Source organism: Lagenorhynchus albirostris, chromosome 20, assembly GCF_949774975.1.
Source record: "Lagenorhynchus albirostris chromosome 20, mLagAlb1.1, whole genome shotgun sequence".
NCBI classification, from domain to species: domain Eukaryota; kingdom Metazoa; phylum Chordata; class Mammalia; order Artiodactyla; family Delphinidae; genus Lagenorhynchus; species Lagenorhynchus albirostris.
The window spans coordinates 42908085-43048765 of record NC_083114.1 but is presented as its reverse complement, the minus strand read 5'-3'; the positions used below and the strand labels follow the sequence as shown (position 1 = coordinate 43048765).

The 140681-nt window shown below is 51.8% G+C and overlaps 4 protein-coding genes and 1 non-coding gene across 10 annotated transcripts; 3 read left to right on the top strand and 2 right to left on the bottom strand.

Annotated features, from left to right (window-relative positions):
* Nucleotides 1-31974: 31974 nt before the first annotated feature.
* On the top strand, nucleotides 31975-75004 carry MAP3K14 (mitogen-activated protein kinase kinase kinase 14). Of its 4 annotated transcripts, XM_060135558.1 has the most exons (17): nucleotides 31979-32076; nucleotides 52611-52743; nucleotides 55230-55505; nucleotides 56718-56787; nucleotides 57912-58122; nucleotides 58244-58864; nucleotides 59437-59574; nucleotides 65341-65470; nucleotides 65923-66054; nucleotides 66500-66604; nucleotides 67912-68075; nucleotides 68557-68707; nucleotides 70490-70879; nucleotides 71044-71150; nucleotides 71585-71729; nucleotides 72904-73004; nucleotides 73367-75004. In XM_060135558.1, the coding sequence occupies exons 3-17, from the start codon at nucleotides 55250-55252 to the stop codon at nucleotides 73529-73531; spliced, it is 2886 nt and encodes a 961-aa protein (XP_059991541.1). In that variant the 5' UTR covers nucleotides 31979-32076; nucleotides 52611-52743; nucleotides 55230-55249; the 3' UTR covers nucleotides 73532-75004. The 4 variants fall into 4 exon arrangements, with proteins under 4 accessions (XP_059991542.1, XP_059991541.1, XP_059991544.1 ...); XM_060135559.1 differs by lacking the exon at nucleotides 52611-52743 and having other exon boundaries at nucleotides 31975-32076; XM_060135561.1 differs by having other exon boundaries at nucleotides 52611-55505; nucleotides 58244-58447.
* A 10848-nt stretch (nucleotides 75005-85852) lies between these two features.
* Nucleotides 85853-87289, top strand: SPATA32 (spermatogenesis associated 32). The gene is made up of 2 exons (XM_060135562.1): nucleotides 85853-85890; nucleotides 86207-87289. The coding sequence occupies exons 1-2, from the start codon at nucleotides 85885-85887 to the stop codon at nucleotides 87281-87283; spliced, it is 1083 nt and encodes a 360-aa protein (XP_059991545.1). The 5' UTR covers nucleotides 85853-85884; the 3' UTR covers nucleotides 87284-87289.
* A 1695-nt stretch (nucleotides 87290-88984) lies between these two features.
* Nucleotides 88985-93573, top strand: LOC132511927 (EF-hand calcium-binding domain-containing protein 3-like). Its single transcript, XM_060135741.1, is given in 8 exon segments — nucleotides 88985-89000; nucleotides 89975-90058; nucleotides 92045-92104; nucleotides 92107-92187; nucleotides 92545-92616; nucleotides 92701-92821; nucleotides 93063-93241; nucleotides 93347-93573. Coding segments are annotated over 8 exon segments (840 nt in total).
* Nucleotides 91569-91675, bottom strand: LOC132512399 (U6 spliceosomal RNA). The gene has a single exon (XR_009538128.1). It is a non-coding gene; the product is annotated as a U6 spliceosomal RNA (small nuclear RNA).
* Nucleotides 93574-94096: 523 nt separating the features above from the next.
* On the bottom strand, nucleotides 94097-120028 carry FMNL1 (formin like 1). 3 transcript variants are annotated; one of them, XM_060132876.1, is made up of 27 exons: nucleotides 119864-120028; nucleotides 110175-110258; nucleotides 108507-108620; nucleotides 107672-107745; nucleotides 107235-107318; nucleotides 106761-106898; nucleotides 104833-104941; nucleotides 103790-103866; nucleotides 103486-103579; nucleotides 102536-102610; nucleotides 102113-102223; nucleotides 100872-101021; nucleotides 100280-100381; nucleotides 99849-100101; nucleotides 99296-99595; nucleotides 98970-99094; nucleotides 98101-98303; nucleotides 97409-97643; nucleotides 97180-97248; nucleotides 96548-96628; nucleotides 96330-96459; nucleotides 96032-96195; nucleotides 95675-95776; nucleotides 95431-95526; nucleotides 95040-95160; nucleotides 94786-94884; nucleotides 94097-94531 (listed from the first exon to the last, which is right to left on the bottom strand). In XM_060132876.1, the coding sequence occupies exons 1-26, from the start codon at nucleotides 119990-119992 to the stop codon at nucleotides 94793-94795; spliced, it is 3312 nt and encodes a 1103-aa protein (XP_059988859.1). In that variant the 5' UTR covers nucleotides 119993-120028; the 3' UTR covers nucleotides 94097-94531; nucleotides 94786-94792. The 3 variants fall into 3 exon arrangements, with proteins under 3 accessions (XP_059988859.1, XP_059988858.1, XP_059988860.1); XM_060132875.1 differs by lacking the exon at nucleotides 94786-94884 and having other exon boundaries at nucleotides 119864-120027; XM_060132877.1 differs by lacking the exon at nucleotides 94786-94884 and having other exon boundaries at nucleotides 108537-108620; nucleotides 119864-120027.
* Between the last annotated feature and the right edge of the window lie 20653 nt (nucleotides 120029-140681).

The following is a 140681-nucleotide window of genomic DNA, read 5'->3' as shown; positions in this document are numbered from 1 at the left end:
TAGAGCCCGTGCTCCACAGCAAGAGAAGCTACCACAATGAGAAGCCCATGCACCGCAACGAAGAGTAGCCCCAGCTTGCCGCAACTAGAGAAAGCCTGTGCGCAGCAACAAAGACCCAACACAGCCAAAAATAAATAAATTAATTAAAATATATATATATATATCTGACAAAGGACTTGTATGCAGAATATATAAAGAATCCCTACAACTCAATAATAATAAATAAGAAGAACCCAATGTTTTAAATAGACAAAAGATTTAAATAAAAACTTCACAAAGGAAAATATACAGATGGCCAAGAAGCACATGAAAAACTGCTTTACATCATTAATCATCAGGAAAATACAAAATAAAACCCACAACAAGACGCCAATATACACCTACCAGAACAACTAAAATTAAAGAATGACAACATCAAATGTTGGCAAAGATGTGGAGCAATCAGAACTCTCATACATTGTTGGTAAGAATGTAAAATGGTACAACCACTTTGGATAAAGATCTGGTAGTTTCTTAAAACAAAAGCTACCTATGATCCAGCAATTCCACTTCTAGCTATTTACCTAAGAGAAAGGACAGTATATGTCCTCAAAAAGACTCATACAAGAATGTTCATAGCCACTTTATTCATAATCTCTAAAAACTAGAAACAGCTCCAGTGACTATCAACAGAAGAATAAATAATTCTTCTGGTATAATCATACAATGGGACATTCCTTAGCAATAAAAAGGAATTAACTACCAATACATGCAACATCATGAACGAATCACCCATTATGCCAAGAGAAAAAGATTAGACACAGAAGAGTACATGTAGTATGATTTGATTTCTATGAAGTCCTAGAACAGGCAAAACTAATCTATGGTGAAAATATCGGAATAGTGGCTGCCTGGGTCGGGGGAGGAAGGGACTGACTAGGAAGGAGCATGGGGGGCTTCCTGAGGTGATGGTAATGTACTATATCTTGATGGAGGTTTGAATTATATAAGTACAGGCACCTGTCAAAATTCACCTAATGTATAATTAAGATCCGTGCCTTTCTTGTATGTAAATTGTACCTGAACAAGATGAACAAATGTTGAACTTTAGTTAATTATGTACCTCCTGAAGTGTTTAGGGGTAAAATATGTTAATGTCTGCAATTTTCTTTGAAATGGTTCAAAAATTCTTTTTGTTTTTTGTTTTTTTAGTTTTTAGTTTTTGTTTTTGTTTTGCCACACTGTGTGGCTTACAGGATCTTAGTTCCCTGACCAGGGATTGAACCCAGGCCTTTGGCAGTGAAAGCACTAACCACTGGACCTCCAGGGAATTCCCTCAAAGATTTTTTTAAATGGAGGTATAGGTGAATGGATGGGTGGGTAGGTGGATGGATGGATAGATGGGGAAAGAAAGAGAGATGCATAGACATGTGATTAAGCAGAACAAAATCTTAATTGTAGAACCTCAGTGGTAGGTATGTGAGTGCTCAAATGCAATTCTTTTTTAAATTTTCTGTATGTTTGAAATTTTTCATAATAAAACATTTTGGAAAAAAGGGCAAAACAAACAAATCTTCATCAACACAGTCTGGACTAATTTCTCTCCTATGAGACCACTGAGACTATCCTATCAGGCCCCACACCCTTGTTCACATCACTCGCTGCAAGTCATTGTTGATCCATCATCACTCAGACGCTCATTCCAAGCTACCCGATCCCTCTCCTCCCCTTTCCAAAACCTCCCCCTGGGCTCTCTGGAACTCCCACTCTACCTCTTCTGGAAATTTCCCCTACCTCCTGGCCCTAATGGAAACCAAGCTCTCCCCTGAGACACTGCCTCCTGCTCAAGAGGAAGCTATTTTTTCTCTCATATTCCAAGTACCTTAGAGCCGGGGGTGGGGCAGATGTTTGCCTTACTCCCCACAGCTCCTTCAAAGTCATTTCTCTTCCTTCCTCCCTTAAAAACTCTAGTTCTGGGCTTCCCTGGTGGCGCAGTGGTTGAGAGTCCGCCTGCCGATGCAGGGGACACGGGTTCGTGCCCCAGTCCGGGAAGATCCCACATGCCGCGGAGCGGCTGGGCCCATGAGCCATGGCCGCTGAGCCTGCGCGTCCGGAGCCTGTGCTCAGCAACGGGAGGGGCCACAACAGTGAGAGGCCCGTGTACCACAAAAAAAAAAAAAAAAAAAAAAAAAACCCTCTAGTTCCTTCGAAGTCTGCACCAACTGGCTAAACCTCTGTGCCTCTCCCCAGTGCGTCCACCTGCCTCCTGACCAACCTCCTAATTCACTGGGAACTTTCACTCCAGGCACGGTCCACGCGTCACTCCCACACCCCGTCGATATTCTTGTGACCTCGCCGTCCACGGGAATGACTTTTCAAGACGCTGGCCTCTCAGTTACTTGACCTCCGCACCTCCAAAGCTATTTGCCCTCACACCATCTCAGCCACCCATTGCCCTAGAACATGCTAGACTTTGTCCCACCCTCAGATAACATCCCCCTTCCCTCCAGCTCTCTCTCTCACTGCACCAGTGCTCCAACATCTCCGATCCAATCACCCCAACATTTTTCCCCACAGCCTCCTTTCTTATTTCCTTCCTTTCTTCCCACCAAAATATCCTGTCTCCTTTTCCTGCTTTAGTTTTCCCTGTAGCATTTACTACCTTCTAACATCAATAAAACCTACTTATTCATTTTATTAGTTGACTCCACCCGGGAGAATGTATGCTCCATGAGGTGGTGTTGTCTGTTTAATCACTGCTGTAACCTAGAACAGTGCCACGGCATGCAGTAGGAGCTCAATAAATGCTTGTAAAAAGAAAGGAAAAAATAAAGAAATAAAGAGGGCCAAGGGGGAGACAGCTTCAATTAGAAAATAGAAGCGATCCCTCAGGAGCACCCTCACCTTCCCATGTCCCCATCCGTACCATGTTCTCCTACTCCTCGTGACAAGTGGAAGAGGGTCCCTGCTCCTCTCCAAGACCATTCGCTCCACATGGGCTCTAGATGCCGTCTCTTCTCACCTTCTCAAGAACCGGACTCCTGAGCTATTCTACCCCCTCTGCCACCTGTAAATTCTCCTTCTGAATGACATTATTTCACTTGCCTCTACTGTCTCCTATCTTTTCAAATTCATCTCTTGACCTCATATGCGCATCCAACTACTGTGCCATTCATCTCTTTGCTCCTTCTGCCTCAGTCCCCATTCATTCTCAAGCTGCTTCAGCAGCCGTCTCAGCCCAGGAAGTGAAGCTTGGGGTGGGAAGTCATGTGCCAGGACAAAACGGAAAAACATAAAAGAGCCTGGGTTCCCAGTGACGCTGAGGAAAGACGGTACCAACCCTGGACTACCCACCTCCAGGCTTCTTTTTTTTTTTGGCTGTGTTGGGTCTTCATTGCTGCCCATGCGCTTTCTCTAGTAGCGGCGAGCGGGGGCTACTCTTCATTGCAGTGCGCGGGCTTCTCATTGCGGTGGCTTTTCTTGTTGCAGAGCACGGGCTCTAGGCACGCGGGCTTCAGTAGTTGCAGCACGCAACCTCAGTAGCTGTGGCTCACGGGCTTAGTTTCTCTGCAGCATGTGGGATCTTCCCGGACCAGGGCTCGAACCCATGTCCCCTGCATTGGCAGGTGGATTCTTAACCACTGCGCCACCAGGGAAGTCCCTCCAGGCTTCTATTTAGTGTGAGTGAAATAAATTCTGTCTTGTTTAAGCCATTGGTATTTTGGGTTTTTATCTTGTATCAACAAAGTGAATCCTAAATGATAGGTCTTATCTCTCCTATGATTCTGCGAAAAATGGAAGGCAATGGCTATATTTCTTTTCTTCAAAGTGCTTTGCAGAACATAGATTCTAAATAAATGCTTCCTGGAGTAAATGAGATCTGGAAAATTAGGCAGAGGCATCAAAACAGAGGACCACGTGGAGCACCAGCCTAAGGTTTGCAACCAGGTTTCCTCTGCTAGGTCCACAAGTTTGTGGTCAAGGAGGGGTTGAGCGAGGCAAGGGAAAACATACTGAGGAAGTGAGAGAGGCTGAAGGTAATGAATGATTCATACTTGGTTTCGTTCTGTTTGTGTCTAAGCTGATGAACTTTATCAGTCAGAGGGTGCGATGAAGTTCCACTTCTAGGTTTCTTTTCTTTCTGTAACAGCTTTATTGAGAAATAATTCGCATACTGTACTCTTCACGCATTTAGAGTGTACAACTCAGTGGATTTCAGTATATTCACAGACTTGTGCAACCATCACCACAGTCAATTTTAGAACATCTTCATCACCTCAAAAAGAAACCCCATACCCTTTAGCAGTTGTTCCCCATTCCTCCACCCCACCCCAACCCTAAGCAACAACGAATCTATTTTCTGTCTCTATAGATGTGTTTATTCTGGAAATTTCATGTAAATGGGATCATACAACATGTGACACTTTGTGTCTGGTCCCTTCCCTTAGCATAATGTTTTCAAGGTTCATCCATCTTGTAGCATCAATCCGGACTTCATTCCTTTTTATTGCTGAATAATATTCCATTGTAAAGTCCATTGCATGGATATGCCACATTTTATTTATTCATTCATTAGTTGACGGACATTGGGTTGTTTCCACTTTGGGGTTATTATGAATAATACTTCTATGAACATTCATTCGAGTTTTTGTGTGAATGTATATTTTTAATTCTCTCGGGTACATACCTAGAAGTGGAATTGCTGGATCGTATGGTAACCCTGTGTTTAACCTTTTGAGGAACTCACCCCTCTGGCCTACAGCTGCGTGTGCTTGTACTGCCCCCAGTCAGAGGTCTGTCGGGGCCTCCATTAGGGTTAGATGAGTTTTCAGTTGTTTTCCAAAGTGTCTGCGCCACCTATGTTCCCACCAGAAGTGTATTTCTCCACACCCTCACCAATAGTTGTTATTATCTATTGTTGTTGTTGTTAGTATCCTAATGGGTGAGAAGTAGCATCTCATTATGGCTTTGATTTGCATTTATTTCCCTTAAGACTATGATGTGAGCAGATTTTCATGTGTTTACTGACCATCTGTATATCTTTTGGGGGGAAATGTCTATTCAGATCCTTTGCCTATTTTTTTCCTCCCATTCTATGGGTTGTCTTTCACTTTCTTGATGGTATTTTTTAAAGCACAAAAGTTTTTAATTTTGATGAAGTCCAATTTATCTATTTTTTTCTTTTGTTGCTCGTGCTTTTGTGCCATATTTAAGAAACCAGTGCCTAAGCTGGGGTCACGAAGATCTATCCCTGTACTATGTTCTAAGAGTTTTACAGTGTTAGCTCTTACATTTAGGCCTTTGATCCATTTTTAATTCATTCTTATATATTGTGTGAGGTAGGGATCCAACTTCATTCTTTTATACGTGGATATCCATTTGTTCCAGCACCACTTATTGAAATTCTTTCCCCATTGAATTGTTTTATCCATGCCAAAAATCAATTGACCATAAATGAGAGGGTTTATTTCTGGACTCTCGATTCTATTCCATTGATCTCTATATCTATCTTTATGCCAGTACCACACTGTCTTTATTATGTAGCTTTGTAGTAAGTTTTGAAATTCGGAGGGGCAAGTTCTTCAACGTTGTTCTTTTTCTAAATAGTTTTGACTTCAGAATCCCTTGAATGTTCATATGAATTTTAGACTCAATTTCTGGAACTAAGACAGCTGAGACTTCAATAAGAACTGCATTGAATCTAAAAAGTCAATTTATCATCTCAACAGTATTAAGTCTTCTAATCCACAAATGTGGGATATCTTTTCATTTATTAAAGAAGCTAGATCTTCTTTAACATCTTTCAGCAATGTTTTGTAGTTTTCAGAAGTATAAAATTTCACTTCTTTTGTTAAATTTATTCCTAAGTATTTTATTCTTTTTTATGCTATTGTAAATGGAATTATTTTCTTTATTTTCCCATTGTTCATTACAAGTGTATAGAAGTACAACTGATTTTTGTATTCTGAAATCTCTTTGTTCTTGCTTATTAGTTCTAATAGTTATTTAGTGGATTCCTTAGGATTTTCTATATAAAAGATCACGGTATCTGAGAATATAGATATTTTACTCCTTCTTTTCCAACATGGATGCCTTTTATTTCATTTTCTTCCCTAATTGCCCTGGCTAGAACCTCCAATTATATGGGGTGGTTTTTTTTCAAATATAGTTAATTTATCTATTTATTTTATTTATGGATTTTATTTTTGGCTGCGTTGGGTCTTTGTTGCTGCGTGAGGGCTTTCTCTAGTTGCGGCTAGCGGGGTCTACTCTTCATTGCAGTGTGCAGGCTTCTCATTGCGGTGGCTTCTCTTGTTGCAGAGCACGGGCTCTAGGCGCACGAGCTTCAGTAGTTGCAGCACGCAGCCCCAGTAGTTGTGACTCTAGGGTTTAGTTGCTTTGTGGCATGTGGGATCCTCCCAGACCAGGGCTCAAACCCCTGTCCCCTGTATTGGCAGGCTATTCTTAACCACTGCGCCACCAGGGAAGTACCTCTCTGGGGTTTTTTTTAAACAGCTTTATTGAGGTATAATTGATATACAAAAAACGGCAGATATTTAATGCATACAATTTGGACACATTTGATGAATTCCATACACCCATGAAACCATCACTACAGTCAAGGTAATAAATCTCCAAAAAGTTCCCTCTTGTCCCCTTGTTTTGTCTTGTTTTTTGTGGTAAGGACACTGAACATGAAAGAAATCTACCTTCTTAACAAAGATTTTAAGTGCACAATACAGTATTGTTAACTGTAGTCACCACGTTGTACAGCAGATCTCTAGAAATTAGTCATCTTGCATAACTGAAACTTTATGCTCATTGAACAACAGCTCCCTATTTTCCCCTCCCTCAGCCCCCTGGCAACCACCATTCTACACTTTGCTGAGTACAGTATTGAATAGAAAAGGCAAGAGTGATCATCCTTGTTTTGTTCCTAATCTTAGAGGGGAACCATTCAGTCTTTCACCGTTAAAAAACCTACTGTGGGGTTTTTGTAGGTGCCTTTTATCAAGTTGAGGAAGTTCTTTACTATTCCTAGCTTGAGTGTTTTTATCACAAAGAGGTGTTGGATTTTGTCAAATGCTTTTTCTGTATGCTCTGAGATAATCATATGGTTTAGGTCTTTAATTCTGTTGATGTGATATATTATAAATAGATTTGGGGATGTTCAACCAACCTTGCACTTCTGGGGTAAATCCCACTTGGTCATGGTGTGTAATCCTTTTGATACATTGCTGGATTTGGTTTGCTAGTACTTGGTTGAGGATTTTTTCATGTATATTCATGATATATATGGGTCTGCAGTTTTCTCTTCTTGTGGTGTCTTTGCCTGGTTTTGTTATTAGGGCAATACTAGCCTCATAGAATGAGTTGGAAGTGTCTAGGTTTCTTTTTCACTCATGTTTTGGTCAAGCTTATCTCTTGATCTTTACAACATTCTGAGAAAAAAGCCAAGGCCTGGGAAGGTTTCTCTGGGGTTCTCAAGTTGAGCGTGCATCACGATCAACTGGGAGCTCGTTCAAAGCAGGGTCCTGGCTCCATACACTCTTGACTCAGAGACTTTGCAGCGAGACTGGTGACCCTGTATTTCTAACAAGCGCTCCCCAAGAGATTCTGAGATGTCTCTCTCATTTCACTTTAAAAAACATCGGTAGACTTGCCCAAGCTGACCCAGTTAAGTAGCCTCAGAGGATGGCCTAAGAAAGTATTGTTTCTTCATATAGGAGTCTCAGAGGCTTCAGTGTGTTCATGTCCCTCATGAATATCTAAAGGGGAAGCTCAACTAAGTACTGTTTCCCAGACTTATTTGTCCACAAAATCTTTTATTTGTGGAGGACTGATGTTCCACAGAGCATACTCTGGGAAACACTGCCCCCAGAATTATTCAAACGTCCCTCTGAACTTTCACGGGGCTTTGTTCTAAGCACTCACCCCTTTGGCCTGCAGCTGCTTATATATGTGTGGCTGTGTCAGACATCTGTCCAGGCTTCAGTTAGGGTTGGATAAGTTAGGCGTTTGCCTCAAGAGCAAAATTTCAGGAAGTGCCAAGGAACTCAGTTATCAATATAAATTATTATTTGGAGGATGAGTCAACCAGATAGCCCATCAGGCAGCCAGTGGGATAAAGGAGGGTATAATAGTGTAAAGGGAGCTTAATGATTACTGTGTGGGGGACCAAGAACCACGGTCTGTCCAGGCGGGGTCAAGCCCTGGAGCAGCGGGATGGTTGAGCCGGGTCTGTTGTTTGCCTCCCCCATGGACTGGGACCCTCTCCAGAGTAGAGGCGGGTCTTTCTCACCTCTGAACCCCCAGTCTGAATCCACAGTGCCTGGAGCACAGACTGGTTCCACACCCTCACGGGAATAACGCCACATTTTCTTACCTCCCAACTCCTACCTGAGCCTCAAACCCAGTGCTGGACACAAGGAGACTCAGCCAATTCCTATTTTGAAGTGACTGAATGGATTTCCTCTAGAAAGCTTCCCCAGGGTATCTGAGCCGTCTGCATGATGGCGCCTTGCTTTGGATGTGCTCCCAAATCTGAATTGGGAAGAGGGGGGGCTGGGCGCCAGAGAATTTCTGGGAAAAGTCTGTCCTTTCCCAAATACCCTTCCTCTCTGTGTCCAACAGCGCTTGACCTCAAATGTGAAAGCTCTAACATTCATAAAAGTTGGGCTGATTGGGCTGCCGCTAGATATTTGTGATTTGTGCAGTCATCATGGCCTGATTGGGCTCTGTGACTAGGAGGCCCTCAGCCCTGACCTTGGAAAAAAATCTGAAAGCCAATAGTGGTTGCCCAGGGGTACCTTCCTGGGCCCACCCTTCAGGCTGGTTCCAGGGCATTTCCATGCCTCAACCCTACCCATTCTTTGCCTCATTAAAACTGCTTTAGGGCCTTCTCTGGTGGCGCAGCGGTTAAGAATCTGCCTGCCAATGCAGGAGACACGGGCTTGAGGCCTGGTCTGGGAAGATCCCACATGCCGCGGAGCAGCTAAGCCCGTGCGCCACAACTACTGAGCCTGCGCTCTAGAGCCCGCGAGCCACAACTACTGAAGCCCGTGTGCCACAACTACTGACGCCCGCACACCTAGAGCCCACGCAGCAGCCCCCACAATGTGAAGCCCCTACACCGCAACGAACAGCTGCCCCCGCTAGCTGCAACTAGAGAAAAGCCCACGCGCAGCAATGAAGACCCAACACAAGTAAAAATTAATTAATTAATTTTTTAGAAAACAAAAAGCTGCTTTATAGGCCTAAAATCTCATCAATTAATTGGACAACAAGGAATAAGAACAGGGTTCCCTTTAAATAACTTGTGTAAAAATTATTACAGTGGCTCCATGTTGACCTGCTCAAGAGAGGAAACATGTTCACTCTCTTAGGCAACATCTAACTGTAAATAAGCCTCCAGCTGATTCTAGAAGATTCTCCTCTATGCCATACAAAGCTGATTCCCCATGACCTCTACTTATCAACACCTCATAAGTTTACTATGGGTTGCTTCATAACCTCAAGGGTACAGTGATGTCTTCTGGGAACTAAGCTTTATAGTAACTCTATTGTGTTAAATAAGCTTCAGGGAAACTTCCCTGGTGGTGCAGTGGTTGGGAGTCCTCCTGCGAATGCAGGGAACACGGGTTCAAGCCCTGGTCCAGGAAGATCCCACATGCCGCGGAGCAACTAAGCCTGTGAGCCACAACTACTGAGCCCATGTGCCACAACTACTGAAGCCCACGTGCCTAGAGCCCGTGCTCCACAAGAAGAGAAGCCACCACAATGAGAAGCCTGTGCACTGCGATGAAGAGTAGCCCCCGCTCGACGCAACTAGAGAAAGCCCATGTGCAGCAACGAAGACCCAACGTAGGCAAAAGTAAATAAATTTTAAAAATAAAATAAAATAAGAAATAAAAATAATAAATAAATAAAAATTTCAGGAAGCAGGGCAAGCTAGAGTCCAGGGAATCTGTGTGGATGAGCAGGGTTTAGGATGGCTGGAAAGCTGGTTCTTAGGGATTGTGGAATTGGCCCTGGCTCTAGGATGATGGCTTTCAAAGGAATGTCATCTCAGAGAGGAGTTACTGAGACCCAGGTTGAGGGAAAGGGGTGACTTGTCTCTATTTACATGGTGGCAAAGCTGAGGTTAAGACGTGGGTCTCCAGACACCAGACCCTCTCTCTCCTTTCCCTGCCAACTCCCAGGGCCCAGCCGCTCTGCTCTAATCCCCTTCCTGCTAAGAAAGCAGAAAAGAATCTGACAGCTGACTGAGAGCATGTGTAGGAAAGAAATGCAGCCATTTTCTCTCCTCAATTCGTCCTCTGCATTTTAAGCCATTACTTTTTATTGTGCCATGAAAGTCTTTGCGCTGTGTCAAATACGAACTTCAGGCAGGTGGGAAGAAGGCAGTGTAGAGGTAGGAGGCCACCGAAGTCACACGTGGGGTATGGCAGCAGGTCTCACCCTTGGCTGCGTGGTAGAAGTCCCAATGTCCAGGCCACGCCCCAGATCAATTACATCAGAATCCTCTGGAGCTGAGCTCAGGCATTAGGATTTTTTTTTTAACTCCCCTTTGATTCCAGCATATAGCCAAGTTTGGGAACCACAGCAGTAACGCCATTCTAAATCAGATGAAGCCAACGTCGGAGTGGAACAGCTGTGGTGGATGTTCACCACTGATGTAGACAAAGTCTGTGTGTCCTGGGCCCTCACCCTCACCCACCCCTGTCTCCAGAGAGAATCCCCATCACAGCAGCCTGCTCCGCTTGCATTTGTTCAGTGCGTGCTCTGCCCCAACAGGCGTTCTGCTAAGTGCTTTATGGGCGTTGCCTCACTTTCCCCACAGTTGCCCGGTGATCCGGATGCAATTGTTACCCACACTTTGAAGATGACAAACCTGAGGCTGGCTGAGACGGCACATGAGCCCAAGTCTGTGTGGCTCCTAAGCTTACCTTCCCGTAAATAGTGGTTGAAGTCATTATTCTAGGGATTAATACCGTATGCTTAGACATAGTAATGGCGTCAAGAACTATGTCCCGTGTGCCTCTTGAGGGCTGGGCACTGAGCTAGCGCTGGGCGTAGAGTGGCGAGCGGCACCGAACAAGTCCTGGCCCTCGGGGAGCTTATGGGCCAGCGGGGCAGATGCCCTCAATTTAAAGACTCCACGCCAACACTCATGCCCATAAACGGGTCATTCCAGAGGCTGAAGGCTGTGAAGAAGGCCACCGGGAGGCTGGAACGGGGAGTAATGATGGGCCTGTGTCAACCGGAGGGACAGGAAGTGAGATGTGGAGAAGGGACCAGCTGGTTCCAGCAGGCAGGGGCACGGTCCTGCTGGGCTGGGGTAGGGTACAAGCCAGAGGGGCCCCTCAGGGTTTCAGGTAGAACAGTGGCAGGATCAGATCTGGGTCATTAAGAGACCACCCCCAGCAAATGGATTCCCCTTCCATTTCAAAACCGATCAGCTCGGTGACCTGTCCTCCCCACCCCTACCCTCTGCCTCCTCTGGCAAAGGAGGGGCAAGACCAGTGGTACCTCAGGCCACCAAGCCACGGAGTCCACGGGTAAAGGGCTGAGGAGCACATTTGTCATCCGGCCCCAGCTCAGATTCTTAGGAAATACCAAAATAACGAGAGACCAACGTGGCCTAATTCAGCTAGAAGAGCTGGGAGGCTTTAATTAGAAACATCACAGAAATAAAAACCTTAATCCAAACCAGCCCCACCAGATGGAAATTCAGTCTCTCTTTCAAGGTCTTTAAAAAGAGTTTGCTTTACACTACACAGTGATCAGTTTTTATACTTAAACAATATTTATGAACTGGGAATTATTCTTCATCCTGGGGCTAAGACTTCTTTACTGAAATCTAACATGAATACCAGCTTTTCAATATATTTCTATTTGTGAAATTAGGTATATTTGAAGATAAGAAATTATTGTCCAATAAAAAGTTAAAAAATTAAAGATGACTCTGGAGCTCTAACATAAAATAGTGGCCGTTTGGGCTTCCCTGGTGGCGCAGTGGTTGAGAGTCCGCCTGCCGATGCAGGCGACGCGGGTTCGTGCCCCGGTCTGGGAAGATCCCACGTGCCGCGGAGTGGCTGGGCCCGTGAACCATGGCCACTGAGCCTGCACGTCCGGAGCCCGTGCTCCGCAACGGGAGAGGCCACAACAGTGAGAGGCTCGCGTACTGAGAAAAAAAAAAAAAAAAAAAAGTGCCGTTCTCTTAAGCCACTTTCTCCCCTGGGTTCTGTATCCAGTAGGTGCCTAACCATGTTGCTACTAAGGACACAGTGCGTGAAGAGCAGCAGGAGCACAGAAAGGAGCGGGGAGGGGTGCGTCTGCAGCAGCACAGCAAGAAGCTGGTCCTGGCCCAGGCCCCAAGCAGGGCAAAGACAAAAGTCCAGATCCTCAGGGACCCCGTGGGGGACAGCAAGAGACATGTTACATCTATGAACCCCCTGTCAACACATCCCAGCAAGGTCCTGAGCCCTTCCACAGTCACTCCAATCCTTGACACCTCCTTGGTCACAAGAACCAACACACACACATACACACACTGGTTGCCGTGAACACCTTGGGGTGTCAGGTTTAACAGAGTCAACTGAGGTCAGGGTTGACAGATCTAAACTCTTGTCCCAGCTCTGTCCCTGCCAGCTGTGTGACCTTAGACAAGGTACCTAACCTCTCTGTTGGTCAGTATCATCTCTGGGGAAATGGGAGGAATAAACACATAAGACATTCTTCGTGGGGTTGTTGTGAAGACTGATGGGGTTATGGGGTGAAGTGGTGTGTGAGCTGGACCCACACGATTCATTAGATTCATGGTTACCTTGGGTCTGACTCTGAAGCAGAGGTCAAAGAGGGACAGACAGGAAAGGAGGGAGAAGTTAAAGAGGTTGGAACTCTGGGACTGTCCGCCAATCCCAAGGCCAGGCACCTTGCAGCTGCTGTGGTCTCCCCCTGGGCTCTGAAATTCACAGACACTGTGGAAACAGCAGGGGGGGCCCCTCCGAGCAGGTCCTGGGCAGACACTTTTCACAAGATCAGATGTTCTCACGGCCCCATTCTACAGAAGAGAAAACTGAGGCTCAGCGAGGTTCTATTTCTAGGCTGAGCCAGGCATTCCCCTCTAATGCCTGAGTGCTAATCCCTGTGTCATGGGGCCACGTGTGGGGAGCACAGCTTCTGCAGAACAGGAAAGCACAAGAAGCTTCCCCCAGGGAGCTGCCTTATCTTTTAGGCACAGGGCCCACAATACTTTCAGGGGCCCGTGCAAATGTTTTCATTTTAATTTATTTTAAAATCAAAAGATAAGTTGAATAAAATAATGAATATATAATCATGAATCCAGCTTGGATTCTATTCGTCTTTATACCGAGGCAGTTGTATCCTATACTGTTTAGTATTTTTAATGAAGGAAGGGGCCCACAAAGGCAAAAGTCATAAGTGGCCCTGGTGCCCCATAATTATGTCCCCACCTGGGAGAGGAAGGTCAGGAGCTCCTCCTCCTGACACCCCACCTTCCCGCATGCTCCTGGTCCCTGGGGGCTCTCAGCAAGGCCAGGCCAGAGCAAGCCCAGCCTATTAAGCCCAGCCCCTCAGCGAGGCGGCGGGGTCCAAGCCACCCTGGCTTGTGCTGCAGAGTGCCAACCCCACACGCTGTACCGCGTCCTGTCCCCAACACCATCACAGTGTCCTCCAGCCCAGGGCTGAGGAAGGGTGTGTTCCAATTCCTGGCAGAGCCCAGCTTCCTGTTTTTCTTCAAGTAGACGAGGTCAGGCTGCTGCTGGAAAGGGACACGGGGACCAGTTATGGGCCAGCAGATCCCGGCCGCGCTGATGGGCTCGGCAGCTGAGGGAGGAGGGGCCGGCAGGCAGGCACACTGGGCTCCAGGACCCAGAGGGGCCCTCTCTTCCTGACACCCCCTCGGACCCCCCACAGACCTCTGCGAGGACTCCTCGTCCTCTCTGACTTCCTGGGCTTCAATTTGTTCATCTGCGAAACAGACAGGGAGGTTCTACATTGCCTGCCCGCCTGCTAAGAGGATCCAAGTCGGGCTGAGATGGGAGCAGAAAGGGCTTTGTCAACCGTAAAGACCCCACTGGCCACCCACAGTAGGGCTAGTGACCAGGAGCTGCAGTGTAACAGCGTCTATTTATTGCCTCTCTGCCCCTTGTGGGGTCCGTCCCTGTGCAATTTCATCTCCACGAAGACCCTATGAGGACGGACCAACTATTCCTATTTTCTGATGGAGGAAAGTGAGCCTAAGTGCCTCAACTCTGGCCCCAGGGGCAGGAAATGACCGACGTCAAGCCGTGCCCACACCACAGCCTCCCCACTCCTCACACAGCCGGCGTGGGCTGTGGGAGCTGAGAACTGGTAAATCCAGGTCTCCTTCTGGCTGGTGGATTTCGGGGTCCTGATCAAGGTGGCTGAGGAGTTACGGGGTGGGGAAGCTAAGATGCTTCACTAGCCGGTGCCGACAGACACCAGGGATTCATATGGTCAGTTCAGCCCCAACACGCCTGAATCCCCATCCATTCAACACTATTCATCGAGTGCCAGCTGTATGCCAGGTGCACGCCCTCCTCCTCAGGGTGCCCTGTTGGGACTTCTGCGCCCTCCCGCCTCCAGGGGGTGGAGACAGACTCTGAGTTCAAATTCCAGCACTGCCACTTACAAGCCATAAGGCTTTGGGCAAGTTTCATAACCCACCTTTGCCTCCTCCCCTGTAAAATGGGGATGATAATCGTACTGACCTCACAGGGCTATTATGTGGATTAAGGAAGGCATCAATGTGTTAAATTCATGTCACATGTTGCATCAGCATCCTCCCTCCCTCCTTCCGTTTCAGCCTCCTTTCCTCGCTTGGCCTCACTTCTTTCTTCCACTTGCTCGGCCCACTGCTCTCTCTGGTTTACCCCTCCCTCATCTCTTCCAGGGCCTTTCCTGACATCAGGAGAGACATCCAGGAAAAGAAAACACAGGCCAAGAGTACGCAAGGCCAAGGACAAGGTAGGATGCGGTCACATGAAAGAGCAGGGCTCCATGTTGCAAAGGGCCTTCCCTCCCACTGAGCCCTCTGGGGTCCAAGAGGAAGGATCCGTGGGATCGTTCGTGATGCTCTCAGCCAGCAGCTGAAGGTCTAGAAGGAAGGACAAGAGGTAGTTGGGTCACATGGAGACTGGTTTTACATCTGGGTGACCCTGAGTGTGTACAAGAAATGGGAGTGGGGGGGACAGGGCCTCCCATCTCCAGCAAAAGCAAACCCAAGGCAGGACTTGTGGGATGCTCAAGGATTTGTGAGATGCAGAAGACTAAAACAAGAGTTTAGTGGCCAGTACCATGGGTAGGCACTCAAGAAATACTTGTTGAATGGATAAATGACTCCATGTGGGAGTGGGGTAGGGTGTGTTGGAAACAGGAGCAGAGGAAGATGGGGACCAATAAGGGTACCAACAGCCACATCTGCCATGCAGAACGTGGACCAAGATGGCAGCTCACAGGGTAATACCAGTAGCTGACCCTGGAGAAGCACTTCCTGTGTGCCCCAGGCACTGTTCTAAATGTCTTACCCATAGTTCTGTTATCATCACCTCTGTCTTACAGACAAGGTAACTGAGGCCCAGAGAAATCAAGAAGCTGGCTCGAGGTTACACGAACCCAGGCACTCTGACCTCAGTGGCCGTGTCGCTAACCACTGTGCTCTCCTGCCTCTCAATTTACTCTGGAGAGGGAATAGCCTCAAGTTTCAGGTAAGGTGCTGACTTTCCAGATCGAGCATCGTGTTCGTGGCTTTCCTAAAGTTTGTTTAGTTCATATGCTCTACTTGAGGCTCCTTCAGTTGTCTTATTTTTTTTGTTGTTCACATTGTTACCTGTCTTTTCAGCAGCTCCATACTGTTGGCCATCTTGGCTCAAAATCAGAACACTGTCAGCAGTTAGGAAAGAAGTGGAGATGGAGAGAGGGAATAGTCTGGAGCTCTGTTCTGGAGGTCACAGTCGAAGGATTTCCTGATAGTTTGGATGCGGGGGTGAGAATAAAGATGACACCTTTCTCGCTGCAAGTCAAGTGATACAATGCATGTGAAGTGAATGATATAGTGCATGCAAAAGCCACCAATGATCCCCTAAAGCAAAGGAAACAGATGAAGGAAAGGAGGAGAGCTAGCAATGAAGAGGTTGCAGACTGAACCAGCCCTGATGCTGTTCCTGTTGCCTGGAGCTTCACGCCATCCCGCACTGATACAGGGTTCCAGCTGAAACATCCAGCAGGCGCTCCTGGGTTACACCTATTGCCTGGACATGGTCGTCATCATGCCCCTGCGGCAGATGCTGTGAGGCACCATCCAAATCCCCAGCTGTTGGGCTGGCTACCCAAGCTGCCTTCAGCTGTCAGCCCTCTTTGGGCGTTGCCTCGGCTAACGAAAACAAACAGCCTCCCCCGAGGTCACACCTCCTTCCAGAGGCCACAAGTATCCAGGGACTGCTCATTGTTATACAGGATGTTATACAAGCCAGGCCCCCCGCCCCCGGTCCCAGCTGGAGATGATACTGAAGGGCCATCTTAGCTCTGGGCTCCCTGTGGGCTTAGCTGAGACCTTCACTCAGACTGTGTCACATCTCAACTTCTCCCTCTGCCCCGTCTGGCTTCTGTCCCTTCCTTTCCACATGTATTGACCCCAAAAGCACTCCTAATAATCTTTCTGCATGCAAATCCCACTCCCACGTCCCGTCGTCATCTTAAAATCTGCTTCCTGGGGAACTTAACCTGCAACAATCACTTTTACTCTCAATAGTGTCCTAGTTAGAATACTAAACGGCACGGTCACCCTAGCTCCATGAGACCTACCAGGTCACAGCACTTGGCACAGCTCATTGCAATGACTCATTTAGTGACACTAGACTGGGAGCCCCCTGAGGCAGGCAACATGGAGGTCTCATTCCCAATCATGCAGAACCCAGTGCTTGTCACAGCAGTGCTGAATAAATATTGGTTGAATGGATGGATTAAGCACCTTATCTGAGAGTTTAGAGCCCAGGTGAGCTGGAGGGCAGGGGGGGAGGAGGAGGAGGAGGCTGCTCTGAGCCCCTAAAACGCCAAGTAGCAGAAAGACACAGGCGTCTACAACCATCCTCCCCAGTCTGCCTTTGCTTGTAGCTCCTCCTGGCTTTATTGCCTCCTCCCAACAACATCCCATCCCTGACTATAGTTCTTCTTGTTTATGGCTTCATTCATTTGTTCATTCATTCATGGAGGACCTGCGGAGCCCTCCCTGTGTGCCAGGCCCAGGGCAGGACACTGGGATATAGAGGTGAATGCAACCAGCCCTCTGTCTTCCAGGAGCTCACAGGTCAGAGGAAGAGACAGATGTGGGAAGGGCTCTTGTGATATAGTATGAGAAGGCGATAGTACACCAAGGCTACCCTTGATTTTTATTTTAGCAAGATTTCACTTGCACTAATGTTGGGCGGAGGGAGGAAAAAGGATCCTTGGGTTTGTCTGCAACCCCAGGAATGGCTCTGATCCCAGTTGTACCCATATCCCTAAGAACTGCCCCCGACCCCGACACCACTGCTGCTCCACTCCCTCCCCCTCCCGCCTCCTCCTGAAATCCATCAGTCCTGCGGCCCAGGCCAGGTTAGGTGCCTTCCAAGATGACAAGTACCGAATCCTAAAAATGGCCCTGGGGTCATATCTCCCTTCCTGGGTAGAGGTCATGTTGTAAAGCTGGCCTTCTAGAGACAGTGGCCTCAGATTGGTGGCCTGCTCCAGACCAGGTGGGCAGAGAGCTGGATCCTGGGTGGGAAGAGAACCTGACTTGTAGACTTGCCCCACACCTTACACAGCAGGCAGCCACCCACCCTCATGGGTGAGGTTCTTGGGAGACCCAGGTCAGCTCCTGGAGGAAACCTGGAGCCGGTCTGCAGAGCGGGCAGTGCCCAGGAGAGCCGCCAGGCCAAGCTACCTCTCCACCCGCCCTCTCGCTTCCCATTCTCATCTCTTGTTAGTCAGAGGAGCGTTGGCAGCTGAGGGAAACACACACAAAGCAGAATTCCAGAAACTCCAGGCTGAGCAGACTCCTGGCTGTTTTCTCAGTTCCTTGTTGCTTTTCTTAAAGGTCTCTGGTGCCGGAGCTCAGCCCCATGACCTTCCAGGCAGAATCCTGGTTGATGGTCTCCGTGCCGCCTCCCTCCTTCCCCCACAATTACACTTCTCTTCAGAGGCTTCTGAGAATCCTAGAAGGTCACACTGCTGGAAAGGACCGTATATAGATAGCGAAAGAGGAAGCTGAGAGGCTCCAGCCTAAGGAGGCGGCCTCCATCTAGCTGGTTCCCACCTGCCAGGCTGCATCTCCCCAGGGTCCCCAGCCTCCAGAAATGCAGCCACTAATTAGGTACCAAGAGGTATGGAGCACTGGAACAATAACACCTTCACACTTGAATGCCTGACCCTTTCCACAGGTGATGAAATAAAAAGGTGGAACAGAAAAGGGTACGGGGGTTGCTGATAACATACAAAGCCTGCGATGTGAAAGGAAAAGGCAGAGAGCTCCCCATCCCACCAAGCAGAACAGGGGGAGATGCAGAATTTTTCCAGAAGGATGAAGACTAGCTGGAAGGACTGCTAAATGGAATGTCTGAGAGCCAAGTGATGGGAAGATTGAGTAGAGGTAACTCCAGGCAAAACAGAGGATGATCTGAATTGCTTTGGAGTTTTTAGGAAGAGACGTTTCTAGCCTGTGATTCATCCTGTGATTCTGGTGATGCAACAGTTTTGGATAAGTGTATATAAGTGCATTAGAACCCCCTTCCCCTCCCCTATCCTCACTCCTCCCTCTTTGGGGCCACAGAGGGGAATTCTGGGTAGGAGGGACTCATCCTGCCTTCACATAAAATGTCTATGCATTTATTTATTCATTTCTTTCTTCAGCAAAGATTTTCAAGCACCTGGTCCAGACCCTGATAAAACCATTGTAATCAAGGTAGATGCAGTGTCTGCCCTCATGGAGTGAACAGTCCAAAGGGACAATTAAATGATTCCACAATAGTGTGGGGTAAAGTGCTATGTGGGCAGAAAAAAGTGAGAAAGCTAAAGAAGCACAGATGAGGGACCCCTCAGTGAGACCTGTGTGTGGGAGGAAGTCGTCTCCTCCCTCATGACAACGGGTTAATCAAATGACAATGCCTCAGACTCAGACTAATTGTCTCCAAGATCACACATCTAGTGACAGTCACCAACTGAATCTCATCTCTATAAACTGACTTTGAATCCTAACTCTGCCACTTTCTAGCGAAGTGGCCTTGGGTAAGTTACTCAACTTCTCTGTGCCTCAGTTTCCCCATCTGTTAAATCGGGATAATAAGAAACCTGCCTCATTGGGCTGTTTGGAAAAAGTAAACGTATTAGTACAGCAATTCTTGTTTTTTGAGGGTTTTTTTTTGTGGTATGCGGACCCTCACTGTTGTGGCCTCTCCCACTGCGGAGCACAGGCTCTGGACACGCAGGCTCAGCGGCCATGGCTCACGGGCCCAGCCGCTCTGCGGCATGTGGGACACTACCGGACCGGGGCATGAACCCGTGTCCCCTGCATTGGCAGGCAGACTCCCAACAACTGTGCCACCAGGGAAGCCCATTTCTTGTTTTTTTTTAATTTATTTTTTATTGAAGTATAGTTGAATTACAATGTGGTGTTAATTATTGCTGTACTGCAGGTGACTCGGTTATATATATTATATATATATTATATATAATATATATATATTCTTTTTCATATTCTTTTCCATTATGCCTTATCACAGGATATTGAATATAGTTCCCTGTGCTATACAGTAGGACCTTGTTGTTGTTTTTTAATTAATTTATTTTATTTTTGGCTGCGTTGGGTCTTTGCTGCTGCACGTGGGCTTTCTCCAGTTGCAGCGAGCAGGGGCTACTCTTCATTGCAGTGCGCGGGCTTCTCATTGCGGTGGCTTCTCTTGTTGCGGAGCACGGGCTCTAGGTGCACGAGCTTCAGTAGCTGTGGCACATGGGCTTAGTTGTTCCGTGGCATGTGGGATCTTTCCGGACCGGGGCTTGAACTCGTGTCCCCTGCAATGGCAGGCAGATTCTTAACCACTGCTCCACCAGGGAAGCCTGACCTTGTTGTTTATCCATTCTACATATACCAGTTTGCATCTGCTAACCCCAAACTCCCACTCCAACACTCTCCCACCCCCCTCCCCCTTGGCAACCACCAGTTTAATCACTATGTCCCTGATTCAGTACATGCTTTTAAAGTGTGGTCCAGGGACCCTTGGATGTCCTCAGGATTTTGTCTGGGGGTCCAAAAGGTCAAAACTATTTTCATAGTAATAGTAAAATATTATTTACCTTCATTGCTCTCCAGTGTTTTCCAGAGACCATATGATGTATGACATCACAACAGATTGAATGCAGAAGATGTGTGAATCAAACTGTCTTTGATTGAACTAGACGTTACAGGGAATTGTAAAAATATTTTTTAAAAAAATGTCACTCTCTTCACTAAATATTTTTTATTTTGGAAAATAACAGTTATTTTTGCAAAAACTGTTATTTATACTGACATGCAATGGGTTTGTGATTAGTATTTCTAATGGATGCATAGTTTAACTTGTTCTCAATTTTAATTTCTAATACCTTAGATATTGATAAACATCCCAGCAGGGTGCTGGAGTCAGCTTGCCCTGGCTTGGGAGAGTTGATTGTGCACATCTCTCCCCATTTCACATTCAGTTATGTCAGGGGGAATCTTAAAATGGGTCACAGTGGAAGTATTTACACCATGGGAACTGGCAAATGTTACACATCAGAATTTTTCTCCCAGAGAACCAGTTATTAAGCATCACACCACCAGATATAATCCACAGAAATAAAAGCTCTTTGGGGGTTTTCAAGAATTTTTGAGGCAGCCAAAAAAGTTTGAGAACCACTGAGTTAAGTACTCACAAAATACTTAAATCAATGCCTAGTATGAGGTAGTTCCTCAGTAATTTTCAATAATTAATCTCCACCACATTTCAAAGTTCAAGGATTTAGTCATTAATGGAGGGCCTTATTTTTTGTTTTTCATTTTCCAAGTCCCCAGATGCTCCTTGCTCTCACCTGCAACCTCACCCCTCCCTTCGACGGCGGCCCCTCTTAGCTCCCACCAGAAAGTTTCTCTGCTCCAGGGCCTTGAGGCACCATCCACCCTCTGACCATAGCCAGCAACCTCTGCCAGAGGCTTTCTACCACCTACTGGGCATAAAGAGCCCATTTGTGAAAGGTACTCTTGTTTACATTGGCAACAACCCAGCTAATTGTGTCTTTAGCTAACAAGCTGTGGGGATTGTTCAGAAGGTTCTGGCTTTGAGATCTCCTCAAAGGCCTACTTGGGTTTGGTTGTTTCATCATCTTATATTTGAAGAGCATTATTGAGCAAGCCTCAACCAGATTAAGAAAATCTGACTAAGGGTGCTGCATGAACGCCCCTGGCAGAGGCGTTTCCAAATATCTCCAGGGGCGGCAATAGAGGCTAGGGCGTCTGGGGAACCCAAGTGGAAGAGATTTTGTGAGAGAATGCAAATTGGAACAGTTCAACCAAAAAACAAAACAAAACAAAACCAAAAAACCCTTTCATGACCAGAAGCTCAGTGCAATTTAAGCATAAGAATTACCAAGCAAATAGTAAATGATAAACAAATAAGCTGCCTATGAAGAAATACGGATGCAAGTCCATTTCAACACCAAAGATGAGTGAGGATACAAAAATAAACACCAAATACAGTAGAAAGAGCCTCACCTTTTCTCCTTGCTTCGTTTCCATCAGTGATTTCCCCACCTCAGTCATTTGAATAACACCTTCGCGGGTTTTGCGGGTTTTTTCCACCTCTGAATTCCCACCTATGTTATTATTTACTCAGCATTCTTCTCTAAATTGACTCACCTTGTTTTTTAACTTAAATTATTTTGGAAGGAACCTTCATATTTTGATTGTAGATGGAAAATCTATGTAAAGCTATATCCAATAAAAACCAAACATTGTTATGAAACTTTAGCTAGGCTCTGGCCAAAGACTCTAATCGGAGACCAACACTCTGTCTTGAAGAGATTAGCAAGTATTAGAGAAAGATAATATTAAAGACATTTTGGCACTAGTGAGACTTTCTTACCCAAGTGAGATTCTTCCTGACATCATTAGAAGGATTGAAAGAAAGTGTGACCCACTTCTAGGAATCTATCCTGTAGCTTTCTCCACTATAGATCGTCAGCTCCATGATGCAAGGACTGGGCCTGTTGTGCTCACTACTCTGCACACACACACACACACACACATACGCACACACACACACCGTGCCTAGAGCTGGCCTGGTTCATAGCAAGTGCTCAATAACATTTGTGGAATGCATGGATGAATTAATATGCAAAATGAAATAGGTACAAAGATATTTACTGCAACAATTCTTATAGTAGGAAATGGGTTGGAAACAGGTAACTCCATCAATAGGGGACCAGGTAAATTACATACCAGACATACAATGGGGTAGAATGAAGCATGTACGATGTGGAACTCACTGATATGTAAAGTGAAATACAGTACAGAGCTGTTGTGTATAGCATGCTTCCGTTACTTTTTTTTTATATATATAAATTTATTTATTTTTGGCTGTGTTGGGTCTTTGTTGATGCGCACGGGTTTTCTCTAGTTGCAGCGAGCGGGGGCCACTCTTTGTTGCGGCGGGCAGGCTTCTCATTGCGGTGGCTTCTCTTGTTGCGGAGCAGGGGCTCTAGGCACGTGGGCTTCAGTAGTTCTGGCACGCAGGCTCATTGGTTGTGGCTCGCGGGCTCTAAAGCACAGGCTCAGGAGTTGTGATGCACGGGCTTAGCTGCGTCTTAGCTGGATCTTCCCGGACAAGGGCTCAAACCCGTGTCCCCCGCATTGGCAGGCGGATTCTTAACCACTGCACCACCAGGGAAGTCCACTTGCGTTACTTTTTAAAAAAGAGGCTACCTGAATTTATGTGTTTGTAGATGCACGAAACCCGTCTGGAAAAATACGCAAGAAACTATATTTTTGAATGGTTGCTTCAAAAGAGGGAAACCTGGGGCCAGAGGTGGGAGAAGCACACTCTTTTGAAATTTGTACAAAGTGCACACATCCACTATTCAAGGAATAGACAAACCTGGAGGACTGGAGGTTTGAAAAATGAACTGGAGGACTTCCCCAGTGGCACAGTGGTTAAGAATCTGCCTGCCAATGCAGGGGACACGGGTTCAAGCCCTGGTCCAGGAAAATCCCACATGGCGAGGAGCAACTAAGCCCACGAGCCACAACTACTGAGCCTGCGCTCTAGAGCCCTCTAGCCGCAGCTACTGAGTCCACGTGCCGCAACTACTGAAGGAACCGTCAGGGACTCAAAGCCCATCTAGCTTTCTGCTCTGCCATCAGAGGATGAAGTTTCCATGCTTATGCTCAAATACTGGCTGCTATACCTCCTGGCAGTGGGTCTACATTCTAGACTAAAGAAGGATAATAAGACAAAGGACAAAAGACAAAGGGTGTGTGCCAGCTGGGTTGGTCCCCTTTAGGAAGTTTTCCCAGAAGCCCCACCCAGAGACTTGCACGTACATCTCACTGGCCAGAATTTTGTCACATGGCCATCCTAGCTTCAAGGGAGTCCAGGAAGCATTTAAAAAGGAGCAGGTCACCAATACGAACAAAATTAGAATTTCAATCTTAAAGAAGGAGAGGCAGGATAACTCAGGAGTGAAAGATATTATTTTAAACTGATAGTAGTTATTAGTAGGCATAGTTTATCCACCCTGATAGATACGGGAGGGGAAGGCAGGGAAGGTGTATTTTATTCATTTTTCTATCTTTCACACTTCTAGCATCGAGTTGAAATTGAACAAGGGACATATTTGGGGGAACCGTGGGGGAATAAGGTTAGATACCTAAGACGGAGCCTGGGAAGCCACTAGGAACAGGTTTGAAGTGGTGGACAATATGAGGAACCACAACAGGTTCTTGATCTGAGGAATGTTTTTTGAGCCAATTCAGTTCAACACACATTTAGTGAATACCAACTCCTCATACGGTGATGAAAAGCTGCCCTTAAGGTGCTGTCTGTTAAGAGAGATGAGGCAGACAATTACCTGGGAAATATGGTGTGTGGAGAGGAAGCATTTCATCGGGGCCTTGAGGGATGGGTGTGATTTGACAGGCAGAGGCAGGAGAAGACGCATTGCAGTCTGCAGGACGGCCTGTGGTCTGGACGCACAAGACGTGGCGTGGTTTGGGGCGATGGTAAGGGTGTCTGCCAGGAAGTTGTGAAAATTAAGAGCCAAAAAGGTAAGTGGGGGCTGGACTGTGAGGACCTTGAGAGCCAGAGAACAAGCATGTACTTTACCAGTAGGCAATGGGCAGGCACTGAAAATTTTGAGCAAGGGAGTGTCAGACAGACAGTAGGAAGGATCGGAATGGAAATGACAGAAGCAAGAGGAAACGGTGGGACATCACAGGGGCACTGGCAGAAAGAGGAGCCAAAGGGAGGCCACAGACTCAAAGGGCGTTATGCAGGCAGAATCCGTGTGGCTCGGGGTGAGTCGGCGAGAGAAGGCGATGACACTCCCGGGGACGGTGGTGACGTCACTAACAGAAGGAGATGGGCGAGGCACAGGTTTGGGGGACTACGTAGAGGTAGAGATGACAGGCGACTGGCTAGAAGGTGGAAATGCTCTACAGGCCCCTGGAAATTCCGGTCTGGAGCTCAGGATCGAGGTCAGAGCTGAAGGTGTTAATTTGGAAGTGAACAGTCAAGAAGGACAATTGATGGGACCAGATGTACCTCAGCTACAATATGTCCAAAGCTGATACTCCTCTTCTTCCCAGAACCTGTCTCCTCCTATGGGTCCTGACCTCAGCAGTATCAGCCCAGACTCACCGCTCCCACCCTTGGTCCACACCCTACCAGCTGACTTCTTTTCTCAATTCTGAATCTCTCCATATTCTGCTAGACTGTCCTGGCTCCCCATCCCCTTGCACTGCCCGAGTCCAGCCCCCACTGTCTCTCACCTGGTTTACTACAAAGCCCCCCGACTAGCCTCCTAGTTTGTAACGTGCTCCACCACCACCCCGACCCTTTCACACTGCAGACAGAGAAGCGTCTCTAAAAATGTGCTCTACGGACTTGAGGACACGGGGTGGGGGGGTGGGGGCGGGGGGGGGGAAGGGAAGCTAGGACGAAGTGAGAGAGTAGCAACAACACATTTACACTACCAAGTGTAAAATGGATGGCTAGTGGGAAGCTGCTGCATAGCACAGGGAGATCAGCTCGGTGCTCTGTGACCACCTAGAGGGGTGGGATAGGGAGGGTGGGAGGGAGGCTCAAGAGGAAGGGGATATGGGGATATATGTATACACATAGCTGATTCACTTTGTTGTACAGCAGAAACTAACATATCATTGTAAAGCAATTATACTCCAATAAAGATGAAAAAAGAAAAAAATTTTTTTAATGAAATTGTGTTCTAGAAATGTTGTCTTTTCCCCAGCCCAGCCTACTAAGTATATAAGGCCCTCTGCAATCCAGATCAAAGCCTGCGGGGCCAGCCTGAGGCTCTCTCTCTCCCCGCATCCCTTGCATTCCACACCCAAGTCCACAATGTGCCTTGACAGGCCCCTTGTCTGCCTGTGCACGTTATTCCTTCCACCTGAATGTTCTTCCCGCCTCATTCACCTGGCTCACTGCTAGCGTACCTGGCAGCAATCGGCTCAAGGGTCACCTCCTCCAGGAAGCCTTCTTTGATCTCTTCTATGTGTTCTTACCTCACCCAGGACTTCCTACTACCGTCCACATTGTATTGCCACATTGTCCATCTCCTCTTGGAGGGCGGGCCTCATGACTCATTCATCTCTCACTGTCACCAGGGGCCAACTCAAGTGTCTGGCACACACCAGGTGCTCAATTAATGTTTGTGGAATGATTAAGTGAAGTTAGGAGTGGATGAGAACTCCAAAGGAGAAAGTGCAGAGAAGTGGGGGGCTTGGGACTGAAACTTGGGGTGTGCCTCAGTCTTTAAGAATGGGAGAAAGAGGGAATGCCAGGGAACTAAGATCCCACAAGCCGCGCAGCACGGCCGAAAAAACAAAAAAAAAAAACTGGAGAAAGAAACAGAGACAGAAAGTACAGTATCCGTGAAGCCTCAGGAAGAGAATGGGCAAAAAAATACCACTGACCTTCTTACTGTCTCCATACTTTTGCCTTTTCCAGAATGTCATATAGTTGGAATCATACAATATGGAATCTTTTCATATTGTCCTCTTTCCCTTAGTAATACGCATAGAAGTCTTTTAAGTAATATGCATTTAAGTCATTTCATGTTGGATAGCTCATTCCGTTTTAGCGCTGAATAGTATTTCATTGGTTGGATGTATCACAATTTATTTATTTATTACTATGGAGATAGTAAAAATATCAGTGACTGCCAGGGTTTGGGGTGGTGGGGTGGGAGGAGGGAGGAATGAACATACAGAGCACAGAGGATTTTTAGGGCAGTGAAAATACTCTGTATGGTATTATAATAATGAATACATGTCATCATACACTTGTCCAAACCCATAGACTGTATTATAGACCATACAACAGCAAAAGTGAACCCTAATATAAACTGTGGACTTTGGGTGATTACAACATGTCAATGTAGGTTCATCGACAGTAACAAAGGTGCCACTCTGGTGTGTGATGCTGATAGTGGGAAGGCTGTGCGTGTGTGGGGGCAGGGGGTAGATAGCAAATCTCTGCACCTTCTGCTCAATTTTGCTGGGAACCTCATGCTCTAAAAAAATTAGTCTTTTTAAAATGTCAGTTATTGCTCGGAACGTTTTCTCCTCCAATTCCCCTTCACCTTGCAGGTCTCAGCTTAGTTCCTCAGGGAAGCCTTCTCTGAGCCCCCTCCACTAAGTCAGTCGCCCCCTCATCCTCTCCCATCCCATCCTGGTGGTGGTCCTGGGCTGTTGCCCTCCCATCTGGTCCTCACCTTCTCTGCTCTGCACTGCAGGTGACTGACCCCTGCAGGCTCCGGACCAATGAGAGGCTCTGGCAGGAGACCAGAGGGTGGAACGTGGAAGGAGAGGAGAATCTTCATCCCGCTCAGTCCTGAGTGGTATCTATGGAAGTGGATTGTATCTTCTCTGTGGTTCCAACTTCTTCCAAGTGACCCTGGCCCCCCCGCCACTGATTACACTGTTTTCCCCCCAACCCAGGACTAATAGTGGATTCCTGGTTACCTTGCCATCTCCTCCTGGGTTTCTCAGCTCTTCCAACCTCTGTGTAACCAATTCCTTGTGTGAAATTCCATGTTTAAAAACTCGGAATGAGTTCTGTTTCCCTGGTTGGGCCCTGCATGATACAGTACACTCTGTCCATCCTCTCAACATCCTCATCACCTGGAATGATTTCGGTCCTCATCTGTAGTCACCTTTCAAGGTCTGTCCACCCTTGGGAAGGGTGTTCCCTAAGGGCAGGGCAGGGACTGGTCTGGAGGTCCCGCACTCCCTCCCCAGGGTCTGACACAGTAGGTGCCCGGAGCATCACATCTGTAGCTGGCTGCATATGGGAGCTAAGACAAGGTCATCTGACTCAGAGGCGGTTAGTGGGGTATCCATGGAGAGAAGGGATAGTGGGCAAAAAACAGACCGCCGGGGTTACACACAAGTGGGAGATGAAGCAGACACCAGGAGTACCAAGAAGTTTGGGAGTTGAGAGGGGAAAGTCGAGACAGGGGAAGGGTTTTTTTTTTTCTTTACCGGTCTGTGTTTTGGCTGGGGAGACTCGATAACATTTGGAGGTTGAGAAGAAAAAGGTAAAGGTGAGGAATTGAAAGGCAAGAGATGTGGAGACACTGGGGCTAGAACACATGACCTAAGTGGTCTCTTAGGAGGATGAAATCCACCAGAAGGGTTGAGAATGACGTTGAGAGGAGACTGGAGGCAGGGAGGTGAGCTAGCAGGGGATAACCCACCAGGAAGTGAGAAGAATTTGAGTCAAGCCTTAACCCAGGGCTCCCTAAGAAGCCTAAGAGGGCTCCAAGGTCAGGAGGGGTCTCAGGTACGCCCAGGAGATGACCTCTTGGTAAGGTCAATTTTGCCCAGTGTTCCAGAGACCCCCACCCAGGCAGCTCCGTCCTTTGTGGAGATGAACACGTCTCTCCTCAGCCACGTCACCGGGGCTCCTCCTCTTGTCCCAGAGCTCTGGGGCTCGCAGCGCCCCCTTCCATCTCCCCCTGTTAAGCAGAATTAGTGAGAGTCAATCAGGATCCAGAACCTGCATGCAGTGGTGCGCTGGTAAATGCTGAACAACCAGCTGGCGGGTAGGTAGGCCTGGTTTACATTGTTTGCTAATTTCTATGGTGTAAATACTCCCAACATGTCTGATTTCAAGCAACATGAGTTCCTGGCGGCAGGATAGGAAGAGAGCCCCAGCACACCACTGCCTGAACCCATTCCCTCTCCTGCCTCCCTAGTCCCACCAATACCTCTGGACTGGGTGGCAGCAACGGGGCAGGTCCAAGCCCGAGAGGGCAGCAACAGCACTACAGCTGCAGCCTCGGCCAGGTCCCTGATGGAGAAAGCAAGCTGCTTCTCCTTCAGGAACATCCATTCCCACCCCCCAGTCCTCTCTGATCTCAGCCTCACATCCGAGTTCTTTTCAAGCATAACTTCAGGATCTCCCAGGAAAGTGGGGCCTAAGACCCACAGACACAGAGATGATTCACTAGCTACTTTCCCACTAGACATTGCTGGACACCATGAACTGCGCTGACCAAGGCAATAAAAACCAGAATATAATTGCCTTTCTTCCAAAGCAAACAGAAAAGGAGAAATGATCCAAGAATGGCATTCTCTCACTGATGCACAGAATTCACTCACTCTTCATCACTCTTCTACAGAAGTGATTGGGCAATTTGCTCCTTGAAGCCCACAGTCTCTTTGCAGAGTCCTGCATGCAGGAGAGCAGGGGCTCTGGGTCACACCTGGTTTAAATCCCAGATCTTCTATTACAGTGAAGTGACCTTGGGCAAGTCACTTTTCTCTGAGCCTCAGTTTCCTCATCTGTGAAGTGGGGATGATAATAGTAGTTATTATTCTGTGAGGTTAGACTGCAAAGGTTCTCAACTGGGGGCACTTTTGCTCCCTTTGGGACACCTGTCAATGTCTGAAGACATTTTTTTTCTTGTCACAACTGGGTGTAGGAGGGTGGTGTTACTGGCATCAAGTGGGCAGAGGGCAGGAATGCTCTTAAACATCGTATAATATATATGATAGCCTCCCCACAACAAAGAACTATCCAATCCAAAATGTCAGTGGTGCCAGGTTGGGAAACCCTAGACAGGAGTGAATATTTAGCGAGGTTATTATGCATACAAAGCACTTAGAAACATCTGGTTTATTTTTTATAAGCTCTCAAAAAACAGAAGCTACTATTCTTTGTGGAAGAGCATAGTCTTGCCCTTCCATTGCCGGACTTGAACCATGGGAGTGGGATGCGGAAATCCTTGAGTGCTGAGAACCCAGCTCACTGCTCCAGGTGTGAGTCATCCCATAAATACCAACTTATTTTATTTAAAGCAGAGCTGAGGCTGCACAACTGACTCAGGGCTAGAAGCCTTCCCAGGTTGTCGTGACTCAACTAGCTGGGCTGGAAGGAACTAATTTTACCCTGAAGCTCTCCTTCCAGAAGATGCCAGCATTTCAAGGCTCAGAAGTGCTCAGTGCTCACTTGCAGTGAGTATCATGTTGTTTCTTACCTCACCTCACACACAGTTGGGCTTGGAAAGGCCTGGGGAAAGTAGCTGAAACCAGGAGTCCCAAATCTTGTCCTCACTAGTCTGTAGAGGTTTGTTCCTCTCCTGCAACCTGATGTGAAACTCCTTCTTGGGAGTTGCAACTTTGGGTCAACAGGTTCACTCTCTCCCAGTAATACACATTAGTGTTAGTGGATAGATTTAAAGACAGATAATATTGATAGGGTGGGTGGGTCGTCTCGGGGACCGAGAGAAGTGTCGAGGGAAGCTGGGTAAAGTACATGGGCACTGGGTGTCGTAAAGAAGGAATGGTGAAAGAGGGAGAAGGCAAAGGCAGGCCAGGGAATGTCTGCAGACTCTGGCCCTGTGCCCACATCTTTCCTGAGAAGCGGTGTGCCCAGAGGCAAACAGGTGGTGGAAGAGGCAAGCCCTGCATCCAGGCTTGCTGATACTGACCTGTAACCCACCATCTGGCCAAGCTCTACCTCTCCCTGAGTCACAGAAATGAAAACCCTGTGGTTGGAAGCAGCTTTAAGGGCCCCCAGCTTCTTTCTTACCCATCATTTCCCACGTCAGTCAGTAGCAGAGCCAGTTTATGCAACAGAGACTGTCCAGCTCCAAAGTATGGGCTCTATCTGGACCATGACCGCAAACACTTCAGTGGCCAGGCAAATGACATAGGTTAAGTGGTTGGGTGTAAGACAACGGGGGCTGGGGCTGTGAGGAACTGCAGGCTCTGCTCGAAGGCATTCAAATTCAATTGAAAAAAAACATTGGGCCAGCCAAACAAAACTTATCTATAGCCTGAGTGAGTGGGTGAGGCCTCTAGATGGTTAAGTTTTCTGCCTAAATGGTTTTCCGTATCCCCTGACAACCAAGATGTCTGTTGGATGCAGATCTCCAGAAACAGACTTCAAGCTATGAACCACTGTCTGCAAAGTGGTCCTGAGCAGGTCTTTGCTCCAACACTTCCAGAGGTTGGGTGATCCTTACTTCCCCAGACAGCCTTGAATGGGGCCTGCTTACCCGTACCATTAGAGCCACTTACCACACCTGCCTGTTGTAGACCACTTATTGGGGTGGGGTGCCCAGGTAGGGGCATATCTTTTATTTTGCAAACTTTTTTAAGCGTGGAAATATTTTCTTTATTATAAATAAAATACAAGCTCACTGTGGTAACGCTGGAAAATATGGAAAAGCAAAAGTTAGAAAAGAAAAAATATCCATACCTCCCTTAAGCACCTCCCCTACCCCTTCCCCAACGCCCACCCCCACCCACCATTCAGAGAAAAGCATTGTTGACACCTTGGTGCATATCCAGACTCCAAGTCCTTTTTTTAAATAAGTAAAGCTCTAATCTTCTTTCTGGCTCCATAACCTGTAAACCCAGCGAGGAGATGCTTCACGCAGCGCTCACACCACGTTGCTTCTCTGGCTGTGGAAAGGGATTGCACCACGCCAGCCGCACGCTCTCACCAGACCTGGGTTTCAACACACAGGTCTGACCTGCGTAGGCCTTTAGCCCCCCAACCTCCTCGAGGGCAGGCACTAGAACCTATCTTATCCTCAGAGCCTCTACAGCACCAGGCTCACAGCCAGTGCTCAATATAAGTGTTTCTAAATACACACCCCTGCCCCGCCCCGCTCCCTCCACAACCAACACACCTGCCTCAGCCGCTACGGCCCGGAGCAAAGAGGAAACACAACCAAAGCCTGGAGAGAGAGCACGCCTCGCCGTCTCCTAGGTAACCAGGTCCTAGGTTGGGGAGGGGGGCCCACGCATGCGCACGCTCACCCTTCCTTCCCGTAACCTCCAGAAGAAAGCAACCCTGAAGACTGCCATAAGCCGAGCGCGCATGTGTAGTTACACCAACACCCCTACCGCCTCCGCCTTCTGTCGATCCGTCAGCCCAGCAATCTCTTCTCTATAAACACTGTCCGGAAATAGTGCCCATTCCTGGAAACGAGGCCTCGTTAACCAATCGTTGCTTGGGGCAGTAGGACAGAACTGGCTGGGACGCGCTGTCTCATTGGTTAGATTGGAGGAGTGGGCGGGGCCAAGGGTCTAGGTGAGGCCAAAGCAAGGAGGCGCGAAGCGAGGCAAATTTGCTGCCGCCGGCGGAGGCGTGGCCCCGGGGATGGCCGGGAAGGCGGTGAGGGGGCGGGGTCCGAGGCGGGGCGGGGCGGGGCGACCGTGGGCCCTGAGAGCAGCGGTCGGCGACCGGCGGCGGGAGATCGTGGACGAGCGGAGCGTGACACTCGCTGGTGGGGGAGATCGGCGCTTGGCCGGTAGGTGACCTGAGCGAGTCCCGGGGCGAGGGGCAGAGGGGATGGGTCGCTTCTCAACCCGGGGCCGGGCTGCGGCCTGGCCCGCCGCCCCGGAATGGTGGGGGTCAGCGACGCGGCCGGGGGACCCACTCGCGCGCGGGCCCTCGGCCCTGGCGGCCGGCCGCCGGCGCTCCCTCACGCACGCTGCCGGGGCCACGGTCTCACGCCGTGCTCAACCAGCACACCCGCAGGCCACACGCTCGGCCGAAGCGCGCGCAGGGACGCCTTGCTTCCCCTTCTCCAACATCCTTGTTCCTCCGCGCCAAGCTGCCCCACCGCCGGGCCTGCCCCTCCTGCTCTGTTCCCTGGATGCCCCCCAGGATGAGGGCTCACCTCGGCACCGGGCGGAAGGTGCCTAACGCCCAGGTGCGCCGGGTCCGTGAGCCCTACCACCTGTCCGGGCAGTGAAAACCTCAGGCCTTTCCTGGGAAGTTCTGGGGTCACACCCCGAGCCTGGGAGAAGAGGCAGAACCTGCCCTTGCCACCCAGCGGGGCAGTGCAGGCTACTCGCAGCATATCCTCTTTCTCTCCCTGACCCCTCTGTAGTTCTTCTGTCCACTCCACTCAGGACTTTATCTGTCGGCTCAGATAAAATATCCCATCTTGGAAGCCCATCGTGGCCCTGGCATCCTGCAGCCACCGGACACCAGGCAGAAGGAGGCCACTTGTGAGGCACAGAGAGCCCCACCTGCCCGGGAACCTCCTCGGTGCTGGGTAACTTCAGAAAAAGCCGATTTTTCCTAATTGAAGTTAAAATATTGCTCTCAGTCCTAAGGGTGGACTAGGGGATGAATGGAGAAAAGAGACAGAAATCAGTGGTGTAAATGGTAAAATTATTATTTTTTAACTGGGGGACAGTGAGTACCTGTCCCTTGATTAAGAACTTGAAAAGCAGATGAAGCTAAATGATGAGAGGTGGGGCCTAATACAAAATAGAAGTCTGAAGTTTATTCCAGGAAAAATGTTGAAAACCCCTTGACTAGAAACATGGTCTTTCTGAAAGATGAGAGGGAGATAGTATCTTAACATTAGTGATGTGTTTTTTTACTTAGTATCTTCATACCTGCAACCTCCTTTTTCCTTCAGATGTCTGTGTGATAAGATAGTGTTGTCCTGCTTTAGAGGTGAGGCACCTGAGGCAGGTGTGTGTTTGTTGGGGGCGGGGGTGTAAATAGATCTTGCCTAATGCCTCATAGCTAGGACTCAGGGTGAAGACTTGAACCTGGGCCACTGGGGTCTTTCCCAGGCTCCTTACCCTGGACCAGGACCACATTATGGGACTTAAGATGCAGGACAGAGGGAGAAGTGTTCGCTGGGGTATTTATGCTTTTAACATGAGAGAACAGGTGCTTGTCTTACAAAGTGTTTGGATTTACTCTTGCTGTTTTTTAAGTGATGTCAAAGTCAGTTCCTTTGGTGCAGCAATGCCAGACATGTGAGATTTTGAGACACCTTGAGGACATCCTCGTTTATTTTGAAGGGTGTGGTGAACTTCTCAGAAGGCCTCAAAGTAAAAGTACTAGTCTCTGACTTTAATTTTAGAAATATATACCCAGGTATATGTTCCAGCACTTTTGTGAAATCAGACAGCGGGAAGCCGCCAAGCTTTAGGTCTCCTTCTGACTGTTTTCAGAGTATAAGGAGCAGTTAGCTCTGAAGGGGGTTTTTCGCCCCTGGTATTGTCAGTTAGAGTTTGTGGGAGCGGCACCACAGAGACCCTGCCAAATGAGCCTTCATCTATTAAACAAAAATGTCTGGTTGGCCATTTTGCCTCAACAGACAGAGGTTTGGTTCCTCATTTTGGTTCTCCTGTTGAACACTGACTCCATTGTGATCTGCCTGGAGTGTTTGTATATCACTTAATGTTGAGAAGCAGGCCTGCCCTGATTGGTTGTCCAACTCCAGGCAGCTGTTGTGATTTTGTTTGGTGCGTGGTAACAGTTCACCCTGACCAGGGTCTGGTGAGAGACCTGTACATACGTGAAAGAGGTAAAGCCCGATTCAGAGCTGTTTTCCTCATTGTTGGCAACCTCTTAAGAGTGTCCTATCACTTTGGCCTGCAAAGTCACTTTTAATTTCCTATTTTTTTCCTGTCTCTATGGGCAGCACATGAGCTTTCCTAACAGGCCTGCCTGCCTTGATGAAGAGCTGAGAGATTCATGTTGGTTGACCTGACACATGTTTTTTTCTGGGAGAGTAATTAAGAAATCTTAAAACCAAATTCAGTCCTAAATCAAAAGTGTAAGTCAGCTTGATACACACATAGGCAGCATCTTTTGTACCAATGGCTTTCATCATCTCAGAGGTGTTTTTTTTTTTTTCCTGGCAAAAGGTTAAAATGCAACTAAAATTCTGCTTTCATGATTAATAAGTCACTACCGCAGTTGTGTCTGATGCTTCCTGTTTGCCCCATTTTAGTATTTCAGTTAAACTGGAAACATCTGAGCCTTATGGGCACTTTTGATGGCACCAGCGTGAAATTGGCGGGAAGGGGATTTAGGGAGCTTTAAGGATAAGCCAGCCTCTCTGGCCGCCGCATGCCTGAGATCCTTCAGCAGGGAAAGGAACGGGGGTTGAGCACCTTCAAGGACTAGGTGAGCGTTTAGAGTGATGCACGTGTGAAGGCTTTGCATTTGCTTGGTGATGCTGACTGAAATGTTGAAAGCAGTAGATTAGAAATGGAAGGCCAAGCATAGGGCAGATTGTGTGGTAGAACATTTCAGTTGAGCTGAGCGAGGCACTGAAGTATGTTGCATTTGAGGTCTTCAGTTCTGGCCTTGTCTTACTGCCTGAGTGACAATGCAGAGAAAAGTCACTTTTTCTCAGAAGCCTGTGCACCCTTCTTTGTACTCTATCAGTAGTTTAAAAGATCCGCTTCCTGTGGATGCCAAGGTGGGGGGGGCGGGATTGGATTGGGAGTTTGGGGTGAGCAGATGCAAGCTATTACATATAGAATGGATAAACAACAAGGTCCCATTGTATAGCACAGGGAACTATATTCAATATCCTGTGATAAACCATAATGGAAAAGAATATGAAAAAGAATATATATATGTATAACTGAATCGCTTTTCTATACACCAGAAATTAACACATTGTAAATCAACTATACTTGAATTAAAAAAAAAACTAAGATCCCCTTTCCCTTGCTATTTTATACCCTTTAATCTCTTATCCTCCTGACATAAATCCCTTGAAATTGTATGGCACCCAGAGTAATGGTACTTAGTGGCTATTTTCTGTATTTTCTCACAATACTCCCGTAAAGAGAGGCAGAGACAAAGATCAGGAATGTGAGGCCTAGTAAGGAAATAAAGGGGATGAGATTACTCAGGAAATCAGTGTCATGCCTAGAAGCTAAACCCACGTTTCTTGATATCTAGTTCACTGCCTCTTCTACTAACTTACTCATGAAAGGGTAAGTTGTTTTCTTTTTTTTTTCCAAAACAGGTGAGTTTTGAATATAACTAAACCAGGGTAGCTGCTTTATTTATCTATTTATGTTAACAAGTATTAATTAATAAGTGTTAATTAATAATTAATTGATATTGATTGTCCATAATAATTATTATTAACAAAAGTCTAAAAGATGAATAGAGCATCCTCTGGGTGAGTCTGCTTATCCCCATTTTACAGATGCAGAAATTAAAGCAGAGTGGTCAAGTGATTTGCCAGGAGCGGTAGAGCAAGTCCACGGCATCTTCGTATCCAACTTGGGGGTTTAGGCTGTCGGGTCAGGTCCAGGTCTGCCACTGTCTGCCTGTGGCAAATCACTTCTCTTCTCTAAGCATTGGGTGCCTTGTCTGTAAATACTTCGTGGTGTTGTTTTCAGTAGAAAAGGAGAGAATGTATGTAAAGTGCTGAGCTTGGTGCCTGGCACAGAATAAGTCATAGGACACAATGGCTATAACTGCTGATGGTGGTTGTAGTAGTAATCGCAGTACTAGTAGTTGCCGATTAACACTTTGACTAGACCTGTTTTCTGTAAGATGACGTCAGGAAGGGTCACACTGCCCGATAAGGGCAGTCATTTTCTCAGCAGGACCTCCTGGGGACCATTTCTTCTGTCTAGAGGGTTTAGCTGTCAGGTTTTCCCTGTCTTACACTAAATACTGCCCTTACCACCCTCCAAACGAGTCTAAAAAAGCTCCGGCTCCGCCTGGTCAGAGTTGGCGAACCTAACCCTTGGCCACCCTCGGCCCTCCCAGGACTCTGAGCAAGAGGCAGAGCTGAGCCTTTCTAGGGCCGTCCTGTGTCCCCCGTGCAGCGAAGTCCTAGCCTTAACTCTGGAGGGGAACAAAAGGAAAACACTGTGTAGAATATAAGTCAGCAAGGACTCATTCTTCTCTGTTTGGGAGACCAGGAGGGAAACCTGGGTTCTGTGGGGCAAGGTTCCCACCACCATGTGGCAGCCTCAGCTCACTACGCTTTGTCGACTTATTGCCAGTCTGGGGGCCCTGGATCCGCAGTCAGGGACTTGCAGATTTCCCTTTAAATCACCCAAGAAAAAAACCAGTTTCACATTATATTTTAAATTCTTTTTTTTCCCCTTCTTAATACAAAACAAAAATACAGGCTCCCACCAGGCTGACGTTGCCTTTAAATAACATTTTGTTTTCTCTTGGGGAAGCTGCCTTCGTGGCCAAAGAGTCATTTCTAAAGTGAACTTAGTTTTTAGAAAAAATAGATTACCGGATGTCAAGCCTCGTGTGGAGCTCAGTTCAGATGAAAATGAAACCAGCAGATCTGGAGTGGCAGCTCCACACTTCACTTCAGGCTGGAGGTGAGAGGCAGAGTGTGTCTGGGCCCAGCTCGGTAACTGGTCGGCCCCACAGGGTGCATTTGATAGGCGCCTTAGTCATTTTCCAGGCAGCTTTGCTTAGGTGAGCAGAGCACTTTCTCTGGAAGGTGAGTCACCCTTGCATGGGTGTAGGTGACAGGCGATTTATTCCCCAGCTCAGTCGCAGACGAAGTCTTGAACAGACCTTGTTGAGAAGCCCTCTGCCAAAGATCATGTTCATTTCGGTCCAAGGGCTTTGGAGGCAGGGGTAAGGAAGCAAACCGAAGGCTCCCGGGGCTTGTGGACTGACAGAGAGATGGATCCCCCGGCAGGGGGTTCATGTGGACCCGGCACAGAGCCCAGATCAGCAGTGTCACTGCACTCTTGAGTCCAGCCACCTTTAGGGTGGAAAATAGCCCACTTGCAGTGAGAGTCAACAAAGAAGCAGGAGGGGAGCTTTGGCTCTAGGGAGCTGGGAAACCCCTTGGCAAAAAGCAGAGAGATACATACCATACTTCGGTGTAAAAGGCCTTTTGGGGAACCCTTTTCTACCTGCTTTCCTTTTTGCCACCTGAGTTGGAGGCTCTGAAGAGTTCCAGTGATTAGGAAGGCTAGATTCAACCCTGGCTTTCAGGAGACTTTGGAATTCTGAGCCTGCCATACTTCTGGAGCCAGTGTTTGGACTCAGAAAGAAGGCGCAGGGCTTCCCTGGTGGCACAGCGGTTTAGAATCCGCCTGCCAATGCAGGGAACACGGGTTCGAGCCCTGGTCTGGGAAGATCCCACATGCCATGGAGCAACTAAGCCCGTGTGCCACAACTACTGAGCCTGTGCTCTAGAGTCTGCGAGCCACAACTACTGAGCCCACGTGCCACAACTTCTGAAGCCCACACGCCTAGAGCCCGTGCTCCGCAACAAGAGAAGCCACTGCAATGAGAAGCCCCGCGCACCACAACGAAGAGTAGCCCCCACTCACCACAACTAGAGAAAAGCCTACGCGCAGCAATGAAGACCCAACACAGCCAAAAATAAAATAAATATATTTATTTAAAAAGAAAAGAAAGAGGGCTTCCCTGGTGGCGCAGTGGTTGAGAGTCCGCCTGCCGATGCAGGGGACACGGGTTCGTGCCCCGGTCCGGGAAGATCCCACATGCCGCGGAGCGGCTGGGCCCGTGAGCCATGGCCGCTGAGCCTGCGCGTCCGGAGCCTGTGCTCCGCAATGGGAGAGGCCACAACAGTGAGAGGCCCACGTACCGCAAAAAAAAAAAAGAAAAGAAAAGAACAGAAAGAAGCGGCAGAGGGAACTCCTGAGCCATCTCTTCCACCTGGTTTTTGGGTGCTGTGCCTTCTGACCCTCTTACCACTAAAGCCGTGGCCAGGTATCCTTCAAGGCAAAGAGTTTGTTCGGACTCTGTGTTCTAGACCAGTGCAGTTGGTGTAGAACTTGACTGCTGAGGGTCAAGGACCTCTAAGCAATGTCCAGATCACCCCACCAGGTGGGCTTGACTTCACTGAAGCCACAGGGAAGAGCTAGTATTACCTTGTTTCCTTTATCTGTTGCAGGCTCCCCTCCAGGCCCCCTACCCGCACCTCATCCATCTGGACTAGCCAGCAGTCACTTTGGGTGGGCATGACTAAGTGACCTTAGGCCTGAACCACTCTGTCAAGAAAGAGCTCTTTGAGTTATAGCCTGGAAATGATCATAACCGTTTGTGTGCTCTGTTTTACAAACGAGAAAATGGTGACCCCAAGAAGCTGAGTTGCCCTAGGCCACACGGCTAGTTAATTGCAGAATCTGAACTAAAGTCCAGGCTCTTTGCACTGTGCTGTGCTGCTCCTTGAACAAAAGAACTACTCCTGGAGTAGGAATTGTATTTTTTAACTAGCTTCTCCTCTATATCCACACCCAATCCCATCACTCCCGGCCTTTCTTCAAGCTTTGCCAGACCTGGGGCGGGTGGAGCCAAAGCGGCAGCTGCTCTGAGTCTAAGAAAAACTAAACAGAAATCTATTTGACACTCTCTTGTACCATGAGGTTCGTGTAACCAAAAGGAGGTGAAGGTTGATAAGAAAATACAATTCTGGGCAGGGTTACCCGGAAGTCTCAAAGGTTGCCTACACCTGTAGGTCACTGTCCTACCTCACCAGGCAGTATCGTACCCAAAGTGGGTCTTTAGTAGCTATGAATGATTGATTGTGAGGCTACAAACCCACTGGGCACCAAGAAGTTCCTCTGCATCTTTCTCCTGTTGTGTTACCTGTGGTGTGCAGGTAGCCAGAAGACCCAGAATAGTTGGGCATCATTCCCTCGGGATCCGTCCAGCTCCTCTCAGTGAAGAGGCTCTTTCTTGTGGGCAAAGCTTGATGTCACATCTAGATGGTGGCCCCCATAAGTGCAAAGAGCTGTTGTATCTGAGATCCACCACCCACCTTCTGCTGACTGCGACATTTCCTTTTATCAGAACAGAATTAGTCCTGGTCAATACTAGGGATAGGTGGGAGGCTTGGGAGGAAGGGGGCTTTGCCAGCCTCAAATGAGGATGCTATTGCCAATTAAGATTAGAAATGGAGGTACTTCCCTGGTGGCACAGTGGTTAAGAATCCTCCTGCCAATGCAGGAGACACGGGTTCGAGCCCTAGTCCGGGAAGATCCCACATGCCGCGGAGCAACTAAGCCCATGCACCACAACTACTGAGCCTGTGCTCTAGAGCCCACGAGCCACAACTACTGAGCCCACGTGCCACAACTACTGAAGCCCGCACGCCTAGAGCCCGTGCTCCGCAACAAGAGAAGCCACTGCAATGAGAAGCCCGCCCACCGCAACGAAGAGTAGCCCCCGCTCACCACGACTAGAGAAAGCCCGCATGCAGCAATGAAGACCCAGCGCAGCCAAAAATAAAACTTTTTAAAAATAATAATAAAAATATAAATAAAGAGTCTGCCTTCCAGAGATCATCTGCGAACATTCCCTGTCATACCACAGGTCCCAAACCCTTTCCTCCCTTCCTGGGGGAGGACAAGAATGTGACCCTGTGTTGAAAGGGACATGTCCTCAAGCTGCTCACTCAGGCCAGTCTGTCAAAGGATGTGTAGGGCAGCATCTGAAACGAGGCCATGATCAGGGTGCCACTGCTAAAGGGCGGAGCTGGACTGTGTACTTCCTTCCATTTACCCCTATATGTTGGAAGCCTTCTGTGGAAAGCCAAGTTGTTTGGGTTTCTTGTTTATTCTGAAGTTCCTCAAACTAGTTCCTCAATTTCAGGACCAGTCACCAATAACTACAATGAACTTGAAGCCTCTTCCCTTCCAAAGAGGCTGAGCCCGTCTTTCTCCATCTCCGAAAACAGGTAGACCCTGCTTGAAGCCAGTCCCACCTGTGAAAAGCAGAGTTACCAACCAACAGAGGAGGGAAGTGGTTGTGTTGCAGCAGGATTGACCATAGCCCAGGGAACTGCTCCTTGCTCAGAATCCAATCCGAAAAGTTAAATAAGGAAAAGTTTTTCACAAGCAGACCTTGCTTGCAACGATGACCTCAAGGCTTGGCAAGATCCAGAAGTACATTTTGACTCATCAAAGAAAGCTGGTTGTGTTTGGCACGATTTTAGTGTTGAGGGCAGTTAACTGCACTATAATCTTCGGAAACTGATCGTTATTGAGTGGTACATGCTGCAGCCCCCACTTAATCAGAATATTCAGTTACACAAAATACCCCAACCTACAGATTTCAGTGATCCTATGAAACTTTTGTATATAACATACATTAAAAATTCCTTGCTGTGTATTGTAAAAAATGAAGTGGTTGAGGTTTTTCTCAATACTACCCCGCCCCCCATTCTCCTGCGTAACTGCCTCTGTGGATCAGTGATGCCCCAGTGGCATCTTTTCTATATACTGTTGGCTCTCCTCATGCAAAGGATTTGAAAGTTGAATTGAAAATGTCGTTGTAATACTTTACTTTTAAAGTGTATACAATACCCTATATCAGGGCCTGGAGACAAAGTAATAACCATGTTTATGAATTTAGTAACTGATGCTTGAGGCTTTGCTATTAAAAACAAAAACAAAAAACAGTAAAATAGGCTCAAGAAGCCTGGAGCCAGGCTTTATATATAAAATGAATGGTGAATTTGAACGTTTTCATACTGTCGGTCCCTGGGATGGGTCCAGCTGTGCTGGGCATGGGTGGGCTAAGGAACACAGGCCTGCCACATGCTTGGAGTCTCTGATCCCCATTGCCATTTTAAAGTTGCTTTTTCCAAAACAGAGGCTGGCTGTGTTTATGCCTCCTAACTGAGATGCTTCCTCCTGGGTCAGTCCCTGGGTTTCTCATTAACAAACCTTTGGCTTGTGGCAGCTTCTGCATTTGGGTCCCAATTTTTAAAGCTTGAATCATTTGAAAATGGATTCAGTGTCATGGTTAAGAGTATGGACTTTGACATAAAAGAGTCCCACGTGCAAATCCTGCTTCTGCCACTTCCTTGCAGTGTGACCATGGGAAAATTACTTGACCTACTGAGCCTCAATTTATTCCTCCATCTAAGGGGGATGATACTAGAGTTATTGTGAGGATTCAAGAAGTAATACACATGTAATACATAGCAAGCATTGCGTAATGTACCTAATACATAGCAACAAATAACAGCTATCATTATTATTTTTATTATTATTGACAACCAGCATGTAATTCTGTGTATACATATAGTAGCAGGTTGTTGAAAACACCCAAAGATGTCCACAGGACAACTGATTTCGGCTCTAGGTGCCGAGGAGTTCTGGGTCCTTGTTCATTGTGCACTGGTGGGTCACTCTTGAGTCCATTCAGAGCTGAGGCACTGCCAGGAGAGAGAGGCTGGATGGCGTGTGCAGAATGCTCTTCAAAGAACAACCTCCTCAGGAATTCCCTGGCAGTCCAGTGGTTAGGACTCTGCGCTTCCACTGCAGGGGACACAGGTTCAAGCCCTGGTCGGGGAACTAAGATCCCGCATGCAAGGCGAAGCCAAAAAAAACCCAAACAAACAAACAACACCCCTGTCATGGGTGGTCCTTTTCCTGCTGGCCGCTTCTGCCTCCCTGCTCTTGGGATGCTCCCCTCCTCCTTTGACTGTGCCCGTTCCAGACTTTCCTTCCAACGCTAGGGCTGCTGGCTGGTGGTTTCAGCTCTGCACAGGCGAGGACTGTCAAACAACTGGCACTTCCAGTCCCGGAAAGGACTGCTCATCTTATAACAGCTTCCCTCTCACTGGAGGTTCTGCTAATGTTTCTAGAGCATCCCCTGTGTGCCAGGCACCCTGCTGGGCATTTAAACATTGTTTCTTGTGTTTAATTGTCCTGTAAAACCCTGTTATGTACGTTTGAGGATCCTTATTTAACAGATGAGATACCTGAGTCTCAGATTAAGTTATCTGCCCATGGTTACACACCAGATTCAAACTCAGATCTTTTTTTTTCTTTTTTTTCTGTACACGGGCCTCTCACTGTTGTGGCCTCTCCCGTTGCGGAGCACAGGCTCCGGACGCGCAGGCTCAGCGGCCATGGCTCACGGGCCTAGCCGCTCCGCGGCATGTGGGATCCTCCCGGACCGGGGCACGAACCCGCGTCCCCTGCATCGGCAGGCAGACTCTCAACCACTGCGCCACCAGGGAAGCCCCCAAACTCAGATCTTTTGATGGCAAGACCAGCCTGTTAAGTAGCTGGATGGTCATCCCTCAGGATCATTGAGTGCTATGTTGGAATAAATGACGTCCAGGGCCCTTCTGATCTCAAGGTCATTTTGAGATTCCTTGATCATCTATTTATCCATCCACCCATTTGCACCGACTAGATAAGCACCTTGAGGGCAAGGATAGTCTTTCTAGCAAATAACTAGTGTAGTGTTTGGTAACCACCTGTGCTTAACTGATGGATGCTGCCTACTTCCCTGACACATAGAAACAGGAGAGAAGAAAGGGCCACTAACCCACTAAGAAAAGGGTTACCCAGGAATTCTGATCCCAGCAATTTACCACCTAGAGTTACTTGTAAGAGTGCACAAAGAGGGAATTCCCTGGTGGTCCAGTGGTTAGGACTCTGCATTTTCACTGCCGAGGGCATGGGTTCAGTCCCTGGTCAGGGAACTAAGATCCCACAAGCCGCAAGCCGTGCGGCACGGCTGAAAAAAAAAAGAAAGAAAAGTGCACAAAGAAGTAAATAAAGGTGTTGTTTTGCAATATTACTTACAAGAATAAAAAATGGAAACAATTTGAAAATCCACCCATAGAAGAAAAAGTGGGAAAATGATAGTACATCTGTACCATAAAATCTTATGGAACCATTAAAAAGAATGAGATAGATCTACATACACTGAAATGGAACAGTATTCATAATTCATTGTTAAGTGAAAGAAGCAACATATAGAATATTATGTATGTATAATCCTATGTTTATTTTAAAAATGGTCCCAGGGCTTCCCTGGTGGCGCAGTGGTTGAGAGTCCGCCTGCCGATGCAGGGGACGCGGGTTCGTGCCCCGGTCCGGGAAGATCCCACATGCCGCAGAGCGGCTGGGCCCGTGAGCCATGGCCACTGAGCCTGCGCATCCAGAGCCTGTGTTCCGCAACGGGAGAGGCCACAACAGTGAGAGGCCCGCGCATACCAAAAAAAAAAAAAAAATGTCCCAAACTCTATGTTCGTATATGTACAGTAATGGAACTAGAGGGTTTACACCAAACCTGTTTCTAACATTGCAGAGAGAAGGGAATGGTGCAGGGATTTTTTTTTAATATATACACTTTTTGTATTGTTTAATTTTTTTATAATGAACAAGTATTATATTTGTACTTGAAAACAAAATAATTTTTTTTCTTTTTTTTTAAAAGAAAGAGCAGTGTCAGATATACAAGGAAGCAGTGTCAGATATACTAGCCTGAAACCCTTGCCTCTTTCAGGTTCCCCGGGTTGGGACCAGCCCTCAGATCCTACCCCTTGACATCAGCAGCCACCGAGGGGCCAGTGGTTTTCTCTCAGGTCCAGTTCTGCTGTTTCCCACTCTTTATGGGGCCACTTGTGCCCACGAGCATGTCTTACCCAGCATCTTCACCGCTGCATACACTTGTCATTGGATGGTTATAAAGTAAAAGCAGGGAAGCACTGGCCATCAGAGCTGAGGACGGCTGGCACAGCGATCGCTGAGCACCTTCCTGCTTCTTGAGTCCCAACGGATGAAACTCACAGTCCCCCAGGGAAAACTAGAAAGCGAGTGAAATGAAAACCAAAACCAGGAGGGACAAGCTTACCCATCTCCAGCTTCTGTTTTAGCGGCCCTGCTGCCAGAACTCACTGAACAGCCCCCAAGTTTCTGGCAAGGTTTCCTGTGTGTGTGGTGTGTGTGTGCGGGGTGAGGAAGCAGCCGTCACGTATTTATGAAGCCCCAGTCACAGATGTGGACCAGACGCCTCCTAAGTTCTCATCCCATACCAAGAGACCTTATTTTAGTTATAGCTTGTTTTCACTGTAAAAGTAATACCTCGCAGAGAACATCTCTGGAGGGATATGTAAGAAACTGGTAATGGGGATCCCCTCAGAAGAATGGGGGAGTGGTGGGAGGGACTTATATTTCTCATTGTTTATCCTTTCTGTATTTTATTTTTACCATTTGGAAACATCTGTTGAAAAATGAAGACTGGGAAAAGTAGTATTTCCTCACTGCAAAAAATGTGGAAAAATTAGAAAAGTATAAAGAATATTACCACCACCAAGGGAGAACCATTGCTGCATGTCTGTGCTAGGTGTCTGCATTTTTATAAATGTTGATAAAATATACAGACACATGCTAGGTGGGATCATACCTTAGATATAATTCTGTATCCTTTTTCTGTTAACGTTGTATCCCATAAGCATTTTTCCATATAGTTAAATATTATTTGTAAGCATTTTTAATGGATGTACTATGACTTATTTAATAATTATCCTCCCCGTGTAATTAGACATTTTTGTTTCAGTGTTTTACTATTATAAAAATACACTGAACGTCTTTGTACATCTTTTCCCATATTTCTATCTGCTCCATACCTCCTAGATTGCAATTATGGAGTTGTGCGCACAAGAAATGGCTACCTTCCCTTGGTGTATGATGATTTATCACATTTAGAGTTCTTTCACCTACATTATTTTATTTAACGAGTAAAGGGAGTGAGGGTGAGGAGAGTAAGGAGACCAGGTGCTATCAGCGGGGACTTCCTGGAGGTGGAAGGCCTGAGCTTCGCCTGGGAAGGACAAGCAGGAGGTGCAGCATGGCCCACACAAGGACGAAGCACACACGGAGACCTGTAGATCTGAGTAGCCAGCGGGGTGTTGAGAGATCAGACTGGCCAGAGCCAAACCCTGTGTTTAGGGAAACAGTGGTAAGACAGATTATGGACCACAGAGTTGGGACCAGACCCATAAGCAGTGCACAGCCAACAGATGTCTTTGAGCTTGAGGTTATCTTAAGGACATCATGATTTAAGATTAGCGTGGCCTCATTGTGAGATGGAAGGGGTCAGGGAGAAGCTGGAAGTGGGTAAGGCCTGTGCTAATAGAATAGTGAGGTGACTTCGTGTCTTAAACATTTGAAAGGGCCTGTAGACAGCGGTGTTCCTGCACATGTGGGGCTGGTTAACCTTTTTTTTTTAATGTCTTTATTGGAGTATAATTGCTTTACAATGTTGTGTTAGTTTCTGCTGTATAACACAGTGAATCAGCTATACATATACATATATCCCCATATCTCCTCCCTCTTGTGTCTCCCTCCCACCCCCCTATCCCACCCCTCTAGATGGTCACAGAGCATCGAGCTGATCTCCCTGTGCTGTGCGGCTGCTTCTCACTAGCTATCTGTTTTACATTTGGTAGTGTATATATATCCATGCCACTCTCTCACTTCGTCCCAGCTTACCCTTCCCCCTCCCCGTGTCCTCAAGTCCATTCTCTACATCTGCGTCTTTATCCCTGTCCTGCCCCTAAGTTCATCAGAACCATTTTTTTTTTTTTTTTTTTTTTGTGGTACGCGGGCCTCTCACTGTTGTGGTCTCTCCCGTTGCGGAGCACAGGCTCCAGACGCGCAGGCTCAGCGGCCATGGCTCACGGGCCCGGCCGCTCCGCGGCATGTGGGATCTTCCGGGACCGGGACACGAACCCGTGTCCCCTGCATCGGCAGGCGGACTCTCAACCACTGCGCCACCAGGGAAGCCCCATTTTTTTTTTTAGATTCCATATATATGTGTTAGCATATGATATTTGTTTTTCTCTTTCTGACTTACTTCACTCTGTATGACAGACAGAGCTGGTTACCCTTGATGTGTGGTGGGAATTAGGGATGGTCATAAATTTTATTCCATACATTTCATCTACCTGGCAGTTTGACCTATGGAACTGGCAGTGAGATTGAGTTTTGTGGGTGTGACAGGTTTCTTTTTTATAACTGACCTGTAAGATTTTAATGATTAATGTATTACATTCACATTTCATATCCTCTTTAATGGGAAATGCTTATGCAGAACTTGCTCTCCTGGACAGCAGGCCTCAAGCTGGCAAGGAGGCAGGTGTTGAGATTCCTCCAGCTGCGTTTCACTCAGGGTGCTCCTTCCGATGTCTGTTTCTAGGTCCCAGTGCCCACTCCCTTTCTCTGCCGAAGGGGAAATTAGCAAGCCTTCCAGAGGCCTGTAACTTGTGATTTTATCAGCCCAGGCTGGGCAGGTGGTGGAGAGTTCTGTCCCAATGGCAGGATTTTCATTTAATGCCCAGCATCCACCATCTGCCCTTACGCTGTAGGTTCCTCCATCTGGAACTCTGCCCCTGAATTAGACGCCTCTCGCTCTTCTAAGAATTTCACCCCTGGGGGTGTATCAGGACCAAGCACAATTCCATGATCTGGTACCTGAACTCCACAGGCAACCTCATCTCCTGCAGCTCTCGACAAGCTTTGCTCACCAACAACTTCAAGCTGTTTGTGATTCCTACATAGATTCACCCCTGTTCCTTAACTTTTGCCATCCCCTCTACTTGGAATACCCTCTCCTTTTTTCTTGGGAACTTCTCACTCACCCCTTGAGACTCAGCCCAGGTGTCACCTGCTTTAAGAAGCCTTTCCTGATCCCCACCAGGCTGGGCTAGCTGTCCCTCCATGTGTTCCCACTGCATCTGCTATGTGTCTGTGCTGTCATTGCATCTCTGTGTGGTAAGAGACTACTTATCTCTTTCCCCAGTAGACTGTAAGCCCCTCAATGGGCTGCTGCATCTTCTCCCTCAGCGTACACCCAGTGCTCAGCAAAGCCCCTATACCCAGCAGACCAATACATGTTCAAAGAATTCTGTGTTATAAGATCCTGCAGTTCTCTGCAGTGTGACAGGACACTCCGAAGGCAAGACCTTACTCATCCAGAAAGCCTCAACCTGCCACAAGTCTCTGGATTTAGAGGCTCCTTGTTGCATGCATATAAGTGATTGTTATATCTTTTTGTCTTAAGTATTTGGTCTGATATTAACATTAAATGTTTTTGGTTAGTATTGGCCTGGCATATCTCTTTGCATCCTTTGTTCTCAATCTTTCTGTATAATTTTGTTTCGTCTCTTTTAGTTAGCATCTAGAGGGAACTTTAAAATCCTGATTGTCTGACTTGAAAACTTAATGTTTTAAAGTGCTTTAAACTAATTTTTTTTTTTTTTTTTTTTTTTTTTTTGCGGTACGCGGGCCTCTCACTGTTATGGCCTCTCCCATTGCGGAGCACAGGCTCCGGACGCACAGGCTCAGCGGCCATGGCTCACGGGCCCAGCCGCTCCGCGGCATGTGGGATCTTCCCGGACCGGGGCACGAACCCGCGTCCCCTGCATTGGCAGGCGGACTCTCAACCACTGCGCCACCAGGGAAGCCCTAAACTAATTTTTTTTTGAGATTTTAAAATTTCTTTATTTTTGCTATTTTCCCAAAGGCTTGTATAATGTAGAAACCATCCTATATATTTGATAGAAAAATATAAAACTACTGGATTGTTTACTATTTTTGACTTATAAAAATGATGACTTCATATTGTTCAATCTAAAAGTTTCCTCATTTAATCACATATAATTTTAGTCTGTTTGAGAAATACTTTCCATTGATTTGTTTGTTTCATCTATCTGTTCTCGGACATTTTCTATTTGGCGAAATGTTCATGGCTATCAAATGTAGTTTTTGTTTTTAGTGGTAAAATGAGCAAGTTATTTCTGTTTCTCTTTTACATTATAAAATAATTTTTTTAATGTAGACCATATGTGCTTATGTAGATTAAATTCTTTTTTTTAATAGATCTTTATTGGAGTATAATTGCTTCACAATACTGTGTTAGTTTCTGTTTTACACCAAAGTGGATCAGCCATATGCATACATATGTCCCCATATCCCCTCCCTCGTGAGCCTCCCTCCCATCCTCCCTATCCCACCCCTCTAGGTCATTGCAAAGCACCAAACTTATCTCCCTGTGCTGTGCTGCTGCTTCCCACTAGCTAACTATTTTACATTCGGCCGTGTATATATGTTGATGCTATTCTCACTTCGCTCCAGCTTCCCCCTTCCACGCCCTGTCCTCAGGTCCATTCTCTATGTCTACATCTTTATTCCTGCCCTGCAACTAGGTTCATCAGTACCATTTTCCTTTTTTTTTTAGACTCCACATATATGCGTTAGCATATGGTATTTGTTTTTCTCTTTCTGACTAACTTCACTCTGTGTGACAGACTCTAGATCCATCCACCTCACTACAAATAACTCAATTTCGTTCCTTTTTATGGCTGAGTAATATTCCATTGTATATATGTGTCACATCTTCTTTATGCATTCATCTGTCGATGGACATTTAGGTTGGTTCCATGTCTAGGCTATTGTAAATAGTGCTGCAGTGAACATTGTTGTACATGTCTCTTTTTGAATTATGGTTTTCTCAGGGTGAAACTAATTTTTTTTACATTCAATTGTTAATTAAATTGACCAACATATCGTATCGATTCCTATGCCTACCATTGTTTCTTGCATCCCATTTCTTCTCTGGTTTACTTTTCTGCTTGCCAAAGCACAGCCTTCAGTGCTTCTTTCCCTGAAGATAGTACCATCTTTCCTGGAACTCTTGTTGCTGTGTTTGTGTATTGTGTGGATTTTTTTTTTAATTGTATTAAGAAAATGAAATGACCTGTTAAAACTAATCAAATGAAAACTGGTAACATCCCAGGAACACGTACTGGAGTAACTCCACTAGAAGTCTGACCAATTTATTGGTGATCCAGCCCTTACTGATGAGACCCCTCATTTTTAGTTCTTGTCCTTCCTGCCTACATAGGCTAGGAAATTATTATCAACAGTGGGCAGATCCTGCGAGTAAAATAGGGGTAGTAATATGCACATGGGTAGTAATATTGCTCAGTTCCCGAAGTTCCAGGTACCCTTGCCAACAACTTTTATCCTAGAAAGGAACTAAGGATCCTTGGGTCCCAGGGGAAAGGGCCAGGAGTGTCCTGCCTTTAGCCCTAACCCCATGTTAGATGCTCTAGTTGTATAAATTGGGCCTTATTAGTTTCTGCAGGCAGTTTACCTCTCAGAGCCTTAGTTTCTTCATCTGTAAAAATATTACCAACCTTGCAGTGTTGCTGTGAGGTTCATCAATAACATGGATAAAGCCCCTAGCACATGCCCAACACACAGAAGATGTTTAATGAATGGTAGTGACTGTGACAGTCCCTGGCACTTAGGAGACTGTCATTTAATACCTGTTGGGTGAATGCGGGAGCCTACCGGAAACGGTTTCATTGAGGAGATAGGTTATAAAGGATAGGTGAGATCTGGACAGATAGTAATAAAGGAAGAAGACACTCTTCACAGGGAACGGGATGAGCAGAGGAAAAGAATCAGGCTCACCCGTTGCTGCCCTGCTCAGGGAAGTGAAAGGAGCAGTGTGGCTGGAACAGAGGCTGAGGGTAGGGGCTTGGGGAGGATAGGCAGGGCAGAAAAGGGAGCTGGGATTGAGAACACATGGGGATCTCTGGGTCTGCCTGGCCAGATAGCCGTTTTGCCTGGCCAGGTCACTCTGCCCGGCGCTTGCCCTTGGTTCCCCTTCCTGCACACCCCTTGTTCTTGATAGGCAGAGGCTGGCCCAATGTGGCCTAGTAGCCGGGCAAGCTGAAGGCTTAAAAGAGGAAGCGTCAGAATGAGATTGGTTTTCAACTAGTATCTTATTAAGGAAGTTGAGTTCCTCTACTTCTGTTATTTGTCCCCTCTGGGCATTCAGAGAAGGACAAGTTTTTATTTCCAGATGAAATATCATGAGAGGGATTTGCCCTGGTCTGCCCTGGCCCCTCAGTGGACATTTTCAAGATGGCCCTATATTTCTCTTTGATATACAGAGAATCAGGGCTGAAGGTGTTGAGTGCCTTAGGTAAGGCTTGACACCTTGGCTGTATGATGCTGAAACAAAGAAGTCCCATTGTCTCAGTGAGGGCGTTTATGAGCTTCTATTGGCCAGGCAAGGTGATTGGCATTTCATGTACTCTACCTCCTTCAGCCCTCAATGCAGCTCTGAAGAAGCTATGAGAAGAAACTCAGTGGCCTGCTCAAGGTTTAGCATGAAGGCTGGGGAGGCAGCAGTGCACGTTCAGCCCCACTTCTGCAACTTGTCCCTGTGTGACTGTTCTGACAGGCTACTGAACTTCTCTAAAGCCTCCGTTTTCACATCTGAAATTGACATTAATAATGGCCGTGCTTAGTAGATATTGACAATTATCATTCTGAATTGGAGTCATCCAGCCCTCAAATAATCCTGACAAATCAGTGGCATTTGGGAAACTAGAAGGAACCTCAAAAGGTTTCCTAGGCCACTAGTTTTCAGACTCTTTTTCTTGGAGACCTAGGATTCTGGGGAGGTCTGTGGTGGATGAAGGGAAGCTGAGTATGTGTGGCCCTTGCCCACCTTCTTCAGCAGAGCAGCTGTTTCTAATGTGAATTACGTAGCAGTTGCACGTTTCTTGCTCTTTTATATTGTGGGGGTTGAGGTGGATTTCATTTAATAAAAATGGTCCTGCTGCTTTTTAAAAAAAGCTTCCAAGGCTTGACCTCATATCTCGTGGTTCCTAATCTAGTGTTTTTACTGACCTTACTAAAACAGGGAACTGAAATATGATACATTTTAGAAAGGTTGTCATCAAAATTTTAAACATTATTCTCGTACCTTCCAGTTAATCAAGCACTCATTTAGTCTAAACCCCATTCCTGTCCCAGAATCCTAGGAACAGAAATTTTGCTGTCAGAGAAAGCATTGCTATCATAGCCTCAGACGAGAACTGTCTAATAGAACCTTCTGCAGTGATGGAAATGTTCTCTGTGTGCCCTGTCATATACGGTAGCTAGTGTAACTGAGGAACTGACTTTTAAATTTTATTTTAAATGAATTGATTTAAATGTATAATAGCCATGTGGCTAGTGGCTGCCATGTTGGACAGCGCAGCCTTACAGTATAGAGCAGGGGTCAGATGGCAGTCCCTGGCCTCTGGGCATGGGAATCATCCAGAGAACTTGTCAAAAGCACAGATACTGGGCCTAATGCCCAGTGGCTGATTCAGTAGACCTAGGGCGAGTGCATCTGAGGTGGTCAGTCTAACTTGCACTCAGGTAGGATGGCACTACATTAGTGAGCTTTCCCTCGGCGTAAAAATGTGGAGGCAGAGCAAGCATTTTGCCCTGGCCTTGATCTTCTGGGGAGACTAGAGCAACTTTCTGAGGAATGTCAGACCCTTGGAGGATATGATGAAAGCTATGGACCTCTTCCCTGGAAAAAAACAAAAATAGTGTCTAGGGCTCCCAGACCTCCTTGAACCCACATTAAGAACACCTCAACTTGGACAGAAGATCTTTACTAGCTGGTGAGGGAGTTGAGCTTGAGCCCAGGGTTAATCTGGTACCATCCCGCTCATTCCTACCCCCGGATCCCTCCAGGGGGTCATAGAGGCACCACAGAAGAGAGAATAGGCAGTGTATGTGGATCAGGCCCTGAAAGAATACTGAATGAGTTCTGCCCCTTTCCTTTCCCCTTGTGTTTTCATAGCCTTGTGGGTGAGCTGAGAGGGTGTGGCTATTGTCACTGCTCATGTCCTCGGCTCCGATACAGAGAGCAGAGGGAAGAATTCATCTGGGGCCCGAGTGGAGCTGTGGAGAGAGTCCAGCTGAGTAATGGATCAGGATTTTGACTTGCCTTCAAAGGCAGAGACACAACGGGCTCCCACTTAGTCCTCACTTCCCACAAGCTGCAGGAGTGAGAGAGAAGGGGCAAAGCTGCGGGGCTCTGGGCTGGGGCAACGAGCCAGGGACCGAAGCCCAGAGCTGGGCAGGCCACCCAATCAGCAGCCCCAGGCTTAGTGCAGAACCCCATTTTTTGTAGATCAGAACCCATGTAGAAGTGGGGAAGAGTGAGGAAGCAAGCGTGTGTATGTGTCGGAGAGCTGCTGTCAGGCCAAAGTGTCCTGAAAATAGCCTCTTGAACTTGGAGACTGTCGGTGAGGGTCTGAGTCATGGTCATGTGGCACAGGAAAGCCAGACACAGGAGAAGCTGTACAGCTCCCGGGCCGAGATTTCGTGCCCCTGGGAGGTGAGGGTCAGCCCTGTTTTCCCCGTGCCCTTCACAGATTCAGCTGCCAGCTGCTGGGTTAGCTTCTCAGGCCGCCTTGTTCCTCTCTCTGCCTGATAGGCTGCCGGATGAGTCATCAGGGAACTGCAGAGGAGGAGGCCCCAAGCTCAGCTGCCTCAGCCTCGGCTTCTCTGGGACAAGGGAGCCTGGAGTGCTCCTGGAAGGAGGATCAGGAGCCTACCTAGCCACCAAGGTGAAAGGGCAGCTTCTGGGGGAGGGGGTGCCCCACAGCCTGTCTGGAGGAGCTCCAGCTCAGGATGAGCCGTGTCAGGCAGGACAGGCCACTTGAGCCTGAGTGCAGCTCTATAGACCTCTAAACATCTGGATTTAAGATCTTGCCCTCGGAGCAAAATTGACTGCTGGCCTCATTTCTCTCACCGTCAGATGAAACTCTCTCTTCATCCCCAATGCTCAGCATCACCCTTTGATTCTGTCATGCAGCCGGCACCGGCTGTTTCGTCTATGCCCCACTCTGCTCTACACCGGCAACACCACCTCTGACCCTCAGAAGCCTTCTGCCTGGGGAGGACCACGACTTTCCTCCTTGTGTTTGCCTGCAGCCCAGGGGACTGGGGAGTGGGCAGCACAGCCCACTAGGTCTGGCCCCGCACTGCCCCACACAGGCTGGGTGATCTGGGGCAAGTCTCCGCCTAATTAAGCCTGCAATTCTTCAAGTAAAAGTGAGGAGAGGGACTTCCCTGGTGGTCCAGCGGTTAAGTCTCCGTGCTCTCAATGCAGGGTCAGGGAACTAGATCCCACATGCATGCCACAACTAAAGGAGCCCGCATGCTGCAACTAAGACCCAGTGCAGCCAAATAAACAAAAAAAAGTTTTTTAATGAGGCGATTAAAGCAATGTCCCTATAGGCACGCTTCTAATACTATTAGGTTTGAAGGCCTTGGGGTCTGTTTTTAAGATCTCATTTCCCTTATAAAGAGGCTGAGAGAGGTGGGCCCTACTCTAGGCCCTGGATCAAGTCCTTTTTGGAGATGGAAGGGGCTGTGGAGGTGTGGGCTGGGATGACAGTATGGTTACAAGTGAAACAGCCTGCCTTGCAGGGCTTTCACCTAATTGAAGTCAGAACACCCCTTAGACTTCTTAAGGTCATCAAGAAACAATGAGGCCACCCATTCAGCCTCCTGAGCATCGGGCCTGCAGGACCACACCCAGGCATCCAGGCTGAAAGCTGGAGCTGCTGAGTTCAAAGCTAGAAGGCCCTTGAAGGCACCCCCCACACCCACACCCCAGTCAAGCTGACTCAGCCTTTCGTAGCCACTGTGGTGAAGCAGACGCAGTAGAAAGGAGGTTTCAGCCTAGTGTTTCCCAGCATCCCACTGTCTCTTGTAAGCTTCCAGCCTGATCCGGCAGAAGGTCAGAGGTGTTGGAGGGTCGGCTTCCCACGGTCTGCCTTTCTCGCGCAAGAGCACATTGAGGAGTGATCCGGGATGAATGGAGCTACCGCAGGGAAGACCGCATCTGTTAGTAACAGCCTTAGGACCAGGCTGCCATCAGAGAGCACTTATTAAAGGCCTGTCTGCAGCTGATGCCTTCTCAGGCTTTGTCTCAAGCAAGTCACAACCCAGAAGGGCCCTGCCCTTGGGAGTCCACGCCCCAGTCTTTAAAAAGGCTCCCAAATGGTAACAACCTCAGGGCGGTGCCGTTCTCTTCCATGACAACCGTAGCCCACGTGCTGCTTGCACAGATTGTCACAACAGTGGGCTCTCTCTCCCCTCTGGCTCTACGGGAACGCAGAGCTGGTAGAGATGGAGCCCAGAGAGAGGTGACGTCTTGCGCTTTGTCCTCATATTTCTAGAAGTGTCGGTTGGTGTCCAGGGCTCTAATATAAATTCCACTACTAATGTTGCCTGAAAGAAAACTGATACTTAGGAGAGGTTTTCAGCAAATGAGTTTGGACATTACAGAAGGAAGCATGTCAGTTCCTTCTGGAGAGCCACAAACAGATGCATCTCGTGAAAGGAGCCAAGTGCTGGTATTGCCATTTGCATGCTGGTTTTTCAATTTACAAGATTTCATTTATGTGTATGCATGTAATGTTTATATAAATATACACACAAATCTCTATATATATATATATATATATATACAAACACACATCTGGATGCCTATGTACACACACGTGTGCACACACACATATACATACATGTATCTACCTCTAGCTAGGGAACAAAACAAAACCTTGGTTCTCTCCACTTGGAGAAGAGCCATCATGGATGGTGCAGGCATGTCCTCTACGAAGCAAGGCTTCTGCGGAATCAGTGATGTGACTGATGGTTTTGGAGTATAGGATCCACCACCCTGTTCTGGGGAAGCAAAGTTCACCACAAAACAAACAACAGAAAAAGATTCAGCCATTATTCATAAAGGCAAGAAAGAACCAACCCAGATGTTGGTCCACATCTCTCCTGGAGGAGGCGGGCTGGAGTTCCCCTTGTGGGGTGGAGAGAGGGGCCATTTACGGTGGAGGGGCCAGTAGGGCTGGGGGGCTCACCCCACGTGGAACAATGGTGAGGTTGCCATTTGGAACATTTGGAGGGATAGCTATGTGTGGCATGAGGAAGTAGAGACCCTTTGCCCCCTGCTTTTCTCCTCCCACCCAAGCCTGACACCTGGGCGCCTCGGGGTCTGGGGGTGACCTGCTCTGTGTGTGGTCTCTCACAGGGTGAGCGTGAGCCTGGGAGATGGCAGTGATGGAAATGGCCTGCCCAGGCGCCCCCGGCTCCGCGGTCGGACAGCAGAAGGAGTTCGCCAAAGCCAAGGAGAAGACACAGGCAACGGAGACGAAGCAGAGCTCCGTCCACAAGCTCGAGGCCGTGGAGAAGAGCCCCATGTTCTGCGGGAAGTGGGAGATCCTGAACGACGTGATTACCAAAGGCACAGCCAAGGAAGGCTCCGAGGGCGGGCCGGCTGCCATCTCCATCATCGCCCAGGCCGAATGTAAGGAGCCCTGGGCTGGGAGTGTTGGCAGAGAGGGCAGGTGGGGAGCCTGCAGTGGATGCAGCGCTTGTGCAAGGGTGGTTGGGCACCGATGGGGCTGGACTCAGGGTCCCCCTGTGGAAGAGGGAAGTCAAGGTGACCACCATAGAAGACTTGCAAGACACACCTGGGAATTAAGCCAAGGATCAGTGTGAAGTGGGAGCTCGAACAGTGCAGGGGAGTGAAGCACAAGAAGGGAGAAGTGGCAGACAGAGGCCTTGCTCATGACCAGAGCAGGGGAAGGGAGCTGGGAGACAGGAATGCTTGGGCTCCAAGGTCCTGGGCCCTCTCTGCAGGGCCATCAGGCAGGCCTTCTGCTGGGACCTTGGGCAGCCTGAGCATCTCTGGAGAGGCCCAGGCAGGAAAGGCCAGGTGTCCCGGAAAGCCTCTCTGGGCCCTGGGCCTTGGGCCCTTCACCTCCTTCCACGCCGGTGCTTGCCGCCTCCCAACCCCCGCAAAGAATGAACGCCTGCCCTCGGGCCTGCAAGGCCGATGCAGGGTCTGCGGGGCTTCCTGGGCTGATCCTTTCTGCTTCCACTCACAACACCTCAAGATGGCTTGGAGCAGTGGCTGCCACCGGAGCCTGAGAAACTCCCAGGGGCGTGGGGAGGGCCAGGAATCCCCTCTCTACCCGACACCTACCCTCCACCCCAGGAGGTTTCCTTGGGTGGAGCCTGGCGAGACCTACAGCTCATAATGGTATTTTCTCACATACACACATCCTTCCCCTCATCTTCCGCTTCCTTCTGGCTGGCCTTTGACGAGAGATGAGAGAATAAAAATTAAAGTGGAGTGAGTGACATGGTAATGGTAGTACTGCACACGCGTGCGCGCACACACGCGTTATATGTAATAGTGTATATTTGTTGAGCTGTTACCGTGTGCCAGGCACTGAGTTGAGTGTTTTATATAGATCATCTCACACCTCACAGTACGTGAAGTGAGGTGGGCACCCTGTGATCCCATATTGTAGGCACGCTCTGTGCCTTGACCCTCAGGCTGGGAGGGAGGGGTGAGGCTGCCAGTGAGAGGAGGTGAGCCGCCAGGCAGAAGGGGTCTGGGAAGGAGGAGTGGCCGGGAGGGTATCTGCAAAGTGCCTCTCCTCTAAGTGCCTCTCCCCTGTTCTTTATCTCTCCTTTCTGCTCATCCAACCCCTTTGCCTTTACTTAAAAGGTGAGAATAGCCAAGAGTTCAGCCCCACCTTCTCAGAACGGATCTTCATCGCTGGCTCGAAACAGTACAGGTAAGGTCAGCTTGAGTGGGGTGGCAGGGAGCTGCCGCGGGGGCGTCCCCACCCCAGCTGCTTGCCCAGGCCGCTCGCAAGTGACCCCTGGCTCCTTCCTTCAGCACCTGTGGTTTGGCTCCTGGAACCCACCCAGGCTTCCTCGCTGAGCTGCTCTCGCAGCCAAATAAGCTTTTCAAAAGCTTTTCCCAGCGTGTGGGTGACTGCCTCTGGGTCACATCAGGGTCACATCAGCTTGACGTTTTATTTTTATTCTCCTTCTCGGAGTCCTTGCTGCTCCCCTTCGGTTCCCATCAGTAGGGAGGATGCTGGGAACAGGAGGCACTTTGCCGCTGGTGCGTGACCACGAGTGCAGGCCCAGAGAAGCCGCTCTAACTCGGGGAGAAACCTGCTGTGTCTTTCCTTCTGTGAGACACACCCAAGGAGGGATGAGGGCTTGGAAACAGGCAGGGACAGACTTGCAGCTCGGTGGCCCTGTAGAAAGGAGGCCAAGTGAGGCTCGGCCTGTTCCCAGCCTCCCCAGCCCCAAAGAAGATTTTTGGCAGCTGGAGGTTGAACCTGGAAACAGTTCCTCCCCTACCACCAGGTGGACTTCTTTATCGTTGGAATTTGGGAACTGCTAGCAGGAAAGTGACCAACCTCAGCTGCCCCTGCTTTGGAGGCAACAGAAGCCAACTCAGAGCCGAGAATGCCTGCCATGGGCTGTGGCCCTCTGAGCCACATGCCCCGCTTCCGGGACCTCTCAAGGGCAAGCCCCCCTTGGAGAGCAGGGAGAGAACCATGTCTCCCCCTCCACCCAGAAGAGCGGTGTGCACCCTCACTTTAGTAACAACCACTGTTGATCGGAAGCTTGCCGTGGGGCCCGACACTGAGGCAGGCTTTTTAAATGAGCTATTTCATTTAAACCCCATCTTCGCCCTGCCCGGCAGGAAACGCCACCTCCATTTTATCAGTGAGGAGCCTAAAGGTCTTTGGGGCTTAGGAACTTTCCCATGTTCACACAAGTCCTGACCAAGCTGGGATTTGACCTCGGGTCTGTATGACTCCAGCCGCAGCTACCTGAGCCGTTCTGTCTCCCTGCCCCCTCACACTCAGAATGCGTGTCTGTGTCCCCTTGCTGACAGCCAGTCCGAGAGTCTTGATCAAATCCCCAACAATGTGGCCCACTCGACCGAGGGCAAAATGGCCCGCGTGTGTTGGAAGGGGAAGCGTCGCAGCAAAGCCCGGAGGAAACGCAAGAAGAAGAGCTCCAAGTCCCTGGCTCAGGCAGGAGTGGCCTTGGCCAGACCCCTCCCCAGAACCCCTGAGCAGGAGAGCTGCACGGTCCCGGTTCAGGTGAGACCCGCCCCTAAGCCCAGACCCCTGTGCCGGGCGCCCCCTGGGCTCATGGGCCTTCGGAACAGCACCTGTGCCTTGGCCCCAGCCCCATGTCCTAACAGCTGTGTTTCCCCTGCAGGAGGATGAGTCTCCGCTAGGCACCCCGTATGTTAGAAACACCCCCCAGTTCTCCAAGCCTCTGAAGGAGCCAGGCCTTGGCCATCTCTGGTTTAAGAAACTCGGGGAGGGCCTGCGGCCAGCGCTGCCTCGACCGGAACTCCACAAACTGATCAGCCCCCTGCAGTGCCTAAACCACGTGTGGAAACTCCACCACCCCCAGGACGTAGGCCCCCTGCCCCAGCCCGCGCACCCCTTCCCCTACAGCAGACGGCCCCACCCCTTCCCGTTCCACCCTCTCCAGCCCTGGAAACCTCACCCCTTAGAGTCCTTCTTCCTAGGCAAACTGGCAAACTGTGTAGACAGCCAGCAGCCCCTGCCCGGCCCTCCCCTGGGCAGACTGGCCTGTGTAGACGGCCAGAAGCCCCTGCCTGGCCCACATGTGAAGCCCAGCTGCCCGTCTCATGGCTCGAGTGACAAGCTGTCCATGGAGGAGTACCTCGTGCACGCCCTGCAAGGCAGCGTGAGCTCCGGCCAGGCCCGCAGCCTGGCCAGCCTGGCCAAGACCTGGTTGGTGGGGGGCTCCAAGCCTCGGGAGCCCAGCCCTGAAACCGAGGACAGTGAGGGGGTCCTGCTTATTGAGGCGAGTAGTCCCCAAACACACGTACACCTACCACCGCCTCCACCTCCAGGGCCGTCCACCTTCACTACCCCCCTTCCCTTCCCCTTTTCCTCTAGTTCTCTTCCTGGGTCACTGTGTAATGTTATGTGATTTTCCCAAACTTAGATTTCTGGGTGTTATCCCGTCCATCTCTGACACACTGTCCCTTGTCCCCCGCCCCTCTTCACTGTCCTTCCCTTTCCTCTACCACTTAGCTCCTGAGGCACTTTTTCTCATGGTCAAGGCGGTTGATAATTCCGTTTCTGTCCCACAATCACAAGTCTGGGGAGGAGGTTTCTTCATCGCAAGGGTCGGCTTGCCTCTGCCCGTGAAGCTCTCCCTTGCCTTCGCCTGACTCCTGCAACCCCCTGTCTGGGTCCGTCCCCACACCCCGACCCCGAGCCCTGCCTCAGACCTGCTGGTGTTCTTGGATGCGAGGGCTCAGCCCAGCAGCCTGGCAAGGGCCACCAGTTGGAGAGCCTTCCTCACTGTAACCCTTCGTCCCTCCACTGCCCTGGCCACTGAAACCGGCCTCTGTCTCCCGCCAACCCCAGAAACTCAAGCCGGTGGATTATGAGTACCGAGAGGACATCCATTGGGCCACGCGCCAGCCCTGCCTGGGCAGAGGCTCCTTTGGAGAGGTCCACAGGATGGAGGACAAGCAAACCGGCTTCCAGTGTGCCGTCAAAAAGGTATGCCGGGCTCCGGGGCTGAGGAAGGAAGGCGGACAGGAGCCCTGTCGCGTTCCCTCTGCTTCCTTTCAGGGTTAGCACAGGGAGGCCGTGGGCCTGACTCTTTAACGGCGTCTGGCTATCCTGGCTGCCCTGGGTCAGCTGGAGCTGGAAGGGGACAGTCCAGGTCATGTGTCCCCGCCTGGGTGCCACACTTGGTGTGTGTGTATGTGAGGGAGCATGAGAGTGTGCACGCAGCCTGGGCCACTCCTGATGCCAGGCCCCTAGAGCACATCAAAACCTGGAAGATGGTTGGATTGTCATGAAATTCATGTTGAGCTGAAACCCCTAAACTACATAGTGGACCAGAAGGTAATAGCAAGAGCATAGCCTCCACCTAACAGGTGCTTCCCGACAGAGGCTGTGCACCTTGGGAGTCAGATCTGACTTGAGTTTGGGCTCTGCCCCCTGTCGGCCGGAGGTGCTAGGTCCTGCGAGATGGACATGAGGAAACGAGACTTAGCAAGAAGCCCCAGGCTTGTCCGACTGTAGAGTTTGGCTTTGAACCTCTCTTCGGGAAGGGACAGGGGAGGAAGACTCATGCTTCTAGGATTTTGATTAGAGGCAGAGGCCTGAGTCACCTCTCCCACTCCCTCGTCTCACTGATGTTAGAACTGGAGACCAGAGAGGGTCTGCACCTTGCCCACAGCTGCACAGCTGGGCCTGGAACTGAGGCCTCCTTCTGTCAGATCACACTGCCCAGGCCTAGCAGTCCTTGAGGGTGTCAGTCGTGCTCTCCTTCAGATACCATTTCTCCTCCTCTCCTCTCACCTTGACTAGAAGCCACCTTGTCCTTGACCCCAACTCAGCCTGAGGGCTAGCACCAAGGACTTCCTAAGGTGGAAATCAGAAACATTTCCATGGGCCATTTCCTTGGCCCTTGGGCAGCGTGAAATAAGCTAATTCAGAGATGGACCTTGCTTTCAAATGGCTTTTGTCAAGGACACTCTGATCCCCAAAAGGAAAGGGACCAAACAGCCAGCCCAGGCAGGTGCATCCCACGCGGAGTAGACACTGCTGCCGCCACCGTCTTGGGTGCCTGTGACTTTAAGGGGCGATGCTACAGATTGTGTTGTGAGTAAACCTGGCTTCCCTGGCTTGTGTGTGACCAGGTGTTAGAGTTCTAAAGTTTGGGCCTCGGGGTGATGGGATGAGAGAGGGGACTATCCGTAGGTATTACCCCAAGCTTCAGACCTACTGTGTCAAATAAGCCAGCTCCACCCCTGCCCACCCCCACCGGCCAAAACACGTGCTTAGTTCTTGCCAGCACGGGTCATCATCTTTCGCTGGGATGCCAAGGCCACGTGCCTGACCTCCTCAGCTGCAGTCCCCTCCCCAGGCCACCGGAGAAGGCTCAGCTGTTCCTCCTGAGAGGCGGGTGGGAGGAGGGCAAGAGAGTGTGAAGTGTCCTGGAGATGAGCGCCCATGCTGGGGAGCTTAGTCACCAGGCTCCTCAGCTGTTCCCCTGCTGAGGTTCTCAGAGTCCCAGGCAACAAGGTAAACAACCCTAATATAGTAGAAGAGGACAGAGACTCCATTTCTCACCTCCCCAAGGCAGTCGGACAAGCTCCAGGCACAAGGCACGGACTTGCCAGCCCCAGAGCTGCTGCCCCAGCCCCCCAGAGCCAGCCCTTCTCAGAGCTCCGCCTCCCCCATCCAGGATCTTAGCGGGGCTGGCTTTTGGCAGCTCACACAGCTGCCTTTGGTCGGGCAGACCACCCCTCCTTTCTCTCCAGGGCAGCGGGGTAGGGGAGGCAGTAGTGTCCTTTAGCGATTTCAGCTGGAAGATCTCAGAAACAGTTCCCTGCTAGCGGGTAGGGGTGGAGGGTGGGGACCAAGGATCAGAGGTCAAGCCGCACAGGGGGTCAGAGCAAGTCTGCACACCCTCTGACGCTCCCTAGGGAGGATCCAGGATGTGGAGTATCCTGTGGTGACATCAGCACCCCATTGGCCCTCCTTCTAGAACATTCATGGCCCCTGGTCAGATGTTGATTGGTCACAAGTCCAGGGCTTAATGTAGGGTTTGGGGGTGGGGGTGGGGTTAGGGTTTTGTTTGAGCTTACTTTTAATTTCAAATTAATTGAGGCTCATTGTAAAAGAATGATACCCAAAAAGCAGAAGTCCCTCTGTTGCCTTTGACATAAATCTTTTTTAGACTTGTTATGCATATATAAACATGTAGTTGTTTCTTTTATTGAAATGAGATTGCACTCATTTGTTGTTCTGTACCATGTTTTTTCATGTAATAGTGTATCATGGATAGATTTCCTTATCGGTACATATACATCTGTCCAGTGCTTTGTTGTTTTTTTTTTTGTTTTTTTTTTTTTTTTGCGGTACGCGGGCCTCTCACCGTTGTGGCCTCTCCCGTTGCGGAGCACAGGCTCCGGATGCGCAGGCTCAGCGGCCATGGCTCACGGGCCCAGCCGCTTCGCAGCATGTGGGATCCTCCGGGACCGGGGCACGAACCCGCGTCCCCTGCATCGGCAGGCGGACTCTCAACCACTGCGCCACCAGGGAAGCCCTGTCCAGTGCTTTTTAACAGCCAGTGTGTAAGTTCTTAACCTAGTCAGTGGATGAAGTCATAAGATCCATGAATTCCTGGAACTTTATTCTAAAGTGTGTATGTGTGTGGCAAGTGTGGACACACACACATTTTTTATTTATTAGATTTTCAAAGGGGTCTGTGGCTCAAAGAGGGTTAAGAACTGTGCGTTTGAGAACATCTGGCTCGAGCATGGAGTTCTGGGAGCCTCCTTTTGCCTCTGCCCTGATCTGGGGTAGTGTGGCCTTGGCCAAGTCCAGCCAGCTGTTGTTACCAAGCACCTGTTCTGTGCCAGACGCTGTGCCAGGGAGACAGAGGTGTGGAATCCACACGCCTGACCTGAAGGAGCTCAGATTGTAATGGGGGGTGGACACTTACATGGTGTAACGGTGGTAGAAGCAGCCATCAGCCGGGGACATGGTGAAGTCAGCCGGGACAAGTGTTGAGAAGGAAATCAGAACAAGGACCGAGGGGAGAATATCTCGATGGTGATGGCGAAATAAGGCGGAAAGCTAGGTGCCCAATACTGTGTGAGTCACCTTCACATATTTATGTTCCTGGGATCTTTAAAAGAACTTATTAGAGTTGCTGTTACTCCCTTTTTTACCGATGAAATAAAATGGATACGAATACTAAAGAAAACAAGAGGGAAAGTTTCAAGAAGGAAAAAGCGATCCGCAGTGTAAAGCGTGCCGGCAGTTAAGCAGAGGGAAGGGGCTTGTGGATTTGGCAGTTAGGTGATTGCTGACCATGTTTCCACCTGGGTAGGCGCGTGCCTGAACGTAGGTAAAAACGTCCCAGATGTAAAAGCTAATATACCTGGAAGGGCCTTCAGCGAGGTGGGGTAGCTGGGAGCTCTGGAGTCAGGCTTCCCCCACCAAAATCCCAGCTTTGCTACTTTATATCCAGTGACCTTGAGCAGATTACTGGTCCAGTCTTCAGCTTCCTTGTCTGTAAAATGAGATGATATCACCTCCTAGGCTATCGTAAGATGTAAACGACTAATGCTTATGAAGTGCTGAGCACAGTACCTGGCACGTGTTAAGTGGGCATTAAATATTAGTCCTCATTAATTAACATCCTCATCAGAGTCCAGCCTTCACTTGACAGACGCGGACACTGAAGTCCAGGGAGGAGAGGTGGCCGGACGGGCAGCTGGCCTGGACCAGGAGGCCGTCATTTCTCCCTTGGGACCGCCCTTTCAGCCTGCTCTCCCTGGGGCTGGCCCAGACTTCTAACGCGCCTTGTGTTTTGAAGTGTCCCTTCCAACCCCCTCTGATCTGGGTGGTTGGGAAGGGTTTTAATATTCCTGGGACACTCCAGAGGACTTACGGATTTCTTCACAGTTAAAGCCGAGGCTCCCAGACTTCCTTGGTTCACAACCCTTAATGTCTCAGTCATTTTTTCAAGGTGCTCCAGGCCAAAACAAGTACTGACCAGTTCCATTTATTAAATAATTGGGTCAAATAATAAGTCTTTATCCTAATAACCTAGTAGCCATTTGAATAACAACACACATAAACTGAGAGATAAATTTTGCTCTTAAACAAGCGTTACTTACTAACGGGATGCATGCCTTGTTGGGCAGGCACAACTTCTCCAACTCAGAAATCATTGGACACCGTTACTTTCATTTCCTGCTCCACATCATCCCCCTGAAGTACCTTTCTGTCACAACAACCTCCAAAAACCTAGCTTCATAAAGATATATCATCAAAAGAATGCAGTTCGATCGTTGAAACTGAACTGTCTCACGCTAGTAGTTTGTGTGGTGTCCCCAGATGTCAATCGTTGCTGTTTCCCTCAAATGCAGAATACCCTGTAGCCCCCTTCCAAGTTCTCTGCGGTGCCCCAGGGCGCTTCACCCCACAGTTCGGGAACAGTAGGGTTAAAGACGTTTGCTAATACCAGTCCGGTTGGCGAATTAGTTCCAACTCAGGTTCAGAGCTGGAAACACTGAGTCAAAGGGAGTCAAAGTTCATGTGAGTTGATTAACCAAACCAGATATTCTGCAAGTAACCAGAAGAGGGACATTTTCCACTGATAGGCTAAAGTCCAAAAGCTGCACAAGTCCGCAGGTCTCAGAAGAAAACTGCCAGAGGCCCTGACTGACGGCTTCCAGGCTGGTTTTGTTACCACTCGTGCCCCCTGGTGGTGCTTCTCAGGGCTAACATGAGAACCAGCTGCAGCCGGAAAGGACAAGTCTCTGTTAGCAAGTGTAAGCATTTAGTAAGCTGCTCTTATTTGAGCTGGAGGGAGGAGGCGGGGAACTGGCATTTCCTGAGCACCCACTAGTTGCCAGGCCTGGTGCTGGTTATCACCCCTCCAGACCCCCACTCGACCCACCCTGGAGCTGATGCCACTGTCCCCACCGTTCACATGTGGAGACACATAGCTTGGGGGAAGTGATCTACCTTTGGAAATGGCCGAGCCAGGGTCTCAGCCCAGGATGTTTGTATCCAAGGCCTATTTCTTCCCTCCATGTCATGCTGGTCCCTGCAGAAAGGAGTGGGTGGTCCCTGGCCTGCCAGTCCCCTGTAAGAGGAGCCTTGGCCAAACCCCTCCCCACAGGAGAATCCTCTCCTATGCCCAGATTCTGGGGAAACAGCTGCAAACAGAGTAAACAAGCACTACCCCATCCACATGGACACTTTAGCCCTCAGGGGAAAAGGCAGATAATTATGAGCAAATAGTAAGTGCTGAGAAGGATGCTGAGGGTCCAGGGGCACTGACAGAGGCAGAATCTTGGCCGCATCCACTCTGGCTACAGAAGCCCAGCATCTTAGGAGTAGAAGTGGATGTTGATACAGAAAATGTCCCATGACCTAGAAACTGTCCAGACATTTGGGCTGGGGAAAAGAAAGTTCTGTGTTTGGCAGATCTCTGAGGGTGGGCAGCATGCCAGGGGCCTGGATAAGGATTGTAGTTTTTGTGACTATATTTCCATAGGCATCAGCACTGAAGAACTTTCATCAAGTGCTAGGCGTTGACCCCGACCCCCAGGGGGCACAGTTTAGTCTCTAAGGGTCCAGTAGGCCCACTAGGGCCCCTGCCTGGCCTCAGAATTGTCACCGGGAACATCAGCGGCCTCTGTGCAGGGAGCTTCAAGGGTCCTGACAGGATGCCAGGGAAACAGCCCTGGTCCGTCACCCTGATTCACACCCACCTCTGGGCCCTTCCAGGTGCGAGTTGAAGTGTTTCGGGCTGAGGAGTTGATGGCATGTGCGGGATTGACCTCACCCAGAATCGTCCCTTTGTATGGAGCTGTGAAGGAAGGTCCTTGGGTCAACATCTTCATGGAGCTTCTAGAAGGTAAGGAGCCAGCCGCCGCTCCTTCTCCCTCCACATTCAGAGCCAAGTGTTTCCCCGAGTCTTGCCCAGGTTGACCCTCGTCCCCAGTCAGTCCGGTTTTTTGTTTTGTTTTTTTTGCGGTACGTGAGCCTCTCACTATTGTGGCCTCTCCCGTTGCGGAGCACAGGCTCCAGACGCGCAGGCTCAGCGGCCATGGCTCACGGGCCCAGCCGCTCCGCGGCATGTGGGATCCTCCCGGACCGGGACACGAACCCGTGTCCCCTGCATCGGCAGGCGGACTCTCAACCACTGCGCCACCAGGGAAGCCCAGTCAATCCGTTTTTACTCTCTTGACCCTGTGACATGAGCAAGAAAGGCCTGCTTTCTACCACCTGCCCTTCGAAGGCCCTTGCCCTTGGCTGGCTTGCAGGCCTGGAAAAGCCCCATGTAAAGACTAGCCATTGGTCTCCTAGGTGGCTCGCTGGGCCAGCTCATAAAGCAGAGGGGCTGCCTGCCGGAGGACCGGGCCCTTTATTACCTGGGCCAGGCTCTGGAAGGGCTGGAATACCTCCATACCCGAAGGATTCTACACGGAGATGTGAAAGGTAAGGCTCAGGGCGCCTGTGGCCCTGGTCCCCATGGGGCTCCTTCCTCACCCCACCCTGCCTGGTTTCCTCCCAGGTCTTCTGGGCCTGCTCCAGTAGGAAGGGGAAGTGTGTTCTCCCAGCCCTCAGCCTGGCACTGTAGTTTCCAGTGGGCGATGCCCACAGAGAACAGCAGATCAAGCTCCTACCGCACTGGTGACCACTGGGGGAGGGTGGGGACAGCAGAGCTGAGTGGCACTGTCCCCTCACCCTCAGAGATCCTGCCTGCTGCCTGCCTCCAGGCTGAACTGATTCCCTCCTCCCTCCCTCCATGACTAATGAAACTAATCAGAAGCAGCAGGTGCCATGCAGGGTCAGCCAGAAAGTCGCCTCGCCGGAGGCGCAGATTGGGCCGGGGCCCTTGGTGACTCACCTGTTCCTCTTCTTCCCGGGGGTGGCCTGGCAGCCGACAATGTGCTCCTGTCCAGCGATGGGAGCCACGCAGCCCTCTGCGACTTTGGCCATGCTGTGTGCCTTCAACCCGATGGCCTGGGGAAGTCTTTGCTCACAGGTACGCCCCTCCCCGCCACCGCTCCCCACAATGATAATAGCCAGTAGCCTTTACTACGCATTAGCCATGTGCCTTCTGTACTTCCTTAATGGCAATCAGAGATGTGAGCACTTTAGGTCCACCAGGATGCTTCAGCCCCACAGCAGCCCTAGGTTATGAGGCTTTTGTTGTTAGGCTTAAATGCAATGATGCACATCAGGTGCTTGTTTCTGCTGTTCCTGTTATACAGGGTGGGGAACAGAAGGGCTGGGTGCCTCGCCCGAGGTCCCCAGGTCTCCTACCTCAGAGCCCCCAGAGCTCCACCCCTCTCGTCCAGCCTTTCCTGGGGAGCTGTGCTCCCAGCCTGCGACCTCAGCCCTCCTGTGTCTCTGAGAGCACAGTTTCTGAAAGCAAAATGGGAAGGCTGACCAAGGGGCTGGGGCTCAGTAGCTGAAGAAATCCCTGTTTTTAACTTACATTCTTCTAGTTATCAAAATAATCCATACCCACTGTAAAATATTTGGTGACTACAGTGTGAAGTGGTATGGAAGGGGAGGAAAAAAGAATTCTCACCATTCCTCTTGCCCAGAGAGATAATCATGAATATTTTAGATAATTCCCTCCAGGTCTTTTTTTTTTTCCGTACATAGTTAAGGCCATTGTAACACGATTTTGTACCCTGCTTTTTTATTTATAGCATTAGCATAAAATTATTTCATTTTGACCAAAGGAAAAACAGTCTTTTAGAAGTGATTCTTTGTTGTTAAAGGACTGTTGGTAATTCTGAAGATGTAAATTGCACATGGACACCTGCCCTCCACTTTGAAATAACTCTAGTGTTTTCTTCGTATTACAAAAATATCTTTTCTAATATCTTTTGCAGAAAGTCAAGCTAAGCAAAACTACAAACCGCTGGAAAAAAATACTGTTCACATCTGGCATCAATCTTTCTAGTCTTTTATGCATATAAGTTTTCTTTTTCCTTTTTGTTTTTTTTTTTAACCTACATGTTAGGAACATCATACCACTAATCAGTCTTCTACAACCGAATTTCCAGTGTCTAGGCCCCTCCCCGCTTTTGGGAAAGCACTTTAAGGGCTTGGTCCACGGGCAGAGCCCGTGTTTTGGATGATACATTCTTTGTCCTAGTCCCCAGGACGATCCCCGACTTGGCCCAGCCCCAGCAAGTTTGATCTGGAGGCTCTATCTCTGTTTAAAGTACTCTGAGACAGTCAGGGTGTTTCAGGAATTGACTCGGGTGGTCATTGCCGAGGCTTCTGCCCGTCAGAGTTCACAGTTGCCTCTTCTGTCTCTCCTCACCTTCTCAGGGGACTACATGCCCGGGACAGAGACCCACATGGCGCCAGAGGTGGTGATGGGCAAGCCCTGTGACGCCAAGGTGGACGTCTGGAGCAGCTGCTGCATGATGCTGCACATGCTCAATGGCTGCCACCCTTGGACCCAGTACTTCCGAGGGCCGCTGTGCCTCAAGGTCCGTGACAGCGCCTGGGGCCGCCAGCAGGGCCGCGGGGCCCGGGCTGCAGGCTTGATGTGGCCTCCCATTTGGGCCGCTCTTCAGTGGCAGATGGGAGCAAGCAGAGGCCTCATCATAAGTGTGGGATCCTGACTAAAATACTTGGCTACTGGAATCTGAGGGTCCAAGGGCAGATCCTAGGTGAGGGGTCTTCTTGGGTCCATGGTTCAGGGCTCTCTTGCGTCCACACCCCGGGCCACCTCTGCCTGCCTCCTGACAGGCTGGGCCTGGGGGTCATGGGTGCCTCACCCCCCGGCTCTGTGCTGTCCTCCCTTTTCTTGGAACAGTCCCAGCCCTCACTCTAGACCAGGCCACCCTGGTCCTTGTGACCGACCCCAGCACAGCAGGGCAGGGGAGAGTGGGGAGGAGCAAGAACAGAAAGCCGGGGGCCAGGAAGTGACGGGGAGGCGGGCCTCATATGTTGCCTTTTGACCCCCAGATTGCCAGCGAGCCTCCGCCTGTGAGGGAGATCCCGCCCTCCTGTGCCCCCCTCACAGCCCAGGCCATCCAGGAAGGGCTCAGGAAAGAGCCTGTCCACCGAGCGTCTGCCGCAGAGCTGGGGGGGAAGGTCAGCCTGGCGCTGCAGCATGGTAAGAGCCCCATGCTGGCTGCAGGGGGCGAGAGAGGTGGCGGGGTCGTGTAGTGGCCAAGAGCAAGGTACTCAGCCTCTCAGAGCCTTGGTTCCCCCGTCTAGAGCATGGGCCTGACACCAACCTCAGGCTTGTTAGGGAGACTGAGGTCACGTGAGTCGAAGTGCTTAGTACTGTGCCTTGTACTGTGCTTAGTACTGTGTCTTGATGCAGAGGCTGTGCTCAGAGATGGGGCAAGGGGTTACAACGTATAAAGGGAGGCTTGAACTCAGTATCAGAGAATGTGAAATAAAGCCAGGTATCACTTTCTAGCCATTTATGTGGGGAAAATCAGGAAGTTGGTGTCACGCCAAGTGTTGGTGGGGATGAGGGACAGTGGCCTTTGCGCTCTGCTGGAATGCACCTGGCAGCACTCCGGCAGACGTCTGCAGACCCGGGACCCAGCACCCCACTCCAGGGCGCACCGCCAAAGAAACTCTGCCCAGATCCATAAGGGGACACGCCTGCGGATGCACGCTGCAGTGTCGTTTGTGGGAGGGGAGTCGGGTGTCCCTCCCTGGGAGCTTGGAGAGGCCAAAGGTGGGGGGGGTGGAGGATGCTCCACGCAGCGCTCACAGCAATTAAAGCAACTCTGCTCACGGGGCAACCTGGCTGGATCTTCAAGCCGCAGTGCTGGCTGCAAAGAGGACCAACAGAGCAAGGCCTAGAACACAGTGCCTTTTCTGGAAATTAAAAATTGATAAATAGGGCTTCCCTGGTGGCGCAGTGGTTAAGAATCCGCCTGCCAATGCGGGGGACGTGGGTTTGAGCCCTGGTCCGGGAAGATCCCACATGCCGCGGAGCATCTAAGCCTGTGCGCCACAACTACTGAGCCCGCACTCTAGAGCCCGCGTGCCACAACTACTGAGCCTGCGCTCTAGAGCCTGCGAGCCACAACGGCTGAGCCCGCGTGCCACACCTACTGAAGCCCACACGCCTAGAGCCCGTGCTCCGCAACAAGAGAAGCCACCGCAATGAGAAGCCCGCACACCGCAACGGAGCGTAGCCCCCGCTCGCCACAACTAGAGAAAAGGCCCACGCGCAGCAACAAAGACCCAATGCAGCCAAAAATAAAATAAATGTATTAAAAAAAATTGATAAATAAAAATAACACATGCTTTGCAAGAATTCGATCAAACCGAAAATGACATGTTGAACATAAGAGAACATCAGCCGGGGGCGGGGTAGGGGGTGGCAAGGGAGAGACAGTGGTTATGGGAACAAAAGGGAATAAGTAAAACAGAAGAGAGACCTTGCAGAGCCCCCTGACGCCAAACCTAGATGGTAGTTGTAATGGCCCCAGGGCTGAATTGCCTTCCACTCCAGAGGAATGGTGTCTTCAGGAAGCACTGACTATCGGGAAGGGAGGGGTAAGAGAGACGGAGGGTCAGCGAGGCCCATTCGCCTGGGAACTGTGAGTTGGCATTACCCCAGAGCTATTTTTAAATCTTCTCTTTACTATTAATATTAACAAAGTCCTTCTCTGGAGCCAATTCTGTAATTTTTAAATTTGCAGTTGTTACCTAGGAGGAAAATGGAATAAAAGAAATACTGTCGTAGTCCCATCATCAGGGCCATCTTATGGAAGAGGCCTCCTCTGGAGACCACACACTGCCCTCCGAAGTCATGTCCTGGCCGGGCAAAAGGCCACTCTCACTGCCCGCTTCTGGCCCTCTTCTGCTCAGGAAAGGCCACCTGGCCTGGCCCATTTCCACCTCACCACGTGTGTTCTCTGTTTTGTAGTGGGAGGTCTGAGGAGCCCTTGGAGGGGAGAGTACAAAGAACCAAGACATCCGCCGCCACTCCAAGCCCACCCACCGTCAAGCCAAGGGCACCCTCACCAGACCCTACGTGCCCCGCCAGTGGAGCTGTCGCCAGGGGAGCTCTCACCAGGGGACCCGGGGCCCCAGCCAGCTGAGGATGCAGCAGGCGGGGCCCCTAAGCTCCAGCCTCCTCCACCCCCAGAGCCCCCAGAGCAGAACAAGTCTTCCAGCTTGCACTGGGGCAAAGAAGAGTCCGGGACGTGGGAACCACTGGCTCTGTCCTCCCTGGATACGGCCCCAGCCAAGAACTCCAGCTCACCAGAGCGGAAGGCAACCTTCCCTGAGCAAGAGCTGCAACAGCTGGAAATAGGTACGGGCAGCCACGGCATCCAGGTCCCTGAGCACTGGCCTGGGCCCTGCACCAAGGCCTGGGCTTCGTCCTCTTCCCCAGGGTCAGCAATCTGTGCAGAAGAACGCCGACGGCACAGCCGGACCCTCCCAGTCTTTCACAAGGTCTTCTGCCTTTCTCTGCAGAATTATTTCTGAACAGCCTGTCGCAGCCGTTTTCTTTGGAGGAACAGGAGCAAATCCTGTCATGCCTCAGCGTCGACAGCCTCTCCCTGTCAGATGACAGTGAGAAGGTGAGTCGGCCGTGGGCCAGGAGCCGGGGCACAGGGCAGGTGGCTCTGTGCCCGGCCAGTGAAGGGGCCATGTGCAAGTAGTGGGTAAAGGGCAGGTGACAGGGGTGCCCGTTCCTTCTGGGAGGGGTCCTCACTGGGGCAGGGGTCCTGGTTTCTCAGAATGAGACGGTCCATCTCCAACACACCCGGGAATTAGGGACTGGTTTGGCTACTAGGATAGTGAGGGGAAAGGCTTGGCTTTGGTGCCCATAGAATTACTGTTCACCCTCCTCCAGCCCAAGGGCCCCTCAGGAGCTCAGCCCTGTGCTGAGCCCCAATGCTCAGGAGAGCCACGCTCCAGCCTAGGACATGGGCACTTCCTCGCCAAATCAGACCAAGGCCAGAGATGGCTCCCTGAGCCCGGGGGCCTGAGTCTGTGCCCACTTCTGTTTCAGAACCCGTCCAAGGCCTCTCAGAGCTCGCGGGACACCCTGAGTTCCGGCGTGCACTCGTGGGGCAGCCAGGCGGAGGCCCGCAGCTCCAGCTGGAACATGGTGCTGGCCCGGGGGCGGCCCACCGACACGCCGAGCTATTTCAACGGTACAGTCCCCTGATCCGCCTGGGACTGGGGAGTCTGAGAGTGGGGCACAGTGGGGAAGGGAGAGGAAGGCACCTGGCACCCAGAATCTGAGGTACCTGGCCATTAAGTTGGTTTAGAGTAAAGGCCCTGATCACCCAGAGCCTTTCCTCATGGGGCAGTCAAGGACCATTGCCCCTTGTGAGCAGTTGATAGAGTCCCAGAAGGCCTCTAGCTTGGGGCAGAGAGCAGTCTTTCCTGGCCTGGAGTCCCAAAGCTGAGCGATTAATGTCTTCTAAAGGGAAAAGGAAGAATGGGACCCCATGAGCGTTTTAATCAAGAGGTCAGCAATAGGGGCTTCCCTCGTGGTACAGTGGTTAAGAATCCGCCTGCCAGTGCAGGGGACACGGGTTTGAGCCCTGGTCCGGGAAGATCCCACATGCCACAGAGCAACAAAGCCCGTGCGCCACAACTACTGAGTCTGAGCTCTAGAGCCCATGAGCCACAACTACTGAAGCCCATGCACCAAGAGCCCGTGCTCCGCAGCAAGAGAAGCCACCGCGATGAGAAGCCTGCGCACTGCAACGAAGAGTAGCCGCTGCTCTCCGCAACTAGAGAAAGCCCGTGCACAGCTACAAAGACCCAACGCAGCCAAAAATAAATAAATATTAAAAAAAAAAAACTCAGTAGTAGGTTTGCTGAGATCCTCCTCTGACATTTGAAGTCAGAAGATGAGAAGGACAACATATGTAGAACTCTGTTTTCAAGCATGGTTGCAGAGGTCATGTTGTGATTTTGATAGAATGAGGGTTTCATCAGCTTACGGTTCCCTGGGGACAGTGAGACTCATGGCATCAAGCCCCCATGCCTGGCCACAGGCCGCTCCACCTCAGGGACTTAAAATCTAATTTGCCCACAATCTAATTTAAGAATCTTTGTTTCCAGTTCCTTTCTGCTTTGTAAGTTGAAATACTACTTCCCCACAGGAGCCAACCCTAGATATTTGCACTGTGCAGGCCAAATTCCTGGTGTTGACAGGAAATGGCCAGTAAGAGCTAGCAGGGGTATAACATTGCAGCCACTCCATCCTCCATGTCATCTCTGCAGCTTCCCCACAGCCACCCTGCTTCCCCCTACACAGGGCGCCTTAGGGAGCTAGCAGCCACTCCCCTGATGGTCACCTTACCTGCCTTCTAGGTGTGAAAGTCCAAATACAGTCTCTCAATGGCGAACACCTGCACATCCGGGAATTCCACCGGGTCAAGGTGGGAGACATCGCAACCGGCATCAGCAGCCAGGTAAGGGGGCAGGTACACGCTTAGGGGCAGAGCCCCAGAACCCAGTGTACCTAGCCCAGTCCTCCAGGAAGGAGGCTTTTGAATAAGTAGAAATGGCACCAGAGGAAATAGCTGGCCCCAGATGTCCCCTGGGGTCCCAGGGCAAGACTGGCCGTGGTGATTGAAGGGTCCTCAGGATCCACACTTGGGCCAGGAGAGGTTCTGCAAGTGTTCCAGAAGGAAAGGCAGCTGATACCTCAGGGCTGCCTACTCGGCTGGAGGGAGGTGTCTGCCAGCACGGCAGGAGGCCGTCAGCACCGCACTTCTAGGAACCTTCGGTGCCCCTTGCCACTCTCAGACCCATTCGTTTGCTCTGCCCGCAGATCCCAGCCTCAGCCTTCAGCTTGGTGACCAAGGACGGGCAGCCCGTGCGCTACGACATGGAGGTGCCGGACTCGGGCATCGACCTGCAGTGCACCCTGGCCCCTGACGGCAGCTTCGCCTGGAGCTGGAGGGTCAAGCATGGCCAGCTGGAGAACAGGCCCTAACCAGCCTTCCACCACTGGCTCCACTTGGCCAGAAGTGACCTTCCTTCTCGGTGCTCAGCGCTGCCCCCGAGACACAGGCTCAGCCTGCCTGCTCCCAGGGGCCTGCCAGCTTGTGGCTCAGCGGTGGGACCAGGGGCTGGCAGCAGTGAGGTGGGGCTAGCAGAACACCTCCCAGGATCTCCCACCTGTGTCCTTCCTGAGCCCACATGAGGAGGAGGAGGAGGAAGACAGGAGGCCTCTTCCCATGGGAAACAAAGAGGGTCTTCTCTGCCTTGGTCCTGACAAGCTGGCCTGACCCATTAGAATCAGTGACCACTTGCTGGCAGTCAGGGGAGAGTGGCTTCCGGCCCAGGTCCCAGGGAGGTGGGTGAGCCCCTCCCTCGGGTTCCAGGCAGGTATGAGCATCTAATGACCTACCCCCAGGCCCAGTACAGGACTGGGGCAGCAGGTGTGCCTACCCTTGGGTTAATGGAGGGGGCCCTCTGACGCCCTTGGCCGGCCTTGCCTGGCCATCAGGCCCCCTTCTATCTCTAGGTGTTTTTCAGACCAGGTCAGGGAGGGAGGAATGCCTGACACTGGGGGTCTCCCTGGGAGAAAACACCACACTTCTCAGGGAGCCGCAACCCAGGCCCTGAGCTGAGCTCAGCTTCAGCAAGGACCAGAGAAGGCGTTCGAGTGACGTGGTTCTCAGTCCCTAAGCACATGCCCCTTCGCTGCTGGCCACGAGTCTTCCCCGGAGCAGCAGGCCCCGAGCCCCGACCGCAGGCCCAGCACCGCCCCTGCGCAGCTGGCACTCAGCGCCCTCATCTGTAGTAGCGAAGGGCGACATGAGACCTACCTGACGGGAACCGTCTGAGGACAGAGCACGATAGACTCGAGAGACGGCGGCAGATGCAGGTGCTACTGTTACCCAGGCCACGGCTCTCAACAGCCTCACGTGAGCTTCCCGAGACACTCACTGGTCCTGCTGCCCCTGGTCTTGGGGGCACTGCCAGCTGCACTTTGCACTCTGATGACCTCAAGCACTTTCATGGCTGCCCTCCAGGAGGGCAGGCCAGTGGTTCTGCATGAGCACAAGCAGGCCAGGAGATGGGGTGAAGGGACTCAGCTCTTGACCCTTCTCCATGCATGTGACCCCTCAAACCTCCTTCAGGTTTCTTTAAGGTGAGCACCCCCTACCATCACCCCAACCCAGCCTCTTCTTTCCGGGGGAGCTGATCAGCACTCGTGTAGCATTAATCAACTGTGAATTGTTGTGGGGTGAGGGGATGTCCCCTGAGGTTCCATCTGGGGAGAAGCTCATCCCCACGTTTTGCCAAGGTGGCCTCTGCCCAGCTCTCCACATTGAGCCATGCTGCTCCCCAGGGAGAGACCCCCGGCCCCCCCATGCATGAAGAACTGCAGCCTTGGTCCTGCAGAGTTGAGACGGTAGAGAACTCCTCGTGGGCAATAAAGTTTGAGGTAATAAGTGTGTTTGGGCCACGGTTGTCTCCACTCGCGCCTGCCTGTGTGCTGAACCTCACATCCTGACAGCAGCCTCCTTGCGCCTTCTTGCTGGGACCTTGTCCAGTCTTGCCCCGTAGGCAAGGACTGTTCTCAGCCCTTGAATGGGGCTGCTTTTCCCACCACTCCTCCCGGTTGGTGCTTCCAGTTCCGCCTCTGAGCTATCCATTCAGACCAGTTAGGCAAGATGCCCCACCCGGTGACAGCAGGGAAGTCCCTGGCAGAACACTGCCAGGCTGAGGGGAGGAGGAGGAGGGTGTCGAGCCTGGGCACTGACCCAGCAGGGTTAGGTGGGGGCAGACCACATGCCCAGAACAAAGACATCCCCCCACCCCGCCACTCCTCTGTCCCTGAGGCCTGGCTTCCTGGGAACTGAACTGGGAGTGAGCCTGCACTCCCAGCCCTTCCAGCCACCCAAGTGTCTGCAGGTGATCAGAGATGACTTTCCCAAAGTCGGTTCCCTGGTGGTGGGAGAGGACCTGTCTGAGGATGGATGCCACCAGCGCACAGGGTGCCTTATCTAATCTGGCTGCACCCCAAAGCTGTGTCCCTGTGTGTGTGCACTGGACACACGTGCACAACTTGGGGTAAAGGTGGCAGGTTCAGCAGGTTCTTGGAGGGTCCTGGGCGCACAGAAGGGGCAGCGGCCTCGTGCCAGTGTGCCCAGGGCAGGTGCAAAGTTCAGCCTAGCAGACCCCAGGCTTACAGGTCGCCGCCCTCCACCAATCTGGGCCTGCTGCAGAGAGCAGGGCCGCCCCATGTCTCCAGGAGAGGGGCATCCGGCTAGCTGCGGGGCGAGGTGGGGCAGCCCACTCCGGAAGATGCCCCCCAACCGCCAAGCCCACCCACTCGCCGGGATCGTGAGCGCTGTTCCCTGCCCGCAGCGGTCGCGGCAGGGATGTCACAGAGGCGGCGACATCACAGACGCCGGCGCCCCCGGCATCTCCACCGCCCTCCACAGCCCGCCACCAAAGAGCGCACTGGAGGCGGAGGCGTTAGCAGCCACCAGCCCGCTCCCCGCCTCTCAGACAGAGCCTCGGTCAGCATGGGGGTGACAGGTGGGAGCGGGCGGGCGCGCGGCGAGGCGGGGCCGGGCGCGGAGGGACGGCCGGGGCGGGGCCGGGCGGGAAAAGTTAAAGTGAGGGGCGGGGCGCCGGGGGCGGGGATTGGCCGGGGCCCCTGCCTGGCGCCTGAAAGGAAGGTCGACCCCAGCCAAAACCCTCACGATCCCAGCGAGGATGAGGGGCGGTGCTACCCTGACCACCACACCCACCCAGCGTTGGCCCTGTGCGGTGCACAAGCGTGTGTGTACACACGTGCACACCGAGGGGTGGAGGCTGCAGACCCGGCGGGTTCTTGGAGGGCTTCAGGGTACCCAGAAAGAGCAGTGGCCCTGTGCCCAGAAACGACACATGAATTATCCCAAACTGCCGAGAACCACCCCCAAATCAAATCAAGTTGTTCCTGGTTGTTGCTTGGAGCTTGTGCAAGGAAAAGCAATCTGCTTCAACAGATGTTTACTGAGCGCATCCGTTGTGCTTTGCACTCTTCTCCGTACCAACAAGCAAAGATGTTTGCCCCTCAGGGCCCTGGATCTCCCAGGTTTCTAATAATGGGGGCTCAGATCCCCCCCTCCCCCGAAATGGAAGATTTCTTCTCAAGACCTTCTCTCCCAGGAGGACATAGGCCAGCCTTCAAAATGTGCCAAGAACCAACTACCAGAGAGCACCTTCCCCACCCCCACCCCCCCCACCCCCCCACCCCCCGTCCCAAATGCCTAAGGCAAACAAATTGATGCAAACAACTTAAATCACTCCTGCAACATTTACTGCAACCCCTTCAGGACTTACTCTTTTTTTCTTTTTTCTTCTTTTAATCTCAGCAGAGAACAGTATTTTATTTTATAAATTTATTTATAAATCTACTTATAAATTTATTTATTTATTTATGGCTACGTTGGATCTTCATTGCTGTGCGCGGGCTTTCAGCGAGCAGGAGCTACTCTTCGTTGGGGCGCACGGGCTTCTCATTGCGGTGGCTTCTCTTTGTTGTGGAGCACGGGCTCTAGATGCGTGGGCTTCAGTAGTTGTGGCACGCGAGCTCAGTAGTTATGGCTCACGGTCTCAGTTGCTCCGCGGCATGTGGGATCTTCCCAGACCAGGGCTCAAACCCGTGTCCCCTGCACTGGCAGGCAGATTCTTAACCACTGCACCACCAGGGAAGTCCTATTTTAGTTTTTAATTGTATAGTTGATTTACAATGTCATATTAGTTTCAGGTGTACAGCACAGTAATTGTTATATATTTTTTTTCAGGTCCTTTTCCCTTATAGGCTATTACAAAATGTTGAGTATACTTCCCTGTGCTATACAGTGAGTCCTTGTTGGTTATCTATTTTAATATATAGTAGTGTGTATATGTTATCCCTACCCCCCCGCCCCCGCTTTCCCTTTGGTAACCATAAGTTTGTTTTCCGTGCCTGTGAGTCTCTTTCTAGTTTGTAAATAAGTTTGTTTGTATCTTTTTTTTTTAGATTCTACATATAAGCAATATCATATGATATTTGTCTTTCTTTGTCTCTCTTATTTCACTTAGTATGATAATCTCTAGGTCCATCCATGTTGCGCAAGTGGCATTATTTCAGCATTTTTAATGGCTGAGTAATATTCCATTGTGTGTGTATATATATATATATATATATATACCACATCTTCTTTATCCATTCATCTGTCCATGGATATTTAGGTTGCTTCCATGCGTTGGCCATTGTAAATAGTGCTGCAATGAACATTGAGGTGCATGTATCTTTTTGAATTAGAGTTTTCTCCAGATATATGCCCAGGAGTGGGATTGCAGGATCATATGGTAACTCTATTTTTAGTTTTTTAAGGGACCTCCGTACTGTTCTCCATAGTGAGAACATTCCCACCAACAGTATAGGACAGTTTCTTTTCTCCACACCCTCGCTAGCATTTATTATTTGTAAGGGCTTAGCATTGTGCTAGGCCCTGAGTCTGATGAGTTAACTAAAAATTAAAAGGTAGGTTGGATAGCTAGGATTATCACTGAGACAACGACAATGGAGATTTGGGCTGTCAGGCATGAGCAGGATTTTGTCAGGAGAGAGACTTTCTGAGTATCAGAAATAGCATGTGCAAAGGCACTGGGGCACAAAAGACCCTGCCATGCTCCAGGGTGTCTTGGGCTTGGGGCAAGGCAAGGAACTGGATACCAGGAGATGAAAAAAGAAGGCAGAGGTCAGACCATGCAGGATCTTTGAGGCCACCCTAGAGTCTAGACGTGAGCAGAGGCAGGGGTGATGCAGCAGGCTCACTCTGCAGTCATTGAGATGCCCAGTGGGGATGGGGGTGGGGGCACATGGTTCAGTGGTCCATCTAGAGGCCTAAAGAAATTTCAGACAGCACAATGGTTAGCACCACAGGGTTTGGAGCCAGTCCGACTTGTGTTCAGGTCATGGTACTGCTCTTAAGAGCTGTGTGACTTGTGCAAGCTTCCTCATCTGTAAGAGGAGAGTCGCGGCCACCTGTGCATAGAGTGGCTCTGAGGATTGAATGTGTGCAAAGCACTCAGAGCTGAGTTTTGAGGGGTAGTGAGTCCTGGGTTTGTGTTGACTTTGGTGTCAGAAGAGAAGGTCAGCAACAGCGGTGGTGGGAAGGTCAGAAGCTGGGGAAGTGAGAGGGTCACAAATGACCCAGGTCTCTAATTGGGGTGATAGGATGAAGGATGAATCAGGCAGAGGTTATCGAGAGATGAGAGATTGGAAAGGAAGACAGGTCAGACATGCAGAACCGTGTTGGCCAGGCTAGAGTCTGGACACCAGGGTGTGAAGTTGAGGTCAGAAATGGGGGATACACCGCAGGGTTTGGCAGGGTGAGAGGGATAAGGAAACCATATTTTTGCACAGACCTTTGCTAAGCATCCACGTTATATCTGACTCTCTGTGTAGAGGATCAGAGATTCAAAGTGAGAAACCCACGCACCCGACCCACCTCTAACTGAGGGTCAGAAAGAAGCTGTGTGCTTAGATAGAAGTCTGCAGGGGTGGGGTGGGGTGGGGGCAACTGGACGAGGAGTCCCTAGCTCAGCACCTCGAGGTAGAATCTGGAAGGTCTTCAGGAAGAGGCGAATCCTGAGCAACGTCACAATAGGAAACAGGGGAATTCCAGGCTTTGACAAGGAATCCGTAGTGTTTTGGACAAGGTGAAGTTGAGGCCCCCTGAAGGAGAAATGTGTAATCAGTGATTGCAGTTTGAGTCTAGAACTCAGGAGAAGTGAGAGTAAGAAATAGAGATTGGAGGGTCTCCTGCAGTCACAGCCACAGGCTTGAAAGCTCCAAGGGGGCAGAGACTGTGTATGTTCATCACTAGCTCCTCCACCCCTAGCACAGTGCCTGGCCAGTACCTGGGGCTCAACATTTTCTTTTAACTTTATCATAGAAATATATGCATGTGGTTAAATAGTACTGAAGAGCTTATTCAGTGATGAGAAACAAGAATCCCCGATACCACACACCCCCAGCCTCACTCCTCAGAGCAACCACTCTTGTTTCATGTGAACGGTTTTTCTGCCTAGTTACCTTCTCATCTCTCTACAAGCTCACAGGCTTTTTCTTGGTTTATCAGCTCTAGACATTACCACTTTCTTGCTCTAATGGCGCCACCCTGTCCCATCCTCCCAACTTCAATTGTTTTTAGATATGCTGATAACTTTTGTAAATTTAATATACTTATATCTTTATTTTTTTCATCAACTTTAGAGAATATCTTTTGACACCACACATAGTAAGATGAAGTTTGTAGTGACCCTACCTTTCCCTTCAGCTTTCCTCCCTGCCTTACACCTCCCAAAGCCTCTAACCTGTATTTCTGGGTTTTTTTAATATCAAGGTTGGTAACATTCATATTGTCCCATAACCATAATTATGTTTTCCAAATTTTGTTTATATATGGATTCTAAAAGTTGCAAGTTAATAAACAGGATTTACCTTATTGTGACTACATAACAACTGTTCACTGCAGGGCCAGAAAAGGTACCACAACTACCTTTTCTTTCTCATACAGCTTTTTGTTTTTCCTGGAGTTTTTAGTGGCCTTTTCCTTGTACTCTTTGCTTTTATTATAGTCTTTGTTTTCTTCAACCTCTACATCTAGCCAACTACCTTGTCAGGTCTTCTTTATTTCAGAGACCTACTGCCCAGGATCCTCTATTCTCCTGCACAAATGTGTACTGGTTGTAGGCCTCTATACAGTTAACATCTGGGACTTAGCTTCTTTCTGGGGGTGGACACACTATTTCATTCCTGACTCTCTTGTTTTACACCTTTATTTTGCTTTGGCACATCTTCAAATAACTTCCCCCCCCCCAAAAAAAAAAGAGGAGGTAAATTTTCTGAGTTTTCCATGACTGAATTGATAGTTGGGCTGGATATAGAATTCTAGGTTAAAAACCATTTTCCTCAGAAATTTTAAAGACAAACTTTGTTGCTAACTCTGCTGCCAGTATGATTTTCCTCCCCTTGTAGGTGACTTGTTTTTCCACTTAGAAACATTTAGGAATCCTTTGTTCTTGGTGCAATGAACTTTTACAACAAAGATCTTTTGACATCTGTAGTGCTGGGCATTCAGTAAACACTTTTAAGCCAATGACATCCTTCAGCTCAGGGAAATATTGATTCCTCTTTTCTTCTCCATGTTCTCCATTCTTTCTGAATCCCCTTTCTATAACCCAGAATTAGATTTCCTTTTAACTTTATTTTATTTATTTATTTTTGGCTGCATTGGGTCTTCATTGCTGCACGTGGGCTTTCTCTAGGTGAGATGAGTGGGGGGCTGCTCTTCATTGTGGTGTGCGGGCTTCTCATTGCAGTGGCTTCTCTTGTGGTGAAGCACAGGCTCTAGGTGCGTGGGCTTCAGTAGTTGTGGCTCGCAGGCTCTAGAGCGCAGGCTCAGTAGTTGTGGCACACGGGCTTAGTTGCTCTGCAGCATGTGGGATCTTCCCAGACCAGGGCTCAAGCCCGTGTCCCCTGCATTTGCAGGCAGATTCCTAACCATTGCGCCACCAGGGAAGCCCCAGATTTCCTTTTGATCCTTTTCTCTCACATTGTCTTGATATTTTGGTTCTACTTTCTAGGAATATTCTCTGTATTTTATTTTCCAATTCTATTTGCCAAAAAGCTCTTTCTTTTCTTAATTCTTTTTAAATAGTATCCTGTTCTTGTTTTCTGGATGCAATATATATTGTTGAATATCTTCATTTCTGAATCTCTGAAGATGATCAGAATTTTTCAGTTTCCTTCAGTTTCTCAAATTACCTCTCGTACTCTGGAGTGCTTTTTTCTCTTGGTCTGTCACTCCTATGTTAGCAGTTTTCTCAAATGCCTGGTGATGCTTGGTTGTTCATGTGTAATAGTGAAATCATAAAAAGCTGATTGGGAACCTATGACTTCAGGAGCCTATTGCCTGGCAGATGTCACTTTAGGGTGACCAGACAGGGATCCGACATATCTCTGGCTGGTTCAAGAAGACCAACAGGGCTTCCCTGGTGGCTCAGTGGTTGAGAGTCTGCCTGCCGATGCAGGGAACACGGGTTCGGGCCCCGGTCCGGGAAGATCCCACATGCCGCGGAGCAGCTAGGCCCGTGAGCCATGGCCGCTAAGCCTGCGCATCCAGAGCCTGTGCTCCACAACGGGAGAGGCCACAACAGTGAGAGGCCCGCGTACTGCAAAAAAAAAAAAAAAAAAAGAAGACCAACAAAATTGATAAATCTCCAGATAAAATGAAAAAGAAAAAAAGAAAGACAAAAATTACTAGCATGAGGGATGAAAGAGGTGACATCACTACAGATTCTTTAGATATGAAAAAGATAACAAGGGAATATTAGGAACAAATTGTGCCAATAAATTTGACAACTTAGGTGAAATGGATAAATTCCTTTAAAAAAACATTACAAACTCCAAAAGCTGACTCAAGAAGAATAGATATTCTGGGGGTGGATAGTGCTGGTTGCATAACAATGTGAATGTACTTGATGCCACTGAACTGTATACTTAAAAATAGTTTTAAAAGGGCAATTTATGCTATGTATATTTTACCACAATAAAAAAGAAGAAATAGATAGGCTAAATAGCCCTGTATCTATTTTTGAAAGTTGAGTTTGTAATTAAAAATCTTCACACAAGGAAACTCCAAGCCCAGGTCCACAAGCTTCATTTGTGATTTCTACCAAAAATAAGAAGAAATAATATCAATTTTACACAATCTGTTTCAGAAAATTGAAGAGGGGATACTTCTCAACTCATTCTATGAGGCCAGCGTATCAAAACCTAACAAAGACATAATAAGAAAAGAAAATTACACACCAATATACCTCGTGAACATGTATGTGAAAATCCTTTTTGAAAGCTAGCAAATCAAATTCAACGATGTATAAAAAGATAATACATCATGATCAAATGAGATTTGTCCCAGGAATGCAAGATTGAGTTAACATCTAAAAAAATCAATTTAGGGCTTCCCTGGTGGCGCAGTGGTTAAGAATCCGCCTGCCAATGCAGGGGACATGGGTTTGAGCCCTGGTCCGGGAAGACCCCACATGCCGCGGAGCAACTCAGCCCATGCACCACAACTACTGAGCCCACATGCCACAACTACTGAAGCCCGCACGCCTAGAGCCTGTGCTCCGCAACAAGAGAAGCCACTGCAATGAGAAGCCCACGCACCACAACGAAGAGTAGCCCCCACTCACCGCAACTAAAGAAAGCCCGCATGTGGCAATGAAGACCCAACACAGCCATAAATAAATAAATAAATAAATAAATTTTTTAGATCTATTTATTTCACCATAAACAAATTATAAAAGGATTATTAACAGAATAATATGTAACATATGTGAACATAATATATGCTATATATAACTTACATAATATAGTAACAGAATATAAAAGAAAAACCATATGATAATCTCAATAAATTCAGAAAAAGCATCAGATAAAATCCAACATCCCTTCCTATTTAAAAATTAAGTAAACTAGGAATAGAAGGGAACTTCCTCAACCTGATAAAGGGCATCTATGAGAAAAATTATAACATTATACTTCATGGTGAAATACTGAATGCTTTCCCCCTAAGCTCAGGAGCAAAGCAAGGATGTCCACTCTCAATTCTCTTCAACATTTTACTGGAGATTATTCTCAGTGCAATAAGGCAAGAAAAGGAAATTAGAGACGTCCAGTTTGGGAACGAAGAAGTAAGACTGTTGAGTCACGAACATTATTGTTTACATAGAAGACCCTATGGAATCTAAAAAAGTTACTAGAACTAATAAGATTTTAGGATGGTTACAGGATACGAGATCAATACATTTCTATATAATAGCAACCCAAAATTGGACATTGAAATGATTTCACGCACTACAGAATGTCACTTGAATCCCTAATAGAACATCCCCAAGTTGGGTACAGAGGCCCCAAGTTGAATCAACCTCAGACTTTTGCTTCCATCCCCCAGTGCTGCAATGAGGTTTACACCATAATAATTTCTCCCCTTCTATCCATATCCAGTTGCTGTTTATGGAAGGGTTAAGGCTGCAGGTGTTGATTAAATTTCCCAGGGACACTTTGTAAAGCAAGCAAAAGAAGGCTCTGACATCAGAAGCCTGAGGAACAGCAGCATTTGGGGCAGGTAGAATTGCAGAGGAAGCGAGACGTGGGGAGAAAGCCAAGGGATGGTCGAAGGAAGCATGGTGGTCAAGGAGGTGATGGGTTCCGAAGAGACCACTGAGCCCACCACTGTGAGCCTGTCCCTGGTATACTCTTAGCCCAGCACTCTGGATCCCAGGCCCAGGCTGAACATGGAGGAAGCCAAATCCCAGGAACAACACCAGCCATTCAAGGACACTCTCCAGCCTCTACATCTCTAGGGAGAGGCCACAGCACATTCTAATCCTGGTCTAATCCTGGGAGCAATTCTTCTCAGCCAGAGCCAAGGCTGTCACTTCCTGCCACACTCCAGGCTCGTAGGGACTCAGCTTGCCCATTGCCATGATGGCCCCACCAACAACTTCTATCCAGTACGCTGGGGAGCAGAGAATGGGACAGCCTGGTGGCTCCTATCCCCAAAAGGTGAAAAAGAAGCTTCTGCAATAAAAGATACAAGCTTCCAGGAAGGGGACTGGGGCAGGGTGGGGGGGCTCCCCCAAGGAGTCAGTCTCTCCTGCAGAGGATGACTGGAGCTCATAAATAACCAGACGGGTGTCAGCATCACCTCAAATTAAGCACCTGGGGTGATAACTCTGGCCCAGAGTTGGAGATGGATGACCCCAGGGTGTGATGGTGTGAGAAGCCAGGGGAAGAGAGGACAGATTTCAGGGCAGGAGAGGCCAGGGTTAGAGTGAGTGGCAAATCTGAAGCCTGGCCAGAGAGAGTGGAGAAAGGGGGCAGAGGGGCAGGAATGGAGAAAGGTGAAGTTCATCTGGGGTGTGATGAGGAACCCCACACAGTTGTAGGCTCCAGGGTAGGACGGCATGCGGGACAGGGGAGTAAAGAGTTTCTTGAGTGAAATCTGCATCAGGTCCTGACTTCCTGAATGATCAGCTGAGGGACTTTGGGCAAATGAACCTCTTCTCATTTTTTGTGTTGATTCAATGAACTGAAGCATATAAAGTGCTCCTCACAATACCTGGGCTAGAAGCCCTCAATGAACGGGAAGTGACCGCGGTTAGTATTCGCCCTAATGGAGGACAGTGATGGATCACGGAAGGTGGAGGGAGCAGACGTGGAGGAGGGGACGGCACATGGGCTTAGGTGAGGGACAGGGAGGGAGGGGGTGGCTGGAGCAGCACGTTCAGTCCGGACTCCAGAACCCCTCAGGGACTGTCCCCGCCTGCAGCTCCCCTGCCCTCACCTCCTTCTCCCTGCCAGGTGCCAACGGATTTCCCTGCTGTGACAAGGAGTCGGTGGACATTGTGGATACACAGTGAGAACTAGTCCCCCCCATCATCGTAGGACCTCTCCCCAACCCTCCAAGATCACCAGCCCTCACCAGCTGCCATGGCTGTGAGGTTTTCATGTGTACCCACCCAAGATCTTCCTCTATCTTGCCCGTTTCCAAAATCTCCCCAAGGGCAGTATCCAGGCCAAAAGGCAGCAGGGGGTGGTGGTCATATCCTCCTCTGCTTCTGCCCCCAGCCCCTGACGCTGGAGGAGGACTGAGGGGTGGTGGGGCGCACCCAAGACATGGATGGGACCTGACCCCTTAGAGCTGCCTTTCTCTGAGGACAGCTGTCCAAGGGAAGGGTGGGCAGTTGCCTAAGGAAGGAGAGGGGTCACAGTGGCTGAGCACTGAAGGGGACGGCCAAGATGATGGCAAAATACCAACAGGAACCAAGGGCACCCTCCATACACACCCCTGCATTTCAGATCTGCCAAGCTGAGAGCGGGCAGGTCCCGGAGAGGGCGTTGCTCTGGGCTTTTCTTTCTGTGGGGAGCCGCTTTCAAGGGCACTGGCTCACTGGGATGCTGGATTAAAATGAAGATTCCTGGGCCTCACCTCCAACCAACTGTATCCCTCTTTTGCGGGTGGCAGGGGGCAACTTGGCCAGCTCTCTAGGCACTTCCAGAACTCACTGAAGTTTGAGAGTGAGTCTGGAATTTTTGGTGGGAGTGGGCACAGACAGGGGAGTGAGCTGAGGGCACCTTGCCAGCTCGGGTCTTAAGGGCTCCAGACACCGTCCCCTGAAGCCACCCCACGGAGCCCTGTCACCCACTCTGTCTCCTTCTGTCTTAGGGGTGGCATAAACCAAAACCAGTTCCAGTCAGTACAAGAGGAAGATGACATGGAGGTAACAATGGGCAGCGTCACATCTTACGGGGAGGTGGGGGTCCAGGGGCAGGGCTCTTTGGGGCCTGTCTTCTCTAAAGCCCGACCAGCCCCTACCCTGGACAATTCTGGGACCCTGGCACCAATGTCAGCACGAGCACGCACACCCGCCCTCACCAGCTGCCCACACCGCCTCCCTGCCCTAGGCAGGTCACTTGGAAGAGGCAAGTGTGGGAAAGGAAGTGAGAAGAAGCACGAGGGGGGCAGGGCAGGGAATGGGTGTCGGGGAGGACTTTGGGGGGCAGGCGCCTCCTCAGCTTTCTGTTGAAACCTTTCAGCTGGAGAAAGAATTGCTAGAGCTGGAGTCCCTAGACAAAGAGGTCCTGCGCCTAGACCCAGAACTGGAGCCGGAACGGAAGCCCAAGCCTTTCCCGCAGCCAGAGATGCGCCCGGTTGTCATGCTCCAGCCCGAGGCCAAGCTGGACACAGAGCCCAAGATGAAGGTGGTTAACTTGGAACCCTTCAGTGAAGACCCTGAGCCGCAGGGGTATAAGACAGAGTCACTCCACCCCTACATGGAGGGGCTAATGCAGCAGGACATCAGCCAATGGAGTATGAGGTCAATCTCCAGCTACCCGAGTACCACAGAGGAGGACCCGCTATCCACCGACCACCGCTCCATCTGTGTGCAGACCTCCAAACACTTCTTCTGGGCAGACAAGTTCGTCCAGGCCTCAGAACACAGCCTGCAACAGGCGATCAGCATGCAGCCCATCAAGGAGAGCACAAAAGAGACCGCCTGCCACCCAGACCAGCCGTCGGCCCCCAAGGACACTGTGTGCTCCGAGAAGCAGAGCCAGGCCCCCAGTGCCCAGCCAGCTCTTCCAGACGAAGTCTCCCAGCAGCCTCCAAGCCCCCAGCCGTCCGCCTCCACACAAACCATCAGCCTGGCAGAGCTGATCGACTTCGCATCTTCCCTGGCCATGGCCTCCTCCAGCAGGATGGACTTGCCCAATTTGGGGCATGTGATCAAAGCCCCACTCCAGATGGACATGACGCTTTCCACAGAGCCCACTGTGGATCACACTGCCCAGCCCACTGTGGACGAGCCAGAGCAGGAAAACCTCCCTCAGGATGCGCTGGAGAAGCCACCAGAGGAACCACTAGAAACCAGGGAGCCGCACGATGCTTCGAAGCAGGAAAACCTCCCTCAGGATGCGCTAGAGAAGCCATCAGAGGAACCACAAGAAACCAGGGAGCCGCAAGATGCTTCGAAGCAGGAAGACAAGCACTTCCCTCACCCTTACCTTGATTTCAGCAAGCTAGGGTTCAAGAAGGCCACCATTGAAGGGGAGGTGAAGTTTCTCCAGCCCCCAAACATGTCCCCCCAGCCGCAAGGAGCCGGGAAAGAGTAAGTGAGGCTGGCCCAAAGCTCCCCCGGGAGGGGGCTGTGTTATGATGTGCAGGTGGCCCCATTCCTCACACAGCCAGGTGGGGGTGGGGACAGTGGAATGAGGGACTGGCTGGGGGATGGGTGGGCTGTGATGTCTCAACCTCAAGACCTCAACCTGCTTCAGGGCAGGGACAAGGACCTGGGTTCAAAGAGGGAACTAGAATGTCGTCCTAGCATTAGGGGGCTTCTCACCCAGAGCACAGACAGCCTCACCCTCACTGGAAATGCTCAGGCTAGTATCTTCCCTACTGAGAACCCGATGGCCCCAGCTCTGGGCCCAGGACACCTCCATCAAGCCAGGAATGAGGAAACGGGGTTCCCCAGCACCCCGTGCTTCCTGGTGTTGAATGAACACCACAGAACACCAGCCGCCCACCCGCATGGCAGGAGGAGGCCCTCTTAGCCCCAGGGCCTTCCTCCGAGAGGCCTCTGGGCTCACCCCTCTCTTTTGACCTTCCCACCAAGGCCCAAGTGACTCTCTCTCTCTCTCTTTTGCGTTGCAGTTCGGGAGGGGGTCCATTATTGCTGAAAATCCATTTTAAGCTGTCGTCCCCCACTTCCCCAGAGAAGACTAGACAAAACCAGTAAAGCCTACGGTGCTGGCCCCCGGCTCAGACATTTTGTGCAAATGCTCCTGGACCAGTGAACAACTCTGGCTGCGGCATCCTGGTCTCGAGTTTTTTAGGGACGCCACCCCCACTGTAGCTACCCCAGCAGCCCCTGCCCCCTGAGGGCTCTGCCAGCCCTGCTCACTCCCCATGGGTGGTCCCACTTCCCCTGCACCCAGCCGGACCTCCCAGCCAGCAGCAGACTCGTGACTAGGGGAGGCCTCAGTGGTGCCCTTTCTGAGGCTTCTGTTTCTTAGATGTAAAAGGGGGGCACGTTGGGATCGCCTGAGGCGAGAGCCTGCTGGGGGTGGGGCTGGGCAGGTGAGACGGCTTCTGGAAGGAGTTCTTCCTGCTTCTCTCCATGGGGAAGGCCTGGCATGGGAAAGGGGTGGTGTCCAGGGCTTGAAGGAGGGCAAGAATGAAGCTAAAGGATTGGTCCTCCAGGGGCCACCGCCTTGAGTCCGAGGTACCTCCAGCGTAGGGGAGAGCCCATGTGTAATGATGCACTTCTGCATGCAACCCAGACACACACACACACACACACACACACACACACACACCAGCAGCTGACCAGCATGTTACACACGTGGTCAGCATGACATAGCCACATGCAGATCGAGGAAGCATGTTCCACACGTGCTGTGCACACAGGCACACACACAGGACCTGTGACTCACACACATGCACACAAACGCACAAGCCTCCCCACGGCAGGGGAGGACAGGCAATGTGGAGAAGCTTCTGGAAGAGGAGAGGGCAGCAAAGGAGGGAAGAGAACTTGGAGTGTGGGGATGGACATGGGCAGGAAGAGGGAAGTTGGGGAGGAAGAGAAGGGGAGGCAACATCGAGGCTTGGGACCTGGTGAGCCTGGGACCTACTCTGGGCCAAGGCTCCCGATGCAGTGAAATCACCTTGCAGGTCCCCAGAATCCTGCCCCACCTTGAGATGGGGCTGAGGAGGGAGGTGCCTGGGGCCTGGGAGAATGGGATTAGGAAGGGGTGAGCAGTTAAGAATGGGCCAGGGCCAGAGAAGGGGGCAGGAGGCTGGAAGGAAGGATGAAGAGACCCAGAGGTGAGTGTCTGGCTGTTGGGATGCATCTTCCCAAAGTATTTTGTTAATGTGGTTTGTGGGTTTGCGTTGTTTGGAGGAAGGGCCCCTGCCCTCCCGGGGGTCCTGGGGTAAGGTGGGCCACAGCCCCAACTTGGCTAGATCCCACCCTCCCACGCCTTGACTTGGGGCCTCTGGGGCCTGCTTCTCCCCTGGGCCTCAGCCTGTTAGCTTCCAAGTGGAGTCACAAATTTACATGCCTTAAGGGAGGCAGAAACACAAAAGACGAAAGCTGCAGGTTCCCCAGCAGAGAGGCGCAGGCCAGTGGGAGGGAGAAGGGCACCCCTGCCAAAAGTTGTTAAGATCCACCCGGAAGCCAGCTTGGGGACTGTGGACCTGGGACACTGGACCGGCCTCCGAGCCTGTGACTGCCCTTCAGGCAGCAGAGGATGGAAGACCAAGATATCACCATCGGCAAAGAGAACGTCCAGGTGACGTGGGCAGGGGGCAGGTCCGCCACTCCTCCAAGCTACTGCCCCCGGAATCCCCCAGGGAGAGGACTGTGGCTGCAGGCTGGCGGGGGCGGCGCGGGTCCTGGGAGGGGAAGCTGTGCACCCACAGGTCTGGTCTCAGGTCCCCTGGAGTCGGGCACTCAAGTGGGCTGGGCCCTTCGGCCCTGTCTTCTCCCCGCCTCCAAGGCCTCCACAGAAGCCTCAAAGACTGCTCACGTGAGACCCAGGAGAGGAGCAGGCCGGGAGGGCGCAGGGGAGGAGGCTGCAGCGCGCACCCGGCTGACCCAGACAGAAGCAGTAGCGGCCACAGCCGCGGGCTGAGCAGCCCTCCCAGGCGGCGAGGGAGTTCAAGGGCCTTGCGGCCACCCGTACAATACAGACAGGCCCAAGCGCTGGGTCTGAGAAGTGAGAGCAGGGACTGAGGCCAGGCCTGGGGTGCTGGGTTCGGGGAAAGGCCTGCCTGGCCCTGGCATCTCTCTGCGGCAGGTACAGAAGCCTTTCCAGCCTCCTTCCCACGAGGCAGCTTTGCAGACAAGAATCTGCTACCCCTGACACCTGGGCAGCTGGCAGGTGAGGGCCTCAGGGCTGGGAGCAGGGAGGAAAACTAGGGGGTGCTCGGAGCAGAATACAATGGAGTTGCCTGCCCAGAGGCTGGGGACACAGTGAGAAACCAGTGATTGTATTGTAACCTCTCCATGCCAGCCTAATTTGCTCATCTCTGCAATCCCAGGGCTTGTTGCTCTGTGTGTGTGTGTGTGTGTGTGTGTGTGTGTGTGTGTGTGTGTGTGTGTGTGTGTGTGTGTGAAGGAGGGAAGGAGGGATGGGATTGGTGGATAGCAAGGTAGTTGGATGGTGGATGGATGGATGGTGGATGGACGAACAGGATGAAAGGAAGAAGGGAAACTGGGAGAAAGGATGGAAAACAAGAATCTGAGGTCCCTGCCCCGCTGGGGTTTGGAGCTGTGGGAGTAGGGGTAGAAGGAATCATTTCTACATTTGGGAGACCCAATGTCCCTGCAAAGATCATGCCCTGATACTGGCAGGGGCCCCTCAAAGCAGAAGCATTCTATTCATCATCAATAATTTGCAGTGCCTCTAGGTCTATCCACCTCATTACAAATAGCTCAATTTCGTTTCTTTTTATGGCTGAGTAATATTCCATTGTAGACCCAGAGTCTGTCATACAGAGTGAAGTAAGTCAGAACGAGAAAGACAAATACCGTATGCTAACACATATGTATGGAATTTAAGAAAAAAAATGTCATGAAGAACCTAGGGGTAAGACAGGAATAAAGACACAGACCTACTGGAGAACGGACTTGAGGATATGGGGAGGGGGAAGGGTGAGCTGTGACAGGGCGAGAGAGAGGCATGGACATATACACACTAACAAACGTAAGGTAGATAGCTAGTGGGAAGCAGCCGCATGGCACAGGGATATCGGCTCGGTGCTTTGTGACCGCCTGGAGGGGTGGGATAGGGAGGGAGGGAGGGAGACGCAAGAGGGAAGAGATATGGGAACGTATGTATATGTATAACTGATTCACTTTGTTATAAAGCAGAAACTAACACACCATTGTAAAGCAATTATACCCCAATAAAGATGTTAAAATAATAATAATAATAATTTGCAGTGCCTACTACAGGCCAGGTGCCAGCAGGGCTCCTGGAGCCTCTCGGCATCGTAGCTCCAGAGCCAGACTGCCCGAGTCCAAAGCCCAGCAGTGCCCCTACTGGCGGTGTGGCCTTGGACATGAGTTATTTTGTTGTTTGTTTCTGTTGTTGTTTGGGGTTTTTTTTCATAGGATCACTAGAATGATTTAATATTTATAGATCCTTAGAATTGCAACAGATATACAGTAACAAAGGGGTTAGCAAGCTACAAGTCTCGGACCAGGTCCAGCATTTGGCCTCTTTTTGTACTGCCTGTGAACTGAGAATGGTCATTACATGTTTTTTATGTTACATATATTTTGTCTATTTATTTTTTTAACATCTTTATTGGAGTATAATTGCTTTACAATGTTGTGTTAGTTTCTGCTGTACAACAAAGTGAATCAGCTATATATATGTACATATAAAAAATATGGAACGCTTCATGAATTTGCGTGTCATCCTTGCACAGGGGCCATGCTAATCTTCTCTGTATCATTCCAATTTTAGTATATGTGCTGCCGAACCGAGCATGTTGTCGTTGTTTTTAAAATATTTATTTATTTATTTGGCTGCACCGGGTCTTAGTCGCGGCACGCGGGATCTTCGTTGCCACGTACGGGAATCTTCATTGCAGCATGCGGGATCTTTAGCTGCGGCATGCAGGATCTAGTTCCCTGACCAGAGATCGAACCTGGGCCCTGAGTTCAATTTTTGGACATGAGAATTGAATGGACACTTAACAAGTGCCAACACACAGCAGCCACTGTTCTCCATTAAGTTACAATGCACAGGGGGTTGGTGAACCCAAGTCCTCAGTCCCATCTGAGCTAGAGTGGGTGAATCTCAGGGTTCCTGTGCCTGTGGTTCACCTTGCCCACCTGCCCCCCTCCCCACCCTCAGCATTCCAGGATGTCTTCAAACTGTTCAGCTCCAGCCCGACAGGCACCACGGACACGCGCAGCAGAAAGCTGCCCAGTGCCATGTGGGTGTCCAGCTAAGCCCGCAGGAGATGTGTGAGGTTCTACGGCAGGCAGACTTGGATGGTGGGTGACCCTGTCCCTGCCCGCCTGTCCTCTCCCACCTCTAGCCCTGAAGAACGCCTCCCTTGCCCACAAAATCCTGGGCCTGGTCCTATTCTAAATTTCCCTCTTCCAGGAAGCCTGCCCTGATCAACATGCCTATCCCGGAGCCCCTAAACATTCCTGTTGTGATAATCATCCTGACTTGGGGCTCCCAAGGGCAAGGGCTATTTCTCCCCCACTCAACCTGGGACAACGCTTGGCCAGAGGCAGGACTGGATGCTCTATGCCTCGAACTGCTGGCAAGCCCCTAACGCGTACGCAGAGTAGGGCTTTGGCGGGGTGGGCACCTTCGGCACCCCCTCCTCTCTCTCTTCCCAGGTGATGGAACCGTAAGCTTCAAAGACTTCCTGGTTGTCCTCACTGACAGCCACCGACTCGCTCAGTGCTTGGGTGAGGGGCAAGGCTGGTGGGGCAGGAGTGGACCTGGCCAGGGGGAGGCTCTTCCTTACCTGTCCGCATGTTCTCTGGCCCTAGGCAAGGTGAGGAACAGCCGGGTCTGTGATCCCCAGGGCTTGCAAACGCTCTTCTTAGAGATGCTGTTCAAGCTGATGAGTCTGGGCTTTGTGCCCTTCAAGTCGGTACAGGAGGTGATGAGGTGGGCACAACTGGACCCGCCTTCAGGGCCCAAGATGGGGGGAGCAGACTCTGCCCCTGCAGGAGTCCCCAGATGTCCCTGGCCCAGAGACGGGAGCCCTGAATTCTGGGTCAGTTTCCTGGGTCCCAACTTGCCCCCAGACCAAAGTGGCTTTCTGTCCTGCTTTGGTTTCCCCACCGGTGAGATGGAGAGGACTGGGGGAGGCGCTGTCTGAGGCGGCTACCCACTTTCCTCCTTCAAGCCACTACTCCAAGAAGCAGCGGTCTCTGCGGCTGAACTCGAACCGGAAGGGCGGGTCCGGCGGCCACGGCCGCACCTCGCGCTCTCAGGCGGGCCTCGCGATCTTCCGCCAGGCCGCGCACCTTAGCGGCCTTTCCAGTGCCGAGCTGGCGTGCTCGCTGCACGGACTGCACAAAGCGGGTGCGCCCCAGGCTGGGCGGGGACCTGCGGGACTGGGGACTCTTTCTCAGGACCCGCTCTGAGAACTGGCCGCTCCTTTTCCTCCTACCGGCTTCCTCGCCCCAGGTGCGCGCAGCGCCTACTCCCAGATACCTAACCTGAACGGGCGGACGCAGTCAGAATTCCACACGCGGAACCGAACCCCGCGCCCAGACGTCCGACTTCCCAAGTCCTACCAGCCCAGCCAACCCAAGCGCCGCCCCAACCGTGGGCGGCTCGGCCAAGGTGAAAGACGAAAGAGGCAGGGCCAGCGGGCGGGGCCGGGTCCTGCAGATAAGGGGCGGGCCGTGTGAGGGGCGGGGCAGACAGACGGGGAGGGGCGGGGCAGGCGAAGAGTGGAAGAACTCCAAGAAATTGGGACCTGACTGGCGGAGATGCAATAAATCACTCAAGGGCGCGACTAAGGATACGGCGGGGCATAAGAAAACGAGGCCGGGGACCCAGGTAGGAGGCGGGACTGACGGAAATGGGGCGGGGCCGGCAGAAAGGTGGACTGAGGTGGCGCTAACCCTGCGTCTCTAACCCGAACAGCAGGCTTGACCCTCTGCACGCCCCCTCCGAGCTTCCGCAGGGTTCGTGGGCCAGACGCTAGGGTATACGCGCCCTTCGAAGCTGGCTCCCTCCCCCCCAACTCTAGTGCAGAAGCAACCCTTCTCCCCCTCTCCAGCCTGTTTGCAGAGACCTGCTATGAAGAACTTGTACAAGTAAAGCGTTTGCTGAGCGAAAACACGTTGCGCCTGGTGGGGGCGGGCACGGAGCGGACGCGGATCTTTTGCAAACGTCTTTATTAATCTTGTATAAAAATAAGGTCCACGGGGAGTCCCCGGAGTTGGGGCGGGGTGGGGGGGGGGTGGAGGGGGAGCGAGGTTGCACTTAATAAGTTACAGGCCAGGCTCCGGCTGAGGCTAAGTACGGCTATTGGGGGAAAAGGGGTGCTGCAAGCAGCATTTGGGGGGAGGGGCCAGAGATGCTGCCCCCAGTGGCCAGATGAGGGTGCACGCGCCTATCTGAGGTGGGCGCATGGTGTGGACCTCGGCGGAGGAGACTGCCCCGCCCAGCAGAGCTGAGGACCACCTTCCTTGAGTCCTGGCTTGCCACCCTCCCTGCACCCCCTCCCAGCCTCCCGGTCCATCTGCAGAAATAGTGGCTACAGGGAGAGGTCGGAGGTGACCTGAATGGGGGGTCCGGGGGGGCGCCGACGAGCGCTGCGACGGCCTGTGTCTGTGCGGATGTAAGGCTGGTTCCGCAGATCTGGAGGCGGAGAGGAGAGGCATTTACCTTTTCAGGAGTCTGCCCAGGGTTGGGACACCACTCCAGGGCACAGGCCTCACCCCTCTAGGGACACAGGTTGTGTGCACGTGGGAGGGAGCCTGTTTGTTTATCAGACCTCCCTCCAACACAGCCCAGCCATGCATGGTCCAGGGGAGGGCAGCATGACTCAGTCCCCCCAAGGACCCCCAGGGCTGTGGGCAGCCACTGGGATCAGAGGCCAGGCCGCTGGGTACCTGGGGGCTAGAGGGGGATCTCCTCTCCCAGGCTGGCCTCACAGAGGAGCCTGGACGTCCTCTTGCCGGTGCGAGCAGTGAAGGGCACCGTCTTGAGCACTGAGGGTTGGAAGGGAGGAGAGGAGAGAAAGGGAAAAGGAAAAAAAGAAAAGTAGCAAAGAGGCAGTGAGGCAGCCAGACCCCCAGGGTTGGGCGGCAGATGGAGGACAGCATAGGACAGACCAAGGACGGGACAGGCCCCACCAAGTCCTCACCTGTGATGATATCTTCAATGGCCCCATCACGGTCACTCTCGTAGATGAGTGGCTCCTTCTGCTGCTTCCGTTTCAGCTCAGAGATGAGGTCCATCTGTTGCCGCCGGATCTTGGGTGGGGACTGGGGAGGAGGGTGAGGGTATATAGCTCCAACTCCAGGATCCCCTTCCCCCACTGTGCCACTAAACCCTAGACCATCTGCCTGGTCCCCCATGGTAAGAGGAGCTGGCTTGAGGAAAAGGAACCCATTTCCACCCCAGGCTACTGGGGCATCCTAGCCTTGGGCAGAGTCAGTCCATAAAAATAAGGGTGTGCAGGACGGCCAGATCTTTGGGGTGAGGATACCAAGCATCATTGGATCCCAGTACCAAGCGCATGGGCAGCTGCCTACCTTGGGTGCGGGGGGCTCCCCTTTTTCCGGGGTGTCGCTGCCCGCCTCCTGGGTAGCTGCTGCTTTCTTCCACTGTTCCACCTCCTGCTCGGCTCTCTGAGGGGCCAAGGCAGGTCTGCGTAAGGGGAGTCCTCCCTTCCCTATCCAGCCCCCCAGCAGAAATAACCCCTACCACTCCCACTGCCCAGGTGGAGAGGCTGCAATGCCCTGCAGGGGTCCCAGCCTGCCCACCAAACACACATACCTTATAGGCTTTGATGAAGCGACTGAAGAGGGAAAAGAACGTGGAGGGGGACGTGGTCTTGGGGTTCTCTCCGAAGTACTCCACCACAGACTCGTAGGCTTCCTGCGGGCACAGCCTGTCAGCCCCACCAGCACAGACCCCTCGGAGCCTGACCACTGCTCTGTACCCCCTTAAGACACTGGCCACTTCATCTCTCCTCCTCCAGGCAGACGGATGCTCCCTCCTGCCCCATCCCCCCAAGGCGTCCCTGCTGTGGTCACAGCGCTCCAAGCCTTGGCTACACAACCCCACCTAGGTAGTCCTTCACCCCCCCACCCCAGCTTCCCCACCTCCCGGGCCGGGTCAGCCCCAGCCCACCTGAGCCGTCTTGCTGTCTGCCAGCAGCTTATCCATGATGGGCGAGTTGGCCCTCAGGAACTCCTTGAGCACTGCGCAGTCATCCTGCCGCACAAACTCCCGCTGGGTCAACTCCAGGCCTCGCTGCAGGGAGCGCACGTCGGCCAGCACGCTGTCCAGGGACACTGAGTGGGAGGTGGGGCAGTGGAGAAGCAGGGACTCAGAGAGGCAGCATTCCCGTCCAGTTACCTCCTGTGGTCCCGTTGCTTTCTCCCAACCTGTATCCGTCCCCAGGGCTGAGCCCCTCCCCCACCCATACCTGAGCCTGCCTTGTCCAGAAAGTGCAGGTCGCTGTGGAAACCTGTGAGCTGTGGGTACTTCTCAGCAATGACCTTCACCAGGTAGTGCAGCAGCGTCTGCTTGCGGTCAGTCGACTTCATCTCCAGCAGCTGCAGGGAGGACCTTCTGTAAGCCCCAGGCCACCAGCCATCCCCCAGCCCCCGGGCCAGGGGACCCCTCCTTGCCCCGCCCCCTCACCACATCCAGACTCTGGAGCCGGAAGCCATAGGCTGCCCCACGCCTGCTGCTGTTCATGTAGTTGCCGAAAGCCAGGACGATCTGCAAGAGGCGGGGTGGGGGTGGCAGGGAGAGCTCAGCCAGGTGCTGGGGCTGAGGAAACCCCCTGACGTGTAAATTGCACAAGGAGAAAAGGTGGTAAAGAGCAAGCCTTGCACTCAGCGCCCACCGAACTCCTGCGTGGATGCCTCAGGTCCATGACGCACGCGTATGCGTGTCTGACACGTGTGCGCAGCCAACACCATGGCACACCCAATTTTGTCACCTGTCACCTTACCCCAAACTGTGCTGCCAACACCTCCTCCAAGGCTGTGGGGTCACCGTCTCCCTCACAGCCATATCTGTTGGTTCCCCGACAACACGATGCTCTGCTAATGAACCCTCAGGCAGGGTGTGAGGTGCGCTGTTGTAACACGGCCCCCATCCCCACCTTAGCTTTGCCCTTCTGAGCCTGGATGTTAGAAGTGGGAACCTTACAGTTGTTGCATCCCAGGGACTTAGGGCAGGGCCTGGGTCTCCCTCTCACACAACCCAGAACAGGCAAGGCATCATGGGTTGGCCCCGCCTCCTAGACCCTCGCCCTAGGCTCTCACCTCCAGGATCTGGCGGAGTTTGTCCGAGGACTTGATGGACATTGAGGCTGCAATGATGGCATTCAGTTGCTGGGGGTGGGATGGGGGAGGCATGGTAAGTTGGGGCGAGAGCGGGGGGAAGCCTATAGGAGGCTCAAGGACTCCCAGATGCCCTCTTGGAGACCAGGCTGCAAGCTGCCTCCTCCCCAATCCCAGCCCAGGCCGCATCGCCCTGCCAGCCCGCGCACACCGGCATGAGCAGCTGGGCAGTGTCTGGGAAGTTGCCCAGGAAGGTGAGCGTGTTCATGCGCTCGGGCAGGCGGGGGATGCGGCTGAAGCGCAGCATGAAACGGTCCTCCTCTGACAGCTCCTCTATGGGTCGCTGCTCCCGCTCGAAACGGGCGATGAGGCTATGTTCATACTCTGTGGGCAGGAAGCGGGTCAGCAACTCCAGGAAGTCCAGGCCAAGGGTCTGTAGGTCGTACCTGTGAGGGGAGGGGCCGGTATCACTCCACACTCACCAGTTCTTGAGAGCAGGACCACTCCTACCCCCTTACTTGATTGAATAAATGAACTTAACTATTTGCTATTGCCAACAGCTTCAGGGAATAAGAGGTAACAGTCAAGGGATGCTGGGACCTAGGAAGCCCGGAGTCCCAATCATACATCAGTGGCGGCGTCCAAGCTGGAAATGCTTGGGCCTCAGTGTCAGGAGGCAAGAAGGCAAAAGGAACACCTCCATCCGGGCACGGACTCACAGTATGACCTCAGTTTTCTTAACCTGAAAATGGGAACACAGTTCCCTGCCCTACTCTCCGACCAGCGCTGGTATGAAACTCGATGGACTCTGTTCCATAGTTGGGGCTCTTTTACTATCTGCCTAACAACCCCGGCCTAGCAGAGGGGCTGCGCTACCTCTAAGCCTGGGGCAGAGGTACTCACGTCTCGATGGCCTGGCAGATGCGGTCCGCCCCCAGGTTGCCCTTGCGCAGGGTGATGGCCAGGTTCTTGGCCCGGTTGGCCTCGATGAGCGTGGCTTTGCTGGGGGCCTTCTGGGATGCCTTACTCTTGAGGGTGCTAAGGTCTACATTGGGGCCTTGGGACTTTGTCTTGAACTGCTGCTCAAAGTCACTCATGTCCAGCTCCTGAGGGTGCAGAAAGAGGAGGTGGGGCTGGGCGGGGCCGGGGGCTGGTGCGTTCCTGGCTGAGCGCCGTGCTTGGTGCTAGAGCCACCTATCCAGCCCTGACCAGGCCACCAGCAGAGAAACAAACCAGTACACAGCCTGACCATGCACCTTGATGGGGGATACAGGCGAAGCACATGGAGCACCAAGGAGGGGCAGGAACAGCACCCCATCCAGGGGACCCAGACTCCAAGCCGCTTCAGCTGAAGCAAGAGCCAAATTGGCCAGGGTTAAAAAGAGGAAAGGGAAGGGCATTCCAGGCAGAGGAACAGCATGAACAATGGCCTGGAGGCAACAGAACACAACCCTTTTGGAGAACTGAAAGTGTAATTAGAAGGGCTGAGGCCCTGGTTGTCTGTGGGAAGGTGGTGGGAGAGGGGCCTGAAAGCAGGAGAGAGGCCAGACTTAGGGGAGGGATGAGCCCCTCTGCAGGCATGGAGGGAAAGCCTCCAAGGGAGTCAGGACACACTGCCTACGAGATGCACTCGTCCAGTTTAGCTTGACCCCCACTCTTGGGCCTCCATAAAATGGGGTAGAGGAGGTGACCACCCCCAGTGCCCAGCATGATCCAGGCAGGTCCCCCCCCTTCTCTGGTGCCCACACTGGCAGCAAGGCAGGACCACTCACCTGCAGCACCTTCTCGTCATTGAGCTCAGTGAAGACAGTGCCTGTGATCTGATTGGGTTTCAGGGCCACCCAGTTTAAGAGGGGCATTCTGAACTTGGTCTGGATGGGTTTCTTGGCCATCATTCCTGGGACAGAGAGGGAGTGGTCACTGGGGCAGTAGTGGGTGCCATGGCTGGAAGGAACCGGGGCCCAGGCCCAGTGAGGACACACAGAGCAGACTGGAGGCAGTAGGAGGCCCACAGACAGAGGGTCCTGGAGGATACTGAAGCCAGAGTACCCCCCACCGCACCCCCGCCTCGTCCCCATGCCCTGGGCAGTCTACTCACCCGGGCCCATCTCTGAGCCAGGCCCTCCAAGAGCAGCAGAGGGACCTCCCGCAGGCGGTGGGGGCGGTGGAGGCACCGAACCGTCAGCGCCCGGAGGCAGCGGTGGCGGCGGGGGTGGGGGCGGCTGGTCTCCCGGCAGCGGCGGCGGGGGCGGGGGCTCCGGACTGCCTGGGAGGGGCGGGGCCGGTGGGGGCGCCAGGGGCGTGGCATCCTGCTGGGAGGGGAGACCAGGTAGTGGGGGCGGCAGCGGCGGCGGTGGGGTTGCTGCTCCGGGAACCGGCTCTGCTGCAGGTGGGAGTTCTGAGCCCAGCGAGAACCGAGGAGGGGGCGGGGAGAAGGGCGTGTCAATTTCTTAGGTTGAGGGGCCATGTCTCCGCCTCCCCGCCCTACACATGCGCACTGGGCTCATTGCGACCCACCCGCACCTGCCTGAGCCACGCCCACAATCCAAACCTACCCCTCCCACCTCTCCCCGCCTGAGATGTCCCCAGGCTCCTCATGCACGTCCCGGTTCTGCCATTCCTACCCCACCCGGCTTGAAGCCCCTGCACACCTGGGCTGGGGGAGCCGATGGGCACCCTCGGAGTCGGGGCATCGCTGCCGCTCGGAGTTGCCACAGCGACCGGGAGGATCTCGATGGAGACGGCATCCCCGGGCCCCCTCAGGATACGGATCAACCCCTTTTCCTCCAGCTCCTCCACCTTCAGCTCTAGCGCTGAGGGCCGCGCCGGGGCAGGGGCAGGCACTTTCTCAGGCTCAGAGGGACGTCTGGAGGTGCCCATGGGGGTCGATTCGCTGAAGCGCTCCTGCGAGCCGCCGGTGGGGTGTTAGTAACCACCGGCAAGCCTGGACAGAGCCCCCATTTTCTTGCCGGGGTGGAGGGAGGTGTCAAGCCTAGAAGCCCCAAATGGTCTGTTCTTGGAAGTCCGTCCCACCCCTGGCCCGGCCCACCCAGCCCCCAACCCCCCGTCCCCCCAACCTCACCCGCAGGGTCTCCAACTCCTTTCGGGTCTGGCTTAGCTGCTTTTCCAGTTCTGCTATCTTGGCCATGGATTCGTTCTCCGCGTCCCGAAGCCGCTCTGTCAGCTGTGGCACCAGCACATGGTGAGCTCCCACCCGCGGCCGGGCATTGGCATGGGCGCCGAGGGGGCGGCACCAGGCATGCCTGCCTGGAGGCTAGGGGAGGCTTCCGGATGTGCTTAGCCCTGGGGGCCGCGGGGCAGCCGAGCCTGGCACTTGAACCCAAGTAGGTGAGGTACTGAGAGCACTGAAGAGCTCTCAGGAGGGGAAACCAAGGCACCACCGATGAGGGAGGGAGCTGGCAGGGGCCCCAGGCACCCAATTCCACCCAAACCAGGGCCTGGGGTCCGAGCACCTGGAGAGGAGGAGACCTGCCTTCCTCAGAGGTCCAGCCCAGTGGAGGAGCTCAATGAATAGTCATTCATGGAGAAAGGCACCCAAAGGATTCAGGTGAAACTCAGGGGCCCCCAGCTCACACCTAGAACCAGTGGCCGATATCCGTGTGGGGCTCTGTGGGCCTACTCTGTGCTGGGCCAAGTTCAGGAGCAGCTCTCACCAGGGCCACCTGCTCCTGCAGCTCCTCCACGTGCTCCAGCACAGCATTCTTGGTCTCAGTGTCCTCCAGCAGCGCACCCACATCAAAAACATTGTCCAAGTAGGCCTGAATCTGCACCTGCAGCTTGTCACTCTCCGTGAGCCGAAGCCTCTGTCCCCAGATGGAAGGCTCAGGTTGAGGCCTGGTGTGAGGGATCTTTCCAGTACCCCCATCACCACCAGAGCCCAGACAAAGGGGCCTGAGCCCTAGCCAACTTCTGTTTCTTTATTTTTTATTGAGATATAATTCATATACCATAAAATTCACTATTTTAAAGCGTACAATTCAGTAGTTTTTAGTAATATTCACAAGGTTGTGCAAACCATCACCACTATCTAATTTCAGAACATTTTCATCACCCCAAAAAGACACCCTGTACCTGTTAGCAGTCACTCCCCATCCTCTCCTCTCCCAGCCCCTGGCAACCACCAATCTTTCTGTCTCTACGGACTTACCTATTCCGGACATTTCGTATAAAGGAAGCGTACAATATATGGCCTCTGTGTCTGGCTTCTTTCACTGAGCATAATAGCGTAATGTTTTCAAGGCCCATCCACGTTCTACCCTGTATCACTACTTTGGTCCTTTTCGTGGCTGAATAATATTCCATTGAATGGACATATCACCCTAGCCTGCTTTTCACCTTTTGTGGATCCTGGCTTTCAAAAATCCAATCCCGAAGGCCCTGCTCCTCTGGGACGCCTCACAAAGAAATCAGAAGAAAGCTACAACCTCTCTGCTCAGGCTGAGCCACGAAGTACCAAGCCCCTCTGCCCATCTTCCCCAGAGCAAGGAACTCCCCCACGACCCAGACCCATACAGCATGAGCCAGCTCCTGCTCTGGCCCAGTGTCTCTGTGCTCCCCAGTGTAGGCCTATCTGAGTCTGGTGCTCCCAGAGCCAGACCGAGGGCCACCTAGAGCCGTTCTAGCACCTGCGACAACAGCTCCATGGTCTGAGTGCCTATTTTGCGGCAGGCACTATACAGTTACAGTCTTTATTATTTCTACGATTCTCCTGTCTTACAGATGGGAAAAGTGAGGCTTAGCGAGAAGAGACCTAAGGTCACATGAGCTAGGAAGTGGCAGAGTCAGGATTTGAACCTTGAACCCAGGTCTGCCTGACCCCGGCATCTGTGCTAACCACTGAGCCATCCTCTGCAGCAAGCAAGTGGTTAAGTCCTGGGGGGAGTGCAGGGCTCACCTCCAAGTACAGGTCCAGGCCCAGGTGGGTGAACTCATATTGCAGGAAGACGCGGAAGTTCATGTTCTCCACCGAATGTACCACAATGTTGATGAATTGCATGCAGGCCACCTGGGAGGCGGGGCAGTGAGCAGGTCTGTGATCCTCTTGGTGGGGGGTTCTCAGTGACTTCCACCCCCCCCAGTTTAACCCCAAGTCCCCCACCCTTGCCACATTTCTCACCCCACTAATCCAGCTTTGTCCCACCCATATCTCTCCCACGTACCCTCCTCCCAGCCTCCCCCTCACTGACATCCGCCCCTCCCCCACCAACCACTCAGTCCTCATATCTGCAGGAGCTGAGCCCAGATCCCAGATACCCAGGCTCCTAACTGCTCCTGGCACCCTAGGGTGACCTGGCCCAGGCTGGGCTCCTGAGCTCACCATGAAGTCAATGTTGCTGTCCTCGTTCCGGAAATATTCCATCAGCTTTTCAAAGCGGTGCTGCTCCCCACATACCTGGGTAGGAGGAATGGCTGTCACTGAGGTCCCAGTGACACACCTCCTAAGCTATCTTCCAGCTGCCCCCTTTATGCCTCTGTGAGCGCCTCTCAAGTTAAATCTAAGTCGGGCCATGTCACTCTTCTGCTCAAAACCTCGATGCCGTCTTGATCTCTCACAGCCCTCCCCAACACTGACCCATTCTGGCCACACTGGCGTCCTGGCACATTCCTACCTCAGGGCCTTTGCACCTGCTGTTCCACCTGCCTGACGTGCCCTTACTCAAGACAGCCACCACATCAATCCCTCACTTCCCTCACAACTTTGCTCAAATCTTACCTTTTCAATGAGGCTTCCTAACCACGCGGCAACCAGTTCCCCCTCCCCTGACAGCTTCCCTGACTTTTTTCCCCAGAGCATTTACGATTTCTTCATAGACTGTGTAATTTGCTTATTTATTATATCGCTGACTATCTGTCTTCTACTGCCTTCTTTGTTTCTTTTGTTCACTAATGTATCCCAAGTGCCCACTCTGTGCCTGACACATTGTAGCCCCTTGACGAATATTCATTAAAGGGATGCATTGATCCTGTGCTGCCTTATGCATCATATTCTCATGCAGCTACTTCTTGCGAGCCTGTTAACCAGAGTCAGCAACTCCGAGATGTGTGGATCAAGGCCAGTTTGGGCAGAGGTTCAGCAGATCCCCATAGCTGTCCCTGTCGCCCCAGGCAGTGCCCCTGCGTGACCCTGTACCTTCCCTTCAGATGAGGAAACTCCCCAAATACCCACCCAGCGTCCCTAGCTGTCCCCAGCAGAAGCCACAATTGGCAGCAACAGGGCTCCAAGCAACACTAGAGGGCAAGTACATGTTTGGGTGGGGGCTCCATTACCTCCTTGAAGTTGTCAAAGGCGGAAAGGATGATATCGTGTCCTCCCCGAACCAGGCACACTGCCGCCAGCAGCTCCAGCACCAGAGCCTTGGTTCTGGGGAGAGAAGGGGCAGGCTGTCCCTTGCGAACAGGCAGGCCCCACAGCAAAGGCGGATGTGGGCCTGGCTAGGGGGGAGGACAGGGGAGCTGATGGGGTGGGAATGAGCCTGGGTAGTGGTCCTGAGAACTGAGGGGACGGAGTAGGCAAGGGGTGAAGTAGGAGGAGAAACTAGACATGGAGAAAGGTTAGGGGCCTGGAAATCACCTAGGGTTCTTGTTGTTGAGGCTCAGAGCAATCTCATTGACACAGGCTGGGTGGTTCATGACGAGGCTGAAGCCAGACTGGGGAGAAAGGAGAGGTCAGCTCCTCCAGGCAGACCCCCAGGGTTCTTTTTTTTTTTTTTTTTTTGGCTACGTGAACCCAGGGCCCCCAGCAGTGAGAGCGTGGATTCCTAACCACTGGACCACCAGGGAATTCCCAGGAAGTTCTTTATATCCAACCACGACCTCCTGGGTGGCAGCCAAAGCCTGGTCCCTCTTTTTAAATACCTTTGTCTGGGGCTTCCCTGGTGGCGCAGTGGTTAAGAACCCGCCTGCCAATGCAGGGGACACGGGTGTGATCCTCAGTCCGGGAAGATCCCACATGCCGCAGAGCAACTAAGCCCGTGCGCCACAACTACTGAGCCTGAGCTCTAGAGCCCACGAGCCACAACTACTGAAGCCCGCGCACCTAGAACCCGTGCTCCGCAGCAAGAGAAACCACCGCAGTGAGAAGCCCACGCGCTGCGACGAAGAGTAGCCCCGCTCGCCACAACTAGAGAAAGCCTGCACACAGCAACAAAGACCCAACACAGCCAATAATTAATTAATTAATTAATTTAAAAATAATAAATAAATGCTGTTGCTCAAAAGCCAGTGTCAAGACTCAGTACCTTGGACAAAGTGAGTCCTTTAAGGCCAGCTGAGTGAGGGAGGAACGGCTTCACCAATCACCCCTCCAAATGAAATAACCCAGAGGCTGCTCTCCCTGGGGTGCAGCCTTTCTTAGTGGGGTGCCTAAGTCCCCACGTGAGGCATAGCCATGCCCCCAGCCATGTCCAGGGTATTCTAAGGGACCTGACCAGGAAGGTGCAGAAATCTGGGCTTCCCCTCAAGACTCATCAGCCTCAAGACCCTGCACTAACAGCCCAGATCCCCAGGGTTCTCCAGCGGGGACAGGGTGGGGGACAGTTGGTCCCAGAACCTCGGCAGCTTAGGCAGCCCCCAGGGAGGACAGTCAGTGTCAATGCCCCGGGCCCGTTGACCAACCTGGTAGTTCATGATGGCACGCAGACACATGATGCAGATGTGGACGTCATCCTTCTGGCTGATGATGCGGGAATTCCTCAGGGCCTTCCTGCTATGGGCCGGGGTCAGCCTGGGCAGGTGGGGAGGAGGCAGCAGGGGTCAGAGTCCCAAACCCAGCTTCCTATTCCCCCCACCACTCAGATGGCCACTGGAGTAAGAGGGGACACATCTGGAAACGTCTGCTTCCCGTCCACCCAACCAGAGAGGCCAGATGAGGGCCGGAAGTCTTCCTCAGTTCTTAGGCCTGGGGCCTGGCATTTCCGGGGGGGAGGTGAAGAGGCGGGGGTCAGGGAAGCAAAGACCCCCTAACAGCGACTTGGTATTAAAAAGAGTTGCTGGGGCTTCCCTGGTGGCGCAGTGGTTGAGAGTCCGCCTGCCGATGCAGGGGACACGGGTTCATGCCCCGTTCCGGGAGGATCCCACATGCCGCGGAGCGGCTGGGCCCGTGGGCCATGGCCGCTGAGCCTGCGCGTCTGGAGCCTGTGCTCCGCAACGGGAGAGGCCACAACAGTGAGAGGCCCGAATACGGCAAAAAAAAAAAAAAAAAGTTGCTGTGTTGTGGGGATGGAGAGCTTATAGAGGGAAAAGACCGCCAAAGCTTGTGAACGGCCATGAAAATACTCTCCACAAGGTGGCGCTCACAGCCACGTGAGTTTACCTTGCATCTTGACAATTCAGACAGCCATGGGTCAAATCCCAGCTCACTGATTACTAGGCATGCATGTTACTTCATCTCCCCGGGCCTCAGTTTCCTCTTTTGTAAAATAGGAATGGTAATAATAGTGCCTTCCTGATAGGGTTGTTGGGACTATGAAATGAGCTTAGAACAGCGCCTGGCACATCGTAAGTGCTCTATGAATGGTTTTGCTGATTTTTCGCTAAAAGAAACATGATTTTTTCCATTGTCGCAGAACCACCAGTCAATACTGGAAGGCCCCACTCCTCGCTCTTCCTGCCACATCTCCCTTTTCCCGTCATTGCTCAAACGTGCCTCTGACTCTTTGCTTGTGCTGTTCCTTCTGCCTGGAATGCCCTTCCCTGTTCCCACCACTGCTTCTAAAGCCTGTATCCATCTGCAAGACATAGTTCCAGTGTCATCTCTTCTGGGAAGCCTTCCTGATGCCCCAGGCAGTGGCCACCTCCCTACTCAGAGTTCCCAGTCATACTTCCATGACAACCTGTCACACACTGTCTCCTACTAGATGGAAGGCTCCCAAGGGCAGGGTAATCTGTCACCTGAGAATCTACCACCATGCCTGGTACATAGTAAATGCTAAAAAAAAAATGTTTGTTGAATGAATGAACAAAGAAATATATTGTGAGAGTTTAGAACTTAAGATGAAGTTGGTTTCCTAGACCCAGAGTGGGAAGGAAGGTACCTGGGGTCCACATGAGGCTCCAGGGCCATCTCCTTCCCTCTCCCCACCTCCCAGCAGGATGTGATAAGTTAGGGTGGGCTGACGTATCCGAAGCAGCTGAATCCAGGGGTGTCACCTGAGTTGAACACCTCACCCAACCCCACCACCACCCTGGAAGCTGACCAGGCATGCACCTGCCCCTAGGTGGCTACGTACCGGGGAGAAGGGGGGCATCTGGAGTCCGCATGGGAGAAAACAGGGGGTTAGATGATACAAAAGGGGTCCCACTGACCCTGAAACCACCCCTCTTATCTCAGATCCCACTGAGGTTCCAGCCTCTAGGTGCACTCCAGAGGCTTCTTAACACACACATTTCCCGAGCCCTGGGTGAGGCCCTTACTCTGATCCCCGATGCCAGGCTACCCCTCTCACCACCCCCAGGGCCCTGGTGGAGCAGGCTGGGTACAGCCGTCCAGGGGTGAATTCTCCATTCACCCCACCACCTGCCACCCCGCCAGGGGGCCCACATACTTGATGGTCAGGTGGCGGCTCTTGGGCTGTGGCAGCAAGGATGAGGGCGGGCCCTTGCTGAGATCTTCCACCGACTGCTCCAGCGGCTTGCTCTTCTCGGAGCCCGGGGCCCCATTGTCTGTGCTCTCCATGTAGTACCTGTGGGGGTTAGACTGGGGATGGAGGCCAACACTGCACGGCACCTCAGAGGGGCTGGGGGGAACCCAGGGAGAGACAGAGCTGCAGGAGAGACTGGGGGTGGGCGGAGGAGGCTGTGTTCTTGGCGCTGTGCTGGGCCTAGCAGGTCCCAGCTGGCCACCGCAGGCCACCTCCCTCCCCGTCCACGGCAGGCCATCAGGAAGGGGCCTTGCTCAAGCCAACTGCAGGGCTCCAGGGTGGACCCAGGCTAAGTTGCCTGGAAGCGGCCCGAGGAGTGGGCGAGGCACAGGAAGGCACGGACTCTGGGGGTGGGCACCAGGGCAGGGCCAGGCTTACGTGACAGAGCACTGCACGAAGGCCAGGTACTCAAGCAGCACATCCAGGCCACGGTTCTCCTCGTTGAGGAACTCCTGCACCCACCTGCAGGGCACAAGGCTCCCTGAGTGCCGCCCAGGAAGGAGGTCCTGCCCAGTGTTGGCACAGAACGGGCACAGCAAGGGCCCCTGGGCTGCCCTTTCCCAGGAAGACAACGGCCTTGTAAGACCCAGTGACGCCAGGCGATGATGGTGGAGGCCTCGGGCAGGACGCACGGCCCAGCCATGCCTCAAGGGGCAGGCAGAGGGTGGGCAAGAGAGGACACCCAGCCTGGAGGGGGCCCATAGGCACAGCCTCTGGGGGGGATGGGGGGATAAAAAGGGGAACCCAGGGGCTGCCTGCTGCCAGAGCTCTCCCCCTCCCCCGATCTCCCCAGGGAAATCTGAGCCCTTGCTCACCCAATGTGGTTGGTCCTCAGGGAGGTCTCCAACTCCCGTAGCACCTGGGTGGACTCCTGGACTCTCCTCTTAAACTGGGAGCCAAGAACAGGGGAGTCTGATGGGTGGAGCGCAGGCCTCAGCCCACAGTGCCTGCCCACCCCGACAGCTGGCCTTTCACACTTGGCAGTCTAGACCACCTCCACACACCTGCCCAGCGGAATAAGCATACTCAGGCCCCACATACGCCCCCCCATACAGACACACAGGGTGCGCAGCACGGCCACGCACAAACACGAAAGAGGCACACACGTCTCTAGACACAGACACACAACGCGCGCGCGCACACACACACACCCATATATGAGGACAAAGGGTACACACACATTCAAACATGAACACCCTGGGTACACACACACGTGCATATCCATACACAAGTACAGTGGGTACACAGACATAAGACACTCACATATTCACACACAGACACGTGGGGTACGCGCACACACACACACCCCCCTATACAAAGACTCAAGGATACACATACATCCATATGTGGACACAAAAGGATGCACATAATACACACACGCACATCCATGCCTGGGCACACAGTGTGCACACGTGCACACACACTACACAAGTACACACAAGTGTACACATCTGAGTACAAATAGGAGCTGCAGAGGAACCCGTGAAAGCGCACGCCCAGGGCACGCTCAGTCCCCTGTGAAAACGCACACACACGCGTCCACGCACCCACAGAAGCCTGCAGAAAAGTCTATACACACAGTTACTCCAGCTGCCCAGAGCTTGGAAAGTGCAGGGGGAAAGGGACAGAGAAAAAGCGGGCGACATATACCCCTAAGTTGGACATCCAATCTGCTGCTACCTTGCGGCTGACCCCACCGATTTCCAGGTAGCTCTTCAGCTTCTGGATATAGGCTTCAGGGGGGTTCTTGACCTGAAACCGCTCCTGCGGAGATGGAATAGGATGTACAAGGGGCAAATGGCCAACCCTTGTCCCAGAGTCCCTTTGTCAGCTCCGACCCAAGGTCCCAGGCTGCCTTAAGACCCCCCTGAATACCAAAGGCATAAACCCAAACATTCGGCCTGCCACTTGAAAAGACCCCAGTCCCCGGCCAGGCCGTCCCTTGGTTTATGGCCACAGGCCTAGAACAGCCTGGATGGAGTGTGGAGGGGTCAGTCCAACTATACACCCCACCCTGGAGGGGGAGACTCAGGCAGGCCAGTGAGTGGCACCCTCCCAGCCCTGTGCCCTCCCTGGGCCACATCCCAGCCCAGAAGTGGGAGTACCAGGAGGAAGAACACTCTGGAAGGGCCTTATGAAGCACCCAGCTCCTAGCAGGATGGGGGCCCCTCCCGCAGGGCTCCGCCCCAGTCGTCGTGTTCACCTGTGTGTGTGAGTGCACACGCGCGAGCACGTGACCTGTGCTCAACAAAACAATCCTTAACTCCCCCACCCCATCCAGGGCTCCAGGAGCCACTCACACAAGAGGCAGGGGCCCCACTAGAGGGCCTCCGCCCAAAGGAGCTCCCACCCTTCCCAGTCCAGACCCCTCAGATATGCCCAGCCACCCCCCTCAACCTCCCACTTCTCCCAGGCCTCTGTGAGCTCAACCTGAGATGCCAGGCCAAAGGGGCAGGGACCCCTACCCCAGCCCCAAAGCCTCCGGAGGCAGCTCCCCACCCTCTCCCCATAGCCCTGCCCTCACCCCTCAGACTCCCGCCCTGCCAGCTCATCCCATCCTGGTCCACTAGCAGAAGCCGAAGGCCCAGCCCTGGCTCCCAGGATAGGCTCCCTGCTCCCCAAATCCCCACCCCCAGCCTCCAGGGCCACAGGCCCGCCTCCCTCCCTCTCTGAATCACTGTGGCAGCCAGGCCCCTCCCTGCCACAGCAGGCGTCCTCCCTGCTACCTCAGACAGCAGCCCCACAGCTGAAGGGGCCGGGGCAGCCAAGAGAGCCACGAAGGTGGCAAGTCCAGGCAGCGACTGAGAACCGGGAGACGGGGCCTCTAGTCCCTGCTCTGCCACTCGGGAGCTGGCTGACTTGGGGAACAGCTCCTCTGGATCCAAGGTCAAAGGAGGACAGGAATTCCTGACCCTCCTCCCCACCTCCCATGGGGTGGAATGAAGATGTCCAGCCCTAGGGCTGTCCCTCTCTTCCCCAGCCCAGAGCTGGAGGGTGGACAGAGCCTGCCCCGGGAAGCTCAGCAAGGAGGATGGGGACACGGCCCCGGCTGCCCCGGCCAGTACCCTGGACCAGCCCCTGTCAGCTTTTCAGAGGGCAGACCCAGCCCTGCTCGTGACTTATAAGGTCCCTGGGGAGGCCCAGGCCCAACACAGGGGGATTCCAGAGTCCTGCACATGCCCTCAGCACCCTCCCCAGATGTTACGCTGGCCTCTGGGCAGGGTCTTGGCCCTGCGGCAGCGTGGCAGTGTCCCCTCTCCTGCCAGCCCCAGCCTGGCCAGGACAGGGCACCCGATGACGGAATGGGCCTGTGCCCACCTGGTCACAGATGAGCTCCCACTTCTTCTCGTTGTCATACTGGCTCAGCAGCTGGACCTTGTCCGGGGGCAAGTTCATGCAGTTCTGGGGAGAAAGACGACAAGATAAAGATGCTGAGTCCGGGGCCCTAACCATGGGCGAGGGGGAGAGGACCATGGGCGTTGTCGGGGGACCCACTAGAGGCCAGCTCCCTAGTAGGCCTGTCATTCACATGAGTCCCGTCACCACCTCACCCCCGGAAATAAGTAGCATTAGACAACGGGAACACCGAGGCCCAGAGATGGAGCACCCTTCCGAAGGCCCAACAGCTAGAAAGTGACACTGGGATTTGAATCCAAACCTGCCTGACGCCAGGGCCTGGGCTCCGTCACCCCTAAATCGCCCCCCCCCCCCGGCACAACTTGCACGGAGGCAGGAGCGCGGGTTCGCAGCCTAACTTCCTGGGACCTCAGGCACCTCTGGGCTCGTTTCCCCACCTGTGATAAGGGGGTACCTTCTCTTCTCCCATCTGCATGGGAAGCTAACAGGGACCCGACTCTGGCCAGGCCCAAGTGTGGCCAGGCGTGGACTGTGCCCCGTTCCCACATGCCACCAAACAACACGTGTACGTGGTCCCAGCCCAGGGCACCAGTGTCTCACAAACACCACAAAGCCTCTGCAAGGACAGCAGCCAGCAGCCCCCGGCCCTCTCCAGCCCCCTCCCACTTGGTCACTTCGGGACAGACCGAGGGAGATGAGGTCAGATGGGCAGGGAGTTCCAAGCAGGTGCATGGTGGCTGCAGGGCCCAGGTGGATTCCAGGGGAAGGTCACCCAGTTACAGGAACCAGGGAGAGCAGCCAGCACGCTGGGTCTGTGGTGCTGGTGGCCCAGGCTGGGACTCCCCTTGAGAGCTAAGAAAGGTCAGCACTGCTCTGCCTGGGTCCTCCTCCCCCAGCCACAGATGACAAGGGTACGATGTGCCGGCCGAACTTCTCCCCACAGGACAGGCTTAGTGTCTCTCCTGGTGCTACGGAATCACCAGGTGCCACCAGCGCTAGGAGCTCCCTGGACCCCCAGGACTTGGCGTGTCTCCCTAAAAGAACCAGCAGATGATGCCCGTTCACCCCGATTCAGTAAACCCCAGGTTTATTGAGGGTCTACTATATGTCAGGCTCCAAAAGACAGTTCTGGCCCTCGAGGAGCTTAGTCTGTACTGGGGATGTGGGAGCCCCAACCCAGGGTAGAAGAGGCCCCTGTCACCAGCTCTGATGGCTCAGACGCCCTCAGTCACATGGCCCTGAGAGGAGGCCACAGCTGGAGCAGAGAAGGGGCCACACCCACCCAAGCCTTCTCAGCCAGCTTCCCCTCCTGGGTGCTAAGCCTAATTCGGGGTCTCTGGCCAGACCTCACCCCGAAAATCACTGCCTTAGTTCGGCCCCAGACAACAGGAAGCTTGGTACCCTCTGCCCCGGTTGCCCAAGCTTTCCGGCCAGGGCCCCACTTGAGAGGTGAAACTGCCCATCCACCAGGCCCTCCCGCCCCGGGCCGGCTGGGCATGGCGATACGTCATTCCTCTCCCCCATTGCGAAAGTGAGCCCAGATTGAGGAAACCGCCTGCGGTCTCATCAGCTGCCCTCCCCCAACCTGCCAACAGCCAGGACAGCTCCTGCCCCATGGGAGGGACTGCCCAGGAAGGGGCCCTGGAGCCCAGAGAAGGATGTACCTGGCCAGGGAGGCCTCCCTGGGGCCATTCTCTGTCTGTCTCTGTCTCTCTCTCTTTCTCCCTGGTCCCTCCAGATCCATCCCCACCCTACAGAGACCCAGGGTGGGGCAGGGCCGAGGTGGGGGTGGGGGCCAAGGCTGAGGGGGGTGGAGGAAGCAGAGAGAGAAGGCAGGCGATACCAGCGCGGCCAGCACGGAGGAGGAGGTGGGGGGGGGGGAAGGAGGGCGCAAAGGAGTGAGGGGGGGGCTCAGCAGCTGAGCCTTAGAGGGGATCGCCGCTTCCTGACGTGGGTCCTTCTGGGCTCTCACCCACCCTGGGGACTTGCTGGCTCCAGGAATGGCCCCCGTGGCGCTTCTAGAGACAGCAACTAATCATCATAATGACTCCAACGACTGCGGCGCCAGCTTTGCCCGAAGGCTTACCAGCCCTGCTCACACGCGGCAGCCTTCCACCCTCACCACCATTACTGGCACTGCTGTTAGCCCCATCCCACAGGTGCAGCACAGATCAGTCCAGTCACCTGCCCAAGGTCACGAACCCAGTAAGAGGGGCGCCAGGCTGACTTTGAGCCCTGAGCCAACCCAGAACCAGCGCCCAGGTCCACTCTCCCAGTTCAGCCCGCGCTTATTACTGGGGAGGGGGAGGTCTCTGCTGGGCCAGCGCCCCGTCCCAGCAGTGGTGGAGGGCAGGGCACCCCTTTGCCCCTTCCCCACCTGGGCCTCCTCAGGCCCCCGGGCCTACATGCCAGCCTGCCAGACGGGCTAAATTTAGGCTCGGAAATCAGAAATAGCTCTGACAGCGCTGAGCACTAATTAGCAGCTGTTCCTCGGCTGTGCCCACAGAGGAGACGGGTACCCGAGGAAGCAGGAGAGGGACCAGCAATGCCACTCACTCAGAGTGGGGTGAGGCCATCCTGGAAACAGTGACAGACCCCCAGACTCAGGGCCCTTAGCAAGGAGGCAGGGGACTGGGAGACTGGGGACTGGGAGACAAGCAGAAGGTTGGCTGATGGCCCTCAGATGGGACAGGGAAGGACCAGGAAGTCCAGGTGTGCGTGGCGGGGGGGTTGGGGGGGCGCGTACGGGGGGGGGGGAACACCCGCCTCCTGTGGGGGGGGCGGCTGTGATGTGGAGGAACCCAAGCGGGATTCAGGGGACCCAGGCTCTGGGCCCACCTAGCCTGACTGCTTCTTTGTCTCCTTGAGCCTCAACTTCCTCCTCCATAAAATGGGCACACTTCCCTCCTACCTCAGACTCACGGGGCTCCCCGGAACCCTTCAGTGAGAAGCTGTGTGGGGTTTTTTTTTTTGTTTGTTTTTGTTTTTTTTAACATCTTTATTGGAGTATAATTGCTTTACAATGGTGTGTTAGCTTCTGCTATATAACAAAGTGAATCAGCTATACATATGCATATATCCCCATATCTCCTCCCTCTTGCATCTCCCTCCCACCCTCCCTATCCCATGCCTCTAGGTGGACACAAACCACCGAGCTGATCTCCCTGTGCTATGCGGCTGCTTCCCACTAGCTATCTATTTTACATTTGGTAGTGTATATATGTCCATGCCACTCTCTCACTTCGTCCCAGCTTACCCTTCCCCCTCCCTGTGTACTCAAGTCCATTCTCTATGTCTGCGTCTTTATTCCTGCCCTGCCCCTAGGTTAGAAGCTGTGTTTTGACGTAATAATACTCTTCAGGGACGTACCACTATGAAGAGGCATGTCACAGGTTGGGGGGGGTGGTCAGGGGAGTCCACTGAAGACCCGAAGGTGAGGGCTGTGTGGCGGACAGAAGTTGGTGAAAACATTAGGAGAAGCGGACCTGTCTCCAAGGCTTGGCCAAAAATGAACTGAGCCTCCAGCTTCCACCCGCTGCTGCCCTTCACACTTTTCGAAGAGGGAGATAGGGTTCACCTCTCAGGGTGTGGCCAAGAGAAGGAGCTGTTTCCCTGCTCCTCCTATTAGAATGGGTGGGGATCATTCCCCTGCTTCCCTGCCCCCTCTTTGTGTGTCAGAAGGGCCTCCAGCCCTGCACACCCAAGGCCAGCCCCTCGCAAGCCGCCCCCCATCCCGACACTGACATGTGGGCAGGTGTCCCTGGAGACTGAAGGGGCTCCAGCTACATGTGGACACAGTCACACCCTCCAGTTTCACTTTTAGTTTGAGCTGAGACTACGTCCCAACCCACCCGCCCACCCTCTCCCTAGGAAGCCCAGCCCTTCAAGCCCCAGGATGCCCTTGAACTTAGGCACCAGCCGTCTCAGACCAGCCCCACAGGCATTCCACAGCCTGATGGATCCAGAAGCCAGCCCTGTCCCCCGGCCCCACTTCCCCATCCATCTCCTCTGCCCACCTCTACATGGCTTCAAGCTTGGTTTTAGAGCTCTCAGGACATCTCCAAAAACAATCAGCGTTATCCTCTTTTAAAAATTCTGGTATATGGGCCTCCCTGGTGGCGCAGTGGTTGAGAATCTGCCTGCTAATGCAGGGGACACGGGTTCGAGCCCTGGTCTGGGAGGATCCCGCATGCCGCGGAGCGGCTGGGCCCGTGAGCCACAACTACTGAGCCTGCGCGTCTGGAGCCTGTGCTCCGCAACAAGAGAGGCCGCGATAGGGAGAGGCCCGCGCACCGCGATGAAGAGTGGCCCCTGCTTGCCACAACTAGAGAAAGCCCTCGCACAGAAACAAAGACCCAACACAGCAAAAATAAATAAATTAATTAATAAACTCCTACCCCCAACATCTTAAAAAAAAAAAAAAATTCTGGTATATGGATTTTCTAGGGCTCTTATAAGCAATCCCAGGCTTAGAGGAGGGTGTGGGGTAACCCGGCCCTAGGGTGCTAAGAACCCCAAAAAGTTAACAGCTTCTCCCGTCAGGGTTGAAGGGTCCCCATGGCAGGAACAAGGGCAAGCAGGGTAGGAGTCAGGGCAGCAGGCACTGCCCTTATAATCCAGGCTGGTAGGAGAATAACGACAGTAACAATAATTAATATTCCCCCGAACATTCAATCCGTGCTAGATGCCATGCTAAGGGCTTTACATCTATTAAGTCATTTAAATCTCAACAGCAAGCCTACACAGTAGACACTATTATAATCCCCTTGCCACAAACGGGAAACTGAGGCACAGAGCCATTAAGCTGCTTGCCCAAGGTGACCTAGCTGGCAAGCTGGTAAGAAGACTCAGTTTCCTCGGAAGAAGGAGCGCTCAGAGCAATGAGAAACATGGGTCCCGGCCTCCCAGGGGTCTTCTGCAGACAGCCTGGCCCCCGCGCCTGTCTGAGGAACCAGGAACAGCCGGCCCCATTTCCTGCCACCCAGCACCCTACATTTCCTGTTGTTGCCCACACTGAGCTCTTACTCACTGGGGAACCCCCCCTCACCAGCACACCCTCTCTCTGAGGGAAGTGGAGGCCTCCCCACCCCTCCCCATGTGCACACAGCTACCGTTAGTGCCACCGCTGCCCCACCCTCCAGGAGAGGTGGGCCCTCCCTCTCGTGGTTTCCGGCCACCAGGCAGTTTTCATCTAGGCCCCTCTGTGGCCGACGTGCTTGATGGCAGGGAGGGCAGCCTGACCTGGGACTGCTGAAGACTAAAGACGGCACCCTTGGTTGGTCTTGGAAACGGAGGTGGGGGGAGGGAAGAGGCAGGGTCTGGGCTCCTTCACCTCGAAGGGCCCCAAGATGAAGAGGACCAGATCAGCCTCAACATCATCCTGTCCTCACAGTGGACAGTGTTTCCTGAGCACTTGTTCTGTGTCAGGCACTGTGCTAAGCGTTCTATTTAATCCCCTCAACTCTAGTTAATCCCTTCAACAATCCTAGCAGGCTGGCATATACCCTTTTCTTTTTTGGGGGCTGCACTGCACGGCCCGCGGGATCTTAATTCCCCAACCAGGGATGGAACCTACGCCCCCCGCATTGGAAGTGTGGAGTGTTAACCACTGGACCGCCAGGGAAGTCCCTGGCATATACCATTTTTATTATCTTTTTACACGGGAGGAAATCTGAAGCTCGGAGAAGGTGGGTAACTCGTTCAAGGTCACACAGGTAGTAAGTGGCAAAGACAAAACTCAACTGCCAAACTTCATGACCCCAAAGCCTGGGAAGCTACTCAGCCTCTCCTGTGAGTAACCCCTGCCCTTCTCAGAGGCAGGGAGGGCTGAGCCACCTCCCGGGGCTCCGTGTTCCCAGGAAAACCTTAGAGGTGGCCCAAGAGCAGCCCCACCTGTTCCTGCCCGTCTCCCCCAGCTCTTTGCCAACTGGTCCCAGATGTCACTGTGAGTCATGCTGCCACATCCCTGTGTTTCCAGGGGCAGCACATGCCAGTGCTGCCTGCTGGGAATGGCACCCCACGGCCTCTGCCCAGCCCAGCCTCTGACACGGGGCCACAGCCCCACTGGGATCCTCCACGTGAGGCCCCAGAGACGGGAGGCACGGGGCCTAAGCGACCCACAGCTCCATCTGCCCCACCCCAGAGGAGGGAGCTGCCTGAGCGGGCAGCGCCTCGGTCACAGCCTACAGAATGGAGACGCCCCCCTCTGCCCTTCACCCCCAGTCCCAGCCCCAGCGGGGAAGGAGCCCCCCGAAGAGCAGGACTCCCAGCACCCACACCCTGCCGGGGACCGCCCCGACCTCCCCACGCAGCCTGGGCACATGCTAAGGGCACTCCAGGCCGCCAGGCCCCATCAGGCAAATTCCTCTCCTCTTGAATGGCGGCATCACTTGGCCTCGAGCACATCACGGCGCCTTCCCTTGATCCCTTTGCCCCTGAGTTACAGGCGCCTCCCTGCCCAGACACATCGGGGGTGTCCTAGGCCAGGCCGTAAGCCTGGCAGTTCTAACAGGCCTGGAAGGAGTGCCCTGCCACCCCAAACCCTGACCCCTGCAGGGGAAGGCCTGAAGAGGCTGGAAGACGCCCAGCGCTCAGCGTGGCGTAGGAGAGGCGAGAGCACGGAGCTCGGTGCGCAGGTTTTCCCACCATCGCGGCAGGCAGCCGTCACTCCTCCACTGTTGCTAAGGCAGCAGGTGGAAACCCTGGATCAACCTGCTCTTCCTCCGCACCACCATTTAAGCAAGGGCACCCCTCTCTCTCAGACCCTCCCCAGAAAAGTAGCTCGCACCACCCATTCTTGCATGGGAAAAAGGCTGCCCAGGGGGAAAGGGAGAAGAGCACCCTCGTCTCCTGTCTGGCAGTGGGCCTTGGTCGGGATACCCCTAACCCATAAGAGGAGTTCCACAGCCAGAAGCCAAGGAGTGGTTTTAGATTTCAGGATCCTACCACCCACCAGGGATGAAAGGGCTGAGCTCCAGTGAAAGGAAGAGGTTCCCTGGGGCCACGTGACTAGATCCCAAGGGGAGGGCTATGCTTCCCCCTTCCAGACTGGGGGATCCCTGGGGGTGGGAGGCCCACCACTCAGCAGTCTGAGGCTCTTCTCCTTTTATTAATTTTTTTTCCTAAGGATTTTATATTTATTTATTTATTTGGCTGCGTTGGGTCTTCGTTGCTGCGCACGGGCTTTCTCTAGTTGTGGCGAGCGGGAGCTACCCTTTCTTTCATTTTCTTTCATTGCGGTGCGCGGGCTTCTCATTGCGGTGGCTTCTCTTGCTGCAGAGCACGGGCTCTAGGCGCTCGGGCTTCAGTAGCTGTGGCTCGCGGGCTCTAGAGCGCAGGCTCAGTAGTTGTGGCGCACGGACTTAGCTGCGCGGCATGTGGGATCTTCCTGGACCAGGGCTCGAACCCGTGTCCCCTGCATTGGCAGGCAGATTCTTAACCACTGCGCCACCAGGGAAGCCCTCTTCTTTAGACATTCACTGAGGACAGGGCTCAGCTCTGGCCCAGGAGGCAGTGCTCAGATGGAGGCTCTCCCTGTAATCCCCGTCACTGGGACTATAGTTTTAGCCAAATCTGCATCCACCCCCCACCTCCCCCACCCCACCCCCCGCCAGCCTCAGGCAGGGGCCAAGGGTATAGTCCCAGGGCACGGTGGTGAGGAGTGCGGAACGAGGTTCTTAGCCAAGTGACCTTGGGTTGGGTGCCTTCTGTGAGTACAGGACATGGGACAGGCTGACCCATCACCAGGAAGAAGGGGGAGGTGTAAACACACTGGGGTTCCTTGGGGAGGGGGGCGGTGAACCCCAGTGGGCGCTGCTGCCCTAGATTTCTGCCTAGCCACCACCGCTTTCTCCACCGGGACATCTTTGGACCCCTCTCTGGGCCTTCACCCTCCACGCCCCGGTTCTCAGGGACTCCCAGCGGCACTTAGCGTCAGACTCAGCCAATCGGAGCTAAGGCCAAAACACACGCAAGCGCGGCAGTCAAGTCCTACACAGGCATCAGAACCTCACCACTTGACTTTTGGATTTTCCGGTGGTCTGAATTACTCACCCAGCTCCTCCCCCTTAGGTGTGTGTAACAGAGAACGGACTGGGACCTGGACTTCACCCTGAGAGCCCATCCCCCCCGTCCATAGACACACACTTAGGGGGAAAGTCAGGCTGGCCAAGGTCCAGGGATCCACCACCAACTCAGGCTCCCCAGATGGCCCCCCGAAACCGTCTATCTCATTCTTCCCCCTCCCCCTTCTGCTCTGCTCAACTCAGCTTTGTGAAGACATGGATTTGGGGAAAGGGAAGAAGGTGGAGAGGTGGGGTATTTGGGGACTAGCCTGATGTGAGGTGTCCCTCAGTGTCCCTCCCTCTCCCCGAATCAAACAAGGTGCCTTCACGGGGACAGCTCAGACCCCGCCCCACCCTACAGCTCCTTCAAATCCCTCCCAGCCTTTCTCCTGGGAGGGGGCATCAGACAAGACTTCCTGGAACTGGGAGGAGGGGCCACACAGGGGATCTGGCAAGTAGGGCCTCAAGGCAGGCCAGGGGAGGGGAAATGATGTCAAGGAGGTGGAGAAGACGAAGAATCAACAGGGCCACCAGCCTGCGTGGCTCTGCTGCCTGCCTCTACCTCGGGCCCCCACCCTCGGACCTGCAGTGCTAGCCTGCTCGGACTTGGAAGTGCCTCTGGGGAAAAGCACGGCCTTATTTGCCTGTCACCCAGGGTCTGGCAAGGGAGCTGACAGCAGACAGGCCACCAGGCAATTAGTTAGGGAAGGAGCCTGGGACAGGGTTGAGATAGGGAGAGGGAAGTGAGAATGAGTGGCCATTTCCCCTCCCTTCTTCTACCAGGTCTTAGAGAACCTGGCTTTGCTCTGGAGCCCCTACCCACCAAATCCATCCCAACTGCCTCCAGGCTCAGTGGATGGCTTCCTCCCCGGTGGCCTAGTCCCCAAGCCCCCCAATCCCCTGGAGCAGGTGACAGTGAGGGAGAGGGGCTTCCAGACTTTTGCTCCACCCCAAGCCAGAGTGACCAACCCATCCTGACCCCGCCCTTCCTAACCTTCATCCCTCCAGTGGGTGTGAGGGGACGCACAAGATAAGGACCCACAGACAAGCTCTCCCGGACATGCAGTGAGGGAGAAACACAGACACCCCCAACTGCATGATCTGACAACCCAGCTCCCAGCAGCTCAGGCACCAGCGGATCAGGACCAAACACCTCTACTCAGTTTCCAGCTCCTAGGAGGTTAAAATATAACCCCTTATGTCTTTGACCCTGAGACACAAGTAGATGCTATTGCACCCTGTGTCTGGGCCTGCATGCAGTGGGGAAGGGGGTGCTCCGGGACACCCCCCCACCCGCGTGCTGCGCTCCCAACTTCCTCACAGGACATTTTTGTTTAGACCTTTAGACCCAGAAGCGCTGTGGGAGGGGGTATCTTGGGGAGGGAGACTGGACGGTTGCAGAAGAAAGTTTTGGGGGGAGAGTGCTAAGTCACTCTTTAAGAAACCACTGTCACTCCCACCCCCTGGAGGGGCCGCCACCAAGCCGCCGGAGATCTCCAAGCGGTACCTGAGCCCCCGGGGGCGGGGACGCGTGGCGAGCCCCTGCCGCCCCCCGCCCGCGCCCCGCGCACAGCGGGCCACACTCACCAGGACCCGGTTAAACCTCTCCTCCAGCTCTCCGGCCGCGGGCATCGGCTGCTTGGGCGCCGCGGGATGCTTGGGGGACAGCGCTGCGGGGCTCGCGGGCTGCTCCGCGCTGCCGGCCGCGTTGCCCATGGTGGTCCCCACCCAGTCGGCCAGGCGCCTCCAGCCTCGGAAATCCAGCTTTCCCGGGGAGGGCGGATGAGGCTCCCGGCCTGGGGGGCGAGGAGGGCAGCGGCTCTCGGCGGCGGCGGGGGCTCGGCGACGCGGGCGCTCGGCTCAGCGGCGCGCAAGGGCCGGGGCGCGGCGTCCCATCGGGGCGGCCCCGTCCGAGGAGCCGGGCGGCGAGCTGCGGGGTCGGGGGAGGAAGTCAGGCTGCAGGCCGCCGGGGCCAGAGGGCTGGGCCGGGGGCAGGAAGCTGCGGCACGGGCTCCCCCCTCGGCGATCTTCTAACTTCTGCTGTCGCTCCCTGTGCGCGCAAACCGCATTTCGCCTCCGCCGCCGCTACGCACCCAGCCCCAGGGGGGCGGGCTGGAGGGAGGGGGAGGGCGCCGGGCGCCTGCCGGGGGTCGACCGCAGCCATGGCGTGACGGAGAGGGGGCTACCGACCCGCTTCACCTGCCGCAGAGGGGGCGGCCGGCGCCGCTTCACCTGCCGCAGCGGGAGCAACCGAGGCGAGGCAGAGGCGGCGGCGCGCTCGGCCGCGCCTCGGGGTCCTAGAACCGCAGGCTCCCGCTCGCTAGAAGCCGGGCGACTGGCGGGGTCTGGGTGAAGAGGGTCACGGCCTGGGGGACTGAGGGGGCAATCATCGGAGTCGAGGACTGCCACCACTTATGAGAGTGGCTTGAAGACCCATGACGGTGCGGCGTTGGGGCGCAAGGGCTGCGTCCCCCTCTCGGGTTCCCGCCGGAGAAGGTGGGAACCCCCTTCCAGGCCCCCCACCCCTTGTTTCTCCCCTCCTCTGTTTAGCCCAGGACCGAGCTGAAGACCACAGAGAACCATCTGCAAATAAGAATCCCAAAGCAGGGCGGGGGGCGCAGATCCAGGCCAGCGGAGACCCCCGCGACCTGTCCACTCTGGACCAACTCTGCGCCTGCGCCGGCATCCCCAGTGCTTTTAGAGTGGGGGCGCCCAAGGAAAAAGGCAGGCTGCGAAAATCTGGGGGCCACCAAGGCGGTCTCAAGGAGAAGCGCGGGTATTGGGGAACGGGAGGATTAAAGCCAGCATCCACGCTGGGAAAGGAGCAGGAACCGCAGAGGGGGAAAAAATCTTGAAGCTGTCACCTCCAGAGACCTACGGTGGCCTCTCGCTTGCCTTGACGAATAACAATCTCTGATGTCTGGCAATTACAGAAATACTTCCAAAAGTCTTCTTTCATTCATCCTGACAATGACCAGGGAAGGTAGGTATTGATATCCTCATTTTAGAGGGGGAAATTGAGGCTCAGAGTGGTTAAGTGACTTGCCGAAGGGCACACAGCTAATAAAGGGCAGAAACAGGCCTCCTTTCTCTCCACCTCCAAAATCTACAATGCCTTGGAGCTGCTGCCCCTTCCTCCCATTGGCCCTCTCATTCAGGATGGACCGGAGGATGAGAGAGTATTGCGGTGAGGCGGGGTGAGGGGGGGGTTAGAACCCCAGGTCTGGGCACAATCTCCAGCCTGAATTTGAGGCTTTTCTCTTTCAGTTGCTCTTCCCACTCCCATCTATTATTTTATTTTTTATTTTTTTTATTTTTTTTTTTGCGGTACGCGGGCCTCTCACTGTTGTGGCCTCTCCCGTTGTGGAACACAGGCTCCAGATGCGCAGGCTCAGCGGCCATGGCTCACGGGCCCAGCCTCTCGGCAGCATGTGGGATCTTCCCGGACCGGGGCACGAACCCGTGTCCCCTGCATCGGCAGGTGGACTCTCAACCACTGCGCCACCAGGGAAGCCCCCATCTATTATAATTTGTGGGGATCCCCAGTTGGTCCTTCGTTGCACCATCAAGGCATTGAGGACCGGGGGCCCATTAATGAGCCCTGGATTTTTCTCTAGGCCAGGCAGGGGCCATAAATATCCCCTCCACTATAGCTTCCTCTTCCTTCTGCCCTCCCTCTCAAATTCAGAACCACCGAAGTTTAAGCAGGAGCTGGGAATTTATCTAATCTTAAGGAAGGCCCTGGAATGAGCCAGTCCCTTCCCCCAGGCTGACCTGATTTAAGCCTTTCTTCTGCCAAGGTCACCAGCACCTCTGGTGGGTGAGAGATGTCATCACTTATTTCATGTCCCAGGCAGGCACCCACAAAGTAAGACAAAGCAGAATATTCCTTGGGTGTGCTGAGAAGGTGGTCCATTCTGCGCCCACTGCCCTCACCTCCAGCCTAGAGCAGGCCACAGCCTTGCCCTTGGATTCTTGCCCTTGAGATTAGCTAAGACCTCTCTCTCTCTCCCTTTCTTTCTTTCCTTTCTTTCTTTCTTTTTTATTTAAAGAATTTAGTCCCTGTTCTCCTCAATGACTATCTCTTTCCATTTAACAAGGCTTTACTTAGCACTAGCTCTGTGCCCAGGACTGTGCTCACTCCTGAAGATTCTGTGGCAGATGAGAAGACTCTCTGTCCCTGGGACACACTCTAAACACATCTGGGAGAGTGACTGGGACAGTCAGCCTGTGGTGGCAGGTGTTCATGCTTACTCTTGCTTAGAACTACTTCTTTGAATGGGTAGGACAAGAGTGGGAGTTGTGCCCCACAGCTGAAAATCCCAGGGGGGTGAGGAGCCTCTAATGACTTAATAGCTGCCAGCCTGCACCCTCGGTCCCTGGGGTTGCTCAGGCCATTGCCAACCACTGCCCACCCAAGGCCTGATGGAAATAAGCCTGGGCTAACTAGGACCCATTGTGTGGAAAATGATCAGCCCAACAAGCCTACATTATCTCTCTCTCATGCTGATCAGAACTGTAAGGTACAAAGAAAGGGGGGGGGGAGGAATTTTAATCAATTATTACCTAATAGATTCGGTTGGCTTGGCAGGAAGTGTCTTTCCAATCCTGGTCCACAGAGGAGGAAATCCTAGAAGGGATGCTTGAAGTTTGGGACCAATACTTTGGTGGGTCTGTGCTTCCCCCTGCTGGGCACAGGCGGTATGACAGCCAAGACAGGGCGAGGCCTCCAGAGGTGATAGAGAGGGAGTCACAGCATGGGTGACATTTCTGAATTGCTGTCGCCTTGTCACCTCCGATGCAATGATTGTGCAGTCACTGGGCACACTCGGAGCTCAGGTGACTGAGCAGGTTTGCCCAGGAATATCCTCCCTCCCCATCCCTGCTCACCGTTACTCAGTTGGTGCCTCTTTTTTTTTTTAAAGGTAATACATGTGTACAGTTTAAAAGAAAAACAATTTTAATGTATCTTTCCAGAGATATTTTGGATATATACAAACAGTATTTTTTGTGTGTGTGTGCGTGTTTGACACAAATGATAGCACACATTCCACACTGCATGACACCTTGCTATTTTCACTTAATAATATATCTGCCTCCACAAAATCTAGTCTTCCAGCATATGGAATGTGTCACAATTTATTATTTTTTTCAATAATTTTTAACATATTTATTAGAGTATAGTTGCTTTACAATGTTGTGTTAGCTTCTGCTGTATAACAAAGTGAATCAGCTATATATATACATACATCACCGTATCTCCTCCCTCTTGCATCTCCCTCCCACCCCTCTAGGGGGTCACAAAGCACCGAGCTGATCTCCCTGTGCTATGCGGCTGCTTCCCACTAGCTATCTGTTTTACATTTGGTGGGGTATGTATGTCCATGCCACTCTCTCACTTCGTCCCAGCTTACCCTTCCCCCTCCCCGTGTCCTCAAGTCCATTCTCTACAACTGCGTCTTTATTCCTGTCCTGCCCCTAGGTTCATCAGAACCTTTTTCTTTTAGATTCCATATATATGTGTTAGCATACGGTATTTGTTTTTCTCTTTCTGACTTACTTCACTCCGTATGACAGACCCTAGGTCCATCCACCTCACTACAAATAACTCAATTTTGTTTCTTTTTATGGCTGAGTAATATTCCATTGTATATATGTGCCACATCTTCTTTATCCATTCATCTGTCGATGGACACTTAGGTTGCTTGTGTCCCAATTTATTTTGCTATTCTCTACCTAGTGGACACTTAGGGCATGTCAGCCTTTTGTTACTATAAACAATGGCTCCTTCAGGAAATATCTTGATACATATAATTGTTTTGCACTTATGTGTGTATCTGTAAGACAAATTTATAGATATGACATTGCTGGGTCAAAGGTTATGTGCTTTTAAATTTCAGATAGGTTTTCACTGGAATTTGGATAGATTTGGAATTGACTTCCAAAAAGTTTGCACCAATTTGCAACCTCCAGCAATGGATGAGATCACCTGTTTCAACCATCCTAACTAACAGGATATTTTCAGGCCTTTTGGGTTTTGACGAGGCCTCTTTGAAAGTCTTTGTCACAAGGGAGGTGATGATCTTTCTCTTTCTTCAAGACAGAAACTGTGTCTTTTCTGAACCTGTCTCCCCAGCACAGGACTTAAATATTAAATGAAAGAAAATAGGACTGCATTTTGGTAGGACTGGAGAGGGAAGTAGAGGGTTAGGGTTAAGCATGAAGCCTGTCCTTAAGGGTCACTCTTGTTTCCAGGCCCTGGTCAAGCCTCTGCCTCAAACCCAAAAGCCCTCATCTTGAGAATTCCCTGGTGGTCCAGTGGTTAGGACTCTGTGCTTCCATTGCAGGGGGCACAGGTTTGATCCCTGGTCAGGGAACTAAGATCCCCTCAGGCCACGCTGTGTGGCCAAAAAAACCCAAAAGTGCTTCTCTTGCAGGAGCCTCCAAGATTTCGAGATCTGAGGTTGAAGGTCTAGCATTCCCTAGGCAGTTCTCACTTAGCTCTCTTGCATCCCAGGGATGGGACTCATCATCCGTCAGCTCTTAAAGACTGGAAGTAAGTCAGATGTTCAGCTATAGGGGATTAGTTCAACCAGCAACTCAATAGAACTTTCTGCGACGATGGAAATGTTCTCTGTCTTGTACAATATGGTAGCTACTAGCTACGTGTAGCTACTAAGTGCAACTGAGGAAGTGAATTTCAAATTTTACTTAATTGCAATTTTCAGTGTAAATAGCCACATGTGGCTACTATATTAGATGGTGAAGGGTTTAATGAACTGTGGTAAAATGGTATATCCCCCCAGTGGAAGACTATGCCGCTGTAAAAAAAAAAAAAAAAAAAAAGAGAGAATTACTGATATGGAAAGATCCTCAGGATATACTTTGAAGCAAAAATATGATGCAGAACAGTATATATAGTATGTTAACTTTTGTATAAGAAAAGGAGGTGGAAATAAGAATAAATGTTTGCCTTTGCTTGAATTTACATAGGGAAGGTAATAAAAGTGGTAATCTATAAGGTTCTGGGGAAACAGGGTGGACAGGGCAGAGGTGGGAGCAAGACTTCTCAATGCATTTCTTTTTTTTTTTCTTTCTTTCTTTATTTTGGCTGCGTTGGGTCTTCATTGCTGCGCGCGGGCTTTCTCTAGGTGCGGTAAGCAGGGGCTGCTCTTCATTGCGGTGAAAGGCCTTCTCATTGCGGTGGCTTCTCTTGTTGCAGAGCACGGGCTCTAGGTGTGCAGGCTTCAGTAGTTGTAGCACGCGGGCTTCAGTAGTTGTGGCTCACCGGCTCTAGAGCGCAGGCTCAGTAGCTGTGGCACACGGGCTTAGTTGCTCTGCAGCATGTGGGATCTTCCCGGACCAAGGCTCAAACCTGTGTCCCCTGAATTGGCAGGCAGATTCTTAACCACTGCACCACCAGGGAAGTCCCTAATTGAATATTTTGAATACTCCAGTTGACTACTGGAGAACAGACTGTTGCTTTCAGTCACACATTTACAAAAGTGACCACATATCAGATCATAAGGCAAGTCTCCACTAATTCAAAAAAATCATTCAGACCTCATTTCTGACAGCAATATAATTAAATTAGAAGTCAATTGGAAATTCCCTGGTGGTCCAGGGGTGAGGACTCCTTGCTTCCACTCCAGGGGGTCCAGGTTCAATTCCTGGTGGGGGAACTAAGATGCCACAAGCCACGGTGGCCAAAAAAAAGGAAATCAATAACCAAAGGCGACCCCATGAATTTGAAAATGTCAAAATGCACTTCTAAATAACTTATGCGTTGAAGAACTCATACAAGAAATTAGAAATTATCTAGAATATTTGGGGGGGTTCTGGAAAACAAACTTGGCAGTAGTCAGTCTTTTTTTTTTGGCTGCGTTGGGTCTTCATTGCTGCGCGCGGGCTTTCTCTAGCTGCACGAGCAGGGGCTACTCTTCATTGCGGTGCACGGGCTTCTCATTGTGGTGGCTTGTCTTTGTTGGGGAGCATGAGAGCTAGGGCACACGGGCTTCAGTAGTTGTGGCACATGGGCTCAGTAGTTGTGGCTCGTGGGCTCTAGAGCACAGGCTCAGTAGTTGTGGCTCACGGGCCTAGTTGCTCCACGGCATGTGGGATCTTCCTGGACCAGGGCTCAAACCTGTGTCCCCTGTACTGGCAGGCAGATTCTTAACCACTGCGCCACCAGGGAAGTCCCCATTAGTCAGTCTTGAGGTCAGAGGAGGAGGAGAAAGTGTGAAAGGCTGAGTTTGAAGGTAATCACTGAGTCTGGGAAGGGAAGACCCAAAGGATGAGTTACAAACAACAACCCTGGGAGTTGGGGATTATTCTGGTCCCATTTTCCTAATGAGGCCACTGAGGCTGCTAATGGTGAGGGAGCCCAGGTCACCTAGTCGGAAAACGGCACCGCCGGGATGCAGACTCAGGTTGGCTCTCTCGCTTTCACAGTGCCCCGAATGGACGGCTGAGGGAGGCGGGGACGGGCTTGTCAGTTAACAGTAAATCTTAATCTCAGATCAACTGTCTTCATCTTCGAAATAGTCTGCCAAGGAGGTGTTTGCTCGCGTCTCAAGCTCCAAGCTGTCTGGCTGCGCCGAGAGGCCACAAACCACAGCCGTCATAGGTCTGTCCGTCGGTTGGTCTGTCTCAACCAGCTCTGCTAGCCCAGCCAGAAGTGCAAAACGTGGTCTTTCATGCAGGGCCCTGAAGTCCACACAAACTGGGGCAGATGGGGCCCCATTCGACCAGCGGCCAAATGAAGCGGGGCACACAGGTGCCCAGAGCTGCCCAGCTGAGAGGCGAGGGCGGCCTGAGGGAGCCATGGGGAGCACCCAGACCCACCCTGCAGGCTAGAGGTCACCTCACCTATGATGGGGAACAAAGCCTTTTGCCTGGCACACAGTAAATGTTTAATGAATGCTGACTGAGGGACATTTATGGAAGACCTGCTGCATACAGGCACAGCGTCTGTGAAAAGGTCTTATTTAGTTTAGTTTGATTCTCATGGTAACATGCTAAGGTTGGTGTTATTATCCCCATTTTTTTACAGATGAGGGGACTAGGGCTCAGAGAGATTATGTGACTTGTCCAAGGTCAAGAAAGTGGCAGAGCGGAGACAAGAATCCAGGTTTGGGGCCCTGCTTTCCCTACCGTGTCTCCCAATCCAGGGACAGCTGGCTTTCAAAGGTCTCCCTCTCAGCCAGTCCGCCGACCCAGAGGTCACTGTGATGAAAGCCAAGATCAGGACAAGGCCTTGGGCAAAGCAGCGGAACCGCTTTACTTGATAACAATCTCTGGTGGGCCAACAGCCTGTCTGGTGAGCCCACAGCCTGCCGGGCACCGGGGAAGAGAGAAGAATTAACACTGGGCCTGACTCGGAAGAGCTCACAGCTGAGAGTGGGGGGCGTGAGGGAGGTTCTGTGTGCCCCACGGGCCACAGAAGAGGAAACTAACCCCAGCTCCGCTCCTGACACTTGTGGATCCAGGACAAGAAGTCAACTGGAGCCCACTTACAATTCATCTAAATGTTTAACAGTTATAAAGCAAGCCAGCCCAGGGACTTCCCTGGTGGTCCAGTGGCTAAGACTCCACGCTCCCAATGCAGGGGGCCCAGGTTCAATCCCTGGTCAGGGAACTAGATCCCACATGCCGCAACTAAGAGTTCACAGGCCACAACTAAAGATCCCGCATGACGCAACTAAAGATCCCACATGCCACAACAAAGATCCTGCACGGGGCAACGAAGATCCTGCATGCCTCAACTAAGACCCAAACCAGGGACTTCCCTGGTGGCACAGTGGTTAAGAATCCGCCTGCCAATGCGGGGGACACGGGTTCGAGCCCTGGTCCGGGAGGATCCCACAGGCAGTGGAGCAACTAAGCCTGTGCGCCACAACTACTGAGCCTGCGCTCTAGAGCCCACGAGCCACAACTACTGAGCCCATGTGCCACAAATACTGAAGCCCGCACACCCTAGAGCCCGTGCTCCGCAACAAGAGAAGCCACCGCAATGAGAAGCCCGCTCACCGCAACGAAGAGTAGCCCCGGCTCACCACAACTAGAGAAAGTCCGCGTGCAGCAACAAAGACCCAACGCAGCCAAAAATAAATAAATTTAAACAAAAAAAAAGATGATTCTTTAAAAAAAAGACGACCCAAACCAGCCAAATAAATAAATATTAAATAAATAAATACAGCAAGACAACCCAGATAAATACATTCTATCCTCTCACCCTCGTAAATACACCTTCAAGAGGACCTGGGAAGCCAGTTATAAAAGTAAATCCTCAGACTAGAGCTCTGCACTGGAACACCCCCGGCTCTGTCCTGCACTAAGAGGAGCCACAATCACACACACACACACACACACCTCAGGCTGCACAGCCAAGCCCCTTCCACACCCACACCCTTCCAAGCACCCTGACCCACCTGTACAACTAGAGCTGTGCACACCAGCTGTACAGTCTGCCCTCAGGAGAATAAACCTGGAGGGTGGCCTGTGTTGGCCCTGGAAGCAGGCTTGGGACCCTCTGGGTAGGTAACCAGAGGTAACAGGTCCCTAAGGCACGTGCTGGCCCTGGGTGATCCAATATGGTAGCCACTAGCCACGTGTAGCTACTTGCATTTTGATTTAAACTACTTAAAATTAAATAAAATTTCTCCGTCCCACTGAACCACATATCAAGTGCTCAACAACCACATGTGGCTGGTGGCCACAGCTCAGATAAAGAATATTTCTATTACCGCAGAAAGTTCTACTGAACAGCGCTGGTCTAGACGGCGAGGCAGGCCTCCCAGTGAGCTCCTCACCTGAAGAGGTCAGAGCTGCACCCCTCTTGCCCAGATGTAAAGCCTGCACAGCCTGAGGATGTCAGGAAGTCTTCACAAAGAGGGTGTCATTTGAGCACTTGACCAAATTAGTGAGTGGGGGTGGAAAAAGGAATGTGAATGGCCATTCGAACAGAGAGAACAGCATGTGCATATGCAAAGGTCCAGTGGCCACTGGAATGAGGGGCATGGGATTAGAGGGGGGAGGGTGGGAGTCTGGAAGGATCCACAGGCCCAATCCTCAAGGTCCTGGAGGACATGCTAAGGATATGAGACTTGAGCTGGTGGCTGATGGGGGCGGGAGGGGCAAGAGAGACACGGCCAGCTGGGCACATCAGAAAGAGAAGGAAGAACTGAAGACCAGTTAGGGATTTCAAAACAAAACAGAACAACAGACCAGGAGAGAGAAGCAGAGGGGTGGGGAGGGAGGGAAGACATGGCTTTGATGTAAGGGTGAAAAACAGCTCATGTTTGGGGAGGACATGATGGGGAGATGGTGGGTCACAACAGGGACAAGGACGAAGGAGGAGTCACAGGGGGAGAGAAATAAACAGTTCCATTTGGGATTCCTAGAATCTGAGGGGCATCCACTGGGCCAGACAGGGGGTGGACACTGGACCAGTCCTGCCCTCCTATGTTAGTGAAGAAGAGAGGGGATGTAGATGCCGTGAGAAGGCTGAGCTCTCACAGGGAGGCAAATGAGTCCAGAGACCCATCTGAGGACAAGAACGGGGAGGATGTCCCCACTGGGGTGTGGGGAGGCTACAACAAAGACCAGGACCTGCAGATTTCCCCGGATAAACCACACTTGCAAGGCTGACTCCCAGAGAAGCCAGCAGGCCCAGCCAGCACTCCATCATTTGTTGAGGAGGGAGGATGGGCAGAGACTGGGGAAGCAGGGCCTGGGAGGTGTCAGGGAGGAGGATTAGATTCCAGCCCTGGGAGGAGGTCAAGAGGGTAAGGACTATGAAGACGATTGAGTTGGGCAATCAGGGTGTCCCTAGTAGCCTTCAAAAAGAATAATGCTTTCCGTGGGACCTCTGAATTTCAAGGGCAAGTTTGGCAGCAGGAGGGAGATGAGGGGAGAAGAGAGGGTCAAAATCTAAGCCAGAGCTTCCCTGGTGGTACAGTGGTTGAGAGTTCGCCTGCCGATGCAGGGGACACGGGTTCGTGCCCCGGTCCGGGAGAATCCCACATGCTGTGGAGCAGGCTGGGCCCGTGAACCATGGCCGCTGAGCCTGCGCGTCCGGAGCCTGTGCTCCGCAACGGGAGAGGTCACAGCAGTAAGAGGCCCGTGTACCGCAAAAAAAAATCTAAGCCAGCCACCAGCAGACAGAAAACACACACACATAATTTATGGTGCCATTCTTAACCTGTGTTGAAAATCTGGTTCAAGTTTTTACAGATAACTCATGGGTTAATCCTTAGAGGTTCAGGAGTTCCACGAACTCCTTAGGGTGGAGAATCCCACCTCAAGAACATAAAATATTGCTTACGTAGTATTCCCTCCCAGGGTGTGTAGACTGAATCTACCCCTAAGGAAACAGCAGACGAACCTCAAATGAGGAACACTCAATTAAAAGAAGAAAAGGCAGGGCGGTCTACTCTGAAAAAATGTCACAAAAGATGAAAAAAGATAAGGAATTGTTCCAGATTAAAGAAGTTTAAGAAACATGACAGTTGTATGCAATCTGTAATCCTGGTTTGGATCGTACACTACAGGGAAAAAAATACTCTAAAGGACCCTATTGAATCAATTGGTAAAATTGGAATATGAACAGTAAATTAGATGAAAGTATTGTATCAACTTGAAATTTCCCAAAGTTGAAAAGAGTGCTTATGCAAGAGAATGTCCTTTTTCTTAGGAAATACCCGCTAAAGTATGTACAGGTAAATGGGCATGACGGTTGCCATTTCTCTCGGTTCAGGGAATAAATAAACAAATATTAAATATATATTTCACAGAGAATAAGAGAGGGAGCAATTGGGACAAAATTTTAACAACTGGTGAATCTGGGTAAGGCGTATATGAAGGATCTTTGTATCTTATTGCAGCTCTTCTGTAAGCTTAAAATTTTTCCAAATAAAAACTTTTAAAAAACAAAAAAACTCTACCCAAACCAGGAGCCTCCTGAGGTTAGCGCCCATTATCCTGCTCTTTTGCTCCAACGCTGACCTTGGGCTGGCCCAGGGCGGACCCTCGGTCGGTGTCCTGGGTGTACAGGGCAGCATTAGGGCCGGGGACGGCGACCCGAAGGGACGAGGCCCGCCGCTGGGGGACACGCCTCGGCCGCGACATTTTCTGATCCGACAGCTGGTGCGCTCGGTCGCCAATCCAGCCAGGAGTGACTCACCCGCTGGGCTCCCTGGGCGGAGGGGAAGCCCCGCCCCGCAGGGAGGGGCCCGGCCAGCAGGTGTCGCTGTTGAGCCAGCGCTGGCTGAACCTGGCAGGGGCTCAGGCGGCACCTGGAGAGGGTCCGCCGTGGCGTGTTTTCCAGAACCCAGCCCACTGGGGTCTGTAAACAGCCTCGCACACCCTTGCTCCCCCTCCATCCTTGCACTTCCCACTCCGGGGGCCTCAGCTTCCCCGCACCCCCTCCCCCACCTTGGATGTCCTAAAGGCAATTCTCTTGGTTGACGCCCGGTGGAGGAGGGGAGGGGATAAGCAGGAACAGGCTTCAGTCCTTGGCCCTACAATCCGAGCAGCAAATTAATCCTCCCCTTTTCTCTGCCCCATCTCCCTCTCCTCCTCCTCTTCTCCCCCTTTCACTCCCCTCCCCCTCCTCCTTTTCCCAATTGAGCGGCCCCAGGGCTTTCAAAACTTGTGCACCCCGTCAGCCCACCCCCAGCCTCCCTGGGCCTTTCTCCAGGAGTTGTTTTTCCTAGACTCCAGCTCCTTCTGCTGGGTCCAGGGATCAGGATGGAGATGGAGAGGGGGTGACAGGGTGCTGAGGCGGGTGGAGAGATGCCCTGATGCCCAGTGAGGTTATTTTTTCCTGTGTGGAAGGGAGTTGCTCTCACACCCCTTCTGCAGTAGAGGGGGCTGGGGTGGGCGTTCAGAGGTCTCCCCTGCCTGGGAGGTGGAGCTGGCCCTTTACTCCCACTCTTCCCCGGCACTCCCAGACTCGGGGTGAAAGGGGCCTAGAGAGGTCATTTGGTCCATCCCTCTGGCTGCAGGAAGGACCATTTAACTGTGTGAAGTTCTCCGAATCCTGTGTGATCACTAAGGCCTACAAGAGCCCTTCACTGAGCACCAGCTCTGTGCGAGGTACAAGGAGTCTTAGCTAATGCCAGCACTTTAAATCCGCCCTCACAACCAAAAAAAAATCCTCACTAGGACCACTGGAGACGGGCACTATTACTCTAAGTTGGCTTGTCCAGGGATCCACTTCAATCCAGTGCTCCACTGTGACTCTTCCTGACTCTCCCAGTGGGGTTGATCTCATTCAGCTTTGGGGTGACCCCTGCACCTCACATGATGTCTCAGTTACTGCAGTTGTCTTCCTGGGTCCCCCCACCCGTGCCAGAGCGGGTTCCAGACCACTTGATGGGAGACAGTGAAACCTGGGAGCCCTGCTCTTGTCCTCACTATGTGGCCTTAAGGAAGTTCCTTCAAGTTCAGTTTTCTCATCTATAAAACAGGGCTAATGGCAGTACCCTCCGCATGAGGTTGATGTGACAGTAAAATAAGAAAATGCATAGAAAGTGCTTAGCACAGTAAATTTAACTTAAAAAAAGAAGCCCTTCCCCACCAGAATGGCTAAAATGAAAAGAGCAGACACCAAGTGTTGGCCAAGGATGTGGAGCAAAGGAACTCTCATACTCAGTTGGTAGAAGTGGAAAACCATTTAGCAGTTGCTGTCAAAGCTAATTGTATGCATACAGTACGACCCAGCACTTTCACTCCTAGATATATGCCCCAGAGGAATGTGTGCACATGGGCACTAAAAGATATGTAAGATAATTTCCATAGCAGCACTCATCATAATCCACGCAAAACTGGAGACAACCCAAATGCACAGCAGCAGCAGAATGAATTCATGCATTTTAGGATATTCATGCAATGGAATACTATACAGCAATGAAAAATGATCACCTGCTCCTCATAGCAACATAGATAAATCTCACGGACATAATGTTGGTGGGAAGAAACCGAGCACAGAAAAGGTACATATAGCATGTTTATTTTCACAGAAGGTCCCAAAACAGCCAACTTGTCTATGTTAGAGGTCAGGATAGAGGTTGCCCTTGGTGATTAAAAGCGAGGCTTGGGGAGATCTGGGGTGCTGGTAGTGTCCTGTTTCTTTATTGGGTGTGGTTACACAGGTGTATTGACCTTATGAAAATTCATTAAGCTGTACAAATGAGTTATGCACCTGTTTGAATAAATGTTATACTTCAATAAAAAGTATACACTAAGATAGAAAAGACAAATGAATTGAGCTACTTGTATCCCATCAATAAATCTGAAAACATTTTTGTGCAAAGACCACATTATGAAAAGATTTGAGTCGTATGATTCATAGAAATTTTTAAAGCACCTAACACTACATTTTGTTTAAGCATACATACCCAGGTTGTACAAATAACAGACATGCAGGGGGATGATAAACCCCAAATGCAGAACAGAGGCTCCATTTTAGGGGGAGACAGGGGACTCAGTTATGCACAAGGGACTTCAAATGTTTTTCTAGCTTTCTTTCAGAAGCTAGGTTGTTCTTATCGTGGGTGTTCATTTTATTATTCTGTATCCTTTATACTTTTCTGATTGCCTGACATATTTAAAAGTACTCCTCAGCGTTAAAAAACGAAAACAAAAGTGTGTGGGGGGGGAATTGTGTCTTATTTATCTTTGTCTTTCTGGTGACAATCTAGTGCCTGGCACTCAACAAATGTCGGTGAATGAAAGATCACTTGGCCAGTAAAATCGTCGGAGCCAAAGTTCAATGTCAGGTCTCCCCACTCCAAATCCCAAGTCCAGGGCACACCCCACACACTGTTCCCCAGCCCTCAAGTCCGGGGAGGCTGGGAGGGAACAGCCATAATGCAGGCCCCAGCCTCACTCAGCACTCTCTGTATCTGAGATGAATTACAGAATTACTGAATTACAGGGTACAGAGAAGGAACAAAACGGCTTCATTAATCAGAACTCTGCAAATTCAGAATCTGGTGGCCTAAATTTCTGCGAACCATACTGCCAAAATCTTTTAATAACTTGCTGTTTATCCGAAACCTTTTAAGATTTATCTATACGGTTGTTCAATTTTTTTTTTTTTTTGTATTAGTGCATTTAATCTCTCCATGGAACAGAAAATGGGGGCTTTCTAAGCCAAGGTTTGACCAAAACAGGATTGTGGGTCATATCTGACGCATGCAAGAGAATAAACAAACAGCCTTCAGCACATTAATTCTTTGTGTGTGAAGAGATGCCGCTAATTGCAGATGTGTTTTATCTGTTTGTTAGGCCCCTTGTGGAATGCAGACTCTTGAGAAAAGCACTTCTCACCACTCAAAACCCACCGAAGCATGCCCAGCCCTGAGAGGGGCTTCTAGGAATGCAAACAAGCGGCTGCCTCTACAGCAATCAGCAGAGTTTAACTGCCTGATGAACACAGGGGAGGGGGTTATTTTTAAGGAAGAGAAATAGGTCCTACCTACTCCTGTGGGAGACTGATTATTCACTTACCTCCAGAGCTAACAGTTTTTGAAGGGTTGTGAGTGACACTGGTGGCGGCCAGAGCTGGGAGAAGCCCGTCTGGTCATCCATCACATCATCACACACCTGTCTGCACAGCAGATGTCTCCCCCTCACTGATGTGCCTTCCAGCAAGGTCTCTGCTTGGTAACATAGATGAAGGTAGTGCCACGCTGTACTTGATGGGGAAAAAGATGACGATTCTCTTCCAAAACTCTCATTCAGACTTTCCATTCAGACTGTCTTCTTGCCACCAGCACCCCCGACCAAGGCAGGCTGCGATCAGTTAAACAGTTACTCATTCACTCAGTTACCAATTTAAATTTAATAGGGGGACTTCCCCGGCGGTCCAGTGGTTCAGACTCCGTGCTTCCACTGCAGGGAGCACGGGTTCCATCCCTGGTTTGGGAATTAAGATCCCACGTGCCAGGCGGTGGGCTAAAAAAAAAAAGAGAGAGAGAGAGAACACAAAATAATAAGGAATTTCCTGGTTGCCTAGTGGTTAGAATTTTGGGCTTTCACTTCTGTGGCCTGGGTTCAATCCCTGGTTGGGGAAATGAGATCTCGCGAGATGTGCGGCGCCACCAAATAAATAAATTAATAAATTCAATAAAATCCCCATTTGTGCCACCCACCATGTTAGATGCAGGGGTGACAAAGATGACTAAGAGGGTCACTATCCTTAGGATCTCAGAGTGAAGCTAACAGCTCACTGTGAGTCCATGTAATTAGGGCAATGACAGAGGGAATGACAGAAGTGAGGTCCCTGAGGAGGGCGGGGCTGCCTGCTACCTCCCAAACGCCCTCCTCCCCCACCCGTACCCAGCTTGCCATCGTGCCCGACACCCGCTTGCCAAACTCCTTCCTCCGAGCCTTTGCCCTGCCGTTCTCTCTGATAGTGATGCCCTTTCCCACCCCCACCTGACTGCAAGCCCCTGCTCCTCCCCCAGGATTCAGCTCAAAATAAGCCCTAAATTCAGGTGGGTGGTTCATCTGGGAGGATGCGATCAGGGAGGAAAACCCTAGGGATTCTTTTTAATGTTTTATTTCCTAAGGAGGAGGTTCAGTCTATCATCCTATATACGTTTCTGTGTCTAAAATATTTCATCGGAATGTATTCTCTTTTTTTTAAATACATTTATTTATTTTATTTATTTATTTATTTTTGACTGTGTTGGGTCTTCCTTGCTGCGCTCCGGCTTTCTCTAGTTGTGACGAATGGGGGCTACTCTTCATTGTGGTGCGCAGGCTTCTCATTGCAGTGGCTTCTCTTGCTACGGAGCACGGGCTTTAGGCGCATGGGCTTCAGTAGTTGCAGCACGCGAGCTCAGTAGTTGTGGCTCCCGGGCTTAGTTGCTCCGCGACATGTGGGATCTTCCCAGACCGAGCTCCAACCCGTTTCGTCTGCATTGGCAGGCGGATTCTCAACCACTGCACCACGAGGGAAGCCCCGGAATGTATTTTCAAAAGAGAGTCAGTTCAGGGACTTCCCTGGTGGCACAGTGGTTAAGAATCCACCTAACATGAATAAAGACGCAGAACAGGAACAAAGACGCAGAGGTAGAGAGTGGACTTGAGGACACGGGGAGAGGGAAGGGTAAGCTGGGACGAAGTGAGAGAGTGGCACGGACTTATAAATACTACCAGATGTAAAATAGATAGCCGGTGGGAAGCAGCCGCATAGCCTAGGGAGATCAACTCAGTGCTTTGTGACAACCTAGAAGGGTGTGATAGGGAGGGTGGGAGGGAGACCCAAGAGGGAGGAGATATGGGGATATATGTTTATGTATAGCTGATTCACTTTATTATACAGCAGAAACTAACACACCACTGTAAAGCAGTTATACTCCAATAAAGATGTTAAAAATAAATAAATAAAAGAATCCGCTTGCCAGTGAAGGGGACACAGGTTCGAGCCCTGGTCCAGAAAGATCCCACATACCACGGAGCAACTAAGCCCGTGCACCACAACTACGGAGCCTGCGCTCTGGAGCCCGCGAGCCACAGCTACTGAAGCCCGCGTGCCTAGAGCCCGAGCTCCGCAACAAGAGAAGCCACCGCAATGAGAAACCTACGCACCGCGATGAAGAGTAACCCCCACTTGCCACAACTAGAGAAAGCCCGCGTGCAGCAACGAAGACCCAACACAGCCAAAAATAAATAAATAAATAAATTTATTTTTTAAAAAAAGAGTCAGTTCAAGCTACACCTCCACCTTGATCCCCACCTCCTGCTATGTTTCCTTGTCAAGAATCAAACTCAAAAATCCCTTACTGTCAGTCAAAAGCAACGTTGTGTTTCTAAAGATGTGTGGAAATGACTGTCGTCAATCTAGGATCCTGGTTCCCTTTAGGGTATGGAATGCAGTTGAGGAGGGATTGCTGCTGGGGCTTCAACAATAATAGCAATACTGCTATTTCCTTAACTGGGTGGTGAGGTGTTTGTTTTATGTCTAAAATATTATGTAATAAATTAAACATTTAAAAAAGCAACTGTGTCCAGAGTGAGATGGACAAGAAGACAGCAGGAAGGGAGAAAGAGCTTTAGAGAAGTTCAATAAGAAAGAGCAGAGGTGACTTGCTCTCTGCTAGGCATGGAGGGCACATTGAGAAATCAGGTTTGACTGCTGGTGCGGAGCAGAGGGCAGAGAAAAAGGCACAAGGCTGCATCTCGCTGTAGTGAGCCATGTGGTGGTGGCTAAGAGCATGGACGCTGGAACTGGACCATCTGGGTTTAAGTCCCAGTGCAACCTCTTATCAGCCCATGACATTGGGTAACTGACTTCAATTTCCTCATCTTGAAAAATGCTTGAGGGGATCAAGTGTGTGATGTAGTGTGTGACACTTGCACTGGTTGGAATCTAGCAATTGCTGAATATTGTCATTACTGGCATTACTACTGCTTAGTCACGTGACCCTGAACAAGTCACTCCAAAACTCAGTCTCCCCATCTGTGAAGTGGGGACCTCGTCATATCGCCCAAAGAAACTCACGTGAATGAAAGCGCTTTGAACACTCAAGTGTGATTCACCAACAAGAGTTAGTAATAAATAAGAAGCTGTAGGGGAAAAAAGACAACAAGAGAAGGTAAGCTCCATGAGGGCAGGAGCTGTGTCCATCACTGTGCTACCCCCCAGTGCCTGGCACAGTGCCTGGCACAGCACAGACACCTACTATTATGAACTGACTTGTGTCCCCCGCCTACAAAAAATATATGCTGAAGTCCAAACCCCAATACCTCAAAATGTAACCTTATTTGGAAATAAGGCCTTTACATAGGTAAATCAAGTTAAAATGAGGTTATCAGGGTGAGCTCTAATCCAACAAGACTAGTGTCCTTATAAAAGGGGGAAATTTGGGGCTTCCCTGGTGGCGCAGTGGTTGAGAGTCCGCCTGCCGATGCAGGGGACACGGGTTCGTGCCCCGGTCCGGGAGGATCCCACATGCTGCGGAGCAGCGGGGCCCATGAGCCATGGCCGCTGAGCCTGCGCGTCTGGAGCCTGTGCTCCGCAATGGGAGAGGCCGCAACGGTGAGAGGCCCACGTACCGCCAAAAAAAAAAAAGGGGGAAATTTGGACACAGAGACAGACACACAGAGAGGGAAGACAAAGAATCAGAGAGATGCATCTACACGCCAAGGAATGCCAAAGATTGCCAGCAAACCTCCAGAACCTAAGAAGAGGCAAGGAAACTTCTTCCCCTGCCGGGGTCCCCAACTACACCCCCCCCACCCCATACCGGTCTGAGGCCTATTAGGAAACAGGCTGCACAGCAGGAAGTGAGGGGTGGGCAAGTGAGCGAAGTTTCATCTGCCGCTCCTCATTGCTCGCATCACCACCTGACCCATGCCCCCGACCATGCAAAAACTGTCTTCCACGAAACCAGTCCCTAGTGCCAGAAACGTTGGGGACTGCTACCCTACAGGTCTCAGAGGGAGCACGGCCTGCCTACACCTTGGCTTCAGACTGCTAACCTCCAGAACTGTGAGACGTTACAGTCTCAAGCCACTCAGTTCATGACTTTGTTATGGCAGCCCTAGAAGACTCATGCAGCCAGTAAATATCTGTTGGATGAAAAAATGGTGCTTCTGGTGAGAGACGGCGTCTCTTCACCAGCAGAGGAGGACGTATGTGTCCAGAGAGGTGACGGGGAAGGTGCCTCTCCTACTCTGCAGTGGGTGGGGAGCAGCAGTGGACAGAATAAGGCAGAATTGAACCTGAGTAGTCCCATGCCAGAGTCTGTGCTCTTCACCTCTGCACTGGAGAAGGCCAGCTGGCCCTAGAGAACCCTCCTTGCCCAGCCTCCTAGTGGCCTCCTCCCTCCCTACCTCTGCTCTGGGTAAGCAAGGAAAAATGGGACAGGAGATAATCAAGAAGGCACTAAAAAGGGAAGCAAGGATAGCATATGATCCTGAAACTTCAGGCGGACTCATACACAACACTTGCTCACAGACGGATGCCAGTAGCAGGAGGCCGGGTAATCCCCAGTCCAGAGCTCCCACCCCACACCCGCCCAGATGGGGCAGAATCGTCATCGCACACAAACCACAAGTGGTTGTGCCGCTGTGGCCATGAGGCAATGACTCTCTGCCAGGCAGAATTTCAGAACCTGATTGCTGAAGGGGCCCTCAGCGTGTTTTCTGGTCTCACTTCCTGCCTTTCCTCATGAGCTCTGGCGCATCCAGTGATGGAGGCTGCGAGTCTCCAGGGACAGTTTGGACCCTCCACTGATTGGTGGAAATTCCTCCTTGCTCTTTAACCTGAGCTCTGCCCATCCCCTGGTCCGCCCTTCAAGGCTCCCCAAACACCCTGACACCCTGACTCACTGCTGGCGTCTGCCCACTGGAGGTCATGCCATCTTGGAGTCTCCTAGGGATGTGGACAGATGCCAGGCACCTACACACCTGGCCAAGGCAAGCTGGGCAGAGAGAACATTCGGAACTCTTAGAACTCTAGTTCTCAGCCCTGGCTGAACCTGCACTTTACGCCCACACCCCACCCCAGCACCAAGCCTTTAAAATTCCAGTGACTGGGAGTTCCCTGGGGGGTCCAGTGGTTAAGACACAGAGCTTCCACTGCAGGGGGAGAAGTTTGATGGGATCCTGGGATCTAAGATCCTGCAAACCACGTGGTGCGGCCAAAAAAAAAAAAAAAAGGTTAAAGAACATAAGAGAGGGACTTCCCTGGTGGCACAGTTGTTAAGAATCCACCTGCCAATGCAGGGGACACAGATTCCAGCCCTGATCCGGGAAGATCCCATGTGCCGTGGAGCAACTAAGCCCATGTGCCACAACTACTGAGCCCGCACTCTAGAGCCCACGACCCACGACTACTGAGCCCGTGAGCCACAACTACTGAAGCCCATGCACCTAGAGCCCGGGCTCTGCAACAAGAGAAGCCACCGCAATGAGAAGCCTGTGCACCACAATGAAGAGTAGCCCCCACGTGCAGCAACAAAGACCCAAAGCAGCCAAAAATAAATAAATAAATAAATGAATTTATTAAAAAAAAAAAAAAGAATGTAAGAAAGAGTCACAGATTTAGAAAGATATTTAATTCAGCCTAAAGACAGGATATTGAACTAGGTAACATCTAGAACTCTCTCACATGCTTCCTTCCACGATACCTATATCTGTGTCTATATCTGCATATCTATCTATATCTTTATATATAGATACATAAAGATATGCTTTGGGGAGGGTATCTGGACATACTGCTTTTAAATGTACTCTAGAAAAATTTTAAATCTAAGAATATCCAGGAATCTTTAGTAAAAGAAGGGTAAGGAGAGACAATAGAGCTATCAGATATTAAAGCGTATTAAGTAGCGATAAGAATTTTTTAATGTGATTAGTTTATCAATAAATGAGATAGATTTAAAAT

Coding starts and splice junctions, on each gene's coding strand:
- MAP3K14 (XM_060135559.1), top strand. CDS start 55,250: ATGGCAGTGATGGAAATGGCCTGCCCAGGCGCCCCCGGCTCCGCGGTC. Junction 68,076..68,556: donor GAGGGCCGCTGTGCCTCAAG/GTCCGTGACAGC, acceptor TTTGACCCCCAG/ATTGCCAGCGAGCCTCCGCC. Junction 71,730..72,903: donor CACGCCGAGCTATTTCAACG/GTACAGTCCCCT, acceptor CCTGCCTTCTAG/GTGTGAAAGTCCAAATACAG.
- FMNL1 (XM_060132875.1), bottom strand. CDS start 119,992: ATGGGCAACGCGGCCGGCAGCGCGGAGCAGCCCGCGAGCCCCGCAGCG. Junction 97,249..97,408: donor CTGCCCAGCTGCTCATGCCG/GTGTGCGCGGGC, acceptor TCCCACCCCCAG/CAACTGAATGCCATCATTGC. Junction 96,629..97,179: donor AACTCCGCCAGATCCTGGAG/GTGAGAGCCTAG, acceptor CGCCTCTTGCAG/ATCGTCCTGGCTTTCGGCAA.